The 144,179-nt window shown below is 35.4% G+C and overlaps 2 protein-coding genes across 4 annotated transcripts; both read left to right on the top strand.

The window, feature by feature from the left end:
• Window positions 1-13,156: 13,156 nt before the first annotated feature.
• Window positions 13,157-17,726, top strand: LOC112055723 (uncharacterized). Its single transcript, XM_024095912.2, has one exon. It carries the CDS (start codon window positions 13,436-13,438, stop codon window positions 15,206-15,208), a length of 1,773 nt encoding a protein of 590 aa, XP_023951680.1. The 5' UTR covers window positions 13,157-13,435; the 3' UTR covers window positions 15,209-17,726.
• Window positions 17,727-37,953: 20,227 nt separating this feature from the next.
• On the top strand, window positions 37,954-99,407 carry LOC112052887 (uncharacterized). 3 transcript variants are annotated; one of them, XM_052890667.1, is made up of 6 exons: window positions 37,954-38,202; window positions 87,405-87,525; window positions 88,007-89,618; window positions 89,742-90,517; window positions 91,800-91,926; window positions 97,373-99,407. In XM_052890667.1, exons 2-6 carry the CDS (start codon window positions 87,438-87,440, stop codon window positions 97,419-97,421), a joined length of 2,652 nt encoding a protein of 883 aa, XP_052746627.1. In that variant the 5' UTR covers window positions 37,954-38,202; window positions 87,405-87,437; the 3' UTR covers window positions 97,422-99,407. The 3 variants fall into 3 exon arrangements, with proteins under 3 accessions (XP_052746627.1, XP_052746651.1, XP_052746687.1); XM_052890691.1 differs by lacking the exon at window positions 37,954-38,202 and adding an exon at window positions 55,121-55,300; XM_052890727.1 differs by lacking the exon at window positions 37,954-38,202 and adding an exon at window positions 80,032-80,056.
• The last annotated feature ends 44,772 nt before the right edge of the window (window positions 99,408-144,179 follow it).

The following is a 144,179-nucleotide window of genomic DNA, read 5'->3' as shown; positions in this document are numbered from 1 at the left end:
GGAAAAGTAACCGACAAGCCCTTGGAAATTATAGAAAGTATTTGATTGTTTTCTATGTTTTATCCGTATGATATATAAAATATTTATTATAATAAAATAGGCAACAAAGGTACATGTTGTACCTAGAATTATAGAATTTAAACAATTATTATTGGTTTTCATGACAATTATCTAAATTAATAATAATAATTCTAATATTAACGTCGTCTCAACGCAGTATCTATTAACTAAGTACGTTTAACGAGGCAAGGTAAAGAATGTAAAAAAAATTACAAAATGGTTGCTTACGAAAGATCAGCCGTTTCAGCCAGATTACTTTGGATTCTTTTTCTACAATTACTAAAAAGTTAAAAAATATAGGCAGAGATTGATGTCTCTATAATATAAACATACCAACAATCTCCTAATGTTAGTACAGATTCCATATCCAACAATTCATAGGTACGAAAATATTAGATTGCGGTAAAGGATATACATATAATACTGACACAGTAAGTATTAAGTATCTATATACAAAAATTGTGTGAGATTAACGAGCCCGTTAAGAGGTTTAGAGGATGTGCTTTTGTATTTTCCTCCCTCCGTGACCCTCGTCACGAATTACCGTGTTATGAAATTATTTAATTATTTCGTATTCGTAAACGAAAACAACTCAATGGTTTCACTTAAATTTATTAATAGTAGTAGAACTTTGATACCGAGACGAGATATTTGATAAGAACCGTGATATAAACTCCAGTGTCCAGTGGATATAAATTCTGCCTTGGATTCGGAAGACGTAGGTTCAAAGCCGGGGCAAGCATCTCCAACTTTTGAGTTAATATGTGCATTTTTAGTTACTGTCAGTCTTTTCAGTTAATTACGAGTATATACACAAAACCAACTGCGGTGATTAACTATTTACGACTCGGAACTGTTACAGTAAGTATACAATCTACTTATATTATAAACGCAGAAGTTTGTATGGATGTTTGGATGTATGTTTGGATGTTTGTTACTCTTTAACGCCGCTACTACTGAAGCGATTCGGCTAAAATTTGGAATGGAAATAGATTTTACTCTGGATTAATACATAGGCTACTTTTTATCCGGAAAAAATCCATAGTTCCCCGAGATTTGCGAAAACTGATGATTTTGACGATAACAATGTTTGTTACTCTTTCACGCCTCGACTACTGAACCGAATTAGCTGAAATTTGGTATTGAGATATATTATTGCCTGGATTAATACATAGGCTACTATTTATCTCGCAAAAATCCATGGTTCCAGAGGGATTTGTGAAATACAAAATTACACGCGGGCGAAGTCGCGGACGTCCGCTAGTATACATATAATGGGGATGATGAACTACTAACAATCTTTCATCGTAATTACGAGTAGCTGAAAATTCATACATTTTTAGCTTCCTTACATTAAACGTGACTTTTTTCATTACTTGAACTATAAACATAAACGCACAAATAACAAAGATATTTGTAATTTTGTTTGAACGCCCATACAAATCTAACGATGATTATGATCAACGACATCATTAATTCTCTTCGCCGGCGAAGACGAGGTCCCCGATATCTGACGTCACCCAGACGTGAGCTTTTTAACTCACGATACACTCAGGCCAAAACACCCTTTCCGAACGGCCCTCTAAGCCGAGGTCCGAGTCTCAAAGGAGACGCCCTTAGAGAGTCGTTCCGCCCATCTACTCTTCTTTATGCTTTTGCCTTCGGGCCCCATCAGGCGATGCTTCTGCGCTCGCCCAAACCCCCCGGTGACGCCGCTGAGGTCCCATAAGGAAGCCTACGGCACTTACACAATGAGAAAAAAAAAATCATTAATTCGTGCCATTTTGTACAAGGTGATTTTCAGGGGCCCGTAACAGTGCCCTTTAAATTCCTGTAGCTCCGAAAGTAATGATCGCAGATATCCTGTTATTTTAAGAAAATAGCTTTAATAGCATATTCCTAATAGGTATATATTATACTATTAAAAAAAAATGTCATCATCCCTATTCGCTTGGTAAGATGACTAGCAAAATATTGAACAATAGATTTAATCACTGAAGTGACACAAAAGGTTGTTGTAGTCACATTTATCCTTTGCCCCTAAAACCGTGGAAACTCTGTTAAATCCCTCGAGGCAGTGACATCACACGCTCAAAGGACATTAGTCGAAATCTAGCAAAGCCTTAAATATGATCATTGCCTTATTCTGGCAGTGAGAGGTTTCCGAGTACGTAACATAATCTGATTACGAGCTTAAGCCGAAATAAAGCTTTGCTACACAGTTTAAATTAACTCCATGTTATGTAATGTAGTTCAATCTTTATTCAAAATGTGCTACTAAACAATAAACCTTTTTATCTCCGCCCACTAAACAATATCTTCTCCTTATAAGTAGGATAAGCGAATATTGATAAATATTATCATAATATATTAATAATTATGATAATTAATATTGTTACTTACTATATTCCTACTTTTAAGGGCGTGATTTTTCAGTACTCGGGCTTAAGTTTATGAGCTAGTTTATAAAACAAGGATTGTGGCTAACCTTCATAACGTTCGCTTGCTGATTAATCGATCGACAATCCATTCACGATTAACAAATACTATAAACCTCTACTAATGGTGGATCTTTAAAAATAGGTGGGTACCTCGCAATTTATCTACGTACGTTTCACTCCGAAACCGGAGCATCTTCATTTGGGGTTAAACGTACCTACGTAGAAAGTATTTTGTCGGACCTGGGTGTCGTTGTCGCATGTGTTCGTCGACTTTTTGCTGATGATAGCAAAATAAATATTTTTTTATCTATTCTTGATGAACATCCGCAAAGAAACGCCTGCTTCTATCCAATAATTAACTGAGACATTCATTAAGTACTTGTTTTTCAGTACTATTTTGGAATGTTAATTTTATAAATGTCTAAGCCCTAGATTTACGTCCTGGATCTGAAATATGAATTTTATCTGGTGGGGCTGAAAATTTATAGCTTAGACGATTATAAACATCGTGATTGTTAATTCATAAGTTTCGACCATATAATTAACCAGCTCGTGACTAAGGTTCCGTATGGGTTCGAAACGTTTTATAACGCGAGTTTTAGTTTCGTTATAAATTTATTACGGAAATATTATTATTAGTCAAAACACATACGTACATCTTCATTACAGAAATTTTGAACTAATTAACTAGAGCAAGTTTCCCTATCGGCGCTCTCATTATAAATTAAGAACAACTCGTTTATCTTAAATGAGATTGGGTTACCAAGGCTTAGCATTTATCTCTTTTACCAAAATTGTTTTGAAGTTTGAGAGGCACAACTTTAAATTTGGCTCCCATTTATTTTTTGTTTACCCTTTCAATGTTTACGTTCTATCAATTGACGCAAAACTAATTATTTTGTATTTTAAACTCAACTGCCTGGTCGGTCCAGTGGATTCGAGTCCTGGTTCAAGAAATTCAGCAGTTGCTGTTTTAAAATATAGGCACGATCAATTATAAAATTTACAAATATTTTATAATCTACTTCTAGTACTTTTCATAAAAAATTGATCGTGATGATTCTTATTTCTTATCACTAAGAAATTATATATTTTGTATTAGAATAAAAAAAATCTATGAATTTGATTACATCTCACAAGCGACCTATAATAATATTTTATTTATAAAATAGTAAAACCTTTTCATAGTAATACTCAGTTTTTACGTGTTCATATCACTTTATTATTAAAGGGCGCGAACTGCGAACGTAGCGAAACAAAGCGTGCGAAAGGTGACGCTATTATTTTAGTAAATGATACATTCTAAGCATGCCAGCAGAATGGCTGCACATAAAGGGGATCAGAGAGGGAGATTTGTTGGCTCGTGGGACAAATGGAATATTTTCTTAGCGCTCGTTTGCAGAGTCCTCCGCGGGCCGACGAGACTGTACGCACGGAGAGATTCTTAGGGGTGCTTATCCGAAAGTAGGTCCTTTTTCGCTTTAAGATTCAGAACATAACACCAAATATGAAGTGACAATGTAATTTTCGTAGAGGCGCGGAATTTTTGATGGAGTAAAGTTTTATTTAAAAAATGTAGAGCCGTTTTGAGTATTTAACTGTTTTTTAACAAGCTTATACTTTTAATAGTCTTTGGAATACAATATTTAATCATGACCAAAGTTGGTGTGTCAATTATGTCAAGTCTGTTCTGCTATGTGATATTAAAATGAGAAATTTATTAAAACTCCTTTTGTCATTTTAAAAATAGCCTACTTAGTATTTATTTTTCATCCTAAACATATTCGCTCGACTCACTGTTGAGCACAAGTGTCTTCTCAAAATGAGAGGCATTATGCATAGTCCATCACGCTACCCAATGATTGGCAGACTTCACACGTAGAGAACTAAGAAAATTCTCGGGTTTGCTCGCGTTATTTGTCCTTTACCATTTGAGACACATGATATTTAATTACTTAAAATGCACATAACTGAAATTTGGAAGCATGCGTCGGACCGGATTCGAAACTACGCCCTCCGAACCGTAGGCAGATATCATATTCACTGGGTTATCACGGCTCAACTAATATATCAACAAATTCGTCTTCATGTGTACTGTCGAAAAATTGTCAATGCCAATTTAACCTGTTATTATTATTCGGTAGATTTTAAGGTAGTAAATACAAATAAAATACCTAACCTAACCTATCCTAACCATTTGCCAAATAAAAATCTTTCTTTTTTTTATATTCTTTACAAGTTAGCCCTTGACTATAATCTCACCTGATGGTAAGTGATGATGTAATCTAAGGTGGAAGCAGGCTAACTTGTTAGGAGGAGGATAAAAATCCACGCTCCTTTCGGTTTCTACATGACATTGTACCGGAACGCTAAATCGCTTGGCGGTCTTTGTCGGTAGGGTGGTAACTAGCCACGGCCGAGCTAGACCTGGACCAATTAAGAAAACCTCAATCGGCCCAACCGGGGATCGAACCCAGGACGTCGTCATTAAATCCACCGCGCATACCACTGCGCTATGGAGGCCGTCGTTCATCTTTCTTTCATTGGTTTCTGAACCACTCAAGTTCCGATTCTTTGGAGTATGTTGCGGTTCACAATCTTTCGACAGTTTACAATCTCGCTAGATGTGACTCGCTAGATGTATTTACAATTTTACGGTACCATACCTGTTACTTAGATATACTTGCACGTATTATTATACTCTGTGGAAGTTTTTATATGCCAGAACAAGCAGACTTTACTTTAATTGCGCCCCAGAAAGGGGAGAGATGAATGTAAGGGAACGACAGCCAACCGCCTTGCCTTATTAAAACTTACCTCTTACTGCAGAACAACGTCTTTCGTCGTCTATCGCAACTTCGCGTTACAACAGCGCTCTTAAAAAACATAGTTAAGAAATTTCATGATTTTAAGGACTTGTGTAAGTTAGCTAAAGTTGACAGATAGGTTGGTTTACTGAGTGGTTCTTTTTTTAGCCCATAAAGCTGCAGATTGTACAGATAATTATGTCCTGGGCAAATGGCGTGGATCGGGCTTCGAGCTATTTAGCTTTTCTAAGAAATTATCAAAAGTAAAAAAGTCAGTACGACACGATACGTTAGTAATCTATATATATATATAAATGAATTGTTGTTCGTTAGTCTCGCTAAAACTCGAGAACGGCTTAACGGATTTATCTTATCTTGGTCTTGAAATGTGGAGGTATAAGGAAGGTTTAAAAGGTGAGAAAAAATCAAATAATTTCCGGGAAAACCCTAAAAACTGCCCTTTTCTATTTCCCATACAAACGTTTAAGAGTCAAGCGGTAGGGGTAGGGTAGGGGTAGGGGTAAGGTAGGGTTAGGGTAGGGGTAGGGTAGGGGTAGGGAAGGGGTAGGGTAGGGGTAAGGTAGGGGTAGGGTAGGGGTAGGGTAGGGGTAGACGTATAGAAGGGTAGAGTAGAGATAGAGAATAAGTGCACTTATGTCAAAACGAAGCTTGACCGGGTCCGCTAGTTTTTAATATTATTCAAGAAAAATGATGTCTTATATGTTATTAAATATTTTAAAAACTGTTCACAAAACTAAGGAAATACAATGGAATATTTTTTTTAAATGGTAATTATTGATTATTATATCAATTTACGTAAACAATTACGTTTTGATATAATGTCAGTGTTACATTTTGAAATACAAATTATGAAAAAAGTTTGGGACGCGCGTTTGTTTTATTTTTATGGGTTTCACCGGCTTCACCACACAGCTTGTAAAATCGCATACTGGATCATTCTATATTCTGTGGCACAAGTATACTTGTTACAAGATACAAAAATTTCAATTTCAGTGTGCCTAGTGGGAGTTTTCAATATTTTCATACTGTTACTATCGCGTTAACGTAAACGCGATTTTATATTGAATTGAAACAGTTGTGTAGTAGTGCCATTAGATAGCTTCAATTCCTTATAAATTCGCGTTTATGTTAACGCGTTCGTTACAGTATCAAACTGCCACTACTAGTTTCTCCGTGGCGCAGCGTTAAGCGCTGTGGATTTACAAGACGGAGGTCCTGGGTTCGATCCCCGGCTGGGCCGATTGAGGTTTTCTTAATTGATCCAGGTCTGGTGGGAGGCTTCGGCCGTGGCTAGTTACCACCCTACCGACAAAGACGTACCGACAAGCGATTTAGCGCTCCGGTACGATGTCGTGTAGAAACCGAAAGGGGTGTGGATTTTCATCCTCCTCTTAACAAGTTAGTCCGCTTTAAACTTAGATTGCATCGTCACTTAACATCAGGTGAGATTGCAGTTAAGGGCTAACTTGTAAAGAATAAAAAAAAATAAAAAAAAAAACTAGTTCCTCAGTAGTCGGGTCTACACACGAATAGCAAACGTCTGAATCAGTCGCGTGTAGTTGACGCTTTTCAGGGTGCGCTGATGTTCCGCTACGCGTGATTAATGCTCTCGCGTTCCGCCGACATTGTGTTTTTGTGATGCAAATGACTCGTGCTGCCGGTACAGGACAGAATTTAGCGAGGGTGAGAAGCGCACTTTCAATATTCTACTCGGTAGATACTCTACGGTACCGAAGTTTGTTTAGATAGTAGATAACGTTTATCTTTTATCCAATTACGCCTTTACTAATATATTTTATTTATTTTATTTAAGTATCATCATCATTATCAACCCATATTCGGCACACTGCTGCATTCGAGTCTCCTGTCAGATTGAGAGGGGTTAGTCCACGCTGGCCCAATACGGATTGGCAGACTTGTCACCCGTAGAGAAATAAGAAAATACTCTGTTATGCAGGTTTCCTCAAGATGTTTTTCCTACACCGTTTGAGTCACGTGATATTTAATTTCTTAAAACATAAAAAGTTTTATAATCATAAAATATACCTACTGATATTAACCAAACGCACATTTGTCACGCGCGAATGAGTCATTTGAATTGGCCGAATTTTTCGGAATTATCGTGTCGTCACGACGCGAGATAGTACGAAGTGTTCCGTGAGTTAGGTGGGGAGTAGTGGGAGACAGCTCGGACGGCTTAATCTCATTCTTGTTGTGATGTTAGAATCAATTTTACGATTTCACCTCCAGCTAAAAATTTTCACATGGACATTTTCACTTTTCAGCACCTTTTGTCGTTACGGAGGTAGCTATCAGTACAATGAATAACTAATTATAAATTCATTTTCTTGTAACGCAAAGACGGTGTGCAAACTTTGATGATGTACCTACGTCTGTCTAATTAATTCTTTGTAAAATATCTTACCTATCTGAAATTTCAGTGAGCGTGAGAGTAAGAAAAGTTTGTACAAAATATTTTAATATTGAAAAATTATGTTGGCCAAATTTTTTAACAAAAATTTCTTAAAGGGTGGAAGTGGCCCCTAAGAAAGACCTTTCTGAACTAATTAAGAAGTTCAGAAAACACCCCTCATTGGCATACTTTAGTGTTGTAATAACCAGTTTATCTGAGCACAAAAAGTTTGGGCTTACTGATGTTATAATTCACAGGCCCTCCCAAAACGGATGGGCCTAAATTTATTATAGGTACAGCGTGTATTTGACGCAAATCATAAAATCTCGTCGTCGTCGTTATCAACCCATATACGGCTCACTGCTGAGCTCGAGTCTCCTCTCAGAATGAGAGGGGACTCCTCTGGGAGTACTCCTCCTCCTCGAGTGTAAATTAGGTTTAACAGTTAAAATATTGTAAATAAAAGTTGAATTTTGAAAATTTTGAAAGACCCCCGAAGGTCGTGAAATTAACTAGAATAACGAGTTTTATGACAGAAATTATTTCCAACATTACAGAAAAGTTTAAGTGGTGTGTACTAAGTGAGCTGGATCAAAGAAAATTAATTACTTACTGTCTTTCAAATTAAAAAATCCGCATCAAAATCCATCCTTTGAGTGCTACGATGCTACAGACAGTCATCGTCGTCAAACCACCATATACCCCTTTTTTGCGTCGGGGGTTAAAAACCTAAATATATAGTTAAATAACTCATCATTTTATACGTGTATTCTTTTATCACGAAACATTCCATAAATACCGGCCATTTTAAATGCTTCCAGTTTTATTTTTCATCGCATTACAGCCGCCGCTTTAGATGTTTTATTACAACTTTTTCTGAATGTGAAATATTTTACATACCAGCGGTTGGTTTTGTTTCATGAATTCGTGTATCGTAAACGCCTGCCTACTTCACAAAGAGATTTCTTTTTTAGACATTATTACTTGCAATTGCAATGCATTATTATACAGATTTAATAATAAAAATAAGAATAAATATATTAAGGCCTTCATTTCTTTCCTTTTAACCGACTTCAAAAAAGGAGGAGGTTGTTTGACATCTTGTTTTGTGGTGTACCAACACAGAGTAACCAGAGAGAGTCTTTACAAGCAACGTACTGAAGCCGGAGAAACCCATTAAAAACAACAAACGTCACGCATCTCCTTGACAACCGCATACACGAACTTTTTTCATAATTTGTATTTCAAAATTTAACACTAAGAACAATTACGTATATTAATATCAGTAATTTCCAAAAAAATAATACTCCATCTTATTTCTTTAGTTTTTGTAAAAATATTTAAAAGCATAAGACGCTATTTTTCTTCATAATATTGAAAATTACTGATGCGACGGTTCGTGTCGTACTAACTTGAAAATATATTAGTTTTTGAATTTCGTATTTGGAGCGGCTACGACACCGTCATGATCCGTACGCTCCATCTGTATATTATTGATTAATCTGTGTGTAGGTACCAATAAATAAATAAATAAAATGAGGATACCTATATTTGTGTGACCCTTGTGTAAACTCAAACAGTCCGCATTATTCAACTGGCCTCTTACAAACTGCTTGTCTGTATTCACGTATTGTATAGTATTAAGGTCGAGGAGAAAAATGGCTGATATAATTTTCCGCGAACACATGGCGTTCTGAGAAAACGTAGGGTGCGGGGGGAAAGCTATTTAGTTAATGGAGCACAGTGGGAAAGAAAACTCAATCAAGCGCACGCATCGCTCAGATTTCTGCACCTAACTACGGGAGATATATTGCGAAGGCAGCTGATATTAGAGCCCGGCAAAGAAGATGGTCCAAAATTGTATGGAGCCCAGGATCAGTCATTGTACCCTAGCGGAAATAAAAGAAGATATTTTTTTTAACTATTTTTGATTATACCAATCTACGAATTTACTTTAATTATTTCGAAACAGTATTTATTTTCTCCCAAGAAATGCAACATTAAATAAGGGTAATAATGGCGGATAGATGACGTTTTCAATGCATTAATCGATTTGACGTTTGCTGTCAATTGTCATGTCATAGTTGCTCTATGGGCGCCATCTTGATATAGCTCAAAAACTTGGGTTTTTATTTTATTTGTTTCTTTTTATTTAGTTTGATTTATTCATTATAATAAATTTTAATAAAACACTTGTATTTTTTAAATTTTAATGATACGGGGTACAAAAGTGGACCTGAAATGGACCATCTCCATTAGACATAAACATGGAAAAATTAGATGAAACTGAACGAACATAGCGAAATATGAGGTCTAACTTCTTAAGGACTATAATAAAAAAAATATTAACAGTAGTATTAGGTCTTAGTGTTAGATCGTCCATGGAAGTAAATACTGTTACGAACTGGGGTTCGAGGATTTTGAATTAAACACCTGTTGGTTCCACACCTTGGATTCAGGATTGGAATAAAGTCTTACACGAGTAAGGCTTTATTCCACTCCTTAATCCAAGTACCAATACACACTTCCAAACATAGGCAATTCGTAGTCCAAAATCGTAGCCGAGTTCACTATTGTTCACTTGTATCGCTGGTAACACTTTACTCTACCTTGTTTCGAAGTAAACTGCCCCGATCGTCCGCTCGCGCTCCGACGCGTATTTATACCCGTCACTCCCGACAAAATGTGTGTAGACCATTCTAGAAACGTCGACACGATTGTTGTTAATTCCAAGAAATTCGACGTAAACAAGGCAATGAAACTTATTATCTCAAATGGTAAACAACCTGACATGGACGAATGATTATGAACCCTATGTCTATAATAATAAGGTTCTCCGTAACAATTCTAATACGGTTAGATATATATGCCGCCACGCAGCGTGGCTATACGGTAGGCGTCAGCAGTGGCGTGCACTTCACAGAACCTAGTTGTGTGGAATGTTCCCCCGGGAATAGAACTTAGGAGACTCGAGCTCAGCAGTAAGCCGACTGCTGAGCTCGAGTCTCCTCTCAGAATGAGAGGGCTTAGGCCAATAGTCTACCACGCTGGCCCAATGCGGATTGGCAGACGTCACACACGCAGAGAATTAAGAGAATTTATCTGTTGCATGCAGGTTTCCTCACGATGTTTTCCTTCATCGTTTGAGACACGTGATATACTTAGGTATAATTTATTAAAATGCACACAACTGAAAAGTTGGAGGATCCGGACCGGATTCTAACCAAACGAAACAATTTAAACTATCTTGAGTGTTATTCAAGCCTAACTAATTTCGAACCCATACGGGGCCCTTAGTCATGAGCTGAATCTGCCAAGAGTTTAGATTGGCTTTACGTTGAGCTGAAATCGAACTCTGATTTATGTTTTGCCCCTCGATGTCACACCACTTGGGTCTATATGAAAACGTCGAAATGCGTTAACTTGATGCACGACTTGGGTGTTAGGTTTTTATTTTCGTTACGGAATTTCTTGATTCGTCCCCGCGTTCAAAGCCCGCGATTAGAGGTATTCAATAGCTTAAAAGTCAAAGATCAAAATAATATCATATTTTCAAAGTTTTATTTAACTTGTAAATTTACGTTTGTCGGTAATTTTTTTACCGAATTTGGGGAAACCATCATTCATTCGCAATGACATTCGGAGCAAGAAAATTACGAACCTCGACACGAAGTTTGGCAATTTCCGCACTCCGTAGGTACAACTGCTTGTAGTCTATCACATAGTACCCGGGACAGCGCAATCTGGGGCAAATATAGGGCGGGATATTTCAATATAACAACACAATTTCAAAATAAGATTACCAAAGGTGTATGTTTGTATTTTTGATCGCTTTATTCTTGTAACATCCTAATTCGTATTCGTTACTCTGTCTATCTTATTGTCTCAATGAACGATTTTTCATCGTTCATTCATCTCACACGAAACGTGCCATTTTTTTTTTGGCCGGCCAACAAACAAAAATGGCACGAATTCGGAGCAATTAGATAATCTATATTTCTATCTTCTTTCAATAAGGCCCAAAATTAATAATCTCCATTCAGGTAAATCTATTCAGTAGTGATTGTTTGTAATGGAAACGTGCATTCATACGATAAAAAATTGACAATATGACTGAGATTAGTTTCGTGAGTTCAACTAAATAAACAAACAAATTGGTTAGTTGAGTATATGCATCAATATCGATATTACACGGTTATAGTGTAAAACATGTTTCTTCAAATAACGCCTGCGAATAACAAAATAAATTAAATAAATTTGAGCAATTCGGTTTTTTCAAAATAACTTTTATTCTGTATGTAACAAAGCCTCTATGTTGCCCTGGACTGTGCTTAATCTATCAGTGAAAACAGTATCAAAATCCGTTTTGTAAAACCAGAGAATAGCGCGAACATACAGATAAAAGGACAAAAAGACAGACAGACAGACAAGAAAATTAAAAAATATATATATATTTGTATTCTGTTGCTTATTTCTAATCGCCCTAACTTGATTTTTTCTAAATTTGGTCAAAGTACACACACTCGATTTTCTACTCTTTTTCACTACTCTTGCTCAAAAACATCATATTAACACTTCACAGCGGGGTTAAACAAGCATTTCAGCCTCTAGGGCCTAAAGTAATTTTGTTTTTTTAATTTTTGTCAGTTACGAGTACAAGCCAAGTAGCTACTAGACTACTTTATAACGAAGGAGGTTTTCGCATATACTTACTCTACTCTTTGGAGGTTTTATTTCCAATAATACACTGTAATCTTTGGTTTTATTCGTAAATAGAATCATCGTAGATAAGACCCTTCTTCTTCTTCTTTTGGTTATATGGCTCTGCGCGTCGAGCGATTGAGCCAAAGGTAAGGTCCTGATTGTTTGATAAAAAAAAACTTGAAATTGGAATAAAATGCAGCGTTCTTGTCTGTGGAATGCGGTTATTTTTTTTATTTGATTTTTTTGAGTTGCGAATTTAAAGAGCGAGTTTTGAAGACAAGGTTGTACGGTGTAACCTTTGCCTTTTCTTCATGGAAAAAACTACATTAGTAAAGAAAAATAAAATTAAAGAGCGAGAATTTAAAAACATTTTGCTGACAAATGATTTTTTTAAGAAATTCATTGTGTCGGATCACACGGAGTCGGATCCGACCGATCCGCGCACTTGGCCTGTTTTTTATATACGTGATAAATCGTAGACCTTTTAATTCGTCAGAGGTCAGACTTCAGAGGGGTAACGTCTATTTAACGAGATAGGTCCCTACACTTATTAGATACTATGGGTCCCTATATAATTCATTCGTCTGAGCATTAGACAGCTGATACAAAAACTTCATTTGACATCTCTGATGTACGTAGCACCTCAGACCTATTACAAACAGTTCGTTTAATTCTGATAATCTGTGCTAAATCATCTTCATTTGTTGTCTGTGTAATCATCTGTGAGTGCATCTGATCAAATGTCAAATCAAATCAAAATAACCAAAAAATTTAATTGTTACTTGAGTTGAGGTTGTGAATTTGTGATTTGAGGTTTGCTTTGTGTAATAATTAATATTTTTAAACTCTTCAATTAAATCAACAAAGATAGATATAACAATATCAAAAATGGTGCCGGGCCTTGCGATATTATAATCTGGTGATTACAAAAACGTTGAAACACATCGAATGCTAACTTATTAAAAAGGCAATATCTAATACCATTCGAGATGAGTCTCTTACTGAATTTGCCCGATGAAATTATCATCTTAATTATCAAGATGCTGGATATAAAATCATTAAACAACCTATACATTGCTTGTGAACGTGTGCAGAACATTATTTCAACGTTTGGTGTTATAAAAAAGTGCAACTTATCACTTCATGTTGTGGCAAAACCGGAGACCTTTAAATTGCCGTTTTTCAAAGAGATCTCAAGACATCTGCAGGAACTAAATGTTTGTGGAATGTTCAACTTATATAAGACAGTGTTCATGCCAGTAGTCAAGAAACTGCATTGTCTGAAAACATTGGATGTCACTTATACTAATATTTCAATCACTGACTTAGTTCACATTCATGATGTGTGTCCAACTATAAAAGATGTTAGCATTAATTTTTCATTTGGTAAGCCATACACAAAGTTACAGGAAGTAGTATTGAATCAGTCTAACATTAAACAGTATCAAAAAATGTTCAAGAACTTTGAAAATGTTCACTTTGTGGGTAATCTCCATATTATGTTGTATTCTCAGCTACCTAGTCTCATATTAGGTAAGGCTATGTTAAAAAACATAAAATTCACAATTATAGATTGCGATCCAACACACAGTGCATTATCTTCGCCTGATGTTCTATGTTTTGAGAACTTCACTGTATGTATTTCCAGTACCAAAATCCAAATGTCGGCGGCCTGTATGATGCATCATTTTGCAAACCAGCACGGAGATTTCCAAAGTCACGGTTGTATGAATCAAATGTCTCCGTTTGATGTATTTAGTTTTGATCATTATGAATCTATAATTATCATTAGAAAACATTGTTTGACGAAACCAATATGTTATGTGACTCCTATATTTGAAAAATTCTTCAGCAAACACATTTTACACTTGATTTTGAACATAGAGTTTAATATTACACGTAATTTTGATATTGATTTGTCTGGAAATGTCTGTATCATGCTTTGGAATAAAAGTTTGACAAAGTTTGATGATATATTTTTTTCAAATTTGTGGTGTAAGTTAAGACCCATTTTTCCATGCTATTTTGATGCATTAACAGACATTGCGGTACCCAATGATTTTAATCTATATGTTACAATTCCCCAAGACACACAACTGTGCCCTCACTGCCCAACAATGAATGGCAAAAAGAGAAGAACTGGTCCACCAATTTGTGTACTAGACTTTGACACAGCTTTTAAAGAAAAAAGTAAATGCCAGTTAGCTCTCATGTTTGAAAATAACATCAAATGTACTGTAAACTTATCCTCACAAACTGACTATTTGAGAAAATTGACATACTTAAGTTTGAGTGGACACATACGCTACCATCTTGATTTTTTTAAAATATTATTTACATGCTGTCAAAATCTTGTTACTTTATCTGTGAAAGCTAATTCTTGCTGTTCATGTCATGCAGCAATATCTAGATCTCTACCATTGAATAAGTCAATTAGAAATATTCAACTAATTGATAGAAGTATTGATTTTGAGGCGCTATTTTCATCTATGAGCCAATGTAAACTGTTAGAAAATATCCATATATTGGATATATCTGATAATGCAAACTTTTCAAGCCCATCTGATGTGCTTAAGCAATGTGTAAACTTATATTGTATGTATCTGTATCTTTATGCCTCGTGGAGTGACAGAAGGAAGTATACAAACATCATAAAACAGGCAACCTCTTCTAAACAAAAGGATACAGTAATAAAATTATTCACGAATACTTATTTACTATGTGATCCTTATTCTGATGTTTTTAGTTTAAATTTATTGTAAACATATTATACACATAATAATGTGTTATTGTGTTTCAGCCATCATTTAATTTTATATACAGGAACTGTATTAATAAATTTATTTAACTATATTTAAAACTTATTCTTTAAGTTGTACATATTGCAAATATTCAGATAATTGATTTAAGAGTCAATGTAAACTATTGGAAAATATCCACTTATTCTAATATGTGAATATTTTCTAATATAGATAGTGCTACCATGCAACCAATGAGATAATCTCATGAAGGAAAAAAGGATATACTGCTGTCTCTTTTGTCAAATTATTGGATGATATTTTGTCTACACTTGGTAGCACTACTGCTAATGCAAATTCATCTTACAGCACCAAGAAGTGCACTAGCATGTACAGGCAACCACATCTAAACAACAAAAAAATTATTAACAGTTTACTATTTATAATGTGATTCTTGTTCTAATGTAATTATTCTGATTATTTAAAATAAATTTATTGTGAAACATGTACATTGTACACACAATATACAATAAGATTTAGTTTTTAGCCATATTTTATTTTTATGTAGGTGTATAGTTATCCTATAGGAACTGTTAATTAAGTATTACTTATGTACCTACATTAAATTATAAAGCATGCTCTCTCTTAAGGTAAATATGTAGTTAAATCAAAATAAAAATCTATTTATAATGAACTCAAAAACTACTGGACCGATTTGAAAAATTCTTGCACAGGCTACATTATTACGGAGTAGCATAGGCTATGTTTTATCCCATGTATTCCCATGGGAATGGGAACTATATGGTTCTATGTAATATGTACAGCAATATGTATATTGTATAATATGTTACTGGCAAACTAAATTTGTGAACCAACAGATAACATTTATGTTGGTTCACAACAGTAACTTAAATTAAATTAATAGCAAGCCACAGATTAACATAGTAGACATTTACAACTCGTTCCGTCGCCCTTTCATTCATACATAAAAAAGATACCTACATGTAAAAGAAAATCATATTCATAATATTTCATACATTCCCAGAAAGCCCTTTGCATTCTATACATTGCCTAGGCATTGTATATAAAACCGGATTATACATAGCCAGTATTATACTGATTATATATATAATTATATAGTATTAGTACAGATTATATTTAGCCAGTAACATAAGCAATAAAAACTTCCCCATTGATCCAGGTGTTAGCCTATATGGTTTCACTAGGTCCTAGGTTCCAATTCTGGGTTGGGGTAACACTAAGTTTTTCTTTTAAGATTTGTTTTGTTCAAATCCTCAGCTGTTGTTGTTGCTCAGAAGTTGAGATGTTGGTGGTCTTACGCCTCGGAGAGCACGAATTGTCGGTTACGGTCATTACCATTGACTTCTGTTAGTGGTTGTTAACGAATTTAACATAATGGCCCTAAGCCCGCCAACCCGCATTGGTGAAGTGTGTTGGGCCTAAGCTCTATAACCCTTCTTCTATAAGGAAGGAGGCGTGGCATAGTTTTCCGATATGTCATAATAGGTAGACTATAAGACTATCATAATAATTATGATCGTAAATAGTGTTAAGTAAAGTCCTAATTAATGATACATATAATTTATTGGATACTTTTACCTATCTGTATATATTTTTGAACCCATAATAATAGTTATACTGAATCTGAGTGATATTTTGCATCATAGGTAATCATTATTAGGTAGGGGCTTTGTCAGACTGTTCAGCATAAGCATTTTAAGTTTATCCTACAAAACGATAGAATTCCTATTTCTTGTAGAATATGAAAAGTATGATCTGCCACTTTCTTATTCGCCTCTAAAGGTAGACTTCTGTTCTTGGTTTGGTTGGTTGGTTTGGTTGCAGCAGCAGTGCACTGCTTAGTATCAATTTATAAGGAGCACAAAGCAAAAGTGGTCGCTCCCATCTATCTATATCGTTATGTGGGCCCCATATTAAAGAACGCACAATGTGTCATTACTCAAAGACGTGCACGCACATCATGACTTAGTATGCAACAAGCGCATGCTGTGACTTAAAACATATTTTACTGTGTTTTTCTTGTTTAATCAAGGGATTAAACAAGAAAATCCCTTGTTTAATCCCAACAAACAATTAAACAATTGTTTAATTGTTTGTTGTTTAATTCTGTGTCTTAATTATGTCACAGAGACACACATAATTAAGGAATTATGTGTGTCTCTGTGATCATTTTGGAAGCATTTGCGAAACCAGTGACAATTCGGCGACGCTTCGGAGCCCATCTAACGATCTACGATCGATGGTCGCGCGACGCGGTCTCGGGCTTTGTTTAGTGCTCCATATAAACTCATACTAAGCAGTTGGTCGCGCGGTCGCCAAGAATGGAAGACTACCTTCGGAGATCTAATACTGCAGTGGTTGAAGAGTCACATTGTGATATTGATTTATTATTTAATTATTTTGTTTTTAACAAGCTTATTTCAAAAATAGTTTAAGTTAGTAATATGTATGTACGCTACATTTTAAAATGTACAAATATATTTGAAATCTTAAATGTGAAGAGCTTTTTTTTTGTCAAACCATATAGCTAGGTACATTTACAGTCTAGTTATTATCATGATGTCAAGTGCTTCGCCATAGTGCAGGCGCTACAGGAAGGCGAGTGTCATCATCATCATTATCAACCCATATTCGGCTCACTGATGAGCTCGAGTCTCCTCTCAGAATGAGAGGGATTAGGCAAATAGTCATAGCTGGGCATTAACTCGTTAATCCGTTAATCGTTAATTAACGAAGTTAACATTTTGATTAACGGATTAACTTTTAAGTTAACTTTTAAAAATGTTAACGGACCCGTTAACTTCCGTTAATGTGCAGAAGTCCGTTAATCGTTAATCCAATGCTTACTATTTACCGCGCGACGTGATTAACAGGTTTAGACAAGTAAGAAATTATGAAAGATTTTTTTTCAAAGAAATCAACAAATTACTATATTTATGTTAAAATTATAGAAAAAATCAACTAAAAACAAATTATGTCACTTTTCCCCAGTGCTCACCTTTATTTTTGCAATGGGGATCTCACACAATGATATAAAAATGCAATATTAACCAGTCATATTAACGGATTAACGATTAACGTTAACTTGCGTTAATTCTTCCGACATGTAACGCTTTAACGTTTAACGAAGCTAACCGTTTTTGTAGCGGACTAACGATTAACGAAGTTAACTATTTGATTAACGGTGCCCAGCTATGCAAATAGTCCACGCTGGTCCAATGGGATAAGCAGACTTCACACACGCAGAGAATTAAAAAAAATCTCTGGTTTCCTCACGATGCTTTTTCTTCACCGTTTGAGACACGTGATATTTAATTTGACACACAATTGAAAACTTGGAGGTGCCCCGGACAGGATTCGAACCCTTACCCTCCGTATTCGGCGGCAGAGGTCTTGTCCACTGGGCTATCGTGGCTCAAAGATGATAAGTGTGCAATGTGCTATGAGGACCACATATAAAGGCTATGCAGCCTAAACCCTGTAAATTGGTTGATTTGTAAAAATAAATTTAAAGAAAATAACTATTTAATATTAAGCTTTATTTATCTTACCTTGTAATATTATGTTTTCCTGTGATGTAGATTGTTTGTAGAGTAGATGTTAACCATCAGCTGAGAATAGGGTACAGAGCCATCTATTGTGATTACCGTGAACTAGGTTGCCTGATTCGTGTGTACTGCGCTGACTGTGGAGTCGTTTTATGGTATCTGCTGAAACTTGTCACTGATTTTATTGTACAAAAAGGTTTTTTATTGAGATGGTAGATGTCACTAGTTGTAACCATTTTGACCAAATTAGAAAATTTCTTTTCATATTCATATCATTTTTGACCACTTATACTAATGCCAGGTTTTTTACACACGTAGATTAATATCTACTTTCTATAGGTATGTACCTAATAAAGCCAAATACGATGTGGAATGTTTATCAACAAACCTCAACACAACAAACACAAACAAACAAATTAAAATTTAAAATTTATGGTAGGTAGGTACCTATAAATTGCTACCTAGTGTTTTTACACCTAATAATAATTTTAATTAACTTGTTCCTAAATTAATGATCGAACAATTAGATTTAACTACAAATTTTAGCACACTCAGGAGTGATTACAAAAATAAGAAAACTAATGTCGAGCAAAGAGATCCTAGAATGGCAGAGAATGACCTTGAGTGAAGTCACGCACTTGTTAACGTTGTGTGTAGGGTTAAAGGCGCCTTTGACTGTTAACAAACACTGCCCTTTTCTACTCAATTTGGTTGTCTCCCACAACAAAGAATGACACAACAAGAGATGTGGACGGCTCGAACGCCACGAGCACACTGAAGCCGTCCGTACCGCAAGTCGTTGCAACGCGGCGATAACACAAACTATTCATACTAAGTTTAATATTTTTTTTATTAATTAAGTATGTAAGTACGAAATGGCAGGCGTTTTCAACCCTCAGTTTAATTTAAACATCGATTTAGGCTTTAGTAGGTAAGGAAGTATAGACTGGCAATAAATACTAGATAGTAGGTATAGGCATATTGGATCGATCGACTCAAATCCTCAAAGGTTTTGTATTGTTCTAGTTGATGAATAATTCTGATTGACCTAACAGAGACAATAAATTAAATTGACTTCGAGATTACTAGTTACTTACCTGCCTAGACCTACATACTAGCTACTTACCTCGCTAGACAAACTTTGTGCTTTGTATGGGTAAAGATTACCACGCAATTTTTACGTTTAGGTGCGTTTAGTTCCGAATGTCTGAGTACAATATCACTCGTGTGTCCATCTGTCACAGTCTATTTTCTGGGAATCTATAGGTAAGGAACTAACCAACCAACCAAACTACATACCTACCTACTTATGTTTTCTGTGTCCAAACGCAAACGCAAAGGTATGACGTGAATAGACGAACTCACACGACAATGCGTACGGCAATTATTTTTTTATTGTCCATCTTGCCCCCTCGGGTAGGTAAGCTAGATTTTTAGAGACTTCAAAAATTATAAAAGGAGTCGATTTTACCTTATCTAAAGGTACCTAATCCAGATTTTAACCAATTCCATTCTAGGCAGGTATTTATATAAATTATTGTACCTACATTGGTGCGGGTTTATAATATTGCCTACCTAGGTAGGTGTAGGTAATTAAGATAATCCTGAAGGATTTAGTGACCACATTTCATTCTTTGTGTCATCCATCACACTCCAGGTATTCACTCATTACTTGCGACGACCTTGGGCACATGGCATTACAACCAACCCTGCCTATAGTTATATCTCTGCACGTACCTAAGTACCTACTTAAGTATTAAAAATATAATCTAGTTACATTATAAATGTCCATAGCCTAGTTTTATAATTTCAGTTCACTTGTAAAACTTAAAAATGTAGGAACAATGCACCGCATGACCTAGCTCAGGAAACTGCGAACTTAACACAGAAAATAAATTTAGTCAAGCCTATATTACGTAAGTAGCAGAATAAGTTGAATAAAAAACCATCTAGAATCTACATTATTAGGTAGGTATCTATTTTAAACCTTCAACAAAAATAAAAAAAAATGACAAAATTTTATTGAACAAAAATAATCTAACATAAATAGTTCCCGGTCAGTCGATCAGGCTCATCACTGAGAGATTATAAGTTCGATTCTTGCCCGTTGTGACTATTGTCGTACCCACTACTAAATCCTAACACAGTTTTCGACTAATTGGAGGGGAAAAAAAGGAACCGACGTTCTACGCATGATCCGCGTTTTGCCCGAATACTCAACCCAATTAAAAATATTGTAGGCAACATTACTATCAGATACGGGTAGGTACATAATATACCAACATAACCATATCGAGCCAACCTTGTCGGATCGAAAGAAACGAAGAGGTAATCGAGCTTTTTTCAATTTGTGACGGTTCAGTTCGTGCCTGCGATACATTTGGAGCTGAATGGTGGCCTCCCCAATGTCTTTAGCCTTGGCAGCGGGTAATCGAAACTACTATACTATATATTATTAGTGTTAATGTATCTATATAAATAAAATTGAAGCGTAAGGAAGTTATGGAGAACCAAATAGGCCAAAATAATAGAACCAAAATGACCAATTGAAAATCAGGCGCGACTAGAAATTCGACCGTAGACCGTGGATTTTAGAAGTAATAGAATAACGATAACTTCTACTATCATACTCCCGGACACCGGATGGCGAAGCGATGGGTCCCATGCACTATATTCGTGCGCATCTCGTTCAACTCTTCGCCTTAAATATAGACAATTAAAAAAAAAAAAATTTTTATTTATCATTTAGGCGCTCGCTAAGATTTGGCGCCTGGAGCGAATGCTCCGTTCACCGTATGGACGGGCCGGCCTATACATTATCTAATTATAAAGAATAATCATTATTTATTATTCAATATCACCGTCTTAATTATCCAACGGACGTCGAAACTAGGCATAGACCTCTTGCATGGACTTCCAAACACAACGGTCTCGAGCCGCCAGCATCCAGCGGCTCCCTGCAACCCGATTGATGCCCACCTAGTGAAGGGGCGACCATCACTGCGTTTTTCGGTGCGGGGTCGCCATCACCTCAATTCTGATTCGATCACGCAGAAAAACTCCAAGCATAACTCGCTTCATCTAATAAGGCCCTTAGTTGCTGACTATGGACCATTAATTATTATTTTATCGCGTCAAGCCGCATTGGAGCAGCTTGATGGGTTTAAGCTCCATATCCCTGTCCTATAATTAGGGAGGCTCGTCCTTGTGTAGGCTGATAATGATGATGTAATGTGATGAAACTTTCTAGCATTGATTTCTTCTTTCCAGGTAATTAAATCTTGCATTTTCCCTGTCCATGCTTTCATGACTGGTTACCGAGCGAATCGTTGAAGTACAGAATCTGATACCTTCGTACACTTACCTTAACCGCAACGGCACGTGTCGAACTGCGTACAGACCCAGTAAAATGTTATTGTCTATGAATTTTAAATACTGGTATACAATGTTTTTTTATGTCCTTCAACCGGCAATGAAGCAGCGTGGGTCTAAGCTCCATATCCCTTCTCCTAAAAGAAGAAGAGGTCTGGGCCTTTAAAATAGGCTGATAGTCATGCTAATACAATCTTTTTCTAGTCCCATTGTTTCGTAATCTACTCAATATAAAACCTTAAACCATATCACAAAGCTATTCATTCCTATACAGGTCGTTTGGTAATGTTCATTACCACACGGGTAAACCGTGCTACAATGTTTATTTTTTATTTTTAGTTCTATGTCATTGGCTACAAAAACTCAGGCTTCCTTATAAGAGATAAATCTAGGAGGGAGGAGTATTATAGTAATCGTATATTATTTAGAAGATTTTGTCGTAGAAAAAGTATTGTATGCCACTACACGTAATTAGCGATTGTAGCACTCGTGCTACAATGGGGGGCCATTACATGACAGTGGCATAAATAATTATATACCGAACAATCTTTCAAGCATTAATTTTACTCAGATATTTTAGTACGAGATATGTAGACCAAATATTGGAATGTTAAATTAGAACCACTTTGTGCCTTTCGTTCGAGCTCAAATTGAGTATAGGAACTCCTCAACTAAACAAGTTAAAACGTTGACTAAGTCGCAGGCTTTCACTATGTTTTTGTATCTCTAGATGTAACAACTCACTGGTATAACCTAAATATCCACGGCTCGTCTTTCTCGATACAATAAGAGGCCGGATGCAGTCACGTCCTCATTGGCCAATGTGTCAGGTTGCAAGTTCAGTTAGTTTACTCATGGCGACAGTTTTTCTGTAATGAATTTCAAAATATAAATACAGGTAAATTACGCTATAAACATACCTACTTGGACGGTTGAGGTTTGGGACAGTAGTGTAGCTATAAGGCGGCAGGACTGGTAAAATGCCAAGGGGCCACTGGACGAAGGGGTCCACAGCCCAAGAGGCCTATAGCTCAGAAGTAATCTAATACAAAACAAATACAGACCAAATTTTATTGGGCCCCATAAAATGAATTAGGTAGGTATGGTTACGCCACTAGCCTTTGAAACCTGCTACCTCCCATTTAAAGGTAACGTTTTTTGTTTCTACGATTATCTAACATGACTTTTTCAACGAAATTACGTAAATATCAGTTTTTCATTAAAATAACGTTACTACATGCTACTACCCTTACATTACTTTACGTAAAATAACAACTTAGTTGAAAGCACAATATTAGATAGATGCAAAAACGAAAATACGATGAAAAACGATGTAGTGACTGATTACTTTAATGGTACACCGAGTTACATAATAACCCTGCTGGTCTTTGAAAATTAACTGCTATCTACGAGTCTATTTTTCTTTATGTACTTACATGCGAAGACCTTTATACATATATGCATCCCTGAAATGGTCGTAAAGGGTCTTGAGCTCATGACAGACTGACATACAGACAATACGACTTTTTTCGCATTTTTTTAAATTTGTTTTTTTTTATAATATTTTCAATTAAAGGAATCTAGGAATCTACCACCACGCTTTCACTCAGGGGTTATGATAAAAGATAACGTTGAAGCTGACTTAGTTAATTAAAAAGTTATGGTCAGTCATTGCCCACCTCCCAAAACGCATAGGAAGCCGTTTTACGATGTGGCGGTAACTTATCGCCTGCAAGCTGCCGCGGTGTACAGTTTCATATTAACACAAAACATAACTACTTTACTAGAAACCGAAAGTAGTGTGGATTTTTATCCTCCTCCTAACGCGTTAGTCAGCTTCTATCTCAAATTGCATCATCTTACTTACCATAAGGTGAGATTGTACTACCTAACTTGTAAAGAATAAGAAAAAACAACTACTCAGCGCATATATCGTTATCAATCCATATTCGGTTCACTGCTGAGCTCGAGTCTCCTTTCAGAATGAGAGGGGTTAGGCCAAATAGTCCACCACGCCGGCCAAATGCAGATTGGCAGAATTCACACACGCAGAAAACTAAGAAAATTCTCTGGTATGCAGGTTTTTTCACGATGTTTTTCTTCACCGTTAGAGACACGATATTTAATTTCTTAAAATGCACACAACTGAAAAGTTGGAGGTGCATGCCCCGGACCGAAATCGAACCCACCACCCTCCGGAATTGGAGGCAGAGGTCATATTCACTGGGCTATCACGTATCTAGCGCATATAAGCGCATATATACTTATACATATTATTATAATTAATTTTAATTAAAGAAAGAATTTTTTGTTCGGTCGGAAACTTAAAACTAACCTAAGGTGAAAATAGAAATTTCACATAATAAAAAAGTTTACTGACCAAATAAAGGTATCTCACTCAGCATAAAGCTGCTGCAGTGGCGTGCAGTTGTTGATCTGGGTTAGTGCATACCTTTTTAAGACAATTTAACCAAACTGGGAAAATGTGCATTGGATAAGCATTGACAAAACATTTGTTAAGATATATGCAGTGATTTAAGGCTTGTATGAAGTGCACGCTACTGAGCTGCCGCGATGGTTTTCAGTGGAAGCCTTCAAAAAGGTGGTAACACGGACATCATAATCAATGAGAAGCTAACTCTTTTTTTATTCTCTACAAGTTAGCCCTAGACTACAATCTCACCTTATAGTAAGTGATGATGCAATCTGAGATAAACGCGGACTTGTTAGGAGTAGGATGAAATTCACACTCCTTTCGGTTTCTACACGTCATCGTACCGGGACACTAAATCGCTTGGCGGTATGTCTTTGTAAGTATGGTGGTAACTAGCCACGGCCGAAGCCAATTAAGAAAACCTCAATCGGCCCAGCCGGGGATCGAACCTACGTCTTGTAAATCCACCGCGCATACCACTGCGCCACGGAGATCGTTATCGGATGTTAATGATTAAGACTGGAACTGATAGCTTAACGTGCTTCTGGACACGGGAGTGACTTCTGTCACTTCTGTCACTCCCTTGCCTTCTGGCCTGGCTCATTTTTTGCGCAAAGGATCAGCCTGGCTGTCCAGCGCGGAAATGCAGCCAGTATTCTTGCCACCATTCCGCGTGAGCATGGTTTGTATAGTAATTAGGATAAGTTAGATTAAGTTTCTTAGTCTAAGCTAATTGTATTCTTTTTTAAAAGGCTTATACTATACACATAATAGGTGTATAAGTTATAATATGGGTAGGTACTACACATATATTACTTGTTTATTTTACAAGAAATTTGGGAATTCCGTCACCACAACACAATTTAATAGTGGTATTTAAACTTTTAATTAAGATTAAATTGTAATAAACATTTTTATTTCAAAGATTTCTTAAAGTTTAATTTGGCCCCAAAACATAACTTATTGTACATAATTAGAAAGAAGAAAGAAAGAAAGAAAGAAAATAAGTTTATTCACTTTTTAGTGTCACAAACAGTACATCCTATCTTAGATATTACATGACTGTCTGTGACACCAAACAGAAAGGGTTTACAGCTCAGCATTAGCCGTTCATCGCAGGAAAGCAATGCGCAGCGCTGATTTTCAGCTGAGACCCGGGTGACGTCACAGTCAGTTATAATTATAAACTAAACATCTAATCAAAATACTTTAAATACATCCAAAATAAAAATTCATACAATAAGACACAAAATTAAAAAAAAAAAAACCAAAAACAAAAAACCTTGATAAGAGCGTATAAATAAAATGATAATAACATAAAGATAAATGCCAACATACAATAATTAATATTACATATATATATACATATAATATATATAAATAGAAATATGAATACTTATACCAATTAATAGACTGTACCTAAATGTGTTATTTGCATCTAAAGTTCCCATTAAATAATTGATGCCTCCACTGCATAATCTTCTAACTCTTTTTGTCTATATAACATGAACTTCTTCAATTTCTGAGAGAAGCTAAATTTGGATTGAGAGTCGCGAATAGGTGGCGGAATGTTGTTCCAGCATCGAGTGGCGGCATATTTAAAACTGCCCCTAAAAGCCGCAGAACAATGTCGCGGGAACATAAGAGGCTTTTTTGCGCACCTATACTGTTCTTTACAATCGCATACCCTCACTAGCTTCTCAAAAAGATATGATGGCCTACAATCCTTGAAAAGACCAAATAATAAGGAAGCAAGATGTAGCTTTCTCCTGGAACACATCTTTAGCGAACCATGTTGGTTTAAAAATGGAGAAACATGTGTTCTAGGGGGAATTGAAAAACAGTAACGTGCACACGCATTTTGTACCCGCTGAATGAGCTTGCTCGTTCGGACTAATAACCGAGGCCCATAAACCACGTCAGCGTAATTTAACTTTGACAGTACGAGGCAATTCCTACATACCCAACCTACCTACTCGAAATATTCCGATGTTCCTATAATTTGTTTCCCCGCAAAAGCTCAAAATTACGTGACGTAACCAACGAACCGCGTAATAGATGCTCTAATACGGTAATATCCAATGATGTTATATACTGTTAGATGTGTTACTAGCGCATGAAAAATGAGGCGCTAAAAAAGAGGAAATCTCCACATCTCAATGTTAGTTGTGGTCAATAACGAACGTGTAAAAACTATATAAATAATGGAATTAAAGACAGAATTATGCATGCACGTGTTCGCTCAGTTTCGTAGCCTATTATTCGGATAACTTTTTTGCAGGGACGTAACCGATCTATAGTATAAAATTATCATTGGTAATACCTATCTAAGAAGGTACATCTTCTTTTAAATCGGCTATCTAACACTGAAAAAATTTTTCAAATTGGACCAGTAGTTTCTGAGATTAACGCGTTCAAACCAACAAACTCTTCAGCTTTATAATATTAGTATAGATGTATCTATTTATTTTAATAATAAAACTCACGGCAGTTAAATTTTTACCTACCTACCTACGATAAAGGTTAAAACTTTTTGTAAATCGGATGAGAAAAAGCTTATCCGATGCAACAAACATAGGTATCACTTGCTTGTAACTGATTCTTTGGACTGTGACGAAGCAAGGAGTTTTAGTTTCGCTCTTGAAGCCATAGCGAGCCGGTATTTGAGCCCCTGCAGTATTGACTCAAGTGCAAGGCTTCTGTCTGCTATTTGTACAAGTCGGAGCGTCCTCGCATATACCTAGCTTTGATGTTTCCACGCGCGTCATCTTGTATTGACATACCTAGTATATAGGTACAGCTGGTTTGAAAAAGATTTTCAATATCATTCGAGTTGTCGTATATGCGTTTGTTTTATCGTAATTGATATCGCCGCGATAGTCGCTTTTAAATTTACATGTTGTTAATAAATAGTGTAGGAAATAGTAGTCTGTGACAGATATGACGTCGCCCGATCTCGTGTTGGCTTCAGTGTGTTCGTGGCGTTCGAGCCGTCCACATCTCTTGTTGTGTAATTCTTAATGGGCTACTTAGGATAGGCGGGGAGAGTGACTTGAGTGGAAAAGGGGAGTGTTTGTTAACAGTCAAAGGTACCTTTAACCCTACACACATCGTTCACAAGTACGTGACCCCACTCAAGGCCATTCTCTGCCATTCTAGGGTCATATTTTGGTTACAGTTTGAATTGTTAATTAAGTTGTCCTGACAAGTGTTGTGAATCATAACCTTTGTTCGACATTACTTTTCTTATATTTGTATCCACTTTTGAATCCTATAAGTAATATAATTACTATTTACTAGCTGGGATCCGCGGTTTCGCGCGAAGATACTTTTTATTTCTATAGGAATATCTGCACAGTAGCCTAAATTGCATTTTTTTTCTTTTTTTAATTTTGTTCTTTACAAGTTTAGCCCTTGACTACAATCCTTACCTGATGGTAAGTGATAATGCAATCTAAGATGGAAGTGGGCTAACTTGTTAAGGAGGATGAAAATCCACACCTCTTTCGGTTTCTACACGATATCATACCGGAACGCTAAATCGCTTGACGGTACGTCTTTGTCGGTAGAGTGGTAACTAGCCACGGCCGAAGCCTGACGGCGGAAGTTTCGTCAAATTCGATCCAACATATTCACGAGTATCTATTAGTTAGGCCATGTCTATTGCCGTATTAATAGTTTGTTTTTTTTTTGTACTATAAAGTAGATATTAGCAAAAAGTACAAAAATACCACTATGTTTTAAAATACAGAACTATGCTAATAGTTTTACTTTACTGATTATTATTATCAAATATTACTAGAACTTTTTTCGAAAGCTTGGATTCCGAACTCATTAACAAGTAGATACATTTCTCACATTTAGACACAGGGTTATCAGTTTTAACAAAATGCAACACAACTGGTTCTATATAGCAGGTTAGGCTCAAGGATCAATGATCAATGACCAATGACCAATTGAATGCCCACAACTTAATTTTTTATTGCTAACCCTATGTTCTGCTAAGTTAATATAAGAACTGACAATAAAAACCCGTGAAAAATTCGAAGTATAAACTTTAGAAATCGGGATTGGATAGACGATAAATTAAAAATTGTCTATTTCTTATTCAGCAATATTTATTTAATCTAAAAACAAACGCTCTGTTTGTATTTGTTCTCATTACTTATTAGATTCAGTTATCATAATTATTCTTAGTCAGTTCTTTTTTACATTCTAATTTTTATAGGTACATTCAAATACACACATATATAAAATTATACTCAATAATTTCTCAAATCGTGACAACCCTACTTACTAAAACAAAAAATCGGAACCATCCATTTAAAAAGTTAAGTCAACTAACCGGTAAAAACCAAAGCAAGTTAACGAGTCATCGCGAACAAGTCTATTGCCCAAAAAAAGGTTCTAAAAGAATGGAAAGAAATTAGACCAGTTACATAACTGAAGCAGCTTCGGCCATTGCTACGGTAAATAACATCCTTACGAGCGAGAGCTTGCGATAGTCACACTTACCTCATTTTATGACGACTGACAATTTGTCAGCCCAGCTCCTTCTATACGCTTAGAGTGCAGCCTTATTAATAACTTGACGTCAATAAAGTGCTTGTAAACTATGCCTAATTGAAATAAATGATTTTTTTTTACTTAGACTAATAATGTCACTATGTATAAGGCTATGTATAGGCGAATGGCTAACAAGCGCTTGCGATCCCACCAAGCATCCAAAGCAAGTTCTCATTTGTGGTTACAGTTCTACTCTCGGTACTATCGCTCTATATCTATATATTAATACTCTAAGACGATAAATAGGTATGGTATATTATACAAACATAATGTTTTGATATTTTCTGCTTGATATCATGAGAAATCATCTCCCCGGTAACCAGACCTTAGCTTCGTAGCAACGCTTTGCTATAGAGATCCTCAAAGTTATCATTAATTTAAACAAAATTAACGGTGTTCTTCGAAGGATTGCCGCAACGTGACTGGCGTCTGGGGTCATAGTTTCTCATATTCATCATCATTATTATCAGCCTATTTTAGCCTACTACAAAATGAGGCCTCCCTTCTTATAGGAGAGGGGATATGGAGCTTAGACCCACCACGCTGCTCCACGTTGTAGGTCTAGGGTGATAATGTTAAATTTATCAATGACCACTACCAGATGTTATTGACAATGACTTGGACCGACGGCTCAACGCGCTTTCCGAGGCACAGGGGTGTGACACCACCTTCCCAAAGCACTGGGCATTTCTCATATTATACCGAGAAAATTATTAAAAAAATATGCTTTAAACTTGGTCGGTTGAACCCTTCAAACCTTAAATGGACAGTTAAAGGTTGACCCCTGAAACCAACCAAAGCCACAGTCCAAACGCGCTTTGGGCTGAGAAGAGCCCACAACAAACTCAGCCAGGGTTTATTATTTTGTTTATCACCATTTCACAGATTTATTAAGACCTCGAATATGCACACAACCGCGTAGTGCAATTCAACGGCAAGCATTTTATCATCTAAATTATCCATAACACTATATAATAAGATTTTTAATAAAAAAAAAAGTTTTTGAGAGACATGCCAGTGTTTTCATGTGGCAGTTTATTATAAGAACGTATGCAATTACCTAAATGACTCCCGTACCTATGGATGGAGCATAGCCTGACGATTTTTCAGCCATCATAAAATGAGGTAGATCTGGCATTCACATGCCCACAATCCATTAGGCCCACATGATTGCATAATGGTTACCTCGGCGATACATCACTTTCTCTTAGATACCTATTGGCCACCTTTAAATTTGGGTCGTCATTCACGTGGTATTGTTTATGTATTCTCGAAGTAGAGGAGTTAGCAACGGCTGCACCATAAAGGTCACTCATAAATAAATTATTTCTCAATAATATTGATTTAGAAGCTATGACTTATACGTGTATGTAACGACTTCTTACTTCACACATTGTATGTAACGTGTAGTTATTATTAGTAGCAATGACAGTATACTTACAGTGGAATTCAGACGTTGTAGGGGCACCCCCAGGGGATTATTCACCCTCTGAGTGTCAAATTCTCAAACAAATAGTGGTTAAATTTAACACTCAGCGGCGGAATAATCCCCTGGGTGTGCCTCTAGAACGTCTATGAATTCCACTGTTATTACTAGCCGATGCCCCGCGGTTTCACCCGCTTAGTTTCTGTTTCCGTGAAAATATGGGGATATAATATAGCCTATGACACTCAAAAATAACGTGGTTTTCTAGTGGTAAAACATTTTACTTTTTCACATTTTTCGGTTCAGTAGATCTAGATTACCTCCTACAACAGCACAAACTTTACTCTCTGTTTATTATTGTTTCTTCCTTGTTTATTGTGTTTGTATAGTTCATCATCATCATTATCAGCCGATGAACGTCCACTGCTGGACATAGGCCTCTTGCATGGACTTCCAAACAAAACGGTCTCGAGCCGCCAGCCTCCAGCGGCTCCCTGCAACCCGCTTGATGTCTTCGGTCCACCTAGTGGGAGGTCGACCAACACTGCGCTTTCCGGTGCGGGGTCGCCATTCCAGCACCTTGGGACCAACGTCCATCGGCTCTTCGAAATATGTGGCCTGCCCATTGCCACTTCAGCTTCGCGACTCGCTGAATTTGTATAGTTAATATTATTTTATTTTCATTTCAGTTTCATGAGTTTACTTGAAAATGTTTTCTTTCAATCTTACGCAAACTTTGAATTCACGTGAACAATTCACAAAGGATCATTGGCAATTATTGCGGAGTTTTTCACGTTTTTTGAAAACACGATATTTTTGGCTTCCTCTCGAACCTTTTTGCAATTGTGTTGTAACTTTGTTGAGTGTTGTTTGTTTTGAATATTCTGAAAATAATTGGTAGGTTTCAGGTGTTATGTTCGGATCTTGTGAAATACTAAGAGGTGGAATTTTTCTTTTTATGATAGACTAGCGGACGCCCGCGACTTCGTCCGCGTAAAAATCGATGTCAACTTTCAACCCCTATTTAAAAATATTATATTCAATAGCGGACCGGGTCAAGGTTCGCTTTCACTTATGTGCATTTCTGCAATAACCCCTAACTTACTACCAACCTAAACCTACCCAATCTTACCCTACTCTACCCTGCCCCTAATCCTACCCTACCCCTGCTTTACCTCTACCCTACTTCTACCCTACCCTCGTCGTCATCAATCCATATTCGGCTCAGCTCGAGTCTCCTCTCAGAATGAGAAGGGTTAGGCCAATAGTCCACCACGCTGGCCCAATGCGGATTGGCAGACTTCGCACACGCAGAGAATTAAGATAATTCTCTGGTAAGCAGGTTTCCTCACGATGTTTTCCTTCACCGATTGAGACAATATGTGATATTTAATTACTTAAAATGCACACAACTACCGAGGGAAATAGAGACTTCTATGCTAGTATTATAAAGATGCAAAGTTTGTGTGGTTGTAGGGGGTAATCTCTGGATCTACTGAACCGATTTGTAAATTCAATGTAATTTATTTTTACCAAAAGAAAGCTACGTTATTTGCGTGTGTCATGTTTGATCTTTGGCTATGTTTGATCTATGGGAACTATGGGAACGGGAATCTCGTAACTGAAATCTCGGGGCGTCATATAGCGGCATTTCTGCGTCTTTTAGAAATTTTGTAACTAATTAATATACTGTAAAGGGCAAATCTTATTTTTATAATATACTTGTGATGATTAAATAATTTATTTTGATAAGGATTTAAGTTTAGTTGTATAAATAATGACGCAAACCTACGTATATAAAATTTATAATTTTTAAAACAGAAAAGGTACTATATCTGCTAATATATAGATGATAGATATATGATTTTTTGAAGAACTTATAAAGGTACATAAAGTCCCTATACATTGATTTCTATTTTACACAATGATTAAGGCAGCGCATGCGAATAAGTTTGTTTAGGAGGAGTTTCGGTCCGACCTGTATGACAAAAACTGTGATAACTCTGCAAATATATATGATGCCAATATAAAATATAGCCTATAGCACTCCCCGATAACGTAACATTCTATTGGTGAAAGAATTTTTAAAATCGGACCAGTAGTTCCGAAGATTACCCCTTTCAACAACTTTACAAACTTACAAACTTTACCTCTTTATTTATTAGTATAGATGAATACACTAAAGGACCTGACCTCCCTCCTTATAGGAGAGAGGATATGGAGCTCACACCCACCATCCTACTTCAACCGGTCTTAGGCTGATAATGATTGAATTGATGAAAACATTATAATATTCTAACATCAATAGTTTTTACAGCGCATGCGATGTAAACAATATTTTAGGTAAAATTTTTACACCTTGGGTTACATTATTTCAGTTCTAGGAAAGATCCCTAATTTTTTGAAAATATAATACAGCCTAAATCACTCGGGGACAGTGTAGCTTCCCAACAGTTTATTCAAATCGGTTCTGTAGTTTTGGAGCCTATAAATTACATACAAACACATAAACAAACAATCAAATGTTTCCTCTTTATATTAGTATAGATACCTAATGACCAACTTCCCAACTCCGACAGTCCACAGAAGAGTATGAACTCCATTACTTATAACACTGTCTTGGTATTTTGTGAAATTAATTTAATTGAAAATTTATATTTGTATCCAGATTTCTTGTTTTAAAAAAATTAATTACTTATGTATTTGTACCGCTCCGTATCAGAGGTCGATTATTGTGCCATTGACCTAAAAAATATGTTTTCTTATGCATTGGAATTGATTTATGTAGAATGTAGGTCTGTTTTGTAATCTGTTTATCGTCAACGAGGCATAATTTTAAATTTAAATAAATCAGTGACCTTATTCGATGTGTTATTGAGTGTGAAATAAATTTTAATAGGTATGAGATATATTTATACCTCCTACGTCATTATTTTTACACCCAACGGAAACTCATATTTTAGATTTGATTATTACGAATCAGAAACTACTGGACTGATTTAAAAAAAAAACTTTCACCAATGGAAAGCTGTATTATTAGCGAGTAACATAGACTACTTTCTTCAGTATTTCTACAAGAATGGGAATTACGTATGGCCAACTAGTGAATAATATTAATCATGACATTGGACAATTTTCAGGGGGCGTACCTATGAAACTGGGGCATGCACGTCCAACTTTTCAGTTATGTGTATTTTAAGAAATGAAATATCACGTATCTCAAACGGTACAGGAAAAACAAAGTGAAGAAACCTGCATACCTAAGAATTTTCTTAATTATCTAAGCATTGGGCCCCTCTCATTCTGAGAGGAGACTCGTGTTTAACAGTGCGTCGTATATAGATTGTTAATGGTGTATAATGGTATCAGTAAGTGGTTCATATTTAATGGCATAAATGATTAGAATATAATAAACTAGCGTGGAATTCAGTTTTTCACAAATCCCGCGGGAACCATGAATTTTTCCGGGATGAAAAGTAGCCTATGTGTTAATCCAGAGTAAAATCTATTTCCATTCCAAATTTCAGCCAAATCGCTTCAGTAGCCGCAACGTAAAAGAGGAACAAACACACTTACACACAAATTTTCGCCTTTATGTGTGATGTGATAGTGTTATTAGTAATTAAGTATCTACTTAGGTAACTGTTATTGAATACCTACCTCCTTAGCGGATCGTCCTCGCAACATCCGTGTTTTTGTAGTCGTCTATTTAGTATGGCAGTTATAGCCCATTGTCCGTAGTGTCGCTAAGGTTAAAAACATCATAGACTTTAAATAAACTCTTCCCTATAAGCACTTGCATATTGTACCACTAAGTAATGTAGGTGTACAAGTTTTTATAGCAAAATAATCCTGCTACCCGTTTTATGGGCCACAGGTGGAGAGAACTACTTAACTACAAACCAACTGGTTTACTGAGAAAACTTTGCAAATTATAATAATTTATACCCCACCTATTAAAGGACATATGCGGCCCTCATAAAAAGGCTCAAAGACACTCAGCGGGCGATGGAGCGAGCTATGTTTCGGGTTTCTCTGCGTGATCGAAACAGAAATGAGAAGATCAGTAGAAGAACCAAAGTTATTGATATAGCTCAGCGAGTCGCGAAGCTGAATTGACAATGGGTAGGCCACATAGTTCGAAGAGCCGGTGGACGTTGGGGTCCCAAGGCGCTGGAATAGCCACCCCGCACGATAAAGCGCAAGGTTGGTCGACCCCCTACTAGGAGAACCGAGGACATCAAGCGGGTTCCTGGGAGCCGCTGGATGCTCGCGGTCCGAGACCGTTTTGTTTGGAAGTCCATGCAAGAGGTCTATGTCCAGCAGTGGACATCCATCGTGGATGATTTAAGGACAAAAGCCTGCCAATCCGCATTGGAGGACCATAAACTTTTGCTGGTTGGAGTGCCACCTCATGCAACTGAAACTCACATCGCTTGCCTAATGTAAATAAAAATACTTCCACCAATGATAACTTACACAGTATCACACCACATAGCAAGAAACCTTTTCCTGAGAACGTCCTCAGTACTCTTCACGGGTTGCGGTGTCACAGAGGTCATGGCGTTGGCCCCTTTCTGTAATTCTTAACGTCGCCGCAAAATACAGACGGGGCACTGGGTGGGACCACTTGGGTCCGTCGCGACGCGATGAAGCCTGCACGCGATTGCAGTGATCAGCGACACGAGAGTTCCAGCTCGAGCTTTTCCGAGTGGCCGAACCTGCATATGCAGGCACTTTCGACGACGCCAATAGCGATGGATGGACGACGCATACACAGGTTTTAAAACCCAACGTAGGACAGCGGAGGCATCGCAGCCATCGCGGGGTAATTCATCGAAATGTACAAATCATCCAAAAGGACCCAGGGCCTCAGCCCCGAAAGGAAAAAACATGACCGAGGGACGAGGGAGTCGCAGATCTTGCTCCCTAGTTCCTCGGTCATATTTCAAAGAGCAGCAAGGAAGCCAAGCCTCGAGGACCGTAGGTAATAGGCATCCCCTCTGCTGGACTCATCATCTAGGATTCCAGGAGCAGAAAAGTCCACAAAAGTCAGGGGCACACTAATCAGATGTTTTTATAAAACATTTTAAAATCAAATTTGTAAACTGAGCTTAACACGGATTCAGCAGGCAAACAAAAATAAATACAGTCAATGCAAAAAAGCAACGCTTTGTGACTTAAATAAAACAAGCATGCAAATCGCTAAATGCATCGTTTGACATTGATGGATGTATTTCTACAATTATCATCGGTATAGACAGATCGTAATGCACATGTTGCATGCTAGTGACGTCAAAACAAAGGGTTTGCGTGGACGTGCGCACATGGTGCTACTTCAGGACGAAAAGGGCATAAGTCGAAACGCAACAAGGGTCAATTTTATTTGAAAAATGTAGCTATAATGACCCTTATTAACTTTGACTTATGATGGTTACTTTTAGGAGCGACGTGCAGTATCCGGCGTGTACACAACAAAGTGCAACCACACGCACCGTTTGTAAATAGCACGTACAAAATAGATATAGGTTAAAACACAAAGCTTCGCAGTTCAAGTGAGTCAAATTGCGAAATGGATGATCGATTGATGTGCTGTTTGTAACTGACTTGCACACAGAACATAGAAAACACTAAAGCTGACCTCTTTTTTCCAGATCGTGAGTACCGTGTTTGGATATTTTTTGCTCGAATATCCATGTAGGATTAGGATCAATAAAAATTGAATTTTCACCACTCTAGCTCAAAAATGGCGTGTTTGCTGCTTAAAAACAGTAAGCCAAAGTGTTGTTTATTTACTCCTCTAGACAAAAATATTTACATTCTTTTGTTTTTAGGTTTTTTTAAAGCCACACTATTTTTTTTATTCTTTACAAGTTAGCCCTTGATTACAATCTCATCTGATGATAAGTGACGATGCAATCTAAGATGGAAACAGGCTAACTTGATAGGTGCAGGATGAAAGTCCACACCCCTTTCGGTTTCTACACGACATCGTACGGAACGCTAAATCGCTTGGCGGTACGTCTTTGTCGGTAGGGTGGTAACTAGCCACGGCCAAAGCCTCCCACCATCCAAAACTTTCCGGGTCCAACCTCATTATCCGTATACCAGCTAACCACGGTAACAATGAAGCCTTACCCTTTCACCCTTATATTATTAAAATGGATATAGTAGGTACAATGTGCCAATAGCACTTGCGAATCAACGGGCACTTAAACACGTGTACTTGTGCCTGTTAGGCCGTTAATGAATAGCTAGTTAAAAACGCACGGAGGGCGACTGGATCACTATGGGGGTGTTCAAGTTGCTACGTAGCAGCAGGGTTACCAATACGAAAAAAATATTTTCTTACCCAAATTACCCTCATAATTCAGTCTAGAGCCTTCCTCCCTTTGAGAAGATACAGACTTACACCCACCACGCTGCTCCAGTGGGGGTTTGCGGGCTTATGGTGATAATGATAATTTAACGAATCAGAATCAGTGTTAATGGTGCGTGCTCTCCGAAGCACAGGGGTGTTACCCAGGTTGAAAATTTTAACTGAGAATTCTAAGAAAATAACGTAGGTACAATAATTTATTGGTATTTTAAAAATACAATATTTAAAGTTATTAGTTAATATTGTTTTAATGAGCTTAATTTTATAGATTAGGCAATTTAAATAAATGTTGTATTTTAATTACTCTATTAGTTTTGAGCATACTTAATATTAATAGGTAACTACGTAGTTACCTACATAATGATAGTAATATTAAATATAAAAAAAATATTAGATATACCTAGCTAGTTACATATTTTTCATTTCAATAACTATTAGGTACATCCAGTGCATAATTATCGTAACTAGCATAACCCGTACCTACGACGAAACTAAAATCGAGCTAATTCTAAACATACGTAACCGAGTGAGCCGGACTGTCTTTACGATTAATAAGAGTGAAAAAGAGCCGTGATAGCCCAGTGGATATAACCTCTGCCTCCGATTGAGGGTGGAGTGGAGGGTGTGGGTTCGAATCCGGTGCGGGGCATGCACCAACGTTCTCCAATTCTCTGCGTGTGTGAAGTCTGCCAATCCGCATTGGGCCAGCGTGGTGGACTATTGGCCTAACCCCTCTCATTCTGAGAGGAGACTCGAGCTCAGCAGTGAGCCGAATATGGGTTGAAATGGTGGTGGTGAGACTGAAAAAGGAATATCAGCCATTTTAACAAAACATAGCTTTTCTTGACATTAGAAATTTAATTACCAAGTTGTGAACCCTGTTAAGTAGCTAAAAAGTTATAAAGTTCACCCCTAAGCTTTGCGGAGCTTCCGAATCGAGGCTTCGTAGGATACGCCGTGACAACTGCCGAGTCTCGCCGAACCGAACGAAGTAGTCGAAGTACTACGAACAGCCAGTCAGAAGCGAACGACCGTTCCAAGCTTACGTTTCACTGCGCTGCCAAAGTTTTATTATCTTCGTCGAAAATTGTGACAGCAAGTGTTGTGATTATTGTGTAAACTGACCATTATCCGTCTAGACAATTGTGTATACTTAATACAATAGTGTTGTTAATTCATAAAAGCCGAACGGCGTTCTTATTCTGGTTTCGGCGGCCCCGTTTGTGTCGGCACTAATTGCTGTTTGCGGAGGTAAGCAAAGTTTATTTTTGTGCATATATACGAACGATCGTTGCTTGAATCCTGAAAAATTCTGATTAGGTACCTGTATAAAATTTACTTTGACGTCCTTATGAATATTTTAATATATGCTTAGTAAGTAAGTAGGTAAGGTTAGTAAGTAACTTGTAGCAACGGTGGGTGTCCTACCGAATGATTGCAAGCTATTTTTTTAGTTCAAGTAGGAAGGTATGCCATTAAAGCTTTATCCATGTTGAACACGCAATAAAAAGGAAGCTATGTTATGTTTAAAGCAGCTTCATCCGCCGACAAACCTGTTCTTGGACAGATAGTTTGTTATTATTTTTTGCTTACATTCGATAGACGATACCGAGAAGCAAAGATTTCAAACAATACAAGAAATATGAGAAGCAGCAGCTACTTTTTATAACTACCTACTTGTACCTATGTGAGTTGGTTAGATAGAAGTATTAATAATGTATAGCCGATTCATATTCCTAATGGAAGTCAATATAAATACAATAGATAATAATATGTATAATAAATTAACAGGTCCCTACCTATTCTATTCAATGTTTTGCGACTGGTGTGTTTGTAGTAGGTAATTTGTTGAAAAGATCCGCATTGTAAGTAACCCCCTATTGTTTGCTTACCAGTGCGGTACAGCTTTTTTGCATACTGCAGCGCTTTCGACGATTCAACGAAAAGTGTTTGAGCAATTACATCGGCCTGGTTAAGCGCTTCCGAAGCGCTTTGTGCGTTGTAACCTCAACACACCATCACAATATCGACGTAACAAGTGGGGCAAAAAGGAACACCTTGCATGGTTCGTCTATTGCGTATCGGACATTACCTATATTGAAAAATACCATCACGGTAAAATTTGGGGTAACTTATATTTGGTACTAGCGGACGCCCGCGACTTTGTCCGCCCTTAGATCTCCTTATAGCCCGGGATCCGTGGAACAAAACAAGTGATTACCTACTATCAAGTTAATTTTCCGTGAGTAGCTTCATCTTGATGAGACGCTCAACTTTTTTATTTACGAAAACTCTTGATTCTGGTAGCTAACTGGGTTACCAGGTAATAAAAAATCTGAGCGTCGGAACGATGTACCACGTAATTTGTAGGACATTGTGGCTGTGTGATATAACTATTAATTAAGCAACAGTAAAAAAATCTGGTTAGTAACAAAATTTGGTAAACTACCCTTTTCCCAACTTGTATCAATAACGAGGTTAATATCAGTGTTGTTATTGTTAGGCAGCGTAGCCACCGTCACGCTATCAGTCTCGTTAGTGATTTTGTGCAATGTTTTGTGTTTTTAATTATTCATAATATTTGTGTTGTAAATATTGTTTAACCTAAACTAGCTAACGCGGCGCGGTTTCATCCGCGTAGTTCCCGTTCCCGTAGGAATACGGGGATAATATATATTCCTTTCTCGATAAATGGGCTATCTAACACTGAAAGGATCTTTCAAATTGGATCAGAAGTTCCTGAGATAAGCGCGTTCAATCAAACAAACAAACTCTACAGCTTTATAATATTAGTATAGATTGTTTAGAGTGGGCACGGAAAACATTTCGGGCAGGGAAGATGAGTGTTGTCTCCCAAGGTCACAAGTCCTGGGACCTGCTCGAGGTGTTTCCTCTACAAGAAAATAATGGTACAATCACTGTAGCTGCTACCCGTCACGTCACAATAGGAATGGTGATTGAGAAAATTTTGCGTTAACTTTTATCTTATAGTACCACGAACAATAAATCTCGCAAAAAGATACTGCAACTATAATATTTTCTACTGAGTAGTTAATATGTGAAAACCATTAATATCGAGTGAGAAGAAACAACAATCTCATCGACCGGAAAAAGTTTTTCAAACAATGAGATATAAAAAGACTTTACAAACTCAGCCAACTGTTAATGTCTTATCGAGAAATTTATCATCACGTCGAGAACGTCTTTAGGGATTTATCCGTAGATTAAACATCTAGGAAAATTGATTTCGTGTCTCCACGGATCGCTCGAACTAATTACCCGAGCAGCGCTGGGACGATTGACTCTCATATTAATTAGAATTATGACTTCGCTTCGATTGGTTTCGTTAAAGATAAATCATCTGACATCGTTGTAGCAAGATTAAGCCTCTATCAAAGCTGCTTTATACAGGTAAATTATAGGTGATATCATTATTGTGATCTGTACGTAATTGCAAGCAAAGTTTTTGTTAGAATTTCCAGTTAGTCAAAAAATAAAGGACATGTCCCAAAATGGACCTTTATTATTTATAATTTTTAAGAAGCTCCACAGTGTTTTTTTACGGATAGGAGATACAAATTACTGTTAGGAAAATAATTTTCAGAATTTTTGAAACCCGCATTAATTAGATATTTTTTTTTTGTTTTGTCTAAAAATTAAACGTACAATACAGTAAAAGTGTTCAAAACAACCAATAAAAACACCTGGAATTGAAGTCATATCTAGTGTAAGCTGTGAATGTCATGTAATATTTTCAAATGTCAATAAGACATAAGTTAAAAAAAAACATTAAATCGTAGACAGAGAAGTATTAAACAAAAAAAAATCCTTAAATTGCTTTAAAAACGCCATAAACGAACGCTACTTCTCAAAGATCATTGACAATCTGTCAGGGTGTGATTTACAAGCATGTTGCCATGATAAAAATTCTTAATGAATGTTGCCAGCTAATGAAAAAAAATACATTTTATTTAATTAATTAAAAAAAATGCGGGTTTCATTTTTTTTTTATTTTGGTTATAAGCCCTATGTTTTATGTTCTCTTAAGATAAAAATATTTTTTTCTGCTTAGTTGACACTCGGAATAAATTCCCAGCCTCCATACAAAATTGGGACATGTCCTTTACTACTAAAACTTATACACATAAATGCAAATAATTATGTGCTTGTGTGTAATGTTTTCAAGCCTTTACTACCTATTCAACCAATCATCATACATTTTTAATAGGTACCTGCACTTTGTCAGTGATACAAAAAACATAGCGTCAGCAGGGGCGTAGCTACCGCCGTCTTGTCTTACGTGTAAAACCAACATTGGTCTTTGATATTGTCTTGATTAAAATACGAAATTCAAAAATTCACAACATAACATTTAATATTAATATAGATTGTACTTCTTACTGAAATAATTAAGTACGTATCTAATGTATAAAGTTGTAAAAGAAGACCCTTCATAACCTACTACTATAAGTCGTAGACAAAATATCCTTCGCAGTAGGTAAAACCTACCTAATCATTAATACAATGTAAGAAGAACTCCAATTATTGTACCACAGCTAATTATAGTAAAATATATTTAAAGTAGGTAAATGAATAATTTCATAAAATACAATCTATTATTAGTAATTTCAAATAGCAGCGGGCACATCTATCAACCCCCAATTTCCTCTACAGACCTTACATTTCCTTATTTAATGTCAATAACTCTGCAAACATAGCTGCCGGAATTATAAATCAAGCAGTACATATCTAATACAAACTTTACTATCTATTCTATTGACAACTTTACTATCTCCGTGATGAGGTTTACTCGCGAGATACGTCACCTCGTCGGCCGTTTACTGCAAAGGAAATAATAAATATAACAAATTATGTGGCAGCGAGATTGCAGGGGAAAGGCTTGATAAAGAGGGTAATGTCCTGGACCTAAGAATGTACCTACTCAACGTTTGCTTAGATGACGTATGTGTATTTGATAGCGTTGATTGATAAACTGTAACTAAAGCCATACTCGGTGTGCACTGTTTACCAAAAAACAAATTAGTAATGAAGGTAGAAAACGCATGTCATTTCATAACTTATTTAATTTAAATCCTAAAAGGTAAACCTGCATCAGGAATTTATCATCATCGATTTCGCGTTAAATATGTCAATTAAATAGTTACAATATCAGTTTTGTTAAGTTTTTTAATCCTTCTGATGTCTGATGAATTCGACGGTGATTTCAACAAAAGCATCGTAAGAGTCGCTGTTTTAATAGCTGCTCGTTATATGTAAATATTATACTTACTCACACTTGACAATCTTTCATTACTGCCTAAAAATTGGTAGGCAAGTATAAGCAAGGCTTAGGCACATTATTTAAATAGAAGATAAAAATCATAAATACGCATCAAATCAAAAATAATCATCATTGTAACTGAGATATAAAATGTTATAGAAACTCAATTCTTTAAAAAAACACATAGAGATAGACATATTACAAACTTTCACATTTCTAATATAAGAAGGAAAACAAATTAACCGATTAAATTTAAAATACTCTCATCTTTCTTAATTGTGTAAAAACCAAGTAAAAACAGATCGATTTACTATGGTTTACCCACGGTTAGTCAATGTCACTCTCACTAAACAAAGTTGCAAACATTCAATCTTTTGTAAAAGCGTCCATAAAGATGACAGATAATAATGCAATCAATTGGAAGATTTTTTACCTGGTACCTCAACACATTCAAACTCTACGAAGTGAAAACGTGTCGGCTGAAAATCAAACAACATTAAACGTTTATTCATGACAATACACGAGCTTAAAATGTAAAGAGGTTGAGCTGCTACTGCTAAGTATAAAATGATTCACATATTAACAATAGCAATAATCACTTTTTTTTTAATCTTTATTATAAGAGCTTGGTCAACTTCTTAATATAAATTCATAAGTTGCAATGTGAAAAATAAGTGTTTTAGTATAATATAAACTTGATGAATTCAACTTAAAGACTTTTTTGTAGAAACCTCAAATTTTGTTGGATATTGGAACTACAAATGTACGAGTATTATGCACCAGTTTCTTGGAGTTAGGAACTTTTATTATTAGATATAAATTTTTGAACATATTCTATAAAATATCTCAAAATATATTATTACCTTCTGTTGTATTTTAATAGGCAAATTCTACGTACCTATCTACCAAAAGTCGTTGGCAGTTAGAACACCTGCGCAGATAATTAGAAAGGGGCTGTAACTGTATCCAACGAATATTGCTTATTGTGCCGTTTCCAAGTTTCCCCTTCAATATTTGACAGCAAAATACAAACTGCTTAGTCAGTTAATTTTGTCGATCTTCGAAACTTCCTTAGTAAAAAAGCTTGTAAAAGCTCATTGTTGTATATATTGTCGATAACTCCATCGTGTCATCCTTTTTTACATTCGTGGTTTACTTTTACTTTTCAATGGGTAGTTTGTAGTACCCATTGAAAATAATATAAAAAATACTATTCTAAAGGTAGTTTGTATTTTTATCTCTCCACAAAATAAATGGCTAAGTTCTAGTCCTGATTCCTTTAACAACAAACAATAACCATGCTAAGTCCATTATTTTTCGTCGATTTTCGAAGCTTCACTTTTAGATTACGTTGAACTGATGTACCTACAGGTTTTTTGGATATAGGTAATATCTGGATCTGCATCTAAGTCTGAAGTACTGAAGTTGAGGTTATGCCATTATCAGTTTCTAGGCTTTAATACCAGTTAAGGCTTCGTTTCATTGCATGCATGCCTTTGCAAAGGCATGCCTACAGACATTAACGCAAGTGTAAACTGACTATAAATTAGTTCTGACTAACATACTGACTATACCACATATGTTTTCTGTGACCATAACTCAAAACATGAATACAGTGAGTATCTACTAACCAGTTTTATATACGTCCTTATAATGCTTTATTATTTATGCATCTCAGATTATCCTCAAAGCAAAATATAATGCTCAAAGATTTAACTTTTAGCTTTGTTGGGAAAATACCTTCGTACCCAAAATTCGCATTTTGCCCGCTGCCACCGTCAACCTTAATCCTTTATCTGACCCTTTGCCTATTAAATTCGCTAAGTCATGGCACGGGCAGGTATGCTTTTGTTGTTATTTCTTTAGTTGTTTGCTTTAAATTTTTGGGTTCGTTAAATATTTAAACAAGGTTGCTTGGAAATAAAAACAAACAACGAGATTTAAGCAGAATTGTTTTGGATAAAATACATTTACATTTATAGAAATGTAAATGTAATGTGAATATGTATTATCTCATGTATAGAGTATTGATAAGAGATGTCCACTATGTACCTACCTACAAGTAAGAGTAGTGTGATTGGGCTAAAGAAATATTAAGGACTTAAAAAGTGGTGATAAATTAAATACCAGATTCCTATTGTCAACAGGTTATTTAAATTGCAGATTTATTTAGTCATCTATTTTAATAGAATATCTTTTATAATAAAACAGTAAAACTACACAAAGAGGAGAACAGATTTCTTAAAACCATGGAGATTGGTAAAAATTTTGCAAGAATTTTTAGATGTAAATTCTGATATAAATGGTACGTCATACCTTCTATTGAGAAAAACCGGTAAATACGGTGACATCATGAACAAACAGTGATATTAGTCGTGTTGCGGCAATTCCAGAATAGTGATTTTATGACGCCTCGCCTTGGAATGGATTTGATTTTTAGATTCTTGAACATGACGTCATCAATGCCCAAGTCCAAAAGTAAAATAAAGTAAAGATCTCTGCATCGAAAATTTATCTAGATTGGACTTTGCAGAAATCTTAGTAGCTTTTAGAAAATGAGAGTTGAAGGGGTGAAACCCCTAAAAAGGAAAGAAAATTATTATGTTGAAATGAAATGAAAAATTGAAAAGTGACTTAGAAGAATATTTTAACGACTTGAATAGACCAGTTACGCACCAAAACTGAATATAGTAAAAGGCACTCTTAATTATACTTATTCGTCTTATCAGATCTCAAATCCTTTTGTTAGATACCTATGTTGTTTCGACGCTGTGTGAGGCTGTGCGCCGTTTTTTTAATTTCCAAATCTAATGTTAGCCGTCATTCGCACGAGAGTATTTTTTAACGGACATTAAAAAGCCTGTGTATGACACCCACTTATTTAATAAAACGCTTATCAAATATGCTAAGATCAAAAACTCACCGGTTGTGGTAATTTACCTACGTATTGGCTCATCCTTTAACAGCAAGATCCTAATTCCTTTTAATTACGTCCTCTATTAGCCAAGCATGTCGCTTGATCCGTAGTACCAACTCGGCGATGTGCTTAATTACGTACTTAATAACTAATCGTTGACGGTGGTCTCATTCCATCAGATTTAAAAGACTTTTGTCTGAATAAAAAAAACTCTTGTTTATATAAAAGCAACCTTATGGTTGTGTTATACAGTAGAATTTTCTTTGTCGTGTCATTTAAGAGTGTCTGGAGGAGCAGTGAACTTTGCCGACTGTCGAGGTTTCTTCCCCACACCTGAAGTTCACTCACACAGCTATTAGTTCCGAACGTTTATAGTTTCGAGATAGAAATCATACGCATAAATGACACTGGACACATACTTACAAGGAGTTATAAAACTTATGAAACTGGGGTAAAATATGAGAACCTGCTTAATTGTTGGCTGTGGCAGTAATAGGCTATTATAAAAATTCTAACGTAACCAAGGTTCTAGGAAGTTCACACAACTTACATATTCATGGGTAACTATTATGTTTTTATTCAAATGAATATTCAAGATGAAAACAAATGCATGGAGCAGGCAATATTAAAAACTATGAAAAAATATTTTAGTACATTGTAAATCTCAATACAATACCTATACCTACTTTGAAAACTTGATTATTATTAATTATTAGTACGGATAGTCATCTAACGACTAATCAGTACAATAGGCTAGTTGACACTTTTTTTAAATGGTCTTAAATTTTCCTTTACTTATCGATATATTTCGGACCCTTATTCCATGGACCACCTATACGAAATTAATTTTGTTAACTACCCTATTACTAGAGAAATACCAAGATTTTTTTAGTGAAAATAACAATCTAAGTAATAATATGTCTATTACTTTCCCAAAGCATTTTATAATAACGGAATTAAACATAGAAAATATAATCGGTAGTAAGTCTTGATCTTTTTATGTCCAACTCTTATTTGTACAGAGTATGTGTGGCATTCAAGGTTCATTAGATTATAAATTGTAATAAACACGAAATTTTATAGTTCTCATGCTGTTATAAAGTAGCTGGAATAAACTAAATGGGTAGTTTACGAGTATTTTCTTTGAATGCGGTAACATTTTGCGAAGCATTTGCAGAGCGTGAGATAATTTTACCCCTCGTCCTTTGTATTGAAGACCGTGACGATCGTTAGGCCAAATTAAATTTTCAAGTTTTTACAGCAAGTCACTGCAGTAATAACGTTGAAGATGAGCTCGGTAATGGTGTTTCTATGGGAAAAGTTAGTGCAGACACCTTAATTGTGAAAACTTATTTCAAAACGATTAACACAGACCCCCAAAAGTGAAAATTTAAATTAAACTGTTTCGCTTCTTTATTCTAATTAAACTACGCGACGGATTTTAATGCGGTTCTAAAATAGAATGATTAAAAAAAAATAGTTTAGGGTTACCGTGTGGTTGAAGCTTCGACCGCTTGTTTTAGTTAAACTTAAAAAAAAATAGAAGTATATTTAATAACGTCTAACAGCTATTGCTTACTATTACACTTAATTACCTAATTAATTAAATCAAATGCCAACAGTTGGCGGCATTCCGATAAATACAATTGGATGATGAAAATGATTTCTGTAATTAAAAAATAATTATGTCACCGGATTTGTGGATAGGTACGGAGGTCGTAAATTATCAACTTTAACTTTCACTTTAGGACCTTAATAATTTTAGTTTGGGACATTTACGATAAACCACACCTTTTATTTTTAGCTATCGCACCAACCAAGCAACTTCGTGACGAAACGCGGGCGGTTCTATCTTGGCTGTTAACAAATTAGTTCCACTATTTATTTAATTGCGTGAGATTTTTTTAAATTCAATTGATATTAGTATTTAGTTTCAAGTTCGAGAAAGTTTAAAGCATTAATTAACATTAGATATGCTCACCATGTAGAGATTTCGTGTTAATTATACTTACGCAGGTTCGTAATTGTAAATAAACAAAAGTATCGTCCCGTCCAAAAGTAAAATATATGATATTGTCGGAGACAGATTGACGTCAGAAGCGGATTTAAAGGGCAAAACATAACTATTAGATGAAAGAATATCGGGTCTAACAATCCAAGAATGTTACCAATAATCCCTCGTGTGGCAGAGAATAGCCTTGTGCGAAGTCTCGGACTTGTGACCGATGGATGTAGGGTTAAGGGCGTCCTTTAAAATTAGTTAACACTTCCCTTCTTCGCTCAAATCATTCTCCCCGTCTAGTTTTTTTTCATTATTAGGGTGATACAAAGAGGGTGGCGTATTATTATATCTGTTTACCAAACCGTTGCTTAGTAACCACTCAAAGGCAAAAGATAAATAAGGTAATATGACGGAGTATGGCTGATACTCCTTCATATTTACCCACCAAACGCGTTGGTACGCATACTATTACAAGTAGAATAAATTCTTGTGTACTGAATATCTACTTACAACAAAAAAAACTTGTACATAAAAGAATTATTCTACTCAAAGTATGAACTATGAGAAAATCTTGCCAACAAAACTGCCACTGCAAAATGGTTAATTTAGCACATAAAAATTAATCTTGTCCACCACAAAGGTCGAGCACTCTCGTATGATCGCGGTTTTGAAAAATAAATAGCCATCATTAGAGGCGGGCGAAGCACCATCGCGCAGTACTGGAGTCTCTTAGCATGTAACCCGTGGAGGGTGCTTGTAAACCCACTGAGCCTCTTGTAGGGGGATTTTCACACTAATTACTACTTTCTGGGTCTGGCGCCCTGGTATACATTCATGTAAGTACTTGTGAACTAGATAGAGTACCAGGATAGGCTTTTCATACAGTTAATGTCGTATATTTTTCTAAAAACAACATGGCTACTAGCCAAGAATCCGTGGAACATTTTTAAAATTGATTACTATCAAATTTTCCGTGAGTAACTTCATCTTGATGAGACGCTCAACTTTTTTATTTACGAAAATTTTTGATTCTGGTTGCTTACTGGGTTACTAGGTAATGAAAATTTCTGAGCGTCAGAACGAGATAATGTACCACGCAATTTGTAGGACATTGTAGCTGTTAAGTTGTACAACTATTAATTATTATTAAGCAACAGTAAAAAATCAGCTGGTTAGTAACAACTTTTAGTAACTTGACTCTCTTGAATCTTGACATCATGTATCCATTTCCTACGCTGCTTTCCTTGTGCATGTTTTCCAAGTATCTTACCTTCTAGGAAAATGCAATTTTGCTTATGATGGACGATGTCTAAAATGGAAGCGGGCTTACTCAGAAGAGGTTCATTCTACCCACACCTCTTCGTTTTCTACGCGGCATCGTACCGGAACGCTAAATCACTTAGCAGTATGTCTTTGGCGGTAGGGTGTTAGCTGGCCAAGGCCGATGTCTAACACCAAACCAATGATCCAATTTAGGGAATATTCTTATATTCTCTAAATTGGATCCTAAACTAACCCGAGCTTGGAATCGAAGACCCTCTCTGTTGAGAACCACAGCTTTTTTTTATTATTTACAAGTTAGCCCTTGACTACAATCTCACCTGATGGTAAGTGATGATGCAGTCTAAGATGGAAGTGGGCTAACTTGTTAGGAGGAGGATGAAAATCCACACCCCTTTTCGGTTTCTACACGACATCGTACCGGAACGCTAAATCGCTTGGTGGTAAGTCTTTGTCGGTAGTGTGGTAACTAGCCACGGCCTCCCACCAGTCAGACCTGGGCAAATTAAGAAAATCTCAATCGGCCCAGCCGGGGATCGAACCCAGGACCTCCAGTTCTAAAAACTGTGCCAGAGAGATTGTCAGTTTGTTCTTGAAGATGACTAGATTGTCAGCTTGAGCATGACTGGTTCATCAATTATATTCGTACTATATTCAAAGTTAATTAGGTATGTACCCTACCTATGAGTGCAATAAAGCCATCGGCACAATAACACGCACAATAAACATTCCTCTTCCAAATGTGAAATCAATTGATTGTAATCGTGCTCGTATATATTGCGTCTGGATGCTATAGTTGATAGTGCCACAACCTTGAAGGGTCAAGGACCGCCAGCTTATTCGTCATGGGTGTGCGGTTTCGTCACAATAGGGTATCCACCTTATTCTTTATACTGAGCCAGAAAAAAATATCTTTTTGACAACCACAAACTTATTAGTTGTTAAACAACTATTAACTAAACTAAGCCATTGCTTTCTAAAGCTGTGATTTTTCTGGTAAATAAAGCCTTAAATATTGCATTTTTATTATGAATCTTAAAGCCTTAGCGTCCCAAAAGGACAATAGATAAGTTTTAAGAACCTTTTTTGTACGTAACTGGCTAGTTGTATAATATTTTCTCTTCAAATAAAAACAATCTATCTATTTGATAAATATTATGTCTAACAAATTTACTCACTTCCAAAAATTGTATACATATAACTATGGGTCTCATAAGAAGGCTCAGAGTATCACAGCGGGCGATGGAACGAGCTATGTTAGGAGTATCCCTACAAAAGGCCTATGTCCTGCAGTGGACGTCCATCGGCTGATATGATGATGATGATGATGATGATGATGAACTCTTATTAGATTCAATTACCGTAATATTAACTTATTATCGTACATGATAAAATGATGATGATATAATTGAATATCAATCAGCGAAACCCTCACGTAACAAAACGTAAATGTTACAAAAATAAAGTACCTCTAAACAAACGATTTCCGAACTTTTTTTTTTTTTTTTATTCTTTACAAGTTAGCCCTTGACTGCAATCTCACCTGATGAACTAATTGGAATTGCATATCATGTTTGAAATGCGAAATGGTTGTAGCCGGATTTATATTTGTCTGACGTGTCGTATCGTGAAGCAATAGAACAAAATCAGTATCATACATTTTTTAAGGCAACGTTTACACTTATGTGTTGTGACACGTCGTGATGGCTTCTGATGTGCCGCATACAAAATGTATGATACCGATTCTGTTCTGATGCGTCACAACACAACACGTCAGATAAATATAAATCCGGCCTGATCACTTAAGAACGGCTCAATAGATAAAAATTTTTGGCACTAAAAAGCATAGAAGAAAAAAAAGAACTCGAAATAAATACCACATACAATACTTTTACTTCATCCTGATAATCTCAAAGGCGACCTGTGAGTGTGAAGTCGTGAGACAATTCTGTAATTGTATTCGAAATAGTACGAGTATGTGTAACAAAATTTATCCTTATATGTTTGGAAATGTGGTAATCCTACATTGCAGTCATCTGTTACGTTTATTCATGCTATAAACCTAAAAGTTTCTGACTTATATGGTTGTGAAACTGACTGTTGTAACTTACGATGTTACTTATTGCCCTCTGCTTCGGGCGGCAGCGTTGTAAAGAAATTGAACTCATTTCAGAAGTTGAAAAACTTTGGTTTCGTTTTAAACAACTTACGACACAGCCCCCTTAGCCAAGTGGCACGTCGATTCTCTTTCTACGATTGCTAACGCTTCGAAAACTTGAAAAATGTATGAGAATGACAGATCTTGATCACGTGACCTGTCGATAGCAAATGTTATTCCCATACATTTTTCTAGTTTTCGAAGCGTTAGCGATCGTAGAAAGAGAATCGACGTGTCATTTGGCTAGGGGGGCTGATCTACTAGTAATGCATACAGCAATACTAACATTGTAAGCTTAAAAGTAAGTAGGTACCTAATCGTAGTATTTTGTCACGATTGACTTTGCTCAAGAGTGTTGCAGTTTATCTCTTCTTTGGTAAATGGTAATACAGCAAAAAATTAGACAACCCCTTTTCTACAGCAGGTTCCGTATAAAAACCTATATATATACTATACTTATTGGTATTTTGTGAGCTTAATTTCACATTTTGTAAAATGACAGAAACGGAGCTTTTACCTTTTTAATGTTACGTTTGTAAGTTGGGAATTGAATAGAATATTGGTAATATTAAATATAAATTATTTGTATAAGGAGTCATACCTATCATAGTTACCTATATATCCAAGAATTCAATAAATAATCTAGATATTTCAAGGTTATTTGGGGTTTAATCGTTAGGTTGTAAATTATGAAATATCTTGTTTAAAATTCAAAGAGTTGAGGAAATAGTTCAACATTCAGTTTCGTCCAACAGAAAATACGCAATCAACTAAGTCTGTCCTTATTTTAGAAAGAAAACCTGATTAGTCAGTCCCTATATACAAAGCCATATAAGATAGAAACATAAATTTTAATTTAAGTCAGGAAGCACATTCGAAGTCTCTCCACTCCACTACTTTATCTACTAAGTGCTATAGAATCGTTACGGAGAATTTTAACAAGCATAAAGTGAAACAGGTGTCAAAACATCTACTTTCCAAATATAGATTGCTTTCTCGTAACGCTTCAAAGGATAAGATGAAGATGTATTTATAAATACTTCATCTCATAATTATAGAGAACAGAAGGAATAGATTGATCAGCATTTACAATGTTAGCTACAGAGGGATATCTTCCTCATTTAAAAAATCAGATAAATTACTAAGCAAATGGAATATTACTAGTAAGATGTTTCTGATTTTAGATTTTTTTTTATTCGAGTCCATGTCTATTCTTTGAAATAGATCTAACTATTTAGTTAGAGCTATTTTGCTAATAGCTTTTAAGGTCTATGTATAATTGTTTAGGTATGTATCAACTTGAGGCTTAAGTGCTCTATGTTCTGTTTATTTTATTCTTATTTTAAATTTCAATGATTAACAATAAAATAAGTTTAGTAATCTTTTTGTCTATTATTTATCATTCTATTAATGTCTTTAGCCTAATATTTCTTTTTTCCTTTACGCATAATTTCAAACTCGCGCAAACGATAGGTATTTTTATTATTCTCTTACATTATTAGAAATGATCTTACCCATATTTCGTGTAAAGGTCGGCACTTAGCTTCTATAGCTTCAAACTTTCAAACTATACAGGTTAAACTTTAAGTGGAGCTGTTAGCTAACTTCATGCATATTGAATACGGACGATATTGATTGTGGTATGAAGACTATTACATTGTTTAACGGTTGGCCGTACTTAGATACCTTTGCCTTAATAATAAACTAAAAATTGATTATGAAGACCTGAAAAACCTTAGCTTTCTATATGTGCCCGCATAGGACAAGATCATTCAATCAGGACCCTTAAAATAAAGTGGTTATGCAAGAATAATAAGCATTTCGTGTGTAAAAATATTTAAACGCTATAATTTAATGTTGTTAGTACTAGATGCAGCTTGGTATTTTCTTTTTCTTCTTTGACTAACTCTCTAATTTATTGGAATTCACTTCTTGAGAATTTACCTCTATTTTATTCTGTGAAGTCAACTCTTATCTTGACTAACAATTATAGATTGAAACTCACAAAATTAGTTCAGGCTTAGTTTAATAGTAAGCTTCGTTCCCGAGTAGTTTACACTTTGTATGTAAATCGAATCGCTAAGTGATTTAGCGTTTCTATACAATGTAGACTAAAATCAATCTGGTGGAGCAAACTGTACAACTATTGAGTTGCTGTTTAATGACTGTTTCGTATTGCATCGTAGATTATATCTTCTGTTAAAATCGGGCAACATCTCAATAAAGTGTTAACCAGATAATTCAATATAGAAAGTGAATTTTCAAGCGACCATCTTTATTTTAATATGCAGTCAATATTTATAGGAAAAAGGACCATAATAGACAAACAACGAAGCGATGAAGTACGGGACTATAAACTCGCACTAGGTTAAATGGTTTAGGCTCTATTTATTCAGGGAAGTGCAGGCTTGGACGGAAGAGTAGGCACAGCGTCAGTAATCGCATTCCTGACGCTGTGCCATTCCCCCGACATCCCCGGAAGTGACCCCACTTAATCGAAAAGCGAACGCAACGAACCTTATTTTTGCCCCCATTCGTTCCGTATTTCCTATCTGAAATCACTTCGCCGTATATGGAAACGAGATCGCACTGGAGCATCACTTCAGAGAGTATTTTCACAACGAGAAACAAATAATAACATATTAATGTTTATTATATTAAGTTCCGATCTGTAGATCTATAGGTAAGGTCTTTTCGTATTAAAGGATCTAAATTAGAAGCAGCAGTATGGTTTCCAATACAGCTACTTTCTAATATATCATTGTTTTTATTAAATAACGGAAATGTCACCAAATTAAGTCAATAGTTTTTGTGAACTAAATAGACATTTTATTCTTGTATATACGAGTATATGTGTTGACTACAAAAGCATCAATTTTTAAAATCGGTTAAAATACAGAACAATATAAAATGAATTCGCATTGTGTCATATAAAGCACCAATGTGGGAGAAACGCCGACTTGAAAATCAACTCAATGGTCTAGTCTCAATTTTGAAATTGTGTCAAGTTACAATTAAGTTTATTCAGTGAAGTAAATCCATTAGGATACCTGATGTTATTTCGTAAAATATCGTTGCTCATCAATCAGGAGAAGTGGAATCAACTATTTCAATACTGTTGATAGATCCTTGGAATAGTTAGTTACTCCTAAAATGAAACACCTAATATAAATTTCTCCGTAGTACACCACGCCATATTTTAACTCGATAAACAACTTGATATGTTAAGTAAGACAAGAACCTTGGTAACAATTTGTTCTCATAGCATGATTTCTGAGAATGGTTGAAATTATTAAGAAAAACAATTGGCGAGTGTTGTTTATAATTTGTGGTACTAATATGATACGAGTATGTTTATTTGGCATCATCTTTTATTATGCATATACCTATCTACGTGTTTTTACAGTGAAGCATACGAACGAGCTAAGGATAAAGAGTTTTAATTCTGGCTGGTATCATCTGTACCAGATGTTGTTGATTATGATAATGATTCCTTAAATGTACCAACTCTTCCAATGATGAGTCATGAAATAAATAGAAGCTTTTATTTGGACTGATCCAATAGTCTCCAGGAATTTACGAGTCAAACACGCTAATCACTCTGCCCTTTTATAAGAAGTAAAGTTTTTAAAGTGATAACTTCTAATGAGAAGGTAGAATTCTTAGAAATGTAACGCGTTACGGCGCCACTCTGTCTGGTGTCCCTTTCTCACATGCATTCGCCAGCAGATTTAAGATATAACTCTTTAAGTTAACTTAAAACACACGTTTTTTCTTCTTCTTCTTTTACAGCATATTAGGTAAAGTGTACTTACATGTATTTCCCTGTCTACTTTAATATCCGTGTCAATATAATGTCTCTATAAAAGAAACGAGTACGTTAACCAAAAAAAAGGTCAGACAAGTCATGTAGGATGTGTAACAAAAGATAAGACTTCTGATCAATCTTACTTCAATTCAGCTGCTACAAAAACCTAATCTTATTAGGTTATAACCTCCTCCCACTTACTGCGTATTGGCTATTGACCTGCACTAGAATAAAAAGGCAAGTAGAAGATATTCTTGACATCAATTTTAAAGATGAGTGACTTAAATCTCATTTGTCCGAGAATTTTAAATAGAAAATCAAAACATCTAGGTATTACATACGAGTGTCGAGTATCTTAATTCAATATTAAATAAATCTATCTCAGCGAGACATCGCACGGTTCCAGAGGAAGATGAGAATTTAAAAGCAATTTTTCAAAAGATTCCCACAATTTACACGGGATATAACCACAGGAATATACGCGCCACGACAAATTCACCTGGGTATTATAATCTCATTCTTGAATCGAATTTGTTTACGTGAGAAATCCCGAGTCTGGTACTATGGATTGACATTTTCTTGCAGGTAATATTCATTGCTGTGAAAGTAGGAAAAGTTACGAGAGTTTGTATTGCACAGATAACGTGTGTGGGAAATGGATGATAAACGTATAGACAGGTACGTCGGGAAGTTGTTCGTGCGTTGCTCACAATGTCGTGAGTCGTCGAATAGCCTCAGTTCAGTTCATCGTTCTTGTCGAGTGAACGCGGCAAAGTTTTTGTAACTGCGGCGGTGTTTTACAAATAGATTCCTATGAGAGGATTATTTTCCGAAACATTGTTACCAGTGCTGTGATTTTTTATCTGTTGGATTATAGGAAGACCTGCGTGATTATTTTGAAGGTCAGTTTTTTTATTTCAATCTTGTATTACTTGTGGGTTATACTAAGTTTTTTGTATTAAAGTTAAGTACTTTGCATTTATTTAACAAAGCAAATAATTTTCCGTATTGTTAACATAATATTACAAACAACGATAAACTTCATCACTACCTATCTGAATTCCCAACGGGCAGAATCTACCTTCAAACCACAATGTTTTAATTTTATGTCTTTTTAGGAGTATTGAACTAATTTGGTACAATCTAAACTGTTAAGGACATTTATCTAATTTTAAGTAGTATCTTGTACAAAACAGAAGTTTAATGTTAAATTAAAATTAAATCATGATTTGAAATCGTATTCACAATTAACAAAAATACTTAGAAACCAGGCTACTTGTTAACAAGTTGCGTGGCTTCTACCAACTTAAACATCAAAGACTTTTCATTTAGAAATAATATAATAAGGAACTTAAGCTAACTTATCCTAATAACTATACAATGCATGCCCACGTGAATTCAAATTGAAAACCCTTCTCGAGATTTTGCGAGAATACCATAGCAATTGATTTTAATTATACCTCGTTGATCATGTAATTAGCTAAGCTTCAAATACCCATCGCACCTATAAAGAGGACGGCCAGGTCCTGTTTAAACTAATACTACACGTTGTAAAACTCCGAAGCCAAAACGTTAATTGGGACGCAATGTAATAAAGGAGGACGCGACAAATCAATGCATTCCGATAGATGATTCACATCATTAATTTATTGTTTTCACAATAAAACAATGCGGCTTTCCGGATTTAATGACACAATCATTAATTCCGATAAATGATGATAGTAGCTATAAGATAGCGGTAAAATATAATACAAAGGTCGTAGTGTTGTAACTACTTATAAATCTCTATTTAAAATTCAAAAACATAGATTTTAAATAAGCTGGAAATCTAAATTACGAGTACTTCTAAAAACTAGATTACTGCAACTAATTATAATTTTCACTCGTTTATTCAATGAAATATTCCATGATATTATTCTGATTGATGAAAATTGAAATTTCAAAGCTAGCAATTTATGTAGGTATTCGTATAAACTTCAAATTGTGCTACTATTTATCATAGAAACCTTAATAGCTTTGTGGTTAAGACTGTCTTAAACCGGTCGTTAGATACGATGATCTATGGCCGTACCCTCACCAAGTGTCAAGACATCGGTTAATATTTCTTTTTCATCTGATCCATCTGTATTACATTTTATCTCAGACCAATTATAGAAGGACCTGTATCGCACTCACAGTCACGAACAAAATTGTCTGTCATTTTCTGAGGAAAACGAGCTTAGATTTTGTATATATCTTTTACTAAACTAGAAGTTTTTGCCCGTTTTTTACACAATCCAATTACACAAAAAGGTATTTTTACGGAGCTCTTTAACCGACGAACACGATTACAACTATTTAACATTGATTCTATAGAGACAGTTTTTATAATCGCATTAGATCGTTGATCATATACTTTGACAGAAAAGTAAGGTCTAGCGAGGCAGGTCCTATACAATAATTGGTCTGAGCATTTTATACATACGAGTATACACGTGATACATTCATTTGTATACTCGTACTGTATACATACTTGTATCACTCGAATACAGCTTGTCATCGACCTAATTGGAACGAGCCTATGAATCGCATACAGGTACCCCATTTTACATATTACACTGTATCCGAGAATTTCACATGAATGTGAAGTTATAGCACGCGAATGAATGAAATTGCACGCAACAAAATTAATTTCATAAGCCCTTTATTAAAATTAGTTCAATTTTATAATTACAATATTTAAAATTAACCTAAAAGGTTAGTGAATTGTTTATCGGAATGTTTAAATCATAAAGATATTTGATGTAAATTTTCAATCCAAACATTATTTCATTGAGAAAGAATACAAATTACATTAAGTAACTTAAGCTAACTTATCTTTACTTAATATAAGTTAAATATAAATGGTGTTAACATCAAAAGGGTCTGGAGAAGAGCAAAATAAGCAGACTAAATAAAAATAAATAACATTTACTTTGTAACAACGGCCTTAAGCGTTCAAGATCTTCGTTTTTCTTTGTTCAACGCATCGATATCGTCTCTCAATTTTAAAGTTCCACGGAAGATAAGATAATAGTTGGTTTTACATTGGTTAACCACTTCCATCAATGTTTGATAATTTACTTACGTATATCGACTCTGTGATGCTACGTCATCCAATGTAATCATCATCAAAAATATCGTTGTAATGTTAGCCTGTGGTTTAGTTTTTTTAGAGTTTTTTGGGCAAAAACAGGCATTACAAACATATACCAGTAATAAACTAATTAAAACAAAATACAATCACAATAGACAATACATTGCCTAAAAAGTACAAATAGATGTATTTGCTATTAATTAAATATGTCGTAAATATTGTTTTAATTATGTTGTATAATGGCTTCTTTTGCCCATTTGTTAAATACCTTGCATTACATTAAAGAATTCCTAGGTTTATTTTCTAGCTGGAGTCAATGTTGAATTTTGTATTTTCTAAATTAGATTAGATATATTTTGATAGCTTTGGCCGTGGCTAGTCACCACCCTACAATAAAATTAATAACTAAATAGCTTAGCGATATCGCATTCCAATAGAACAATAATATTGTGTTTTTGTTATGAGGAGATGACATTAAATAAGAACCATATAGGCTTCTTGTTGTAAGTACTCCCCATCATATTATTTAAAACATTAACATTGAAGAAACGGGAGACAGCGAACCTTACGTTGAAGATTTTATTATCATGTCTAAGATACGACGGATTCCTGAATGTTATTCCACATCATTGCGTATTAGAAACGAGGAAGCGAATCGCTTCATAGGTACGCATAACAATTATGCAGAATACCAATGAACTACTTATAGGGTGCAAACCTTTACAGTAGGAACTTCTGAAATTCGATGCTACTATTTAGAGACAGGCAGTAGACAGTAGGTAATTACTTTTTTCTTTCTATTACCAAATAAACTCTCTTAATTAATAAATAAGCCAATAATAACAATCGTCCGTTTCGGTTATACAACGGGGTGATTTATCACAAAACACTTGTAAATCGGGAAATTGCGGTATTCCAAAAGGCATACCTACTCAGTTCCAGCAAGTACTCTCCGGCTTTTGATGTATTCGTTACCATCTACCTATCTAGTCTAGTTTAATAGTCTTCAGACTGCACTGTCAATTACCATAGAGAGATTGCAGTCAAGCGCAAATGTATCTACCGGTGTATCCGAAAACTAAATATTTATGCTCTTTAATTGCTAAATTTTCTATTTACATTTCAAAGAAATCGCTATTTCGATTGACAGTAATAATTATTATTGCTTTTTCATTTAAACCATTTTAAGGTTTACAAAACAGTGCGGATCATCTAGTTTCAAACACTTTGATATTTTTTTATTTGTTGACAAATTAACCCCTGTCTGCAATATTGTACCTGGTGGTAAATGGTAGCGGGCTTACTAAAAAAAGATGCTATACAAGTATGTTCGATTCTGACTTCTTGACAGTTTCATTGTGGCATCATACCATAATGTTATCATACGATTGACGGTACGTTTTTGACAGTAGGGTGGTGACTAACAACGATCGATGCTACCATGAGATCAGACCTAGTGCCCATTTACCTACTGAAACTATAGATAAATAGAATAATTAATAAGGTAGATGCAAAAGTTTCCATTATTCATGTAAATTTCTATAGTTTCCAAAAACGTTCTTATGTTAGACCCTAAGAGCCTAGTATTCCAGCTCATGGTCGAATTACACAATCTATATTGGTTACAATACGTAATAGATAATTCCACGTGGCTAAAATATCGGTGTTGTCATATGTTTGCTAATAAAACCGGCCTTGCATGACCACTGACGTGACAACTAATGTTTCTGTGTCTAATTTTATATTCATAAATTCATCTTGAGGAAACGGGTATCTTTATGTATAAAAAGTTGTGGTTTTCCTACTACAAACTATTGATCATAATCTATAGTATTGATGTTTCTAACAGGTAAATTGGTAAATTATTTTGTTATAAGAATCATCTGGTAAGGTGTTTGCATACGTGATATCCTGTATGTTCTTTTTTGCATTATTATTTCATTTGTAAATAATATAGGTACATTGTTCATATTTGCAAGTATCATTGTTTGAATTTTTCTTCTACCTAGTCATCATCTATTTAGATAACAAAAATATCTATAAAATACCAATATCGTGACTCGTAAGTACATTTTTAAGCAGTAGCTAGATAGTTATGTATATCTAATCTATCAAATATCTTGTCAGATGCAAAAACACGCTGATCGAATAACTAGCATATTGATATATTTCCCGTCCAATATACATCCGATCCAATTCCAATAAGCTGTCAGTGGATACGTAACACCCACATCATATTTCACCGATAGACATATTATATCGCCATTAATATTATCCGACAGTTACGTCCATGCTGTAACTTTCTCCGAACAACATCGTTGCAGGAATACTGCCCGTATCTAATTGGTGCAGATAAGTCGTGCGATCTGTAAGAAAGTAAACTGCAAGAAATCGCCTTATTATAACCAATCCATAAAGGTGCGAACGAGTAAATGAAAACAAACATGACTGTTTACTTTCTCTGTCATTTCTACTGGGTATTAGCTAACACGTTAGTTTAAAGCATTGGACATAATATAAGTAACGGTAAAGTGTTCCGGTTCATCATCGCCCTATTGCATTCTATCATAACTTGTAGTTACCTGCTGTCCTGTTCACTAATTTGTTATTTATTAACAACTTATTAAAATAAACATCAAATCAACTAAGAAATGTCATGTACCTACCTACTGTATGATAAGCATCACCAAGGTTTAAGGGATTGTTAGTAGGCACCAGATGATTTTTGTTACATACAATCTCAATTTCGTATATGTCAACTAACATTCGTCAAAGATGGTGAATTAGTCTACTGGTCCGATGGACTAAAATGCTTTTCGAGGCACTGAATATAATTCGACGGATTCAACTGTGTGTAAATCTGTAATGATAATTGGTGAAACACTGAATACAGATAATTTTACAATTCGAGAGTGACGTTGAACTGCAAACTTCAGTGGGGTGCTCATATAGAGAAACTAATGCGTAAACTTAGTTGAACTGTATTGGTAATGAGAAATATTAAACAGTTCACTGATTTAGATGGAAGAATAATTTCAGTCCTTAGAGCATGATTGCTTGTAAAATTAGACAACACGTTGGCTTGTCAAGCAACGCATTGTATGACAATTGACATGGAATTTGTAAAGAGCAAAGATTTTCACAGTTCCGTTGAATGCCTAATATTCCAGTATAGTTCTTTTCGTTAAATAGTAAAAAGAAAAGTAAGTTAACTTAAGTTTTTTAATGCATATCTTAAAGCCTACTAAAACACTACAAAAATTGGGTATTTTGGTAAAAATTTAAAAAGATATACGGTGTAGTTTAGTTGAGATTTACGTTAGAACTGAAATAGCAGCACTATATCTACACGTCGTAGTGACGTGATGTTCGGTATTTGCGGCGTGCGCCCAGGTGTGCGGTCAGGTGTCGAAATATTTGCTCTAAAACAAGTTACAAAACTCAATACCTATCAGGAATCTGGTTCTTAATCAAATAATCGATCATGGCATTAACTGTTATACTCGTACTACACATATTCGAATTAATAAACGTGCAATATTGCGTACAAAATAGCGTAACACCAAACAGCATCTTAATAATATAATCCTTACAGTACATCCATAAAACAACCTCCTATTAATTAATTGTTATCTATACTAATATTATAAAGCTGAAGAGTTTGTTTGTTTGCTTGAACGTGCTAATCTCAGGAACTTACTGGTTCGATTTGAAAAGTTCTTTCAGTGTTAGATAGGTTAAATAGCTCATTTATCAAGAAAGGTTGTAGGCCCAATATTTCTACGGGAACAGGAACCACGCTGGTGAAACTGCGCGTCGTTAGCTATACTTAAATACTTATAATTTAAAGTAAGCAGGGAAGTTGGTGGCGTTTTATAACTTCGTGCTTCGGAGAGCACGTTAAGCCGTCGGTCCCAGTAAATTTTTTGCCAATTTGACGACCGCATGACACAGTAGGTAGTGCATTCTGCCCTGCATTCTGCGTCCATGGCCGTGGGTTCGATTCCCACAACTGAAAATATTTGTGTGATGTGTGTTATTTTTTTTTTGTTAAACTAGAGATGGACACTAGAGCATCAAAACTGAAACGGACAAATATTTAAAATTTACTTTTCGTTTATTCGCTCGGTTTTTAAACAACGGTGTTCAGGAAGTGTAATATATATACATAAATATATTTAATGGAATTAAAGACAAAATTGTGCATGTGTGCACTCAGTGGTGTAGCTAAAATCGGATCACTTTTTGAGTTGATTTTGTAGGGACGTATCCTATCTATAGTATAAAATTATTACTGGCTTATACCTTATCTACATATCTATTACAGTGATGACCTATTTACAAGTCCATTAAGGCTGTGTTAGTACAGTAACATAATAAAACAACAAACGTTACCTGTCGGACGGGGCGGGATAGAGATCAGTGAACCTCGCCGCCCATTCATTTTGCATTAGTTCCGACTCGCTGCTACGGGATTAACGGAATGCGGTGATACTCCATTGAGCGGTCTATCCCAATGTTATCTTTTATCCGTATATTGGGGCAATGTAGAATATAGTATGATGCTAATTGCTAATTGCAGAATACAGTCGAAATGCTACGGAATGCTACGGAATTCCAATTATTGGTGATGACGTAACCTATTTCGAATAACGGTGGGTACAGACCGATGGTTCGCGGCCTAGGGTATTGTTATGACATAAATATGTAATTGAATATGCAATTTCGAAAAGGGCACATGTTGGATATTCTGTATATACATCTGATATATATAAAATATCTAATAACATATTTAAAGATTGATTTTAAAATAAATACTATTGGTAATTTTCGAACACAACAGACACTTTTAGAAATTGAACACTGGCTCGGAAATGAACCAGTTTTTTTTTAATTCTTGGACATTTTAAATTTTCAGACATGTGCCCTTTTTGAAATTGCATATTTAATTAAATTCACGCTAATCTTCGATACTGTTATTCAGATTTTGAAGCGGTTTCCATATTAAATGATTATGAAACACGGCTAAAACTCACGTGATATTAGGTCGGAGTATTTCATAGTTCATAGGCGGTTTTCATAGTTCGAAATAAATTCTTGGAATCCATAATGTTTTGACATTTAGTACCCTGAGGGTCTAATAAGTTTATCGCAGGTGTATATCGATTTTAGACATCATCGATCATTTTATTCTCTTAATTCATACCATTTACTGAAGTAACATTACTTACGCCCTTAAATAAGAATGATTCATGATGGTTTTGCAAACGGTTGTGGTAAGTCCAGGATTCGATGTAGGAATATACATAAATACTGCTTGGTAAACGAAATAAAGTCTCACATCTTAAATGAACGCATATTTTTTTTATTTCTGCAAGAAAGTTAATATACTAGTCGATAGTACGAGTTTCTTTTAAAGAATAAGATAAAACACGTTCAAGTATCTCTCCGCAAAATATTAGTATTATGTATGATACAGATACATTTACGTTAGATGGAGGTCAATGAACTCTACTACAATATGCCCATTTATTTCGCCCAAGCTCCAATCCATTGTTACGGGAATACATAGTACGTACCCAGTTGCAGCGATATTTCGTCGATTTCTGCACTATCACGACGTTATCTATTGCTGCTATCCTTAGTCCGGATTTTGAACACTCTATTGTACATTTGAATTAAACACATACATCCCTTTCCCGACTACGGTTAGTTAAACACAATTTAAATTGGATGGATTCAAAGCTAAGGCACATTCCGAATTCACATGAGTTGAGTTTTTATTTATATCATTGAACTACTGACGATTGTTTAATTAAAATGCAAATTAATTTATTTTATTTTAACATTTTTAAACATGCCCAATATTTTTCTTTTTTCCATCAACTTACTCTTATCAAAAATCCTATCCAGTCAATTTTTTTCTAGATTAATAGGCAATGGTAACTAATATACTTTATCATTATCATCATTATCAACCCATATTCGGCTCACTGCTGAACTCGAGTCTCCTCTCAGAATAAAAGGGGTTAGGCCAATAGTCCATCACGCTGGCCCAATGCGGATTGGCAGACTTCACATAAGCAGAGAATTAAGAAAATTCTCTGGTATGCAGGTTTCCTCATGATGTTTTTCCTTCACCGTTTGAGACAAGTGATATTTAATTTCAAAATAAACAATTTATTAAGTATTTAATAAAAAAATTTAATATTTAATATATTCTCCATTGTACTAAATTACATAGAGATAAATGAGAGCTTTTGTAATTTTTACATAAACATTCAAAAGTAACGAAAATTTCGAAAAATTTGTGTAACCATTTCGTTTGCGACTCGGAATTCTTGATCTATTGTTGACGCTGTTTTTTGTTGCACCATCACTTCATCTTGTCAAGGCAAATGCAAGTCCAATGCCTTGTAACTGTTTTTTATTTACGTAAACAAATCTAGACTGAGACGTGAAGCGATTTACAAATTACTGTCATACGTTTTGTTAAACGCGTCCATTCGACATACACTAAGAGTCAGTGCTAAGTTAACGCTCTATCTTTTTTTAACGAATATTTGCCATATATTTTAAATATGACCAATATTCCTATTATCGGTGATGAGTGCATCCGCTCTTACCGTTGAGCTATTGAGGCTCTTATATCCATGGTTAGTGAAACATTTGTCATTTGATTTAAAAAAGTCGCTCTCCTTCAAGTATTCATTTTTATGTAGGTATATCTGCAATTGTCTACAAAATTACTGATGCTATTAGTGTTGCATTTAGTAGATAGAGTTTTCGTTAGGTAAATGCATATTTTTATGGAAGCTTGTTGTAAGTAGATAATTTGAATACGGTTCATTAAAAAAAAACTAATTTATCATTACTGCTTTTGCATTTTATTAAATAATGATAATCGGTACATTATATTGCTTTCTTTAATTAAACTAGCGAACATTTTTTACGTCTCTATTCGAGCGAAATTCTGTTTTCCGCACATCCCGTAGGAATCATGAATTTTCTGAGATAAAAAGTAGCTTATGTTCTGCTCCAAATTTCTATTTATTACTACCACCTAAATTCATCGTTTAAAAGAAAAAAGACAGGCAGACATTTATAATATTTTTGTAAACATGTTACTTACATTTCCGCACATTTACATTACATTACATTATTTCTTTTATGAATATTGTTAATTGATATTTGAACTTTCATCGCTGGTGACTTTGACTTACAACACAAAAGGAATTGCTCACCAGCTCTTAGACTATTGGCGCCTGTTACTACAATTTCCACTGCAACTCATTACAGATACAAACACCTTTTATCTTGTAAATGCCCATATTTACGGCGGAGTTTCACAATCGCAAGCGACGCAACTTGTGAATATTTCATGGTTCTGTCTTTGTTGAAAATATATCTGTAACTTAAAAGTTATTTACCAAACAGAGGCGTTACGAAACAATGAATATTCATTTCACACGTGTCAGTACTTCAGAGTAACACTTTGTCAACGCGTACCTAGCGTACGGTTCTAAAGAGTTGCGGTGCTACAATGTCTTGAATGGGATATTAAAAAATATGAAAGTCCGGTGAAATTTTGTTCGTACAACAACAATTTCAAAAACCTACTTTTATTTTTAAATCTTAATATTTTGGTGTATTTCGTATTTATTTACAAAATTACGTTATAAGGAATTATATTTATGTTTAATTATTTGCGTTACGTGTTAAAGTCACGTTAAAATTTATGAATAAGTCAAAAATCTTTATTGAATATGAAGGGCGGACAAAAAATACTTATACGAGTACATACATCTTACAAGGATAAAATAAGGATTAAGTATAATAATGTGATAAAGTCTGAAAGTCGTGCCAGCCAAGTTGAGGGTTGAGTACGTAGGTTAAAATGGTATGTACGTGGGATGCAGAGGGATGAAAATCACAATTAAAGAAGAATAAATATTTATAGAAGAACCAAGTGGTACGACACATTTTTGTAGAAGTACTAATCATATTATAATAAAGACACAATAACTAAAAGACTATCAGAAATTAAGTAAAGCAGTCTTGAAAATCGGTCTCTGACAATGATTAATTTCTGACAATAAATAATTGTCTTAATTTCATTTAATCGCTTATTTTTTTTAAGTAATAAAACACAAAAAATAAATTTGTGCATGTGCTCAGTGAAATCGCTAAATTAGGATCACTTTTTGCGGTGATTTTGTAGGCACGAACATATCTATAGTATAAAATAATCATTGACTACTGATAAGAGAACTCTAAAAGTAAGTACATATAGTAAGGATTCTTTCGTGAGATTTGGTATAACTAACATTTTATCACCATGAAACTCACTTCCCAGCCAAAACATCCTAAACTTTAATAAGATCCCGACGCCATAAAGTAACAAGTCGTAAAACAAAATTTGTTACGAGATTGTACTAAAGATATAATATATTATTTATACAAAGATTTTACGTTTATTACCCCTGTAAATTTTAATTAACGTTTATTTTTATGACTTCGGAATAGGTTTTTATTTTTATACATCGACTCCACGAAAAACAATAATACGAGTAGCAATCACAAAGATATTTCGATACGAACGTTTTGAATGATTTTTCATAATGTAACTTTTACTAAGTCGTAATTTAAATTATTACTAAGACGTTTATGTAACTTGGAAAATTTAAAAACATAAAATATAAAAATTTGTTTGTTAGAATCTATGTGGCTGTGCATAGCAATTTATGCGATAGCGTACCCCTCGCGGTTTAACCTGCTTGTTCCCAATGCCGTGGAAATCAATACTTACTAATATTATAAATGCGAAAGTAAGTCTGTCTGTCTGTCGTGGCTTAAATGCTGAACTGATGAAGGTGAATTTTGATACCATGATAAATGGGACCATGGAGCAATACAAAGGCTACTTTGAAATGAAATGGTAGAAAAAGAAGTTGAACATTTGTTTGAAAAGTCCTATATTATGGGAGTTATAGTTATAAAAATTTGTGCATAAATCATGAAAGAAATATGAAATGTTATCTGATTCGAGATTTTTTAAAATTCAACCCCTGAACGGTCGTAAGGGGCTGATGAAAGCTTACATTAATTATTCGCAGACGAAGTCACGAGCGTCCGCTAGTACGGGGATAAAATGAACCTTGTCTATGTTACTCGCTCGCTGTCCGTCATCACTCACAACAATAGGCCGTAACTTTATTTATTCGTACCTTTGATCTCTAATATTTTCATTTAATATTCATCTCTATCTATCTTTTCATTAAAAATAAAATAAAACTGAAAACAGAATTAGTGTACAAAGAATCGACTTCGACAGAATTATAACAAAACGTTTTTAGGTCAAACATTTCTGAATGACAATGATGACAACAATGCATTCAAGTGGTTCTCATCTACATCGAAGATTGATGAGGTTGTGACATTGTAAAATGTTGATTTTGAAATAAGAGAAGATGCTGAGTTATTCTCGGCTTCTTGAAATATCTGCATTTTAAAATGTAGAATCTTGACTTTTTATAAGAGCTTGTTTAGTACCTAAGTTTAAATTATATAAAGTTTGCGTGCTTTGATTAAGCTTCCAAACATGTAAGTAGGTATATTGTAAACTAGCTGACGCCACACGGTTTCACCCGCGTGCTTCCTTTTCCCGTAGGAGTACAGGGATAATATATAGCTTCTAGCCTTCCTCGATAAATGGGCTATCTAACACTAAAAGCATTTTTCAAATCGGATTAGTAGTTCCTGCGCGTTCAATCAAACAAACAAACTCTTCAGCTTTATATATTATTATAGAAGTATAGATTAGCAATGTCGCCACATGGAAACCCTAAATCACGACATTCTCTATTTCACTAATAACTAATAAGACCTTCTTATTGAATCAGTCTATCCCTTGTAAGAAATCGCATTAAAATCTGCTGTAGTTCACAAGATAAGCGTACATTACTTTAGAACTTTATTAGTACTTTATACCTTTTTGTACTTATATTATTTATAAAACAAAAAAATAACTTTAATTCGATAAAACAAATCGAAACGGAATAAAAATAAAATCCGTTGAGAACACTTACACAGAATGAACTCGGGTATTTCTTTCACAATCCGTTTTATTAACCGTCAGCTTGCAGTTCATTGAATCCGAGGCACAATGTGGCCTACACTCAATGGCTCCCGCTTTAACCGGGAGGTAAAAAGCCCAGTTTCGACGTGAAAGCCTAACCCGGTTCAGCAATAAAGACACGCCAACCGCCTCGGTAGGCACAAAATAGCGCCTTTATCGAAAGCCCATTGAAAACCTTTTTATTTTTGTTTATTAACATTTCCAACAAACGAATGGATATCAAATTATTGCAGAGTTAACCTAGTTAGTATAAATAGATGCCAGGGTTTCAGGTCGCATCGTCAAGTTAGAGTTAAGTTTATTTAGAATACGGTGTCGATTGTATAAAACCGCGAATAGATTCAACTTAAGACTGTGCTAGAAATTAGATTATGTAACCAAAAGATTTTCATTTTATTTGTGTGCATATTTAGATATTTTTTGTAGTTTATTGTGTATATGTTACAGGTTTTGCTAGAAGGTCAAGTAAACTTTAGTTTCTTGGTATTATCCAAGTATTATTATCCAAGCTTTTTCGATAAATACAGAAAAATAAATGAACTTTTAATTAGAATTGCGTATACATATCTACTCAAAACTCTTGTTTCTTCTCTTAATCTTAATTATTATTGTTAATGAATAGACCGATGAAAGTAAAATAAACAAAGGATGCAAGGATAGTACTTAATAAGTGGAATGACCTGCTTACCCTTATAGGAATGTCGTAAGTAATATTATAAATCTCTCTCTATACACTACAAGTAAAGAAGAAGTTATTGATTAACTATTATCTTCAGTTTTTTGAAAGAGAAGAATTTTGAAATTTTTTCTTGCTTGACATTTTGTAAACGTCAAATCTGCAAGTTAAAGTTTAAACTTGCAGATTTATCGTCAGTTTCCTCAGTCAGATTCGTGTATAACGAAATATTTAGCCAATATAGGAATTGGGACGCAATTTTTTAATCCGCGAATAGTGTAAACGTGAATTAAGGAAGCGTGAATAAGGAGCTTTTACTGTATAGTAAGTAAAAACGTACCTATTGTTTGCGAGTTAACCTGAGGACACACGCATTATTTGCGATGCGTCATCTCCAATCTTAGCTGACCGTAACTGGCCTGTGACGAGTTATGACCTCAGAGTGGTCACGATTCTTGTCCGGACAAAACAGTGTTCCTTAATTACAGATTCCACATTAATATATGTTATATTGGAAATATACATATAAATGAAATTATAGATGGAACTTGATTTATTTCGATTCAACGATTCAACATCGATCAATTAGATTTTTTCAACCGCATATTAATATCACACATGCTAATTGTAATAACGTGTTTGCATTTTAATAAGGTGTTAATACACACTATACCTACCTACTTTTTCTGTAACTGCGAAGTGCGAGGCTATTAATAATTATTATAACTTGGTAGGTTATAGGTATATGTTTGTAAACTTGTTGCTAAATAAATTATTAGCAATAATTAACTAAATGGATTTGTTTCATTAACAAGACATATTTATTATACAATATATTTTATCTGTATATTCTTTTGTCAACCATTGACGATCAAGTACCTAATCTCACATCGTGTGTTAGTCGCGATCAACATGATGTCACGCACATCGCGACCGACACTCGTCAGTTCTATCGGCTGTCAAGCCGTTAGCGCTGCAGGCATGTGAGCTTACTTGATGACATTAGAATGGATAAATGCAACAAACTGATAGAAAGTATCATCAAATTTTCTTTACGATCGAAAACAACTACGTCTTTACCTTATCGGACCAAAAGTCAAGGCTTCGATAATAATGGCTGTATAGGCCATCTGCAACGCATAGACTTAGCAAAAACTTGTATGACAGTAACCAGACCAAGAAGGCCAGGTGGTTATTGTGATGGACATAGTCTTCAGTTTTTAGACAAGCAAGCTGGTTTGTCTTATTTTGTTGCTTCTTCGCAGGAAACTGTTTTTACTTCAACATTGTTGTAAGTACAATCAAACAATAGGAATTCGCAAATATTTAGATACAATAATAAGCTTACAACTTCATACTTAATTGTTTTGTCCAACTGTAACAACAAGCTGAAAGCTTTGCGAGGAATAAATTTGAATATGGAGTCACTCAAAATCAAGTTGAAATACACACTAAATTTTTTAAATATTTTAAGATTAGACGCATAGTTTTATGATTAAAAAGTAAAATTGATTATTGAAGCCTCTATAGCTCAGTGGTGAAGGGGCCGGACCCATCACTCAGAGGTGGTAGTTCGATCCCCGGCCGCTGGACTGTTGTCGTACCCACTCCTAACACTATTAAAAAGATATTTATTTATTTATTTATTCGGAAGCCAACGTTGTATACAAAAAACTTATGACTAATTAAACATAACATGCATTAAAAAGTAATATGCTACATTGTACACCCCACTTACAGGCTAACTCAACATGCGTTTATTTTAATACAATTCTTAATTTACCATTAAAAAAAAAGAAACAAAAACTAAATCTACCTACCACTAAAAAAAAACTAAAAGAATGAAAAAAAAAGTACTAAGATATGCCAAGTACTCTTTTTTTTAAACAAAAAAAAATCAAAATTGAAAGTTTGAACATACATCGGACTACGAGACTCGTATAATCCGATCCGAATCCGAATCCGAATTTGAGGCAGTTAAGGTCACGGTCACGGCCAGCATACAAATGTCTGTCAAAATAAAAGTATTTGAATGATATAGAGCTTTTAAAGAGCTAACATGCAAGCGTGATTTATAGAGTGCACAATGTACATTGGTAATACTTTGTTGTATTTGCTTTTGATACCTGAAATTACTAAACTAAGAATATTTTACTGTATAAAACTGTTGCAACGAAACCAAAAGCCAGCCACGGCGAAAGGTAAACCACGACCACCGGACATACCTCTGTTATTCTGCGGTCAGATCACAGCCGAGCGTCGGGGACCGTGCCTCTTAGGAATTCTGTCGGCGTACGTTGAACATTGATTCCTTACAACTCAATAGCTCTGAGGTGAAAAGACCAAGTTAACGGATTAACTGACCTGAATACATCTTTCAATTAAGTACACGACGAACGGTTTGACCGTAGTGTATGTGATTTTGTTGGAAAATGTTTCAAAAACGTCAATATGGTCATTTTTGTTAACTTGAATCTATTTTAGACATGTTTCTTTCAAGAAGATTAATAAAATTATTGAAATCTTATTTTACCAACTTGCAAATTATATATCACTAGTAGATGCCGCGCGGTTTTACCCGCGTGGTTCCCGTTCCCGTAGGAATGCAGGGATAAAATATAGCATATAGCCTTCCTCGATAAATGAGCTATCTAACACTTAAAGAATTTTTCAAATCGGACTAGTAGTTTCTGAGATTAGCCCGTTAAATCAAACACAGAGACAAACTCTTGAGCTTTATAATGCTAGTATAGAAATAATAATAACGTAGTTACAAATGGCTTACGTTTTGGCTTAAACTTCTAAGTAAGTCTGCGTAAGCGCAAAATACCTAATCGTATCAGAATTAAAAATATTATATTGACAATTTGTACAAAGATCTGCAGAGATAAAATCAAAAATCCAAATTCAAAATTCATTTATTTCAATTAGGCTTAGTTTACTTAGTTACAAGCACTTTTGAAAGGTCAAGATTATATTGTCATAATTTCATTTAATCTAATGATGGTAATAATAGTCGAAAACTTAAAATGAAAGTTACAAGGGTTCCAAACGCGCCTTGGTCCGAGAAGAGCCCACAACAAACTCAGCCAAGGTTTTTTCTTTTTTTTTATGTAGCTTGAAAAATCAAAAAGCAAAAAGCAATCCATTGCTTTATGCTTACTAAATCATAGAGATATTGTATTGTTATAAATAAAGATATTTAAACCGATACGTACCAGCGAATTCATGAAGTAGGTCAAGCGAATTGATAAATCGGCTTATCAGCGAATATTGTAAACGATCAATGTTATTTGTTATTTTATGTCATAAAAATTGCAGAATCGGTAATTTTGTTTATTTACGCAGTTAGGTAGGTTAGTAGAATCGCAGACAGGAATTTAGTAGAAGTTACACGATCGGTGTAATTGTTATACCAGTATTGCCGTTTAAGGTTTTTTTAATTGGTCCAGGTCTGGCTTCGACCGTGGCTAATTACCTACCACCCTACCGACAAAGACGTACTGCCAAGCGATTTAGAGTTCGGGTACGATGTCATGTAGAAACCTAAAGGGGTGTGGATTTTCATTCTCCTCCTATTAAGTTAGTCCGCTTCCATCTATTGTGTCATCACTTATCATCAGGTGATTGTAGTCAAGGGCTAACTTGTAAAGAATAAAAAAAAGTATTACTTTTTAAACTTGCTTAATTGTTTGATTCTTAATGATTAGATTCTGTAGTTAGTAGATTTATAGTTTAAAATTATGATCAGTGAAATTTAATAAAATTAAATACCTAAATATAAAAAAATAAACAATTTACAAGTAAGATAGGGCAAGGATCATATTAAAAAAAATTAAAATATGGGTTTCTTAAGTCCATTATTTCATGGTTATCGGAGTAGCGCTGGTAGCTGGTTGTGTTACATATTCGGATTCGTAAACTACACTTCCTGTTCCATTTCGGCAAATAAGTGACAAGGCTTGTTTCCTAAAAATATAACATTATTACGGATATCATTACTGACATATCTCACGTCTTGTACATCATCGGTATTTCCGCCACGTTGCTTTTCGAAATCGTACCTCATCGCGACACCAATACCTGATCGCCGTCATACGTGATCTGTACCAAATAAGGGAATTTCTCTATCATTTTCTTTCCCAAAAAGTACTGGTAGTATGAAACTGAAAGTCACAACGTAATCGTATATTGCAATAATAATACCCTGGCAGTTATAATAATAAACTGGCAATGGCTAAGCTAGTAAAACATATGAATTTTGTTGAATGGCTTAGAAAGTTCAAATTACTATTAATTAACTTAGACTGACGTTGCATTTAATTTAATATGTAATATCAAACATACGTATAACGTACATTTCTATATTTGGCAATTATCACATAACCATGAGATTATTGCCACTAACCATTAAGAAAGTGCAGTGTAACTCCGTTTGCATAAAATTCTATGAACCATGGATTTTTCCGAAATATATGAGTTATGTAACCCGCCCCTGTAGCCAAGTGGCAAGTCGATTCTCTTTCTATGATCGCAAACGCTACTAAAACTTGAAAAATGTATGGGAATGACAGATCTTGATCACGTGACGTGTCGTTAGCAAATATGTCATTCCTATACACGTTTCTAGTTGTTGAAGCGTTTGCGATAGAATTAGATAGTTTGCGTAGAAAGATAATCAACGTGCCACTAGGCTACAGGAGCTGTTAATCCTGGGTACAACATATCGCTTTACAAATCAAGAAAATCAGTTAAAATCGGTTTAATGGTTGTGGTGTGAAGGAGTAAGAAGCTCATACAAACACAAACTTTCGCCTTTACAGTAACTTTAGGTGTGACAAAAATTTCAAGACAAATCGGTTTTTTCTACTAATAGTTATGTATAATTGTTGTATGAGCCGTGATAACCAAGTGGATATGACTTCTGCCTGCGAGGATGTGGATCTAATTCCTATAGCTATCAACCCATATTCGGCTCACTGCTGAGCCGAATATGGGTTGATAGCGAATAGTTATTATGTTGATGAATTTGTTATTAGTGCTTCAACAACTGAAAACTGAAAACAAAAAAAAAAAAAAATAACGTATAGACAACCTCAGGGTACAACTATTACTATTAAAATAGTATAGTAAAAATATTACTAACTATTATCGTCTTCACAAAGGGTCATAAAGAGCATCAACATTTTCAGATGTTTTCGCGTTCAGCTGAAAAGCATTTTCTATATTTTGGTGAATCCAAAAATATTCTTGAAAATGTCGTTCACGGAAATAAGATCACGTGATCTTATTTCCGTATTCTTGAACACAGCGTTTGCTTCCGTCAGCGTCCTAATGGTGGGGAACAGGAATAGGGAAGTGTTCTTACAGTCTTTTACTTGGATTTGAGCCAAATAAGGGATACAAATGTAAATGTAGTCCATAACATTCGTTTGCAAGAAAAACTGTATGATAAATAGTCTTGTTGTACATTTTCTTGGGAAATGTTATTACTTTATTATTATTTTCTTGTTGTAATGGTTGTAGCTTATTGTGTACATTTCGTTGAGTTGTTTATCCTCTAGATATTATTACAACTACATGAAGTAAGAGCCGTGATAGCCCAGTGGATATGACCTCTGCCTCCGATTCCGGAGGGTGTGGGTTCGAATCCGATTCGGGGCATGCACCTCCAACTTTTCAGTTGTGTGCATTTTAAGAAATTAAATATCATGTGTCTTAATCGGTGAAGGAAAACTTCGTGAGGAAACCTGCGTACCAGAGAATTATCTTAATTCTCTGCGTCTGTGAAGTCTGCCAATCCGCATTGGGCCAGCGTGGTGGACTATTGGCCTAACCCCTCTCATTCTGAGAGGAGACTTGAGCTCAGCAGAGAGCCGAATATAGGTTGATGACGACGAGGTCAAGAGTTCAAAGCCTAGACGGCCTAGTTTAAACGGCCGGCGTGGCGCAGTGGTATGCGCGGTGGATTTATAAGACTGAGGTCCCGGGTTCGATCCTTGGCTGGGCCGATTGAGGTTTTCTTAATGAAGACGTCGGCCGTGGCTTGTTACCTCCTTACCGGCAAAGACGTACCGCCAAGCGATTTAGCGTTCCGGTACGATTTTCGTCTTCCTCCTAACAAGATAGACTGCTGCCATCTTAGATTGCATCATCAGTTACCCATCAGGTGAGATTGTAGTCAAGGGCAAACTGGTAAAGAAAACAAAAAAAGACATCCGTATTAGGTTTTTATTACATCAAATAACTTTGAATAACAGTCCTAGTTTTAAAAAGTGCTTACCTCCATGCCACCGTTTTTATCATTGATGATTGATATTTTATTATTGATCGTTTACTTATCGAGTAATTTGCTGAAGCTTTCAACGTGTTTTGTGGTAAGATATAATATCTAAGAGTCAGTATGTCTACGTAATTTTACTCTATAAAGATATATTTGTCTGATATTTAAAAAGCAATAAAGGTCTTTTTCTGTTGTCTTTTCTTTCTCTGACCGATGAAAACTGCTTGCTTAATTTCAACTTACTAAAACTTAAAGGAGATTGTAGAACTTTGGGGCAGTGTGAGCGGTAGTAGTTTTAAGTTTTAAATCCTCCTTCCTATAGGAGAAGGGAAGGCTTGTGCCCTTGCAGTTGACCATTAAAAAAAACATACAGCTGATTTGAGAACCCTTTTTTTGAAGTCGGTTTAAAACGGGTGATGACGATACGCGTTACTTGTAACAATTTATTAGTAACCAAAGTATTTAATGGTTTAGTATCGCGTTCCAGGCCTATGCCGTTACAGCCACAGAACAGAGATCGCTAAAAGCTAACGCTGTTACTTCTTATATCTGTGGTTACAGCGGACAACAGTTGCCGAGTAATTTTAGAAAAATTGTAAACTCAACCCGGTTTTCATTATCGCCATTAACGGGAATGTACAGTACAAATAACTGTTAGTAAAAATATGATATACTTTAGTGCGTAGTAACAAATGACGCTTTAGTAAGTCTGGTGGCTGGTTACTATTATCACCTTAGCGGCAAAGACGTACCGCCAAGCGATTTAGCGTTCCAGTACGACAGTTTCGACGGCCTCCGTGGCGCAGTGGTATGCGCGGTGACGACATGACGGAGGTCCTGGGTTCGATCCCTGGCTGGGCCGATTGAGGTTTTCTTAATTGGTTCAGGTCTGGCTGGTGGGAGGCTTTGGCCGTGGCTAGTACCACCCTACCGACAAAGACGTACCACCAAGCGATTAAGCGTTCCGGTACGATGTCGTGTAGAAACCGAAAGGAGTGTGGATTTTCATCCTCCTCCTAACAAGTTAGCCCGCTTCCATCTTAGATTGCATCATCACTTACCGTCAGGTGAGATTGTAGTCAAGGGCTAACTTGTAAAGAATAAAAAAAAAGTACGATGCCGCGTAGTAACCATCAGAGGTACGAGTAGTATATACTTGTACATCTACCAAGTAAGTCCGCTTCCATCTCGGACTGCATCGTCACAATCAGGTGAAATAGCAGTCAAGGGCTTACTTATTGTAGAATCTTCTAAATATATAAAAGTCAAAGGTGACTGACTGACATAGTGATCTATCTACTTACAGCCCAAACCACTGGACAGATCGAGCTGAAATTTGACATGCAGGTAAATGTTATGACGTAAGCATTATGTGGAGCTTTATCCTATAGCTTGATAAGAAAGGAATGGGGATGATGACTAGGTTTGAATATATTGATTTTTATGATATATTCGGGGAAATATGGTCAATGTTAATTAATTCATACATAAAAAACAAAGATTGTCTCGCATTTGCAAAATAAATGAGATTATAAAAATTTCAAAATCTATTAAAAATCTTTTATCGTAATTAGTTGAAAATTCATACAGTTTTAGCTTCCTTACATTAAATGTGACAATTTTTAATATATGAACTATAAACATAAACGCACAAATTACGAAGATATTAGTAATTTTGTTCGAACGCACATACTAATCTAACGATCGTTACATTACCTACGACGTCACTAGTTCGTGCCATTTTGTATGGGGCGTTTTTCAAGGGTCCGCGGCAGTGCCTTTTACAAAATTGCTTTACTATTGGCATACTCTTAATTTATATACAATTTACAAAACTGTCATCATCCCTATTGTCAACAAAATTGTCGGCATAAAGTCCAAAGAGTGATATAGTACAAACCAATATGTAAATCAGGTTAATACTAAAGAAAAAGCTTACAAAGCAATAAATATAAATCAACGGTTAGATAGCGCTCGGTGCATATAAAAAATAGAGCAAATATCTGTTGTTAATGTCGATCATGACTCATATTTACCTATACAAAAAGTTCTAAAACATACGTGAGTAATGTATGACTCATGCATCGTAAGGGGTTTCGTAACTCGGTTTAGGATTACGAAGATTCAGTGTTACCTCTTGTCTTTTATTATTGTTATCATACACGTACTAATTACTTGGCAATACATTACCTAGAATTCGATTGAAGTTTCTAAAATGGCTAAACGTTTTAAGAAGTGGACTGAAATCTGAAACCCTTTACAAGTTCGCTAGGATTGTACCATTTGTGAATAGTCCAGATTTCAAATTAATCTCTCTCATACTTTTAATATCTCATACTGGATCTGTGATCCACTATTAATATTTTATGTTTAAAAAAAAATGTTAAAGATATGGATTTTTTATCGGATTGAATTTTTTAAAGATCCTACGGCAACACTTTGATTTCTAAGTTTAAATTCAATGTGTGCCTGTCAATATTGATCGATCGATTCGATCATTATCTTTTTTTTTTTTTTTTCATTTTAAAATATTTAACGGATTTCAAAACAAGGAGAAGGTTCTCAATTCGACGCGTATGTTTTTTATGTTTGTTACCTCATAACTTCGTAATTTCATAACCGATTTTGAAAATTATTTTATTGTTTGAAAATTAATAGACCGAGATTTTTAAGAAGATTTAGTTTATTATTGTATTATATTTTGTTGAACAGTGGAACTCACACTAAAGGATAATCTCTAAATTTTAGAAAAAACCAAAATACCTGTGATACGAGTATTAAGAAACTAATCTTCTTAAATATTCATAGATTCCAGTATCTTTGGCGTGAATCTGCGAACATAATACAATGCTAAAACAGCTCATTATCAAAAGATGCCTGCATAATTTCACACAACCGTTGGTGATTATGCAAGTATAATATTACACGACCAACTGGTTCCTCTAATACCAAGCAAGGGTTATCTGAAACTTGTGTTGGCACAAAATATCTGCCCACATGTCATTGTACCTTACCGAGCTTACTTGAACCTCGTTATCTCTTGGCGGCGGCTGATTATGCATACTGTAAGGGCAAACGCAAACTAGCTGCTCAGTATCTAATTTTATGATGTTAACAATCCTACTTCCTACTAATATTATAAACGCGAAAGTTTGTATGGATGTTTGGATGTTTGTTACTCTTTAACACCGCTACTACTAAAGCGATTTGACTGAAATTTAAAATAGAAATAAGATTTTACACTGGATTAACACATAGGCTACTTTTTATCCCGAAAAAAATTATGGTTTCTCGAGATTTGCGAAAACTGATGATTTTTATGATATAAATGTTTGTTACTCCTTCACGCCTCGACTACTGAACCGAATTAGCTGAAATTTGGCATTGAGATACATTATAGCCTGGATTAACACATAGACTTTTTATCCCGGGAAAATCTATGGTTCCCGAAAGATTTGTGAAAAACTAAACTCCACGCGGACAAAGTAGTCATCATCATCATCATCATCATCATATCAGCCGATGGACGTCCACTGCAGGACATAGGCCTTTTGTAGGGACTTCCAAACATCACGATACTGAGCCGCCTGCATCCAGCGAATCCCTGCGACTCGCTTGATGTCGTCAGTCCACCTGGTGGGGGGTCAGCCAACACTGCGCTTACTAGTGCGGGGTCGCCATTCCAGCACTTTGGGACCCCAACGTCCATCGGCTCTTCGAACTATGTGCCCCGCCCATTGCCACTTCAGCTTCGCAACTCGTTGACAAAGTAGTAGTATATCATAATGTTGAGTTATATAATGTTGTTTCGATAGTCGTTTCAATCAACGACCTTATAGCGAAAATCTATAAGACATAAAGCGACCCTTAAGTAGCTTTCGCTTAACTATTGGATCAAAAGTCGGATACAGAAGGCGGTGATTCTTGAAACTGACTGGAATCCTGACCAGCATTTGCTCGGACACTCTAATGCCTCGCAACGAGAGGGCTGGATGATTTTATAAATTGTTATACATTGTTAAATATTTAAAAAATATATAAATACATAAATGAGAGACTACGTGCATTAAATGAATGATAAAAAAATCTATGATTATAGTAATTTTTGGAATTGAAAAAAAAACAAAAAAAGAAAGTTTTCCTGTGTATCATTGTGCGCCTAGCATTATGAACACAAGTAATATAGTGGCGTAGAACATTATCAGCTTGTGTCTTCCGTACAAATTGCGACACCTGGGAGTACTATGATGTATTTTAATTTTTTTTCGGGACGTTCTTTTTATTGGTTTTGACAGACAACGGTTAGGTATTTATTATATCATGTATGTTATGTCATACCAATATACATTAAAAATTCAAAATTCTAAAGTCTAATTTGCCTTTTTTAAAATCTTGTTTGCATCCATTTGGCATCATTGAATTTATTAAGTTGGAAATAACTTTTTAATTAACCAGTTAACTGTGTTGGTCCAGTGGTTAGCCTATAGGGCTTAGAATCACGAGGTCTTCGATTCGAATTCATTCGGACTTTGTTATACTAAACAATTTCAATTAGGCTTAGTTTACAAGCACTTTCGGTCAGGTATTAATATTATAAGATAATGGTGATAATAACTATTCGAAAACTTAAAATTAAATTTACGAGGGTTCCAAACGCACCTTGGTCCGAGAATAGCATTGGATCAACCTCCTAAAGGAGGGAGGATCGGTCCTCTCCTGCCGTTAAATTAGGCTAATGATGATGACTAACCAGTTGTAAAACATGGCAACACTATGGTTTTCTATGTAAAAGCCGCATAGAAGCATATGATTCATATATAAATAACGAACGCGGAAGTTTCCAACTGTCCTCTACGTCCGCAGTCGTGAAATTGTCAACGTTAACTTGTAAAATTAACATTCCTTTCCTGACGAGTTTATGGGAAATGTAAACACGTAGACAGCGGAATTCCCTTCACTTTATGGGAAATTAATTAACATAATTTGACAACTCATATGGGCTTATTGCACCATTATTTGCTGTGTCCTTCAGTTTCATGAGTCGTATATCGAGTTATAAAGAACCTGAAGACCTTTCTGGCACAGTTGATAATATTGTTTTAAACAGAGGTCATGGGGTTGATTTCCAGCTGTAGTAAATTTAGTTTTATATTTTCTAAATTGGCTCAGATCTGGTCATAATCATAAGTGATAGTCGTAAGTGACAACAAAACGAAAATTTTGACTCATTACTTTTTTGTTGCTTTTAACCTAAAATTAATTCATATATTCATTAATTAGCATAAGTATATCACTATATGCTCTTTAATTTCAACAACAAAAAAGTTTTGAGTCAAAAATTTCGTAGTCTCAATGGAGAACCGACTTATTGTAAATTAACCGAACTCCACCCTTTTTTCAAGATGGCGAAAAATGCACATAGGAAATCTTGGTCGCGAATTTGAAGGTAAGCTTTTCTAGTTTTCCACGTCTTATCCAAAAGTTCAAATCAGTTTTCTCGGTTAATTTGCATTTGTAACCCGATTTTTCCTCGTGAACGATAAGGTCAGAGTTAAACGTGCCTAATTCAGTTTTAGTCATAGATTTCTTCATGATTTAAAAACTACCGTCAATGGAGAATAATTAAATAATCATTATAAACGACAAGTATAGGCCACGTACTCGACACACGTAAATCTAGAGTAGGGCAAAAGTTTGTTCACCTATTCTATTCTTAACATCTTTTCCGGAACCATACCTACTAAAGCTTTTGTCTTATACATGTTTCACACACAGAAGTGTACTCGCATTAATTTAGCTATGACCGTCGTTATTGCAAAATTGACTTCATTCTCAAAAGAATCAACACGTTACGCAAAATTCATTGTAAGTCTTCGCATTGCCTTCTTCCTTTTGTAACTTCCGTACTTGCGTTGGGTAGAGTATACATAAAACACGTAAGGACATCATTACCTGCATACAGAATGTAGTTAGTGAGAGTGTTTACGCCATACCACTCAAGCCCTTATATATTTTAAACAGGGGCGTAGCTACCGCCGTATCATTGATACGGGGCACCTGGACTACAGGGGCCCGTGAAAGCAAAAATTTGTAAAATGTAATCTAAAATCTCACTTAATCTAGTGATTAAGTGAGATTTTAGATTACATACAGATTGTGGATTGTGGAAAGGCTGTTTATGTTAAGCTTAACGGAAAAAAACATAAAAGTGTTTCACTTAAAAATTACATAAATAAAAAAAAGAATCTTTATTAAGGTTAAGCGTGCGCCCACAACATCCTACGTCAGTTAAGTTCATTGCATACATCATATTTATTTGGAGCAAGCATTTTTGTTTCTTGTGTGAGAAATCTTTTTGGGCCCCTTAACTAATTTTGATACAGGGCCCTCCAAAGCACGCTACGCCACTGTTTTCATGTAAGCTCTATTAGTACTGACGCTGACGAACTAAAGGCTTCAGGCAACAAAGTATGTGAAGCATGCCCTTGATACGTAAGTTTTTAGCCGTGAAATGTGTTACTTCCATTTGTGAAAATACTGTAGGTAAGCGGCTATTCCCACGTAAAAGCAGCGGTGTAATTTTATCTTTATGAAAACAGGGCCTACAGCCAAATGGCACATTTCTCTTTCTACAAACGCTAATGCTTCGAAAACTAAAAAGAAAAACTATGGGAATGAGAGATCCGATCGATAACTTGATCACGAGACCTGTCAAATGTCATTCCCACGCATTTTTCAATTTTCGAAGCGTTTTGTATTGTAGAAAAAGAATCAAAGTGCAATATTTTTGAAGGTGTTAGCGTCTTCTAGGTAACGCTCCAACTTAAACCGCATTAATGCTTTCCATCAGGCTTAATTGTAGTCAAGCAAAAGCCTATATTGCGTAAAACATGGCTACAGACCCAGGCTTCTACATGGTGCCTATAATATGTAACATAATATACCTACCTACTACCTAACTACGTAATGATAATGATTTTTTTTGTTATATCCATCAAATAATACTAAAGGTGAAATTGAGTTTCTTAGTCCTTAAACCCAAGTACATGAAATTTTGCACAGAGACAAATTTTAATATATTTTAATTTTGAATATATAATAATATATTAATTTTGCTATTATCCGCGAACAGTCGACGAACCCATGCGACAACGTCACCCAGGTCCGACGAAATACTCTCTAATACGTTTTACCCCGAAAGCGGAGCATCCTCAGGAGATGTTGACTCTACATAGATGAATTGATGAACTACCGCAAAGTAACGCCTGCTTCTATCCAATATTTTCATTTTGTTAATATTACTAATTTTGTTCGAAGTTCTCCTTCTCCTGTATCGAACTTTACCTGACATTATTGAATATGGTAAAACAAGTGTGTATTTAATAAATAAACATACAAACTTGTTCTAAGTATGTCTCTTACTAGGAAGTATTCATTTCCTTTACATTATGTGTGTCGTAACCAACACGTTAAAGGAAAAACAACATTTAAAATTCCCTAATAGCATTACGTAAAAATCGTGGCTTGTGTGTAATTGTCTAATTAGATTGACTTATTGGACTACTATAAAGTATTGTTCTTCCTAAACCATATTTTATCATAGAACAAGTTACTTTGTTTATTTTATATTCGGTTTGAAGATATGATGTATAAAAATGGGTAACTTTCGCAAACTGTTTTCACAAAACAATGATTTTACTGCATTAGGCTGGCCAATTATTAAACCATAAGGTTACGGATTACGGATTCGGAATACCTAATGAATGAAATCAGTATAAAATACATTAAATAACGCACATGTACGTTTATTTCCGAACGTAAATAAATCCGCGTGTACGTAAAAAAAATCCAGCTCTTGCGGCAATATAAATTCCGAATTAAGAAAAACGTAAAGTGCAGGGTAGTCCTGAATTCCAAAACGAAATTACGCATTAAGAAAACGAATACGGAAAACGAGTGTATGCGGCCGGCCTTATAGTTTAATCTGGTAGGCGGTGCGATTGGTGGGTAAAGTATCTACGCTTATTGGGGGAGAGTTGTGGGTCTATATTCCAAAATCCCCTTTATCTATAGGAAAGAGAAAAGCCGTGCATTTAAACTATCACGACGAAGTGTTACAATGTGTGTTACAATTATGTTTGGGTCGTTGCAAGAACCAGCTCATGACTAAGGGCCCCGTGTGGGTTAAAAACTAGTCGGGCATATTCCTACGTTGTATCACGTGAGTTTTAGCCGTCTTAATAAATTAATATGAATAACGCACACGATAATTTAAATACTAAAAATGACGAAGTGTGTGTGTGCGAATCCATTTTTGCGCGATTGATTAATAAAATCCAATCATACTTACATCATGTTAGTATGATAGTAACAAACTCATCATTATCAACCCATATTCGGTACACTGCTGAGCTCGAGTCTCCTCTCGGAATGAGAGGGGTTAGATCAATAGTCCACCACGCTGATTGGATTGGCTCAATGTGGATTGGCAGATTTCACACACACAGAGAATTGAAAAAAATCTCTAGTATGCAGGTTTCCTCACGATGTTTTTCCTTCGCCGTTTGAGACACGTGATATTTAATTTCTGAAAATGCACCCAACTGAAAAGTTAGAGGTGCATGCCAATATACTGTATCTACTATTTAAGAATTTACAACTGCTTACGTTATTAGCACATTTAATATATTCAATATTCATGTCCTCAATAGGAAAATATTAGGAAACTTCGGAGAGTCTAAAATCGCATCTACATCCCACCACATGACACTCGATATTTGATAACCCGGTCTATAACTATGCGGTCGCATATGCAAGATGCATAAATTACCGCAGTATGACGCTAAGGACCTATGCAGTTAAAGTTGGTTCAAAAGGTTAACGAACGAACGACGCCTTGATAACAGCGCTGCACGCTATAAGATACATTTCTGCATTATTACATTTCTGTGTATAATTTATAAAGAGCCGTGATAGCCCAGTGGATATGACCTCCGTTGTCAGCTCAGACCAATTATAGAAGGACCTGTATCGCACTCATAGTCACTTACATAATTGTCTGTCATTTTCTGAGGAAAACGAGCTTGGATTTGGTATATATTTTATACTAAACTAGAAGTTTTTTCCAGTTCTTTAAACAATTCAATTACACAAAAATATATTTTTACGAAGCTCTAACCGACGAACACGATTACAACTATTTAACATCAATTCTATAGAGACAGTTTTCTATAATCGCATTAGATCGTTGATCATACATATACTTTGACAGAAAAGTAACGTCTAGCGAGGCAGGTCCTATACAATAATTGGTCTGAGTTTGTCAGGCACGTGGTGAGTGGCTAGCACTAAGCTGCGTTGGAACAGCATGCTAAAAGTGTGAACAGGGTCTTAGCTCCAAATCTCCTCTTTTTTTAGGGGAGAGGAGGCCTGTTATCCTGTAGTAGGAAAATAAAAACAAGTATAATTAAGTAGAGTTTGTTTTGTCAACTATATAAAGCAAACATTCTATTTTGGTAGACAAATAAACCAACGGATATGCCGCCAATCAAGGATATTTTGCATACATATTGAACTAAATCCAAAAGGTAGCAAAGGTAGCAATGCTGAATTCATGTAAAAATAAATAAAACAGATAAGCAACATTTCTACGGAAACAATAAAGATTATACTTACAAATCCAATACGAAATATTTTTAAGCACACAAGATACATAACTTAGCTATACAGAATACAGAGATATAATTAACAAATATCATGTTATGTGATCACTTTAACATTTCGACGTTCATCTGCAAGATAAGAACAATATCGTAATCGATTCTTTTCTATCCGACAGAATCGATTGCCTTTAAAAATAAAATCGATTACATAACAACGTTTTGTCACGAGCAGAGCCAAGTGTTACGTAACTTAATACCTACTTACTTAAAATAATTCTACCCTGACATGGCAGACAATGTATGTCTGGACAAACTAATCGTATTAATAACATCGATTAGTCTTTAATTAATAATATTTAATTAAGACTAAATACGACTAAAATTGGTAAAATTTTATTGTGGTTGTGTAACCGTCTTGTGAGTTTTTACGTACTATATACCAACTTAAACTAATTTCACCCCGGCATCGATCGCCATAGCAGACAATGGGTGTCTGGGCAAACAAATCGTATTAATAACATCGATTACTTAGTATTTAATAATACTATTTTTATTAAGACTAAGTACGACTAAAATTGGTAAAACTAATTAGTTTTGTGATTGTGTATCTGTCTTGTGAGTTTTTACGTATTATATACCAACCTAAACTAATTTCAAGGTGCTGGAATGGCGACCCCGCACTAGTAAGCGCAGTGTTGGCCGACCCCCTACCAGGTGGACTGACGACATCAAGCGAGTCGCAGGGATCAGGGACAGGGACTCAGTATCGTGATGTTTGGAAGTCCCTACAAGAGGCCTATGTCCTGCAGTGGACGTCCATCGGCTGATATGATGATGATGATGAAACTAATTTCACCCCGGCATCGATCGCCATAGCAGTTGTGTCTGTAATACTAATCATATTTATAACGGCGCGCGGCTCAGTCTTTAATTAAAAATATTTAATTAAGACTAAGTAATTGATCAATATTATAATTATGTACCTGTCTTACTGTAGACTTTAAATCAATTTTAATACGTGTTATAATTAAATTGATGAACGATGAAGCCTACTCAGTTGTTTATACGATGTAATTTAATCTTACTGTTACCGAGAAATATTAGTTTTGTTTTCGTTTTAGCAATTAGCAAGCTATTTGATAATGACGACCAATTAGCATTATTATTGCTTTTATTTTATAGTTTAGCCGCATAATTATTACCCGTTTATATACGTCTCCTTTCCACCACCAACTTCTTGGCTGCTTACCCTTACGAGAATTTTGTATTAGGTAAAAGAAAATGCCAACATTCCTAATCCCGGCCTAAGACCCCATTTACTCCATGGTTCGCAGAATTCAACTAAACCCTAGGTTGATCTCAAATTCATGTGACATACATATCATTAGATCTGCCAATCAAATTTTACGTAGAAATATATTACCTATACGATGACCTGCTCAGTAAGGTAGAATAACCAAATAGTATTTTTAAACCCAACCAGTTTTAAAACCCCTGATCTGACGTTACGAATGAATAAGAATCTAATGTTAACCTCATTGGCATTATTGTAGTAGGAATAGGCTTATCAAATATTTAGCCCGTTAAATATGGAAATACATTTTATAATTGCTATAAGCAAACGACTTATACCTATTATTTTGCAAGGCAAATTGCACGTGCTTCATAAAAACACTAGTTATTTTTGAAATATTCTTCTCATCATTATTTTGACATATTTTTATGTATTTGTTATTAATTCAATTAAAAATAGAGAAACAGTTGTCATCTTTATTCCAACAGTCATCTGGTAATTCCACTCTAAATATACTTGTACTCCCATCACCTGGTAGCAAGTTTGCAATTTTGTGTGTATTTTTAGTCAATAAATGCAACCTGTCAATCATATATGGAGATGTACGACATACTATTACGAGTAAACGATGCCGAACTAGTTCGTAGTACTGCAGTACTTTATAATTTTATACCTCAGACCAATTAGATACCTTTTATTCGACTTGTATCGCACTCAAATTCACCAACAATATATAGTCTGTGGTGTTTTTAAGAAGGCGCGGTAAGCTCACACTTCGATAATATTTAACACCAATAAATATATCCTGTGTCCTTACGCTACACACAACTATAAATTTGAAATCGTAATACACACTTAATTTTAACACAATGAAACATTGATTCTTTAAACGCAGTTTCTATGAACACGTAAGATCATGATCATATAGTTTTCTAGCAAGGCAGGTCTTATAGAAGATAATTGGTCTGAGTTTCATACACACCATCGCCTACGTTGCGTTATTCAATGACAACAACTTTTTAGCAGTTCTCTGAATGGTGGTGTCTTGGAATTATTAAAAGCTACGGTTTCTTCACCGCTCGCCAATTTAAACGCGACCGGTTTCACCAAGTGTCTAATCAAAATGTTTATTTCGCAATTATTGCTTTGGCTTCTACGTATCGAATGCTGTAAATATGGATGTATGCTTCTTAATACTTTTACCTGCTTATCTGACCGATTGATACAATACTACGGATTGATATATAACAAAAAAATGTGTCTGTTCATTCAATGATATTGTCCTATCGTAATTTTTGATATTTTCATACCAAAAATTACGATCATCATCATCATCATTATCAACCCATATTCGGCTTACTGCTGAGCTCGATTTTCCTCTCAGTATGAGAGGAGTTAGGCCAATAGTCCACCACGCTGGCCAAATGCGGATTGGCTGACTTCACACACGCAGATAATTAAGAAAATTCTCTCGTATGCAGGTTTCCTCACGATGATTTTCTTTCACCGTTTGAGACACGTGATATTTAATTTCTTAAAATGCTCACAATTGAAAAGTTGGAGGTGCATGCCTCGGAACGAATTCGAACCCACACTCTCCGGAATTGAATTATTGGTCTATGTTTCTGTTCACGCTTATAACTGAAACTACCAGGTTGACATGAGGTTTACGCACAGAGATACGGCGAAGTTCCAAATAACATACATTTATGATGTTGGGTTGGGAGAATTTGTCGCGAATAGCTAGTCGGCTAGTTTTTAATAATAAGTTTAACTTGTCACTATCTATTAATTTTAATAAAAACAGTTAAATGAATGATTTAATTATTTTGTTTCAGTAACAAAATCAATATGGTATAAGACGCGGCGCGATGCGGTGGTTCAGGAAGGGCGAGCCGCCGCGGCTGCTTGCTGTCTCACCTGAAGCAGAACCTCGGTCTTCGCGGAGATCTAGAATTGGTAAAAATATAATTATTTTACATGTACACTCGTACACACTTCACACAATCATCACCAAAACAGTCGATAAACTTGAACATCCACTACACGACACGTTCCTGTGCCGCCTACATCTCTTTTACGGATATCCTAATTTCTGATTCTATAGCTTAAAGATATTATACTGAGTACCTCTTTCCATCACAGTTAGCAACCACTGTTCTACGTTACTAATTAGAAGATTTACCATGTATTTATTTCTTTTTAAATTGCGCAAAATGTGTTTACAATCAGTATTTCTTGATCATAATCAGTAAAGAATATTCGTACATACCTATTTTAATTTAAGTTAAGTTTTTCACTAGTACATACCTTAAGTTTTTCACTCGTACATACCTAAGAATAGGTATGTACGAGTGAAAAACTTAAATTAATTTAATAAAATTATTTCATTTGTTCACTTTAAATTAAATTTATGTATCCTGTAATTTTTCTTTTTCAGATATGTCCCCAGTCCGCTACCCAAATCGAAAAAGTAGCAGTAGTTCAGTAGAGACGAGTTTCTACAATTTGAGCGATCAAATAATAATTGTTGAAAAATCTCCTCATTCTTGTCAGAGAACTTGTGAAACTCCAGTTACTCGACGAATATCGCTGCAAAATGGGCCGACTTCACCGCCATCTGAAAATCTTAATGCTAGTCGAAAGCACCGCGGTGGCTCTTTAGAGAAAGAGTACGTGGTGTACCGCGAAAGACGTAATCCTTTACTCGATAAAGTTAAAAGCACAAAACTGTCATGTTTCAAATCGAATGGTCCGATCCGCCACGGGGATGATGCTGCTTCAACTTCGGGAAGTGAGTGCAGCGGATTCGGACATGTTGAAGAAGCACATTGCCGTTATGTGGAAAGTTATCCCGAGCACACTGAGTTCGAAAATCAAAATCCTTGGGTTAAAATGTCAAATTACGATGACGATGTATTTTTTGCCAAAAGTCCTGTAGAGTGTACTTGGCGAGAGGGAAAATCATTTGTTAATAGAGGAACACGGTGTTATAGTTCGGGTTCTGAGTGTGATAGATATCATGTGATACCAAAAGCTGGAACAAATCTTTCAAAATCAAGTGACCAAATATTTAATGATGATTATGAACCTTATCATAATCCTCCAATTTCTGCGAGACCGCCCAAAAAGACTGATAAGCTAAAAGACGACAAAGACACTATCGGACCTAGTTCCTGTTTGTCAGCCAAGCTTCGTGCTATGTCGGATCGATATCTTAAATCTTCCACTAATAAATTCTTTGCTAAGCTATACAGACAAAGTGGTGAAGACGAAGATGGAACAAATGTTGGAAATGACAACATGGTAAAATCAACCAGTGCAATAAGTAAAAGTCGAAAAAAAAGAGGAGGAGTAAAGGCCAAACTTCGGAGTTTTTCTTACGGTGCTTTACCTGGACTTGATGAATTTCAAAAAGATCATAACTCTGTATTTCACGATGACGTTTACCAAGTATCTTGTGATGATGAAAATGTTTTAATACCAGACTGTGAAGATGCAGATTCAGGTATTCTAGTCAATGAGTCAGCTGCTTCATCAATATTTGATAGTGATAGGATATCATCACGTTGTGAAAGTTCTGCTTCTCATTCAAACCCGCAAGGCCCTTGTCATAGTAGAAGTGTGTCTGGTGATCAAACCTACTCAAAAACACGTCTTTCTTGCAGAAGAAGTAGAGAAAAGAACGATCTACCTAAACCTAAACCTCGACAGAACCAAAGGGCATTATCTTTAGATCGTAAAGAAATACTCAGACGAATGCCGAAGAATGCTGAACATACAGAACCTCAATATCTTCAGTTAACTGAGAAACAAAAAATGCGTCAAAGAAATGCTAGTCAAGGCAATTGTGGAATACCTCCTATACCACCTTGTCGTAAACCGACTAAAAGTAATTCTAATAAAGCTCCCTCAGAATTTAAAGTGGTTAGAATAATGAGAAAAAACCCTTGTGATGAATTAGGAATATTCATAGCTAAGACTAAACTTGTGGATGAGGGTCACATTGGATATTTAGTAGCACACGTCGTACCTGGGGGCTTAGCTGATAAGTAAGTTTTAAGTTATTCTTATGCACGAGTATCTGGTATCTATTTATGTGTTTACAATACATGCTATTGAATTTAATTGCATCATTATTAAAAGTAAAACTATATTTTTTTTTTGTTTTCCAGGGAAGGTACTTTACGCATAGGAGATGAGCTTCTCAATGTAAATGGTAGAAGATTGCGTGATCTAACAATGGCGGAAGCAAAAGAAGCATTAAGATCGGGGTCATCCGAAATCGATATCGTAATTTGTAGGCAACGTGAGAAAACCGCTCCAGAAGCGAGACAAAGGGAGCCACCACAAAAGAACGTACTTTTGATGCGCGAAAGTTCTGTAGATTACGAAAACGCTATAATATTAGGCAAGGAAAAACGTAGTGATAAGTATGACATCAGAATTGATACGCGTCATGCTCAGGACGAACCCATATGTAATCGCGTCGCCTTATCAGCGTCCAGCGAGGCGGACGCCGCTACGGACACGCAGTCACACTTCCTGAAAGGCCACAACGCGAGTTACAGCAGTATGAACAACAAGTTATTACGGCGGCAGGTCGTCAGTTACGGCGGATCGAACAAAGATGGACTTACTCTGAGTTGTGCCGGTGATATTGTGGATGTGGATGTGCCCGACGGCGTTTCTCGGACTACAGACAAAAATGATAGTGAAAGTGATAATAATGTGCAAACCCAAAACGCTGCAAACTTCTGCACACTCCCTCGAAGACCTCGAGCACCTACACACACATACCACACTATTACGTTTGAAAAGGGTCACGGGAAGAAACCGCTAGGTTTCACTATTGTGGGAGGACGAGATTCACCTCGAGGTCCCTTGGGAATTTTTATAAAGAGTATCCTTCCACAAGGCCAAGCCGTTGATGACGGAAGATTAAAAGCTGGTAAGTGTCGAGTATAGTTTATTCAATACAGTTCAGTGTCTGATACTTCTGCATACTACTGAATGCAATTTGATAAGGTAGGAGCTCATATTGTTGTCGTTCGACGAACTCTAGAGCATGTCAATTGAAAGAACCAATGTATTGAATGTTTACTACCAGTACGAGCAACAAATGAGAATAAACATCACTTTTAGCTACTGTTTTATTTCTGTTAAACAGAACCGACGAAGACGTATCAAATTCATTTTTATGCTAGTCATCTTGGTGTTTGGCTTCTCATGTTAAAGCCATTATTTATAATATCAAAAAATACAGAAATAGTGTAATGTAGGTATCTCTCTCAAAATCTCAGCCTTTACGACCATTTTTTTTTTAAGTTGCGGATTAATAAAGTTTATTTTTTTTAGTTAAGTACATACTAATATGTAAATGCAACATATTGACATGATAAAGATCTTAAATATTAAAAACATATTAGACTGATAGGTACTATCAGCTATCATGCGCTTATTCGTATTATTATAGCAATATAGATAAAATAAAATGATACTGTGATCATTTTACTAAAAGAGCCGTTGGGGTGCTTTAATGGTAAGCGTAGTGCTGTTCGACCCCCACTATATGGACCTATGACACAAAGCGAGTTGCATGGAGCTGCTGAATGCTGGTGGCTCGAGTCCGTTGTGATATCCAGCAGCTGTGGACTTCCATCGGCTATTAATGATAGTGATTACTGTGACCATAATCATTAGCCTATTTTTAAAGCTCACTGCAAAGCGTAAGCGTCCTCTTACCTAGAAGAGAGCATGATTTGTAGCTCAAACAACAGGCATTCCCTTGTATGTGTTAATATGAATCTCAATCACGACTACAATCTCACATGATGGTGTGTAGACGTAGTCAGAGGTGAACGCGCTTGCCTAGAAGATGCCTAGAAAATTATCTAATATTAATAATTGCATGGTGCAATGTCAAGGTGGATTACTCGCACAAAATGTAATAAATTTCTAATTCGTACAGCAAAAGTGGAATTCCCAATTCCCATCCAGCGTCTGAATTTCCCGCCACTTATAACTTTAAAATCTTCAAGGCAGGAATAAATGCATCTTCCACGCAAGCGTCCTTCAACTTGGATCTCAAACCTGCTTACCATCAAGCAACACATAGACAAGAGCAAGTAGGCTGATGAGAATTTATTGGAACGAAGAAAATCCATATTTTCTGTGTCCTTGAACTCGAATTCTTGTACTCCTACTAATAATAGTCTGTCTGTATATTTCAGGTGACGAAGTGTTAGCTGTGAACGGGCAGGCTTGTCATGAACTGGCTCACGTGGAAGCTTTAGCTCTATTCAAAGCCGTTCGGAGCGGGTGTATTGAGCTTCGAGTTTGCCGCAGAGTAAAAAATCAGTAAGTTTCTTCATTATTTTCTTCTACGGTACCTGATACAGTATATATACCTAGTATAGACATATCAGACGTACTACTGACGTATCATGAAGTCAGCCAATATACTATATGATACGGATCTGATGGAATACAAATACAAAAATACAAATACAATCCTTTATTTGCTGATACAGTTTACAAGGTCTTAACAAATAAATATAATCTGTTCTGTATCACGCCCGATTGGCATGCAAAATATTAGTTACATTTACAGAAAATATTATGTCATTCCAGAAATTACTTTTAATAATGAATAGAAGAACAATATTAATTAATTTGAAAAAAAGAAAATACAAATAAAAAATAAATGAATCAAAAATCAATTTACATCATATTGTCAAAAGAATAAATTTATATTAAAATGTCAAAGTTAAAAATTCATTTATGTCATAAAACGCATTGTCCAGGAGAAACCTACGCAGATTATTTTTAAAACTAATTAAATTGTTCTCCTGTCTTATACGCTTTGGTAATTTATTATATATTCTAATAATCATCATGCAGATGCTCTTATTTAGGAAAGCAGTGTGGTGGGGAGGAAACCGAAATCTATCTCTGCAACGCTCACGATTATGCCTTTGAAATAATCTGTCGTTCGTTCTCAGAAATAATGCGATTTCAAATATATATAGGGATGTCACAGTAAATATCTTTAATTTTTTAAAATAGGGTCTACAACTTTCCCTTTTCTGCAATCCACATATTGCTCTTATGCATCTTTTTTGTGCAACAAAGACATTTGTAATGTAGCTAGCGTTACCCCAGAAAACTATCCCATACCTCAGAATCGAAGCAACTTGGGCATGATATGCCACAAGTAAGGTTTTATTATCAACTTTCTTGGAAAGCATAAATAACATGTAAGAAAGCTGATTTAACCTAGAACACACATATTCAGTATGCGTTTTCCATGAAAAATGTTTGTCAATATTTAATCCTAAAAATTTTGTTTCATAAGTTTCGTCAATTACTTTGTCGAAATATTTAATGTTTAAATCATATGTGATATGGCTCCTTATATTCTGAAAATTCATTAGTTTTGTTTTATTAAAGTTTAACGTAAGCGTATTATCGTCCAACCAATTCATTATATCTAACAGACTGTCATTTATAGAATTCTCGTGTTCAGTAATGTTCCTATTTATATAGATCACAGTGCAATCATCCGCAAATAGCACCATGGGATGATTTGTTGAATTCGGTAGATCATTTATATATATCAGGAAGAGTAGTGGACCTAATACACTTCCTTGAGGTACGCCGCGAGTAACAGTTTTCTCTTTAGATAAATATTTAGTCTCAGTTCGCGTATTCATGTCGATTCTATCTATTAGTGTTATTTGTGTCCTATTTATGAGGTATGTTTTCAATAAATTTAGTGCATTGCCTCTAACTCCATATTTACTTAACTTCGTCAATAGTATCTTGTGATCAACATTATCAAAAGCTTTACTTAGGTCCATAAACAATGCTGATACAATTAGTTTGTTATCTATGTTTGTCATTACGTTATTAATAAACTGATAAATCGCCGTGTTAATCGTTTTTGTTTTTCGGAACCCCATTTGATTATCATTGAATATATTGTTTTTCTCAAAAAATGAGTATAATTTATTATATACAATTTTTTCAATGATTTTCGAAAATATAGGAATTAAGGCTACAGGTCGATAGCATGACATATCATCTTTATCTAGTTTTTTAAATAATGGTTTAATAATAGATATTTTAAGTTTATCAGGGAATATACCTTGTTCCAGGCAGAGATTTATTATATAGCACAAAACCGGCGAGATTGTTAGACAAACATATTTTATAACTTTTGTGCAAATGTTGTCATAACCAGTACTATTTGTATTTTTCAAATTTTTTATTGTTAATATTACATCCTGAGTAGTTATTGGAAACATAAATAATGAATGTGGCATATTTGCATCTAAGTGTTTGATATAATTTTGATTATTAAGTTTCCTTGTATTTTGGTTAACATAAAATTCGTTAAATGCTTCAGCAATATCAATAGGATTCCTGAAAATGTTATCACCAACTTTAATTTGCTCTACACTTTCTTTAGGATAATTATTTTGTTGATTTCGTATTATGTTCCACATTGCCTTCGATTTGTTTTGTGAATTGGAAATCGCGTAGGTATTCTGAGACTTTTGGGTTAGGCGAATTATTGTTTTTAATCGTTTGGAATAGTTTTTATAGATGTTTTTATTTTTATTATTTGTATTTGTTCTGTAATTCCAAAGAAGTTGCCTTTTACGCTTACATCCTTGCCTAATGCCTTTCGATATCCAACGGGGTCTTTTATGGCTAATGATTTTCACTTTTACTTCTGGGAAACAAAGATCATAGAATAATTTAAATGTCTCGTAAAATTCATTGAATGCCTCATTAGCAGAATTGGCACTTATTACCTCAGAAAAAGTTATACTTTCAAGACAACTTCTAAATTTCACAATGTTTTCTTTGCAGTAGTCCCTTATTTCTATGAACCAATATTGTATTCGGCAACATTTTTTGATAGGGCATTTAAAAATTTGAGCTGAGTGGTCAGATAATGCCAGTTCAGATACTTTAGCACTAGCTCTCAGTACGTTATGTAAAAAATTGTCAAGACAGGTTCCACTGCTGACTCTAGTTGGCTCGTTTACTGCAAATTTCAGATTATAAGAAGTCATTAATTGTTTAAACTTATCAACTGTATTACTTGGTGTAAGTATGTCAATATTGAAGTCACCGCAAATAACAATTTTTTTATTTTTTATACAGATAAATTTCAAAATATCAGATACGGTGTTAAAGAAAACTTCAAGAGCATTTAATCTATTATTAGGTACCCTGTGGATACATATTATAATCATGTTGTGTTCAATTAATTCTATTGCAGATATTTCCATAACATTTGAAATACTTCTGCAGTTTATAGTGTCCAATGGTTTAAACTTATGACAATTTCTTACTAATATGCATGAACCACCATTTCTATTTTTCCTACAGTAATAATCGCTTAAGATAAAATTAGGAATAGCCAATAATTTAACATCAGCTGTAGTCATATTATGTTCTGTAAAACATAAAACGTCGATTGGTTCGCAATTGTTGCACAATTCATCCATATGTATTACCATGAGATCAGATTTACTAAGTAGACCATTTATATTTTGGTGAAGAACATTTAAGTATTTAGTGACGAAAAAAACTTCTATTCTCACTATCTATTTTAGTGGTTATAATATCCGATTTGTCCAGATTATTAATGTCAAGATTATCTACTTCTTCAGCAACACTATTAATTATCATAGGAATGTTATTAATTATATTAAATTTATTGTCTGTTTGAGTACTTTTATTGGAACATATTAATTTATTTTTAACAAGCTGTTGATTGAAACTATATTTGATGTATTTCGTGCTGTAGTCTATACGGAGTATTTCCTTTAACAATTTTTGACATTTATGGAAGATAAACGAATTGGATGGCACATATCTAGAATAGTCAAAGTCTATATAATTTACATAGTTATATTTATCACATAAGAATTTAAGCTCATAATTTAATTTACACTCGTTTAAATATTTATTGTAAGGAATTTCCGATACAAGTACATTGGTATTTTTAAGCGATCTTAACCAAAAATTAAAGCTACTTTGAAACTCAAATGGATTTTTGTCATTTACTCCTGTTACTGCAATTACATAATCATTCTTTGTAAAGGTTGTTAGATAGTCATTATCAGCTTTAAGAACATCGCATGTGCGTGCACCCGGTTTCCAGTAACCACTAACACTGTAATTAATTCCTAGTAATGTCTGTAAAACTCTCTGGAGTCGCTTTCCTTGCTGATCGGCAAGAATCACAACTCTGTGTTTCTTATTTGGGATTGAATCGTCAGAGAAAGGGGAGTCTAGCATTTTTTCATTCTCCGATTGCAGCAGGTTATCTTCTTGAGAGTTGTTGCATAACCGATCAGATGTATATGCATTATCAGATGTTACGTTTGTTTCTAAGACTGTCGTTGTTATTGATCTTGTTTTTTGAGTTACAGCATCGTTATGTATCTCTGTTGAAAAATTGTATACACCTAGCGACTTGGTAGGTGTGGAAGCATGCCCTGTACGTTTTATCTGTTTATTTCGTTTTAACGATGTTGGAGTGCAACTTTTTCTTGCCTCGACCGTTACTTTTTTATAATTGTTTATTATTTTTAAACATTTCTCTAATTCTATCTTCAATTTAGAATTTTCATAATTAAGATTTTCAATTTCTTGGTTTGCGGTTTGCAAATCAGCTGTGAGTTTAGTAACTTTATTATCATGGTCATAAGATATTATGCTTGATTGTAGCGAATTGTCGGGAAGGCTGGTCGTTTCAAAGAGTTCTGAATCGTTTGTAACAGACAGATCACTAACTGACCTAGACTTACGTGGTTTTCGTATTGTTACACCATAATCCATTTTTAGACGTATTATATAAATGTATATTAAGATCAAATACAATAATATGCTATAAGTTCAGTTCTATTTAAATGAAATTACAGGTAAATAAACTATCATATCATAACTATTTATACAATAATATAATAATAACTTTTTGAAAGTAAATGTCTAAGGAAAATAAAAGTACAACTCTTAACAATAAACACAAAAAACAAATACAATGCCAAAGCGAAAAAATTTAAATATCTACATACACTTATAAACAAATTGGTAGGAGTAGTCAAAGTCATCTATATTAACTAGTACTAATTTATTATACATGTAGGATTAGTGTCAAGTTAGATAATAATAATAATTATAAAGAGTTATATATACAAAAAGGTAGGATTCGATTCATTAATTGTTCGTGTATAGTTCAGCATTCACACCATTACACCAGCTCGTCTCATAGTATTGTTTACAAAACTTGTAGTCATAATGTTATAATTATTTTACACGTAGCACAGGTTCATTCGTAGGTACAATCGCACTGTTTAGATAGTATATTTACTTGCCGCGGCCGGTGGCTCGATCACTGCGGTGATGCAGTCGATCATACGTTACACAAAATTTTTAATTTTACACCGCCAGTTTGAATTGGAGATCAATTATCAGTGAGACTTCATCATCATCATCATCATATCAGCCAATGGACGTCCACTGCAGGACATTTTGTAGGGATGAGTTGGTATTAGATTATAGTGCGATTGATTGTAATTGAAAGGGGTTAAACAATAACTATAGTCCGGCAAGTTCGTTGATGACACTCCCATGATATGAGGGCGACGGGGGGAAAGACTGCGCTGGAGTAAAACCGCGCTACACGCCCCTCGGCCCGCGTTAGACAACTGCGATATGTGGATTGACATAATTATTAAGTCATATTCACCAAATTAATACATATTTTTATTTTATTTTTCAGGTCCTTCAAAGCAAAATCTTGCACAGATTTACTCAACGACGATGATTGAAAAACTAAACGGCCTCTTGCTCGAGTGTCTACTTAATTCTTTAATACGTTTATATCACGTTATAAAGTGAAAAAATTACGAGATATAAACAACTATGTAATTATGTATCTACCTACAGTATGCGCCAAACTTAAAGACCGCTCTGACATTGCACACGCCTGACTACGCGGTTATTTTTAACCCGCCTGGGATACGTTTGCGCTTACTGCGTAACCATACACAGTGTTCAGACCGGACTCGAAGCTTGGCGCATACATCATTTTTAATATAAATCCATATGATTTTGAACCTTGGCCAAGTCTAAACCGTTCCGTCGCACATTAATACTACCTATAGATAATATAAAACTTTATTTAATATACTTACCATGTTTCTCTATAAAATTATATATTCAAAATAAAAATATAGTTCAAAATTATTAGACTGTAGGACATGCAGATTTATAAATAGGTAATTGAAATGTTTTAATAGCTTTGCCTCATTGTCCAATCACATAATATTATTATGCTTACGTTCATATAATAAAAAACTTTTCTAACTCCTTTTGAAATAAGAAGAATAGCATATTTATAAATTGTCAGCATAAATCTTATCATAATTATTAATGATTGTAAAGTGTGACTAAAAAAATAAATTAATATTTATGATTGGATTATCCGTTGAACGCTTGAAGTGAATCATTAAGAAAATTAATAGTGCCATTTATTAATAAAGTAATGTATAAATTGCACGCTGTAACTGATATCCTTATTTTTCAATTCAAGGTTAAATCTGTACCTGACTTAAATTCGTTTTTTTTTTTGTAAGCAAAGCACACTTTTTAGAGTAGATAATCCCAAAGATAAACTTAATTGACTACTCAGTAATCTCTTATATTATTTGTTTTAGAGTTCTTATAAGACTGTGCTGCGTTTTATAGGTGTATAATTAAAAATGAGTAATCTGATAAGTAGCAGTAGTACTTACTCGTATCATAGAGAGCACAATTTTAGACCATAGATTTTATGATAACGACAGATAGTTCAGAAACTACCTATAGGAGTAGATTTATAAGTGGCCTGATGTACTGTGTAACTTTTCTACGTAGACGGAGAAGTAAATAGACAGATAGAAAACATCTATCGCATTCCATTAAAACGAAGAGTTTTACGTGGACTCTGACTAAACGAGATTTGTTTCGTTTTTCGCGATTCGACATTTGTGTCATGCCGTTTTTTCACTCGTGCCGTTTTTTCAAAGTCGTATAAGGTAACAGGTTTTTACATTTATAAAAAAAAGAAATATACGTGTTCCAGACTCAACTAGTTGAAAATGTGATTTAGCATTATGTGTTGGAAATCTTTTGATATCTGCAGATCACTTTTTTGTCAATCACAATCAGTACTTCTCTGTCTATTTTTTCTAACGGGTTGATAGCCGTTTTATTATATACAAAACACAATTTCATAGCGCCAGTAAATTGGTCGCAAATTTTGTATGAAGACAAAACCCAGTTATAATATTAGCTGATTAGTTAGTTAACTGCTAACAGAACCTATTAATGTAAACGGTCGAATCTACAGTAATCTATTGTCGAAATACATTTTTAGAAAAACATTTAAAATGTATTATTATGTGTATGTATTATTTTATTTAAAATTATAATTACTCATTTACATATTTGTCGACTATTTACTTACGCACTTTTGAAAAATATGTCAATTTTGATATATTAAAAGTAGGCACGGTGCGACATCTATTATTTTTAATCTATGCCAATTTCTAAATAGTGTAGGTATAGGCTTGAAGTGATAAAATGCTAGAGCTTAGAGCTTATCGCAATATTGGTATAGGGTAGTATCATATTATATGGCAATATTATATCAACATAATAAACGGAACATTAAATATGTTGTGCTTAATTATTATTATTATCGGCAATATTATTGGCAATAAAACTCGTATAACGATAAATAGGTACTTATTCGAAAGTGCATGATAAGATAACATGGACAAACGTTTTGTTGAACCTGACCAAAAATATAAGAAACCTTGAAACTAGTATAAAAAATTAGGGCGCCACCAATCATTTATAGCAATCTGTGCTACATGTTAGTAGAATAAATTAGTTTCTTTTTCCATGGCATGGTTTTTATTTTTGGTCAGGCTGTTGTATCTATTGTACCTACTATCTACGATCTGATGAATGTGATAATAAAATAGCAAGTTAATAAAGAGTATACTTAAACCCATACAACATTTTTGCGGTAAAAAAATATGGTTGAGGCATAGGATCCTTTATGATAAATTAAAACATATTGATGTCAAACAAGATCGGTTGACTTTAACCTCCGAAGGACTCACGTTGGCGAATAACCCAGCAGGTTTACACTAGCGTAGGCATTTGTAGAACGAATTCATGCTTTGGGATCACACAGCGTTTTATTAATGACAGTGGTGCGTTTGCTATGCTCTAACCACTTAATCTTAAAAAGATTTTTAAGATTAAGTTACACATATATTAACGTCATGGGACCGTGGCATACTTTTTTTAATGACTTGTTCTCCTGATGCCTACGCTGAATAAACTAGAATTCAGAAAAATATCTTTGTCAAACCCACATAAAGCTAGTTAAAACAGATTTGTTTCGTAGTAGGTAGGGAAGGTAAGTCATAGGTTTATAGACACTGTTGTAAGTAAAACATGAAAATAGTTTTTAACGTACTTAGCTTATACCTTTAATTATTGTACATATCATTTATTATATATTTTAATGATGAAATTGTTTAAAAATCTTGAAAATTAAGTTTTGGTTTTATTTTTTCCTCCAAATGCATCCTTAGAACACATCGCCATCTTGTAAAGAATATTCAAAACCGCAATGAAATCGTTCTGGATACAAACTTTGGATCCAGAACTAGGATAGGTTTGGTAAACATCAATCGCTTTCTCAGCGCTATAATCCGAAAACAGTTAATTTTACAGAAAATCTGTAAGAGACAATATTTGTAGACAATTTTATGAGGAATAAATTTTATAATGACCTCTATTGACCTCTAATCGCGAAATATTTGCGAAAACTTAATTTTCGTGACCTCTTGACGTTTGTAACTTTTTTAGCCGACACGATTTTGATGTCGTGTCGTTTTCATATCTTTATAATAACACCGTAATAAAGGTATACCTATACAAAAATTCAGCTCAGTAGGAATTGTTTCCCAGATAGGAGTTAACAATGCCTAAAATTGCTGGATTAGGAGCACAATTTTCAGGAAAAGCCGCTCCGGATAAAATGACATCAGCTGAATTAATAAATTATTATCAGAAAAAAATATTTTTAGATTACGTACCTACCAATACAAATACCATGCAAAGCTCTATCACCCAGGTAGGTAGCTCTGTCACCTACCTACTTACTTTTACTAAACTACTAGGTACTAACTAAATTCGAAGTTGAGTTGTCTTTTGTGACCTTGTGGTTTATGAAGGCAAACAAATTGAAACTAATTTTATGTCTCGTCAAAATAATTCAAGGAATGTTTATAGGCATTTGTTAAGAAAATCTTAATATTATTTATTTGGAATTTAGTAGTAGTAATAACAATACAATGCACTCCTTTCTTAGAATAAGATTTATATAATAAACTAACTACACTCCTAGCGGCATCTATGGAGAGCTCGAGGAACGACTATGGCATGCATACTTTTACGGAACAAGCAGGAGTTTATGAACCTAGTACAGTCAAAGTATGCTAGATGTCACTACTGGTACTTTTTAGTGCTGGTTACTTAAAAAAAAAACACGATTTTTTCTCTCATCTAAATCTCAACATTGCTTTGTTCTCAGCTATACGTGTATAGCTAATCAATAAAGAATAACTTAATATTAAGTGATTGATCCTTCGTTGATCCAGTGGTGTTACTCTTTAACGTTACGATTTGGCTGAAATTTGAAATGGAAATGGATTTTACTCTGGATTAACACATAGGCTACTTTTCATCCCGGAAAATCCATGGTTCTCGAGGGAATTGTAAAAAAATAAATATCACGCGGACGAAGTCGCGGGCGCCCGCTAGTAATAAATAAATTTAAATTTAATATTTTTTGTTGCTATTTAGCATTTCAGGCTGCATAATATTTTGATATAAATAATCCACGACGTAAATAAATAAGGATTTAATGTTTCCCCTTTCATACCCAAAATAACAAGGAAATGCTTTTACGAGTCCCCAACACTGGCAGCTCTAACAATGAATTGTCATCTTGGGACTTATAACTTCAAGGGTAGGGAAATTTAATATTTACCCTACCTTCAAAACCTTCAAGTTTATTTTACACTGTAATAAACGGAAAACTTTTGTTATTCACAAACAACGTTATTAAAAATCTGTTCAAGTTATTTAAACGTCCTTTCTTACTTTCTTCGAAGAAATTTTCAGTTAAAATTCTCGGAGTTGGGAAGTTGGTGTTACACTCTCGTGCCTCGGAGAGCACGTTACCGTCGGTCCAGGTGATAGATTTTTACTATTAGATATGTCACTAGCTCGTTGAAACTGACATCTATGGAGATATATGTATATATGGAGATGAGACGAACAAATGTTGCTAATTGTCTTAATCACAAACAACGCGTTAAGATACGGAACCCTAGAAATACATCAGACGCGTTAAGATAAAAGATTATTTTATAAATTACAAAATTTTTCAAACTACAAAATCGTGTTACATGCTTATTTTCTATCTAGGCGTAATGACGCATGACGGGAAACTACGTCGATCCTGCGTGCCTCCAGGATATCAATCAAGGAGTGCCACGCTTGTGCGACGTACAAAAACCGTGCGTAATTGCTGCTATTATTAGAGCGTTAAATATAAATCTCTGTGTACGTGTATGGGTAAATGATTGGTTCGTTTTACTTGACCATAAACAACGATAAATCGAGAGCAATTTTTTTTTTGTACAAAAATTAAGCGTGTTATTGAATTTTTTTTCTTGTTAAATCTATTTTTATACATTCAAAATTTATAAAATACCATCATGATCATTGTCAACTGGACGCATTGCTGGACATAAGCATTTTTCTTCTAAGGACTTCCAAACACAGTCTTTAGCCATATGCACGCAGCCGCTCCCCGCTTGTAAAATTAAAATAATAATGTCAGTAAAAAAATAAGTCAATGGAGTTTGTAACGAATTACAGATGCACTAAAATAAGTAAAGTATAGTTTATTTTTAAACATAGTCAGGTATCCCTAGAACATTTTGTACACCTGATTACTAACAAGCTAAATTTTTCGTGAGTAGCTTCATCTCGATGAAACGATCAACTTTTTTATTTACGAAAAATCTTGATTCTGGTAGCTATCCCTGACTATATCTACGGCGAAGCTTTTTCTGACAGCTCGTCTGAATAAGTTATAACGTCATGTTTATTTGTGCCGCCACATAAGCAGAATTGCTGTCTTCCTGCCTGAAAGGCATGGTTGTCGGAGTATTAGTAATTACAGGTACATGCTTAAAAGACCTTACAGGTACAGGGCAAACATGAAGTGCGATAAAATTGGCTTCCCCAGCAGACTTATTTTATTTCTTTCAACTAGTTTTGTATTTTACCAAACTAGGCTCCAATAACTATACTAATCTACCTAAATATAATATTCAAAAAAAAGTATTTTTGGTGTATGCAAAGGGCGGTAAAAATGGCAGGATCGGCTTCTGAGACCTCGCATCTCCTGTGAAGTATTATTATGTTTATAGGCAATGGTTTTCCACCTACATACCTTAGGACGACCTGCTAGATCCGTTTTAATTTAATTATTAAGTACTTTAACATGGATACATTTTGAAGTTTATAATTAAATCTGCGCATCATTCTACGATTGCCATCCGTATGATACATCCGATGTGACATCCATAAAAGTAATAAGAGGAAACGCTCTTCCGCAGGACACAATGGGTGGCAAACAATAAAATTGGAGACGAATTCTAAAATGTTATAGCACAGACACTTACAAGCGAAAATTTGTAATACATATTTAAAAATGATGTCTTAAAATTCAAAATGAAAAATTAAAATAAAACATTCTTGTGAACTACGGAACCCTAAAAAGGAACCTAGATGGCATGACCATTAAAATTTAATCCTATTTTAATAATAGGTAGGCTTTTTAGATATCATGACCAATAGCACAGAAAAGATATTACAACTTGTAATATCTTTACTGTGCCAATAGTCTCTTCCTTTTATTAAACTTTTTAACGAGAATCGGGCGGTATTGAACCCATGAACATGGTGTTGTGTCCGGCCCTTTAAACGTGGAGCTAGTGAGGCTTAAAATGCCCTGTTTTCATCAAGCAAAAAATACTTTCTGTTGAATACAGTGATAAAATTAGAAATGGGTAGAACTTTCACGAGCGATTAGTAAACAGTTCCGCTACTAATAAACTTAAAATAGTAATTTTTCGTGTATAGATAAACTTTATCATTTCTATTAGAAATTTGCACCGAAAGTAGATATAACAGCTTAGAATAGTCGCCTACGTCATTCCGGTAGCAAGGAAAGTGTCAACAAAGGGCCGAATCATCTCATTGTCTCGCACAATAGCAAGTGGGTCGAGCGGCGCGCTGCGGTAATGGCCTGCAGAAATACCTTTACCCAACACCGTAATGACACAGAACTGCGGTCTCCTGAATTTTATAGTTTCACCTCTATAAAGGTCGTCTTTTATTAAGAATATCCACTGGGGGATTTATTACGTAAGTTTATCCAGTGATTTATGAGCCTTTATTGCAATTTCTATAGTCACATTTTTATGAGGAGGACGTGATAAAAATCATCAATATGATTGACACATCTTGACTATTTGCATTTTAGCGTTTGACATTTTATTTTGTTATAGCGTTTTCTACTGAAGACCCACGATATTTTCAGTCTAGCATGACGTTAAGTCTCAGCTGTGCATTTATTTCATTCTTTACAAGTCAGCTCTTGACTACAATCTCTCCTGATGGTTAATGATGATGTAATCTAAGATGGAAGCGGGCTAACTTGTTAGGAGGAGGATGAAAATCCACACCCCTTTCGGTTTCTACACTACATCGTACCGCAACGCTAAATCGCTTGGTGGTACGTTTTTGCCAGCGGTGGGATGCTACTAGCCACGGTCGAAGCCTACTACCAGATAATGGTTTTGTATTATGTAACATTTAATGTTTTTCCGATAGATAGAGCTTACGTTTGAATATAATAACAAAACTCAAAAAGACCGGTAACCTACTTATAAAAATGTTTGTATGAAACATATTTATAATAAAAATTAAAATTTTGATTTTGTCTGAACTATTAATGAACCAATTTTGCTTATTAATAACTAAATTTAAATTTTGTCATTTTCAAAACAAATAGCGCTCAATCTGTTAGAAAAACCCCAAATTATTTATTTTACAATATTCTGGAAACTCAGCATGAATGCCATCGCAAAACCAGGTTATGGCCGTTGTTGTCTTCGTTCTTTCATCCCTTTTGAGTCTATCATGACCAAAATAAATATTGCTAAAGCGTCAGCTTTAGTGTTTTCCATGTAGGTACTGTCATCAATCATAACAATTCCGCGACCTTCCAACTTAATAGACATAGGTAAATAGGTAGGTAGATATTTGAGCGATATTTTTGCACACACGCGAATATCGGAGGAAGTCGTCAAGGCTGCGGCAACGGAAATTGTCATCCATTAAGAGGGACATTAACTGTTCATATAAAAGGGACACTTCTGACTTCGCCTTCGCCCCTCTACCAGAAACAGTTATGACGTTTACGCAATGCGGTTTTAGGATTGCACAGATATAATTTTAGCTGAGGAATCAAGATAATTGGCGTACAGTTAATATGTCCGCGTTTACTGTTGCGTTTGTTGTTTTTTGCCTACTTTGCAATGTAATGAAACGGCTAATTGGAGCCCCTGCTTGTGATGTAGGACTGACGCTGAGACACTAATGGGTAAGTATTTAGATCGTTCCCATATACAACGTCGAAAATATTACGAATCCTTTCACCAGGGGCGTAGCTACCGCCGTATCATCCGTATCAAGCCCATGGCCCATGGACTATAGGAGCCCCTTATGTATCAAAGCAAAAATTTGTAAAATTTAACCCACAGTCTCACTTAGGTGCTTCCCTGAGAAAATAAAAACATAACAAAACGCTTACTAAAGAGTTTTTTGGGATTTACCACTCACATAATAGGCCCCCCAACTAACTTTGATACAGAGCCCCTCCAAGGCAAGTCAGTCTGTCTTTCACCTACCCACAAAAGTTAATTAAGTTGTAACTTTATTATGAATGTAAATATATGTGTTTTTGACTAAAATTTAATCAAGACGATAAAAGAAGTTACATATCATCTTAATTTCGTATAAGTTAACATACGTTAGAGCTAGTGAATTAGCCTACTGTTCAATAGTGACCTTGTATAAAATGTGAATCACGCTGCCGGTCAAAATGACTTCGCTTATTTTTTTGGTTAACCAAAAACAAAGAATACCTACAGTAAAAAATCTCGAGAACTAATTTTATAATAGAACGTAATTCGAGCAGTTATTAATTGTTACATTGACTCTAGTTTTTGTATATGTTTTTTTCCATTCAGTTGTGCCTAACTAATGAATTAGGGTATAATACAACTGAATGGAATAATCACAGAGTAACCAGAGTGAGTCTTTACAAGCAACGATCTGAAGCCGGCCGGCCATTAAAAAAAAAAAAACAAACGTCACGCGTCTCCTTGACAATCGCATATACAAACTTTTTTCATAATTCGTATTTCAAAATTTAACACTAACAACAATTTACGTAAATTAATATAATAATCAATAATTAGTAATTACCAATAAAAAAAATACTCCACCTTAGTTCTTAGTTTTTGTGAATAGTTTTTAAAATATTTAATTCTTTAAATATACGCTTTTTATATGTATAGACGCCATTTTTCTTGAATAATATTGAAAACTAGCTGACGCCGCGCGGTTTCACCCGCGTGGTTCCCGTTCCCGTATGAATACAGGGATAATATATAACCTATAGCCTTCCTCTATACATGGGCTATATAACACTGAAATAATTTTTCAAATCGGACCAGTAGTTCCTGAGATTAGCGCGTTCAATCAAACAAACCAACTCTTCTGCTTTATATTTTTAGTATAGATTACTGAGGCGACGCTTCGTGTCGTACTGACTCGAGAATGTATTCGTTTTTGAATTTTGTACTTGTGACGGGTACGACACCGTCGTGTTCTGTGCGCTCCATCTGTACATTATTGATTAATCTGTGGGAATAATATATAATACCTACTTTTTTATTACTTTTAAACGTACTTGCTACTTCGTTTTACTGACTTATTTTATTATTTATTTTATTTTAACGGGCTTTACTTCGCAGACATTTAAATTTGTAAAAACAAATGAAGAAATTTTATAAATCTGTAGCATCTTTTGGATTTGCTGATCGAATCTTCATAGTACTATATGAACCATATCGACTTTAAAAAATAACTCAGCATCAAAATCAAAATCGGTAAAAGCTAGGATGCCACAGACAAACAGATAAGTAGTACACAGACATATCATCAAACTTACTCTCTTTCTTCTTTCTAACAGCCCTCTCTTTTACGTCGTCGAGATTTAAAATTACTTAATCCTATTAATTGTAGTAAAACTCAGGCCTAATAAGACCAAAAAGTATGCCTATTTCATTATAATACTTTAGTTAATTTGGAACGCGCGGCACGGAAATCCATTAATAAAGATCCGCAGTGAATCAACCTCCTAATTTAGATCTTCTGTATCCAAAAGTAGATTGGATGTAGCGAATTAATATCGATTTTACATTGACCCTCAGTATAGTAGGTCAGATATTATACTCTGCTACAGATAATCAAGAGTAATAAGCATCTCATTTATACGCTACCCTTGAGCCTAATTGACTTTATTGTACGATCCTTGGATCCGCCTTTAATCATTATTTACACTTATTACCTTAGTGGATTTGCAAGTCACTTTTGTTGTTTTAATATTCTGTTTGTTTTGTGTACTTATCACGGGTTTTCAGTTTGTGTACTTATCACGGAGTTCTACATTAAAATATGAATTAAAATGTATTGTTTTGTTTTGATTAAAACTATTAAGGTCACAAATAAAATATTTTTAACAAAAAAATTTAACCGACAAAAATCACAAAAATAAACTAAAACTTACTACGACCTAACTATAGACCTCATAAGAAAGCTCAGAGTCACACAGCGGGCGATGGAACGAGCTATGTTAGGAGTATCTCTGCGAGATCGAATCAGAAATAAGGAGATCCGCAAAAGAACCAAAGTCATTGACTTAACTCAACGAGTTGCGAAGATGAAGTGGCAAAGGGCACATAGTTTGAAAAGCCGATGGACGTTGGGGTCCCAAAGTGCTGGAATCGCAACCCCGCACTAGAAAGCGCAGTGTTAGTCGACCAGGTGGACTGACGACATCAAGCGAGTCGCAGGGATTCGCTTACGATCGATATACGTACCTTCTGTAATATTCATTACAGCTTCATTCAGCATTGAACCAGTTGGTCGACCGTCAGCACAGCAGAAAAGCGTTTTCAATATTTTTATACAGAAGGAGGCACATGGCATAGAGACCCGTTCACCATCACACTAGCTAAACGATCACTCACAGACAGTTCGTAGTATATAGGTAAAAATTCTGCTTGGCTAACGCTCCTATAGTTTTACACATAAACGCGCCTTTCGAACGCCTGACTAGCGAAAAATCCACTTGAAAATATACTTACCTGCCTAATCTATACTAATATTATAAAGCTGAAGAGTTTGTTTGTTTGAACGCGCTAATCTCAGGAACTACTGGTAAGATTTGAAAAAACCTTTTAGTGTTAGATAGCCCATTTATCGAGGAAGCCTATAGGCTTTATATTATCCCCGTTTTCTAACGGGAACGGGGTACCACGCGGGTAAAACCGCGCGGCGTCAGCTAGTAGGTAATATAGATATAAAATTGTAGACACTAATTACACTCTATTGTGTTATACACAATTTATATTGTAAATCTATTGCTCTACTTTGTTTATCGAAATAGAAATATCGGCTTCAAGAAATCTAGGTGCAATTGCTTAACGCATTCCAAAATAACAGAGCATGTCGTTTGGTGTCATCACACACATGGCCGTTAATTTACACACATGCTTCAGTGCGCATACGCATTGGACGATTTATAGACGGTGAATGATTGGTTCATGTACTTATATATATTTTTGAGTAGGTTTTTTTTTATTCTTTACTAAAATTAAGTTTGCAATCTAAATCTCGAAGCGTCCCATCAGCCAGTCCTGGCCCAATAAAGAAAACCTCAATCGGCCCAGCCGGGGATCAAACCCAGGACCTCCGTCTTGTAAATCCACCGCGCAGTGAAGGCTGATACATGTCTAGATATTAGGTGATGGTATCTGACTGAAATTATGAAATGAAATTATTTTGTACCTTTGGACTAATAGTTCAGTAAGTACCTTGTTCTGGGGTCTAGTCCACAAATTTGGAAACTATGTATTTGGTACTATAGCTTAAAGATGCTTTCAGAAGAACGGAACAAATGCACATTTATACCAACTTCTAACTTCTGAAGTTTCTCTAGTTTTCATATCTGTATGAGACACAGCTAGCCTTGAATGTGAAAATAATATCCGTGGTTCCGTATCTTTTCAATATATCCTTCACGGTTGACCGATACGTGTCTCAATATTAATAATGAATTTAGGTAATCGGAAGATATTAAGTTTCCAGACACGATACAACTGAGTAGGCAAGTAATAAAGAAATATCATATCATATTGTTGTCTATGATGGAAAAATTATTTTATAAATTATTATCATTCACGCCGAATGAAGGTTTAGGTCTTCAGAGTACGACTTAGATAATATTTTTTTGACTGAGCAGTTATTGAGTATTAAAATAATTAGACACATGCTTTGTTTCTATAAAAAATAATACTTCCTCCTCCTTGCGCCGTATTCCTTATTTTGGAAGTTCGTGACCCCTAACACAAGCTTGCTTCTTGGCGATGATGTGGCTCGGGTTTTCGCGATTTGCAGAGCCTTGTGTACCATGGTATCGAGAGTGATGCGAATTTGGTCTGACCAACATCGGGGTAAGTCCTTGAGGTCTCTTTCCTTCCACTTTGCCAAAAATAATACTTAATACTATACTAAAGACATACTCCAGTAGTACTGTTTACTAACAAACAAATTAGAAATGAGTGTAGAAAACGCATGCATGTCATTTCATAACTTTTTATTCTTAATTAAGTATTGTTGTTTTATAAAATATTATTCAAAATATATTAACTGTATCAAATTGTTTTAAGCTTATTAATCAAATTTATTTTCATTAATATAAGAACAAGTTAATTGTAATTATTATTAGGTGTGAAATGACTAACGATTTATACCCTCATTTTTAATTTTATGATAGTAAACATTACTCCTCGAGTAGGTATGGCTTTAGTTTATTATAAGTTATTTAACTTACTTCTTATTTAATTATTTTTTATGACGTCATAACACACAGTTATGAAAAGTTTTGTAAAGCAATTTCATGAGGAATCGTTCATAAATCTACGTGATTCTACTTTAATTCTAACGATTTATTATAGAGATTTGGCTCAGACTGTATACTGTACTGTTTGTATCTTTGTAGATGCACATCTGCCAAAGATATTGAACTTTTGTCATTAATAAGAACATTATGTTTGTATGCCCAAAATTGACGTCTTTAAGAATTTTATTGCTTTAACTTGAAATGTGTCATGCAGTTAAAATAAAATATATGGCGATGTCCATAAACTGTTTATAGGAACTATTAAAATTTTTACTTTCCAAAACATTTAATTTTAACTGTATATTAATTACCAGGGTTTTGTACAACTGTGTTAACTTCTAGGAAAAGAATATCCTTAGCAAATTAATGTTTTTCAACATAACATATTCATAAATTCCTCCTTTTCTATATTTGTATACTTATTTCTTTATTTACCATCATTATAATACCTATCTATATTATTATTGTTAACCGACTTCAATTTGACTGGTATGTTTTTCAATTTGATTGGTTCTCAATTTGACTTGACTATGTTTTTTATGTATCATCATTACCAACCCATATTCGGCTCACTACTGAGCTCGAGTCTCCTCTCAGAATGAGAGGGGTTAGGCCGATAGTCCACTACGCTGGCCCAATGCGGATTGGCAGACTTCAGACACGCAGAGAATTAAGAAAATTCTCTGGTATGCAGATTTCCTCGCGATGTTTTTCCTTCACCAATTGAGACACGTGATATTTAATTTCTTAAAATGCACACAACTGAAAAGTTGGAGGTGCATGCTCCGGACCGGATTCGAACTCATACCCTCCGAAATCTAAGGCAGAGGTCATATCCACTGGGTTATTACGGCTACTTTTTTATGTATGTACACCGATTATTATTATTCTACATAGTTATGCTTCTATCTTCCAGATGTAGATATAAATTTTAAAATATGATACTTTTACTACTTTTTAGGTCACAGGCAGCCACCTACGTAACAATTACAACTAGGTTCTATTTTGTCAGAAGTAAAAAGGAACATCAGATAACACTTGACCATATCGAACAAAATCAGTTATCTTTTATCGCCGTAACTGGAAATATGCAATATTGCCCGCGTATGCATGCAATAGCTTCCGTTTACTGACGAAATCAAATAATAGGTAGGCAGGCCGTTTATAGACGATTGTTCTAGCCCCTAACACCTTGGACATAGAGGTTAAATTAAATGCGTTATGTTCTAAGAACGGTCGAAGGTACCAATTCTGGAATGCAGACATCGGTATGAACAGTGGGTACGATACACTGTCGTAATTTTTAATGAAATCGTTGATACTTCAGTTACGCTGTGCAGTGTTAGATTACGCATTCGTAATAGATACCTACATCGAAAACGTGATAATGGACGTGATAATAGCGCGAATTAGGTAAGTAAGTTTGATTATGACTTAGGTACTAGGTGTCCGATCCAAACTGTAATAGCACTGGATCCGTAGAGCATTTTACGGAGTTAAATTTTCGGGAGTAGCTTCATCTTGATGAGACGCTCAACTTTTAGATTTACGAAAATTCTTGATTCTGCTAACTAACTGGGCTACCAGGTAATAAAAAATTCTGAGCGTCGGAACGAGATAATGTACCACGCAATTTGTAGAACATTGTGGCTGTTAAGTTGTATAGCTACTAATTAAGTAACAGTAAAAAGAACCCATATTCGTCTCACTGCTGAGCTCGAGTCTCCTCTCAGAATGAGAGGGGTTAGGCCAATAGTCCACTGGGCCTTCATGGGATCACGCCTATTATATTGTCAGTAATGAATGATTTTTTTTCTTTTCTTGTCTACATTGATTTTTAATACAGTGTACACAAATGTGACAAATAATTTTTTTTACTAAAAAAATTAAAACAAAACCCCCGGTGATGCAGCTGAGGTCCCATTAAGGAACCAATGGCACCTATACAATCAGGAAAAAAAACGTGTTACAAGTTAGGTACATCATCATCATTCATCATTAGCAACCTTCGGCTCAATGCAGATTGCCAGACTTCACACACGCAGAGAATTAAGAAAATTCTCTGGTTTCCTCACAATATTTTTCTTCACTGTTTGAAACACGTGATATTTAATTTCTTAAAATGCACACAACTGAAAAGTTGGAGGTGCATGCCCCGGATCGGATTCGAACCTACAGATGTCATATCCACTGGGTTATCACGAGTCAAGTTAGGTACATCAATGCTAATAAATATTAATTGCATTACTAAAATTATTATTACTACTTTAAAATTAAATACAATCTCAAGCTATTTAAAACTGTACGCAATGAAAACGATATTTAAAAATATCCATTCATTAAAACCACCGGATGAATTCAATCGTTAATCTATAAACTGTTTTACATAATTAAAATAAATCGCTTATAATCAAGGAACACGCTAAGCGGCGGGGAGATTATTAAATTAACTTTATGCGTTATCTATTCTTATCAGTTCTTATTAAAACGACTAATAGCCACGGTGTCTGGCTTGTCAGACAAGGATGCTGTAACTTGTAATTAAAATTACAGTTTATGGTTGCAAAGTAAAAAAGGCCATTTCCATTTATCAATATTCAATTGGTAAAAGCTTTAGGAATTAATTTTACGTTGTTTTCTTTTTTATTAATTGATTTAATTAAAGTTATAGTAAAAAAGCAGTTTTTGCTGGTGGGCTACCTCCGTATCAGCCGTATCAATGACTAGCAGACGCGGCGCGGTTTCACCCGCGTGGTTTCCGTTCCCGTAAGAATATGAGAATAATATATAGCCTAGAGCCTTTCTCGATACATGGGCTATCTAGCACTGAAAGAATTTCAAATCGGACCAGTAGTTCCGGAGATTAGCGCATTCAATCAAACAAACAAACTCTTCAGCTTCATAATATTAGTATAGATACGGGGCCCCCGGACAACAGGGGCCCCTTACGTGTGAAAGCAAAAGTTGGTAAAATGTAATCTACAATCTCACTTGATATGGTTCTTCCCGGAAAAAAAACATAAAAAACTGCCTATAGAGTTTTACTCACACAAAATTAGAAACTGTTTAATGCAATTGTTTATTGCAAATTTCCTTCACCAAAAAAAACAAATTATATCTTGTGTAATATTTTGTATACAACAAATATTTTGTTACCAAATTTACTTTGTGGTGAAAGAGTTAGGTGTAAATCAGAAACTAAAGAGATTTTTCGGGATATGCCACTCGTTTGTTGTGACCCTCAATTGATTTTCATACAAGGCTCCAAAGCACGCTACGCCACTGATTTTATAGGCTGCATCAGGGGAAATAGCAGTCAAGGGCTAAATTGTCATATAATAAAACCAGTAATCTTTAAGTAACAAGCCAATTTTTGTATTTTTTTCGAATTTTTAGATACAGTAGTTTCGGAGAAAAAGGGTCAATTGTCGTCTATTTGTTTAAATAACTAGAAAACAATTTTTTTTTAATTCTAAAAAAAACATAATTTTAATCCTCTTATTTCATTTGATGTATCACAAGATGAAATTTGTAAAAGTTTGTTCTTCAACTTTCCATCTTACATAAGTACCCCCTGTATTAAAATTTTACCTATTCACGATACATCCCTGTATTTGGGTCACTAACATTTAAATGTGTACCAAATTTCAACTGGATTGGTCCAGTATATTCGGAGAAAACAGACAGACATTAAACTGTGCGCGAGTGATAATATAATGATTCCGTTTTTGTACTACGTACGTTCGGAACCCTAAAAATAACAATCCAAATCATCAACTGACAACTCACTTGAATCATACTCGGGAATTTCCACTTAGTATGTAAAATCTCTGCAACATAGTCATAGCGATATCAACGTAAGCTAATCTCCCTACAGGTTGAGTTGAACACGATACGATACAAGGGAACATAACTTGATCAGTGCACAATTAAACGATGCCCTTTACTAACCAACGGCACTCCCTCCTAAAGTTCCGTCGCGTTTCCACCGTATCGCCTTACTATCAAACACGATTCTCAAGGCGAACGGTCACGATGGAAAAACAAATGACTTTACACCCATACAATATTGTTGATAAACAAAACATATTTTGGATAAGCGGGTAACGGAGGGTGAATAACGAATCAAAAATACAATGAAAACAAAACATGTTTTCGATTAACTTTGTCCCTTAATCCTACAATGATAGAGATAAGATAAACTTGCTCCAAACTTATCCTTAACCACGGAAACCAAGTGATACAATAGTTTTTGAGTGATTCGTGTGAATAAACACACAGACAAACATTACAAAAACAGCTGTTCTTTGATTGGCTTTTTTTTTCACCAGCCAAAATGAGGCATGTCTTTTAGTCCATGTGCCGGACATGGAGATATGAATGGTCTTGATTTATTCTAACTCATTAAGGTACTAGCCCTGATATGCCCGGAAATGACGCTCATTCTAAGACTCGGAATATAAGTGTTTTATATTAGACAATATTTATCATTCATTCATAAATGCTGCTATAAATTGAGATTCAGATAACTAATACTAAATTATTAATTGATAACGTTAAGAATTAAATAGCTAAATGCGTTAAATTATGTCGCTGTTATTATACTCTAATTAAGCTAGTGTACTGTGTAACATTTTTTGTTTGTCAATAATATGTAGATGTTGTTCATCATCATCATCATCATATCAGCCGCTGGACGTCCTTTGCTGCCTTTTGTAGGGACTTCCAAACATCACGATACTGAGCCACCTGCATCCAGCGAATCTCTGCGTCTCGCTTGATGTCCTCAGTCAGTTTTTACCAGATTTAAAACTTGATAAATATACCAACAGACTTAGGCATGCATTTGTGTTACACTAAGGAGCGAGAAAAGCTTTGTATAACACCATTTGGCAAGGCTTGTAAGTAGGCCGCTATGAGCAGCTATCACTTACGATAATAGTCTTCTGACGCAACCAACACGACGTGTAAAATATTACTATATAAAACCTCAAATGTGAGAATGTTAAAACCATAAATATTCCAGATTAAAGGCAATATTAGCTTAAACATTTTTATAATAATTATCATCATCAGTATCAACCCATATTGCTCGAATCTCCTCTCAGAATAAGAGGGGTTAGGCCAATAGTCCACCACGCTGGCCCAATACGGGTTGGTAGACTTCACACACGCAGAGAATTAAGAAAATTCTCAGATATACAGGTTTCGTCACGATGTTTTTCCTTCACCGTTTGAGACACGTGATATTTAATTTCGTAAAATACACACAACTGAAAAGTTGGAGGTGCAAAATGATCCAAGCTTTAAGGACAATACTTAAATCTTGTTTATAATACGTGTAATTTTAAATGTGGAATGCGTGCACGATGCAGAGCATTTTGCCGGCAACCGCAAGTCAGAACAACGCTCACCTATACATCGCAGCCTTTCACTGGTTAAATGTCATCCTGAGTGGGATACTGGTGAACTGGGCGTGGCGAGGATATCATAGCATCAGGATAAAGGTTAGGACAATGGCCTGCATACCAGAGTGTATTTATTCTCTAGATACAACGAAATAGTTAAGAAGCCAAACAACCGCTTTGTAAGTTCGAACTTTATGATAACCTAACCTAACCAAGCATTCGTCTGCGAGTCCATCTGTATAGTTTAAAGTATAACACGCACTTGTATTTTTAAGTGACTCAACACCAAGAAGATGTGAACATTTTGCAACAGCTTGGAGTGGAAGAGAAATATGGTCGTATTTAAAAAATATGGCCAAGTACTCTTTACAAAAAAAAATCCATGTTGTCACGTTAGAGTAGTTAATCGATTAAAACAAATGAAATAAAGGCACATGGTAAATTGTTGGTTCAGATAATAACTTTTTAACTGTAACAAATAAATAAATTATTTAATATAAATAGATTATTTTGGAATTCACGGGCTTTCATGCCAAAGGAGTGGCGGTAGGCTATTTCGGCATGGCTATCTTAATGATATAATAAAAAGGGCTCTTACCACCATAAATACTCCTGCGCAAATCGAGCCGTCAGGAATAAGTCGGGATGATGCCAAGAGAACTTATAAATTGACGCTGGTTCCCTGGGAAATGGGGCGCCCTAATGTGGGACGCTACATGCTTCAGGGAGACAGAATCAAGACCGGGAGCCGCAGTAGAAAAAGCTGAAACCGGTAAGCGGCTCAAGTATGCCTCTCTAGTCTCTATAGTTAGAGTTACATATTTGTACCTTTTGCCGTGGAGACCCTTCTGCCATGGAGACCCTTGGGCCATGGAGTCGCAGTGCCAAAAATTTTTACCGAATCATTTCATCGTGGCTATAGTATGCGCATTATCATCTGAGTCGTCCGGTCATAAAAGTCAAAAAAGATAGGAATGTGCAGCGCGCCTACCTGCGCACCCTAATTATCGATAAACGGCTACCTGCGCACGTGCTAATGATGAGTCAATAATGATTTGGACGATTCTGATTGGTCGGTTTCTAATGTAATTGCATTGCGTATTTTTTTTGCTATAAATGTGTTTACTGCAATTAAATAAATACATTCATGTGTTACTCGTTGCGCACTATGGATACTAATATATAATAAATTTGGCAGAAGACGAAGATTCTGATGATGAAGACTCAGATGAAGATTAATTTTATTTAGTTAATAATTATATAATATGAAATATGTATTATATTAAATCAAATATTGTTAATTTTTTTAATTTTGTGAACAAGATACGATAATAAACTTTACTTATCGATAATATGTCTTTCATTGTTACACCCTTCACTAGACGGCTCCATAAGACCCATAAGTGCAAGCGAGATAGATATAGAGAAATGATTTATGGCCCTAAGACTCAGTTGTTAATGCTATTAGTATAGTTGCCTCGACTGGTAACAGAAGGGCTGGCTCATTTTTTGCGCAAAAGATCAGCCTGGCTGTCCAGCGTGGAGCTAGACAGCCAGGCTGATCCTTGCAGCCAATATTCTTGCCACCGTTCCACGTGGGCATGATATGTATATTATTATTATAAGTTAGCTTAAGTTCCTTATTTGCAGTGTACCCGGGGACGTTTGCCATATCTAGGTGGAATGTGTCCGAAGCGAAGTACAGTTTAAAGAGTTTGTTGTGATAAATGTTGTTTAAGAAGCCTACCAGGAAAAACGCAAGATTTTTGTACAAAATAGTAAAAGATAATTTAGATAAACGTAGGTAATATTAATTAGTCTTAAGATAGTTTTAGTTAATGAATGTTTTTACCTTAAGTAGCATTACGAGAGCAACATAGTCACTTTAGTGACTAAGCTCTTTAAAAGAGAATAAAAAAAAGTCCCTTATTGTATTCTTTCTCAATAAAAAAAAGGATAAGTATTTTTTATATATTTGTTTATTTTTATCAATTACAAATAGTAGGTAAGTTAGTTATAAATGGTATCAAACTACAAGGTTATGGCTAAAGGTTACAAAAGGTGTGCATTGTGCAACCATTGACGCGTATCGCCCGTTTGATTTCCTTATATTGTCGATTGTTTTCTCGGGGATTGCAATTTGATATTACGTACCAGTTACTGCTACCTGTACTAATGTTTGTACTTATAACTTTCATAACATTCATTCGTATTGCACCATCACAACATTAAGTTACTCAAACTTTTCACTATATTTCTTAGACACCTGTTTAAATACGAATAGACAGAAATGTGAACCTACATAACCAACGTTCTATAACTGGACGCATTACTATCTCTCATTGGACGAATATAGAGCTTAAACTACATAGATCTATATATACACGTACATTGTCCATAAAGCCAATTATGGAGGTAATACGCGAGTCCGGCTATTATGTCAACATCAAATGACTGAATTTCCAAATCTCTATAAATATTTTATTGGAGAAACATACCTCTTGCATATTTTTTGATGGTGTACAGCAGCGGCGTAGCTACCACCGTATCAGCCGTATCAATAACACTGGGCCCTCGGGCTACAGGGGCCCCTTAAGTGTGAAAGCAAAAATTAGTACCACAATCTCATTTAACTTGCTTCCTTAAGAAAATAAACAAGTGATTTTCGGGATTTGCTGCTCGTCTATTGGGCTCTCCAAATAACTTTGATACAGGGCCTCTCCAAGCAAGCTGGTGCCACTGGTGCACAGCAAAGCGTAACTACCTCGTCGACTTCGTGAAATATACGTAACTAAAGCCGATGCACCGCGGTTTTACCCGCGTAGTTCCCGTTCCCGAAGGTATACAGGGATAATATATAGTCTATAGCCTTCCTCGATAAATGGGCTATCTAACACGGAGATAATTTTTAAAATCGGAGCAGTAATTCCCGAGATTAGCGCGTTCAAGCGAACAAACGAACTCTTCAGCTTAATAATTTTACTCTATTTATATGTATAAATTAAAAAAAAAATAATTTCACGCAGACAAAGTAGCGAGCGTCCGCTAGTTGTTTCTATGGGGAAGGGAACGTAATACGTGTCATTAGCCACCATGGCCGCGATGGCCGCCTCTGATACCGAAAACAGATGTTTTATTTTTGTGTGTCCCTCGTCTATTCGTGTTTTACGATCAAAACTGCTCACAGGAAGATATAATTAATGAACCAACATTAACAGATCGTTTATAATAAACTTTCTAAACGGAAACCTGGTAGGGAATTTATTATTATTTATTTACAATTAGGCAATAACATTGGGCGTATAACTTTATTGCACCAAATAGTAAAAGTACTTGTCGATGTAGTAAAAGTAAATAACCATGTAATATTTCGTATGTATTTCATTCATTATTAACGTCCAACTTTAATTAGAATATCATTTACATAATACCTAACAGGTAAATAATGTTCGTAAATTATTTTTGGTTATGCGTTATATGCTATGACTGTCCCGAATTTATTTTATTCCGGGACAGATTTCAATAAGCAACTTTTAACAATGAATAAGACCTCATTCGCACGAGAATTTTTTTTAACGAACGTTAAAAAAACTGTTGTGCGAATGAGGGCTAAGCATATCGGCTTTTCCTCAAAAATATAATAATAATTTTTCATGACTTCCCTAAGTTCCAATAAAATTTTAGATTCACCAGCATTACTAATCACAATTTGCCCATAACAAATTCAAAAAATTGTTATGCATAACGCATAACGAAATCAAAAATTCGCGAAGGCATTGCTGGCACACAGATTAATCATAAAGCTCGTAAGTTACACAAAGTGATAGATACCTAATGCATTTTCCATGGTTGAATAAATTGTTTCAACACCCGTAAACTGTCTGCATACGAAACTAACGTGCTTACTAAACTGCATATCTAAGGAAGCGCTAGGATTTGTACCAAAGGTAGCCTAGGATTTGTAACAGATGAGTCAAACTGAAATTTTGTGTAGGTATAGTTGAAGCTTTTAAAAGTGTGTCCTCTAAGTGAAATTATTGCAGATCCCAGGTATTCTAAGTAGTCTATACTATTATTACAAAAAGGTAAAGTTGTAATTGTAGTTCCCTATAATATTACAACTTTACCTCTTTGTAATCTAATCTCTGTAATCTTTGGACCTACTGACCCGATTTTTGAAAATTCTTTTACCACTAGAAGGCCAAGTTATTTGTGAATATCATAGGCCAATGGCTTATAATATATCCCTGTATTCTCACGGGAACGGGAACTACGCGGATGAAACCGCAGGGTCTCGGCTAGTTTGTAATACATAAAAGTATTATTCTATATGAAAGCAATAAACCTTGCAAAAAAAATTAGATTAGTTTAATGATGACTGATGATGATGATGACTGAAAATTTAAATTAATAAAGGTAGGTATGTCTATCTTTTATTTAAAAATATGAGGTATGTCTAATAATTATGTAATTTTATATATCGATAGTAATTATCATAGTTTAATAACATTATCTTTTTATCTTAGCCGTTTCTTTCCCACGGGACTCGTAACCAATCTTACATGATCAAGGTCATATTGTGGACACAAGATAGCTTTCATAAAACTAATGGATAACAAGTAATATTATTATAAAAGTGGTTCATGAATGTTTAGTGACTAGTGGCTACAACCATGGTAATTTAATATAATTCTAGCAGCCAAGAATAGTCATAAATAAAAAAGTTTGTATGGCACGTAGTATGTGATGCTAACTGTTTCACAAAATGGCAGTTTCAACTTTACAATACAACCTAAATAAGTAGAACTAGTGAAAGCTTTTCAGTTATTTTATCTCAAGTAGACGCCTACGAATTTGTCAAAAAAGTCAACCTTAAAATATAGAGATACTAGCGAAGATATTACAAATAAATAAATGAATTGATCGATTGATTGATTGATTGATTGACCCGTCCAGGCTTCGCAAGGGTGTGCGAAATTGCTTCGCAAATTTAGCCATTATTTGTCGTAAAAAATAAATGACAAAAATATTCTATTGTGAGATATCCTTAAGAGATAAACCATAGCGGAGTTTTCAGTAGACCTTTTCAAAGTGTACAATGCTGACAAAGTGTACGATGCTGGCTTTACAGTATAAATATCATTGTTTTTATACATTTACATGCTACAGTATCGTTGTTTTCGTACATGATTTTGCGTGAATTTAACCGTTTATTCAGTTCACGCACCGGAACCTCTCAGAAGGAACAATTTGTTTCCCTATTTTGCTACATTTTTAATTTCTCTGCTGCTATTGGTCGTACCGTGATATTATAAACCTAATAGTCTTCCTCCATAAATGGACTATCTTGCAGAAATCACACTAACACTAAAGCCACTACAGTTGTGACAAGGATTAGTGCTATCAACCAAAAAGTAAAGATGACTGACTTATCTTTGTCTAGTTTTTACTCCATCTGCATAACTATTAAAGACTATTTTAAATGTTTAATGGAAAAAGTAACAAACTCGAAAACATTAATTGTATTAATGTTTTCGAGAAGTTAGTTACTTTTTCCATTTGAAAAATACCAGTATTTTCCGTATGCAATTTATCTTATGTGACATTTCTTTCCCCCTTGATACTAAAAAACACAAAGAACAAGTGTAAATAAGTAGGTAATGTAATTTTCCTCAGTCCTCTCTCCGACACGTCGATGGCATTATGTATGCAGATTGGTATTTTTACAACCAACCCTGTTAAAGACTTCGCTCCTCGAAATATACTCTCTGCGGTTGGAAATCGTGTTATATTCCAAAGAACATCACGATCATTTATATTTTTATTTTTAAAATAGATTGTGATTTCGTCCGCTCAGAATTCAGTTTTTCACAAATCCCGCGGGAACCATGGACTATTCTGGGATGAAAAATAGCCTATGTGATAGTCCAGAAAAAAATCTATTTCCATTACAAATTTCAGCCAAATCACTTTAGTAGCCACAGCGCAAGGGAGGGACAAACATACACACACACACACACACACACACACACACACACACACACACACACACACACAAACAAACTTTCGTCTTTATAATAGTATTAGTGTGATTATTCGTGTGACCTTTTTGCTCACAACTTACTACTTTTATTAGACGAGTGTTGTAGTTGGAGTAGCAGAGTAGTTTTTAAATGAAGAATTACCCGCACATAAGACTGAAAACCTTGAATGGCGAACATTTTATATGTATGTAAAACGCGTCATTGAAACGGAACATTGTAAAGTCGCTTGGAGATAGTAGAGAAAAAAAGGAGATAGAGATAGAGAAGAGGAAGGACAGACAGGAAGGACGTCCTTGCCTGTATAGTGTGGTTACTAACCAAGATCGTCTAGTGGCAGGCCCTACTAAATTTAGGAAATTAATAATTACCTCGTTATGTGCATTGTGCATCAAACCCAGCCTTTCTGAATGATATCAAAAAAGTTATTCAAACTTAAAACAGTGTAATGTTTACGTAAGGGCATGTTGGTCAATACACAAGATCGAAACAACCTTGATACGGCCAAGTGTGAAATTACACACAAAAAACCGCCTAAGTGTGTCGGGCCATGCGCAGAGTAGGGTTCCGTAGATTAAGTTAGCACTTTAATCCCCTATGTAATTTACAATAATACCGGTAACCATGCCCCACACCATGGGATAGACGATGAAAAATTCATCCTCTCTTTGCAATTTGCATGAAAAAAAGAAAAAAAAAATTTACTATTTTTTTTTATATTTTTTAGACATAATTACCATTTAGCCGATAGAGAGTGAAGGAAATTAGCTCTTAAAAGCTTATTATTTTAGAAACAGATCCCTAAATCAAAAAGTATTGAATAATATGCCCCTCATATCTTTTAAAAACCTATCCAACGATACCCAACATTTTGAGATAAACGAGTAAAAAAAAAGTATTCCCACTTTACATGTTGGGGAGGTACCCTAAAAAAATAATTTTCAAGATTTTATTTTATGACTTTGTTTATATTTTTAATCTTCGTATTCATGTCAATTTACAGCTTTCTAGTAGTAATAGTCTCTGCGCTAAACCGCGTACGGACAAACGGACATGACGAAACAATAAGGGTTCCTTAAGGACTACGGAACCCTAAAAATATACTATGTAATATTTTTTTGTCTCAATTGCGCATAACGCTTTAAAAATTATTAAACAGTAGGTAAGTTACAACTTACACGTTAACTTTGAAGTAAAAAATAACTGGTAGGACGACTTTGAGAAAAATGTAGCTACAGCCTTAACAGGTACTAACTTCTTGACAATTACTTACTAGGAATACGTTGGCTATAACAATAATACTAACACGTTTTGCAACAAAAACCATTTGGCATATTACGTTAAAAAGTTGTACTTGTTAGTGCTCATTTATTATACATTCGCGGTTTATTTTTATTAGGATGCCGCAGCAGACAAGGACCTCTTGTAATTACGAAAAGTTGAAGAGTCAGGGACCTGAGTGGAGTGGCATATACGCGCCTATGAGGTGGACTATAGCGTTAAGTTTTTGTATGAGTTTCACGGTATTTTTATAGGATTTCTAAAGCCTGTTACGCAGGATGCTAATAAATACTTAAAGCGAGTATTACTCAAGTAGAGTAAGGGTAAGAGTGACGATCGTTTTATAATTGCTGATATTTAGTGAAAAAAAATAATTAATCGTTTAGTGAAAGCCGTGGCGTTCCGGTACGATGTCGTGAAACTCCTCCTAACAAGTTAGCCTGCTTTCGTCTAAGATTGCATCATCACTTACCATCAGTTGAGATTATAGTCAAGGGCTAACTTGTAAAGAATAAAAAGAAAAAAAACATATTAATAAATTACACAAATTGTTTTATTCTTAAGTAGTAAACTGTCAAGAATAAAAAGAAAAAACATATTAAAAAAATACACAAATTGTTTTGTTCTTAAGTAAAAAACTGTCAATTCAACAATTAAGTACTAATATAATAGATAATAAGTTTGTGAGATTGAAGGAAGTAATTTATGATCTACTGAGCCGATTTTAAAAATTCTTTAACTAATAGAATCCACGGTATTTGTAAATGTCATAGGCTATCTTTTAGCCCCGTAATCCCACAAGAACGGTACCACGGGATATCTAAATAGTATATAAAGATGTAGTACGTTTAGGTACATTATATAAGGCATAGAACTTACAGCGAGTTATTAGGTGGACATATTTGTCCACATTATTCATGCATACGTCAAGATCAGTGGACGCGGTTATTTTAGTTGCTCTATTTATATTTCCCTCACGACCTGTTACCGTATCCCGTCCCCTAGCCACGATACCGAACACCTTGAATACACTCACGAGTATATCACGACATGTTCTTTGCACAAGATCTAAAGCTTTCCGGAGTTTAAACCTTTATTTCGAAAGCTACAAATACGAAGGCAAAAAGTTGTCGGTTGTCTGTAAAGTCGGTTTACTGACGATAGTTGAAGGTGACAAAGTCTGAAAATACTGATGGAATGGTTGCATTTTTCAAAAGATGTTAGGTTTTCGAAAATACTGTTTTAAAATCTTCATAGACCAGAATATACTTTATTTCTTGTAAAAAAGTTGGCAACCCTAGGGCGAGGGAACGACGCATGACGTCATCTTTTTTCGAATGTGCCGCCGGCTCCATCGAATTATAAGGCGTTGTCACGTCAAAAAAGTAAAAAAAAAGTCAAAATTTAAACACCAGGCATAGGTAAAATGTAAATATCATTGATCTATAAGTATTGCGCAGAAAAAAATTAAAGATTAGCAGGTCCACAGTCCATTCTATCGTACTATCGACAAAGAAATTTTTGCAGATTACTGTAGAACCCTACCCGTTCCACAGTAACCCTACTCAAATTTACTTGGGATAGGAATTGAATCTTTATTCTATACTTTAGTTAGCCCCAAGGCTAACATCGGATGTTAGCCTTAGGTAACTGATAAATAATTATGACGGTAGTATATCTAGTATATGGATGAGCTATCAAACACAATCCTACTATTACAAAAGTAATACCTAATTAATATTTCATCCTGTCGCTCTAGATTTACTAACTTTATGTACCGCAAATCGTGTCGAACCGTTATTATATAGGCAAAACCACTTTGCGACGACTTAGGACTTAATACTCCGTGAAAACAAATACGTAGCACTGAACTAAGTAGGTAAAAGTATTATGGCTACTCGTAGATGCGAGAGTGTAGTGACAACGTAAGAAGCCGCCAAAGCATGAATGTAGGTGCATCTACAGAAGCTCCATACAATTAGAAACTAAATTCGCAATTTGTCGCGTCTAAAATCATAAACTGCACTCTTCTGTAATTACCACCCGACACCGCTGTATGATTTACAGGCATCTAATTGGCACGTAACTATAATTTCTTTTCTGAAGAGTCCCGTTGCCTACCGTTATTATATAACCCATAAGCCTCTGCAAACATTTCAAAAGATAGTAAAGTCGCACTTAATGGGTATTAGCGGCATACCATTTCTGACAATGTTAAATCGACGCTAAGGGTCTGAAATTATAGATAATTGGTTGTTTTTTAATGGAAACCATGTCGGTATCGGCGAATGTTTCTTAGATCGTGAAATGTCACTAGCTCTACCTCCGACAAGCACTTATTTCTAACTGTGCAATAACTTAGCTGAACCGCTTTATACTTGTAAATAGAGCATTTAGATGATTTAATTTTGAATTGATTTGCATTGATCGTCATTCATTATTATCAGCCGATGGACGTCCACTCCTGGACATGCCTCCAAGCACAACCGTCTCGAGGCGCCAGCATCTAGCGGGTTGATATCCTCGGTCCACCAAGTGGGGGTTCGGCTAACACTGCGCTTTCCGGTACGGGGTCGCAATTCCAGCACCTTGGGACCCCAACGTTCATCGGCTCTTCGAACTATGTGGCCTGCCCATTGCCACTTCAGTCATTTGATTTGCATGCTATAAAATAATGCATATGAAGCGTAATTATTTGCCGAATTTATTATGGTATATTTTCTGTGAATTTTACAACTTACTGGCAATCTGTCTGGATTTTTTTATCTACGAGCTTTTAGATTCTATTCCCGCAAAATTAGCAAGGGTTTGTCAGGGATATAAAGTTCCGGTACGCATAACAATCAGGGATACTGGACATTTGGTTGTATAAACCATATATAACTATACCCTCCTCCCCCAAGTTAGCGTGTTAACTTCTTTGCATCTCAAACAAAACATGACGAAACATTAATAAATAAAAACATAAAGCCTTACAATTAGATGCACTCGTTACAGAGACATCGACCTTCTAAACAATGTTTAGTTTAATGTTTGTTGGCAATGTGATTAAAGCGCAACGTAGCGTAGGGAAAATTACGAAAATATCAATTTAAAATTCAAATTACGACCGCCTGCGGTTACAAACTCTGCATGCAAATTTGTAAACTTTTAACCCTTCTGAGAAATTAATGTATTGAACAAGTGAGGCGTATGAACGTCAACATAAACTTCTATATTTCTGCTTACAAGTAACAAACTTGTAAAGTATATGGCGTTTTGTTTATGTATATCACAGAATAGAGAATAATCCGTAATGAGTCTTTAGAAGCCACGCGGTGAAACCCATAAAAAAACAAACGTCAACGTCTCCTTGACATCTACAAATTACAAACTATATTTTTCTTAATTTGTATTTCAAAATTTAACACTAACAACAATTCATCATCACCATAATCATCATTATCAGCCGATGGACGTCCACTGCTGGACATAGGCCTCTTGCATGGACTTCCAAACAAAACTGTCTCGAGCCGCCTACTGCCAACCCTTCGTGGATATCACGCAGTAATGACATTTTCAGTTGATTTGATGTTCATTTTAATAGGTTGCTATTAAAGACCAAATTAGTGAATAAGCCAGTTGAATAAAGGATATGATTAAGATAAAGTCCGGAATCCAGGACTGATTTTTCGCTAACAACCCTACACAAACTTCGTAAGACATAAAGCATCATAGTAATAATATAAATAATACGTAATATGCTCAAATCAGATTAATTTTTTATTCGGCCACGGCGTCCAATCTTATATTGAGATTAACCATGTACCTCGGAGTGCACAAGTGTGTGCGCAAGCACAGGTGCACTCTCTTTTTCCTCTAAATGCTCTCGATGCACGGGGTTGTACCTTCCTGCTAACACTGCCAACTTCCCACCTCATGTAAGAAAAATAACGTTTTTTGGTTGGTCTGACCCAGGATTCAAACTCTGGACATCATTGTCCGTTGCTGAACCAGCTAACCACGGGTCCAATGAGGCAGTCAGCATCGTAGTAATTGAATGAGAAATGTATAATGTATTTAATGTATCAAAAGCACTCCAACACATGACAAGGTCACAGTAAAGATATTACAACCAGTAGTTGGACTTCATACTAGAGGTCGAAACGCGAGCTATACCTACGCACCTCAAACATGGGGTGATCGTAGGGTGAAGACAGTCGCGACTGTGCCGCGGTGATGAACGAACGCACGGTGTATTAACAGAGTAAAGTGTATTAATAGTATTAGATTTTTTTAATTATGACCAGTAGAAAATACCTACTGTGCCGTTTTTGGATGCATGAATTCAAAATTATCCCATCCAGAGATAACTTTTTTTAAGTTACCTGGAAACTCTGAAAGGTAAGACTTTAAAATAAATTTACTTATTAGTAGGTAGGTACATAATCTTGTATTTTTTAATGGATAAGGTATTTCCTTTTATCTCCAGAATAAAGGTAGGTATCTGGATTAGTAAATAAAGTGAATAGAGTAAAGGAAAGTGATTGACACGATTGAAATAGGTAGTTATACGTTCATGAATCACGATACAGTGGGTACGATAAGCTTGTGTTAAAACCTCGACTGCTTGTACAATGTTTTGTGTGTCTGTGCTCGGAGCATTTGTGTTTTGTTACCCGACTGTGGCGAAGCCCAAAGGAGGAGTATGTGTTTGAATGTTATGACTTGTTGTTGTATGCGGGCGACGGGAGGAAAGGACTGCGCGGGTGTGAAGTCGTACGCGCTGGGCATCGTTACCCCCCTCCCGGAACGCGCCGACCTTCGGGAGTGTTACGAACAAATTTGCCAAGCACACATACTGATAAATGATATGTCATTAGACTCGTCCAGATAGGCCGAGTGTCACTGGGTAACTTAGTTCTTAAAAAATCAAAATGGCGGATTTTATGCGCTTTAATGTGCAAGCTCATAAAACTTTTGCTCAGCTTGGCATTGGTGACAAGAATTTTAACCGACTTCCAAAAAGGATCGTATCGTATTTACAGCGATATTTCCGTCATTTGTAAACCGTTTCTTTTTTGTTTGGATGAGTATTCTTTCAGGTTAGTCCCATTTTTTTCATGTCAGGATCTGATAATGGCATCCTAGAGAAATCTAGGGGAAATTGTTTGTTGGTAAACAGTACTCATCAAGAAAGGCTGTAGTATAGATGGGTGGTGACTGAATTAGGTCTAGTATCAGCCTTAATTAAATCAACCAATCAAAAAACACGCATTTTTATTTATCACTTCCCATTTTACTACAATTTACAAAGTATTTTATTTGTTTATATAAAAAAAGTTTATTTACAATCATAAAACTAAGTGGAAACACAAAGTTAGCAAATGTAATTAAAATGCTGCAGGCGGGCAGCCCTATCACATGTTTACGTACCGCGCGGCTGTAGGTATTTATTTCAAAAATACGGCCGAGTTACTATACTGCTTGTAATATCTTTACTGTGACAAGGTGTTCCTCTATGCATATTTAGAATTGCATCGCGGATGATGAACTTGCGGCGCAGGCGCACGAAGCACCGAGCGGTTTGTATTCGCGTTAATGATTATGCATAATGTAGAGCGGCTATTGAGATCATATTATTTTTGCATGCAATGGCTGATTGGTGCAATTGACACTGTCTTCTGCATCTTTAACCGCACGTTCTGCAAATCAAAACAAATACTTTGCAAATGATTGCATTAGTAAGTAGAGGCATAGCAGGATCTTTAAAAAATGTAGAGAAATTAGAATGTGCACACTTTTCAAGTTAAATTCTTGTTTTCAAAATTTAGCACACATTTTTGTCTACGCACAGTATCTTAGTATCAACAAGGAGGAACACGACTTGTATACTAATCACAAACCTCAATTAGTGCACCTACAAGTTTTTAAGATTAAGGTGTCACAAGGTGTGTACACGGTGTCATGATTTCATACAGGACATTTTTTTTCATGATGATTTCGGATCGGATCATTCAGACATCGGTTCATCTTATTAAAAAGAAAATAATAATAACTACCCAATGATTCTTTATCAGAACAAAAAATATTTAAGCCACATCACATCTTGAATTAAATAAAAACTGAGAAACTGAAAATTTTCATTTTCTTATTTACCTATATTGCCCATTGTCCTTTCTGTTTGCGCTCGCCAAAATAAATATCTTAGCGGTCGCGTCTATTTCTGTGTCGTCAGATGCACGCAGTTACGCGCACTGTGTTTATAGCACGAACGTCACTCATGCGCCCAATCCGACAGCGAAACGATAGTGTTAGATCACTAACGTTTTACTATGCGGAATATTAACTAAACTTACGTGCATGTTTAGACACTCGAATGGAGAACCTCCTCCTTTTTTTAAAGTCGGTTAAAAGTGTTTATGCTCCTTTTTTACGTAGCCAAGAGACTGAAATGGAAATAGGAATTATGCGCCTATAACATCAATAACAAGTTTCTATCCCGGTTTCCGTAAATCAGAGATTCGCTACAGCTATTTAAAAAAAACATTATTTTTTGTGGTAAATCGTTATAATGTATTCAAGTACTTAGTGCGTGCTACAAACTAAATATAATTAATTGTACAATTTTATCACTTTTTCAATTTCGATTTTATTTTACTTTGTCAGTCTATGCAGTTTCAGATTTGTTTGCATACGGACTTTTTAACGATTTAGTTAAAACTCAAGGTCGAAGGTCTGTAGCCCGCATGAAACACTGAAAATTCTAAAAAAAATTACAATCAAACATCTGACCTGTTTTTAAGATAAATCACTAAATATTTACATATTATGAAATGATGTTCGTTTACAGGCAAATATATTGAAGGTGTCTATTCAATAATCTTTAACTAAACTAACAGTGTATAAGCATGATGGCAGCAGATAACACTGCACCTGTCCACTTTATGCATCCTGCGTTAGCTGCGATGTCGAGGATGCGATTGTAAGTAAATGTTGACAATAGCAATGCAATGATTTAAATCGATAGCCATCCCTTAACATTATGTATAAAATATCTCGATACTTATTTATTTACTAGCGGACGCCCGCGACTTCGTGCGCGTGATTCAGTTTTACACACATCACGAATCATGCATGGAAAAAGTATCTTTACACTAACCCTATGATAATTGCATTTATTCAAATAAAAATTATAATACAATATTTCAAAACGTACTTAATATTTAAAACTTATTCCTTCATATTATATAAGTATATATAGTAGCTTATTCTAGTCGGTATTTGTGATCATTATCATCTCAGCCGATGGACGTCCACTGCAGGACATAGGCCTTTTGTAGGGATTCCAAAACATCACTATGAGCCACATGCATCTAGCGAATCCCTGCGATTCGCTCGTTGTCGTCAGTCCACCTAGTGGAGGGTCGACCAACAAATTGTTTCAATTTGTAATAAATAAATTGAAATTAATTTTAAATAAATTGTTCATTTCTTTAAATACATAGGTATACGAGTAGGTATATAGAGACTTCTAATTCTCTAAAATCACCCTTCCTACTATTTTAAGTGGCAAAATTAAAGTTTTTTAAAAAGTGAAATAACTTGCAGGACATTGAAACACTACTTGACAATGATATTCAACTTTCTTAAATAATTCCAGTAAGAGGAACTACTTATTGAATAAGCCAAGAGTGAACCGATATAAAATTTCAGTTTGTAATGAAGGTATAACTACATTAAATGTTTAAACTGCATCGCTTTTATCTTTATTAAGAGCAATTGAAATTCCTCGCAACAAAAAATTTAAAGAAATTTTCTAGAGCGCGCACTGGGCGGACGGAAAGCGATAACGGTCTTCATAATTTCCTTCGCAAAGTAAAATAATGGCTGCCATAAAATAAGAGAGCAAAATTTAAATATCATTAAAGAAATATTAGCCTTAAAATTATAATAGCTTTAAAAGGGTCATAAATTATTTGACAAAAATGCGAGTAAATTAAAAATTCCTTTCTGATGCCGCAATTTAATACATATAATTTTAATTACTGATAAGTGCACCTTGTTTTAATTACTATAACGAATGTAACTTGTGTAAATGACCTTTTCAACAATGTGTTATTTCAATAATATGTTTTTCAAAAAACAGAATAACAGAATCATCATAGAGTTTGACAGTTAAATTATTTTTCATATCACATCACAGCGGCATATTCGTATTGATGACAAATTTAGTTGAATGTTAGTTATGTTAGTCAGTTTTTAGATTCCAAATATGCTAACTATTTTCAAATACGGTTAAAAAATGGCACAATTTTGTCACTGAGAGTGAAATTTTCGTGTAGTGACATGTGAAAATGACGTAAAAAACTGATAAACGCATGAATTTTAGCATTAGGAACTGCCTTGTTGACCTTCCTCGTTGAATCTTTTATGCTTTTATCATTATACTAATAAAGTTAGCTAGCCCATATCGAGGAAGCCTTCCTTGATAAATGGGCTAACACTGAAAGAATTTTTCAAAACGGACCAGTAGTTCCTGAGATTAGCGCGTTCAATCAAACAAACAAACAAACGAACTTTTCAGCTTTATAATATTAGTATAGATTAGTATAAATGTGTGTGTACCAAAGATCAAGCTGAATTGGAAAAAAAAGGATTGTGTTGGACGACCAGACACACCAATGAATGTTTATCGGTTCTGTTTTTTATTCACATTCGTATAAAACGAAAAAAATGGCGTTATTGAAAAAATACCGCCTACATTAAATTGTCTTTCAAGATATAGGACACAATAATGTGATCACATAAGTAGGGTTGTAGTTAATCAGATCGTTACGCCGACCAGTCGAACGAGTCGCTCGGGTAGTTGGTGGTTTCGTGCGAGGTGTAATTACATCCGCTACCAAACAAATAAACAAACTTACGCCACCCGATGACAGTCAGGCATGCAGCATGATCATGGGAATAATTACAGGACGTCATGTCCTACGCATAGGTATATCAGTACCTATATAACTGTATGTGAATGCCTTGTCGATCTATCAGTAAGTCTTCGTAAACATCCCTATTCCATTATTTATTCGCGATATTTTCTAATCTGGTTAGGTAGATTTTGAGGGTAGTTATGAAAAATTTACCTTAGATACCACTCGGTTTTGCCGCCGGCCGGGTTTTGAGTTAGTACTACGCGGGTGAGTTTTGTACGCAGTATTTCGATTGCATTTCAACAAAAAAAACCGGTAACTGTCATCATCATCATCATATCAGCCGCTGGACGTCCAGTGCAGGACATAGCCTGCCATATTGAGCCACCATCATTCACATCCAGCGAATCCCTACGACTCGCTTGCGGTAACCGTACTACGAGCAATTCAGCACTTTTCAGACTTTTCGTATGAATTTTATCTAACTTTGGTTCGCAAAAGACAATAATTTGCTATTATCAAGGCAGCATAGCAGATTTGTGAAGACATTGTCAACGTGTCTGGCGAGGAAGCTGTACTCCTGGCGGCTTGCTCATGATTGCCTTCATTTCGGTTATAAAATCCTACCCTTGATAAGAAAAGGAAAATTACTTCTCCGAAACGAATGTTTTCAAATAGCAAAATGATTGAAAAAAGAGTTCGATGAGTCGATGAACGTTCACGTTAATGAGGATGACGATGACGATCACGATGACGATGATGATGATGATAATGATCATGATGATGATGATGATGATGATGATGATGATGATGATAGTGATATAAAGTTTCAATTATAGTTTGAGAGCCTGTTATAACCAGACCTTTGTGATAATTTTATAAAAGCTGAAAGTTTGCCAGCTCATTCTATTTAAGGTATAGGGATTGACCCTCGTCTCAGAAAGCCACGATGGTTTAAACTGCATAGTTTTTCTCCTCCTCGGAACTTCAAGCATGTAGACAGCGCTTCAATTAATCAATCAAATCAGCCGATGTAGGTACGTCCACTGCAGGGCATAGGCCTTTTGTAGGGACTTCCAAACATCAAGATTCTAAGCCGCCGAAACATACGGCTCAGAAACAGTGCTTACCCTCATGAAAATTATTTCTGTAATCAAAAAAGTATGTTTTTAAATTTCGTATAATTTCGCTACTTTAGTGCTTAATCAAAAAACTTGTATACGCCTCTGTCTGTTAATGCTACTTGTGATGTTAACCTAATACTCTCTGAGGCAGCGTTACCTCCCAAGAACTTATAAAACTCTTAATAATATGCACAAGATATTAGTCAAGTGCATTTGAGTGAATCACAAATTCCGCAGCTGAGCCACGTCTGGTGTTGCGCGAACGTTGAGAACATTATAATCAATTCATACATATAAATAAAATAAAAGTGTTCGTCTGTGACTTCAACTGTTTCGTCAAGTGTCTAAACCTAGCTGTTTATTCAGTATCAAAACGCAGACAAGCATTTTTAAAATTTTTATTTGCTAATCTTTGACATCTGAACTAATTTTGACAGGACTTTTACTGGAATATACTGGAAGTTATTGAGCAACATATCGGCTACTTTTTATCTCGGAAATATTAATGTTTCCTGCGGAATTTGTGAAAAACTGATTTAATGCAGGCGAAGTTCTGGGCGTCCCCTAGTATTATTATAATAATCAATACACACAGACAGTAGCTTAATATATCTCACTGCATTTATCCACAGCTAGAATATAGCGTTTACGTCAACCCATAATACTACCCGTGTTACGATAATAAATACTTATTAAGGAAACTGTGACGGCGGCAGTTAAGTTATCCGCCTAGTTTAGAAAACAAAACCACCTCCGTGCGCCCCGGGCGCCATTATATGATACGCCGCTTATTTATGTAGATAAAGAGACAAAAGTTCAATACCTTTTTCTCCTTTGTCTATGCTATCCGATTTCAGTTAATCTTTATTTATGGAGCTTGATCCATTTTCGAATATTTCGTTCTGTCTTTCTTTCTTTTTTCTTTTATTCTTTACAAGTTAGCCCTTGACTACAATCTCACCTGATGGTAAGTGATGATGCAATCTAAGATGGAAGCAGGCTAATTTGTTAGAAAGAGGATGAAAATCCACACCCCTTTCGGTTTCTACACGGCATCGTACCGGAACGCTAGATCGCTTGGCGGTACGTCTTTGCCGGTAGGGTGGTAACTAGCCACGGCCGAAGCCTCCCACCAGCCAGACCTGGACAAATTAAGAAAATCTAAATCTGCCGAGCCGGGGATCGAACCCAGGACCTCCGTCTTGTAAATCCACCGCGCATACCACTGCGCCACGGAGGTCGTCGAAATACACAGACAGATTTACAACGAAATTGTCTGTAAGACAATTTTGTTGTATACTTTTATTAGCCTCTATTATATTTATTCCTTAGCGACGTTTGTATAGCTGTACCAGAACTCTGGCTTCCTCTGATTGTTTTTATTTGTTTAAGCTGACTGGTTACATTTTTGTATCAATAATATTTTGATTGAGAGATCAACACTAGTACATAATAAAAGTAAAATGATCCTACAGTGAGTGATCCGTCATTAAAATCGGTTGATGGTCATATTTGATAAAAAGTTCTTATTGTGAAGACCAACCTTCAGCCTCTTGCTCCTCGATAACAATTTTACTCTATAAACATAATAAAAAAAATAAGTTGCATATGAAGCGTGGATGCGAACTACGAGTTACCATCGGTTACACAGAGAGCGAGCGGCGACGGGACGGGTCGATAGCGGCTAATTAAAGCTACCCACTGTCTGCTCCAGAAATATGAGGCAACGATTTATGGAGACAACGGCGTTTTATACAAAAGGGGAAATTGCACAGTACCCGGATGTGTTGATTATTTAAAAAAATACAGCGAGAGTTATGCATTTTTTTAAATGAACTCTTCGAAAGTTTTGCAACACTGTACGTCCGGACGAGTTTATGATGGCTTAAAGCTACTGTTACACATGCTCATTTCAAAAAGGATGCTACTATTGAGCAATTGCTACTTATTAGCATGGGTACTGCAACATTGCTAATAATGAGCATGCTTATTTCGAGCATGCTCAAGAATCAACAGTCGTGCGATTTATGAGCATGCTACTTGCTGCGCGGGTGGAAGGGGGCGTGCTTTTAGCGCGTCTGAACAGTATGCTTGTTGAGTATGCTATATTCTATATTCTCTTCACCTTCATCTCTCCCTGTCTAACACGATACGATAGACAGAGAGCGATAGATACAAATTAGCATGTGTAATTGGAATGTTTGTTTTGAGCATGCTTATTCAGAAGCATACTTAAAAATAGCATGTTAGCATGCTTATTGCTAGCAAATGTAAACTGATTATAAGCATGCTCGTATGGAGCAAACTTAATAGCACGTTTTTAGTATGCATTCAAGAATGACATTGCAGACAAGACAGGAGCATTGGCTGATAAACTTTATAATTTTTTTATGCAATATAAGCTTGAGCTTGGCTACAATTAGGCCTGATGGAAAGCATTATTGTGGTATAAGTTCTTGCGCGCTTTCCTAGAAGATGCCTACTAACTCTTGAAGGTGAAATGCTTTGAAGGTGTTTAAAGTGTCAGGAACACACAAACACCGGTAGGGCATTCCAAATTTTTGCTGTGCGAATTAGAAATGTGCATCGTTTCGTACGAGTCGTAAATGAGATACGAGTATGTCTCCCTATCGCAGGCTCCCTTTAGGTAGACGGCGCAAACGCGATTGACGTGAATAGATCGTCGCGACGGGACGATATAACCTTCCCGCCGCGACGTTACCCGCCGGTCGATGCCAGCTCCCGCGCCTCCCGTCTGGCCCACAGATACCCACATCGGGCGGGAACGATCCTTGAATACTAAGTTTTTTGACGGGGAATAACGTAGGTACTTGTAGTTTTAGGCAAAATTCATCTAAATGTCTTATCATCGTTATCAGCCTATTTTAATAGCATCTTTCATTATAGAACAGGGGTTATGTGTCTTTTGTGTTGACGATTTTACTTGCTCTCCGAGATACGAGGTTGTCATAATCATCATTATCAGCTAATGGACGTCCACTGTTGAAGATAGGCCTCCTGAAACGATACTTGTATAATAATGTGTTAAATTAAATACTGTATAATAGTGTAATCACAAAACTGAAACTTCACATACCTACCAACCTACAAGACAAAAAAAGATTTTGTTAAGTTTTCATTCTATAAAATTATTATTATTAGCATCTAAGGTATCAAACTCTATAGATAACACTATGGTTAGCATAAAAATAAAAAGTTTATAAAACATCTGGATCCTGATATTTAATATCAAAGTTTTTATGTTGTGGTCGGAACAATATGTATGGGTGCATATTATAGTTTCCGAATTCCTCGCCAGCAATCTTTGGTATAATATATACAGGATGCTTGAGAGTATTTTCCATAACTGCAAGGTGTTGACAAGTCCAGTTATAGGAGCCGAACTGCATACGAATAACTAACCTGTGTAATATTTTAAAATCAATATAATACCTACACTATATGTAAACCAATGCGGAGGAGCCATCATGAGGAGTCAATCTTAATTCTTGACTACAGCACCGCCGTCATTTTATCCCAAATTTTGTCAGTTTTAAAAAAGTTGGAAATACCTTTATAAGAAGACAGTCCAGCACCACTTGCTAAGTGGCACGTCGATTCTCTTTCTACGATCGCTAACGCTTCGAAAACTAGAAAAATGTAAGGGAATGATCTTGATCACGTGACCTGTCGATAGCAAATGTCATTCCCTTACATCTTTCTAGTTTTATATATGCTATAACATAAAGTTTTTTCCATATTTTTTTAGCAGATCTGAACAGTCATACGATAAATGAAATTCCCAAGTTTAAAGAAAGTGGTTACATGTATTTCAGCTTCCAAGATATCACCAATATAGAGAGACCAAGATAATAAACGGTCGTAAAAGAGAAAATCTTGCAAGGACTGAGAGGGGGGACTTAATATTAAGAAGGCGTTCCCTCCACGTGTTAGACGCCATTATCTATAAAAGAAGGATCAGGTGGCGAAGGTATAAGGCGGTCATTGATCTTTATTTGTTTACCCGGAGTGGTCCTAACTGCCGGCTGCTAGACACAAACTCGTGTGTATATGCCCTTTATCTCCCCCTAAGACAAGTTAACTGTTTCAAAGGTTGTTTACACTCCGCTAGGGAGGTTCTCTAATCCATTTATTAGATCTTATTACATATTAACATTATCTTCATAGCGCCTTTTCATATAAGTTACTTATGAACGGATACAGTGCGTTGTACGTTTCCTCTTTTACGACAAAATTATGATTACGATTTGTTGATATAGAAATAATGTCTAGTCTAACAAATTTATGGAGTTTTATCGAAGTATCACATTTTATTTATTTATTTTCATGTTTTCGACAAACTATATGAAATAAATAATACATTTAGTTATTCATAACGAATATTTAGCAATAACTATAATATAACAAAAAATGAGTTATATTATTACACTAATATGACTAAAACACCAAATAACTTTACTTATATTATGAAGAGGTAAAGTTTTAAGAAATTATATATCACGTGTCTGTTTTCTGTGTGAAGTCTGCTTTTCCGCATTGGGCCAGCGTGGTGGACTAAGGCCTAACCTTTCTCATCCTGAGAGAAGCCTCGTGCTCAACAGTGAGCCGAATATGGGTTGTTAATGATGATGAAGATGAAAATTTGTGGTGGTTGTAGAACGTAATCGAAGCGATTTTGTCAATTTTTTTACGACTAGAAAGCCACGATATTTGTGAGTGGCTAGGCTATATTTTATCTTCGTATTCTCACGGGAACGGGAACTACTCGAGAGGAACCGCTAGTTATAAATTAAGATACAAGACAACACGGCTTCAAATATAAGCTATATAAAATAAGAAACAGTTACTGTAACAGCCTCTTTAAAGAAGAAATATAAATAGAAATTTTACGATTATAGATACCTACGAGGAATAAGACAAACCTTAAACTTTTTATAATATTCCATCAATTACAAAGTGTGTGGGTACTGAGGTGTTTGCGGAGGTGTTTTCCTATATTCCACGTTCACCTACGGGAATGTTAAGTTTATAGTTATTGCGTCATGATTTATTTCGTGTCAGTTGGTTTTATATGTCAGCTAATCAAGTGATTAACCTCTTTGGCTCATCAGATCATGTAAAAGTTCGAAGTCAAAGCCGGTAAACCTAATAAAAAATTAAATAGAAAAGAAAATACGAATAGCAATATACTAGATCTACAATATTTGTTAAGTAATTTAAGCAATGTAGAGAGTATTCGAAAATGAAAAATCAAACTAAATATGTCCAGCTACGCTATACTACACTGTAGCTAGTTTGGGAGCCAGGGATCTACTCTATTATTGTATTAGAAATTTGTTACTGTGTAATTAATAAATTATTTTTATTTTTATTTATTTTACTGTATGGTCACCAACCATTGTGAAATAGTCGCACTAAAGAGAAAAAATAATAGTACATTATGATCTATGTGCGGTAAGTTGAAAATTACAGCCGAGGCGATATTGCAAGCTCGAGCCGAAGGCGAGAGCTATACAGTAAGGAAGCATAGGCTCACGTATGTCATACGACGTTTTATAATACATTTGTGAGGAAACACACTTTCTGAAAATAAATTTGCACCTTTGCCTGTTTTACATATAATTAAATGTTTATTTATGATATTTTATCTCACAAAGTTAATTTTATTCATATCCATTCAGCCCTTCTGTAGTTATGAACGGTGTGACTAATTCGACGATGTGCTATACTAATATTTAGATACAACGAAGCTGAATATTAAAGGTAGGTATAAAAACGGCAAAGGAACAAAAGGAAGTCACAAAAACGTGATATCCGCCACGCCGCGACATGTGCGCTGCGAGCTGCGAGCTGTGAGCTTTAGCGAAACCAATCGGAAGTGAGACGGCTTCGGAACAATCTACCTTCGTATTCCATGTGAGTTGTTCGCAGATACCATATAAATTAGTTATTTAGTTAGTTTATGATCTAGGCTATTGACGGTCTCCGTGGCGCAGTGGTATGCGCGGTGGATTTACAAAACGCAGGTCCTGGGTTCGGTTGGGCAGATTGAGATTTTCTTAATTAGTCCAGGTCTGGCTGGTGGGAGGCTTCGGCCGTGGCTAGCTAGCCACCCTACCGGCAAAGACGTACCGCCAAGCGATTTAGCGTTCCGGTACGATGCCGTATAGAAACCAAAAGGGGTGTGGATTTTCATCCTCCTCCTAACAAGTTAGCCCGCTTCCATATTAGACTGCATCATCACTTATCAGGTGAGATTGTAGTCAAGAGCTAACTTGAAAGAATAAAAAAAATAGCTCAAATTGACCCGACGACCAGTAACGATGTTTCTAGAACTCGACAATGTGAGTTTTGAATTCGTCTCTATCTATAGTATCATGATAGACAGAGGGAGATAGAAACGAATTCGAGACTCATACTGTCGAGTTATAGAAACATGGTTGGAAAATTCTACTGAGAAAAAAAAAACTTTATTGGTCATTGCTTTATTGCTTATTAATTAATTGTATTGTTATAATTTACTATCTTAAGCTAGCAGAGCAGAGAAAAGTAAAAATACCTACCACTTCCTTGCAACTGTTTTTTTATTAAAATGATTTTTCCGCGGAAACTGCAACAAAAAATATTCAAACACGTTAAACGGTTTTGTCGAAACCCCTAGAAGTACTATCTCTAAGGATATTTTTATAAGAAACTCTGCGAGAAAGAAATTATTCTGAGAGTCATAATAAGAAATACAAAATACGAGTTGACAAGAAATCCATACCAAGCAAGGAGAATTCTGAGTCAAATTGTTTTAAAGCAAAGCTTAACAATACAAAGACAATAACTAAGTAAAAGCCTTATTATCTACCTACTCTAACAATAGGTAAATTATCACTTCGTAAATCATAAAGGCAGATTTATGGAAAACCATTAACACTTATGGTAATTTATTATGTTTCATGTTATGAAGAACCATGCGAAACTTTTCTTTTACTCGTATGTATAAAAGTTGCTAAGAAAACGTTCCTTTGGAGTGAGGTTGCACAAGGCCCTATTTTTGAGAAGAATCCATCTTTCAACTGGTATTTACTTGTAACTTTGTTAAGCACCTAACATATTTTATACGTATTATGTCGTATACCTAGTAAGTTTTTAGTTTCGAGGGAACCTAAATTGATTTAAACAGTTCATTTACAACAGTCACCTCATTTGTTCAAGAAATATGATGTTGGCAACACCTCAGTGACGTCGCAGTTGCTGGCGACCTCCAGCGGTTTATGTGGTGATAGCTTCTGATGCTTTCTTAAGACTCACTTGGTCCCTACGATCCTTGACCTTGACCTTGACGACACTGCACATTTTGGCATAGGTACAAGTTTCAGAGAGCCGTGATAGCCCAGTGGAAATGACTTCTGCCTCCGATTCCGGAGAGTGTGGGTTCGAATCCGGTCCGGGGCATGCACTTCCAGCTTTTCAGTTGTGTGCATTTTAAGAAATTAAATATCACGTGTCTCGAACGGTGAAGGAAAAACATCTTGGTTAAACCTGCATACCTGAGAATTTTTTTTATTATCTGCGTGTGTGAAGTCTGCTAATCCGCATTGGGAGACTCGAGCTCAGCAGTGAGCTGGATATGGGTTGATAATGTTGATGATGACAAGTTTCAGAGCAGTGTTAGATTCTGTGTAGATTGTAATACTGCATCAAAAAGTATTAATTCTATTTATTGGAAGTTTATGTTTACAATACACTGTTACAATGCATCACTAAGTATCTAAGAAAACGTGTCAACGATGCCTTTTCGAGCTTACGAACTACTTTGTTAGGTCAACTTTTCTCGCACACTTATGTTAATTCTATCATCTACCATGTCAACAAGACTTCTTGCTTTTTATAGTTTATGATCCAGAATTAGGTCGACTTATTTAGGTACTCGTATATTATAATAATTAAGAATATAATGTAATAAATATTATCACACTAATATTATAAAGACGATTCGTCCGATATCCTCAGCGCCTGAAGACAAAAGTCTTCGAACAGTGCGTGTTGCCAGTGATGACCTATGGTTCCGAGACTTGATCGCTAACTATGGGCCTTTTAAGAAGGCTCAGAGTCACACAGCGGGCGATAGAACGAGCAATGTAAGGAGTATCTCTGCGTGATCGAATGAGAAATGAGGAGCTCCGCAGAAGAACCAAAGTCACTGACATAGCTGAACGAGTTGCGAAGCTGAAGTAGCAATGGGCGGGGCACATAGTTCGAAGAGCCGATGGACGTTGGGGATCCAAAGTGCTGAATGGCCCCGCACTAGTAAACGCAGTGTTGGTCGACCCCCCATCAGGTGGACTGACGATATGAGAATTATAAATGCGAAGGTTTGGGTGTGTAAGTCAGTAAGTGTATAGATATGTTTGTTCCTCCTTGACGCTGCGTCTACTGAAGCGATTTGGCTGAAATCTCCTATATAAAAATAAGTCGGGTTTTCCTTCCTGACGCTATAACTCCAGAACGCACGAGCCGATTTCCATGGTTTTGCATTCGTTGCAAAGCTCTCGGGCTCCGTGAGTTTTATAGCAAAGAAAATTCAGGTAAAATTTCAACGTAGGGTAGGGTAGGGAAAGATTACATCGAGTTTCACGCGGACGAAGTCACGGGCGTCCGCTAGTTTGGAATAATAAATCCATGGTTCTCGCGGGATTTGTAAAGAACTGTTTTCCACGCGGACGAAGTCGCGGGCGTCTGCTATATAAATATTATAATTACAATATTTGTTTCTTTGCAAAACTACATCAAGGCAGGTAAATGTAATGCATGATCTCGTATACTATGAGATAAATTAACCAAGTTAAAGGAGGTTCTATTATACGTTTTTTTCCTACAATGGAACTGGCTATGAAGCGATCTAAATACCTATAAGGTATATCCACGTATCTCTTATGGACTACATGATATAACCTACCAGACTGGAAATTCACTTGGTGTAGCCAAAGTTACTTAAGCAGAAGTAATATAAGCGTTCTATGTGACAAAGCCCGTCTGAGGATCAGGAATTTTGATCAATTTAGGAATCCGATTTTTAATTTGGATTTAGATTCTGTTTAGTTAATCTAAATCCAAATTAAAAATGATGTAGTTACATCATTCCGTTTCAGTATGGTATAGTACGTTATTTATCTACACCGCGTAAAAGCAGTTAGAAAGCTTACTATTTGATAAGCTTTTCTTAAGGTAGGTTTTTCTTGTTAATTTGAAAAGCATTGATTTCCTGGCATGCTGTCAGAAATCTGAGTGCATTTGAATTGGTTTAAAAATTCAACTAAAACAGTTGTTTTAGTTAAACAACTGGTTTAAGCATAACATTAATAAATAAACAAGCTCATCGCAGATTAAAGAAGAACTTTACATTTTTATAATACAGAAATAGACTTTCGCTTATGACACAAAAAAATATCTTGTGATATTCTATACTTTTTATCTCCGCGGCCGCCCAGATAAGTCAAACTAAATAGGCCATACATCAAAACAGCGCGAGCTGACTGCTCCATCGTGGATCAAAATAGATCGCTCGTCGAAAGTAAGAAATGGTGTGTATCAGATAAACATTTATCATGCCAACCTTATCACTGTACCGCATCTCAGATATGGCGAGAAAAACGTAAGTTGACTTACAGAAGATGTATTAAGTTCGTTCATTTTCTTTCTTTACAACGTAACTTGCAATTGAAATCTATACCGCGTTTTTATTATATGCTAGCTGAACTCGCAACTTCGTACGTGGAATTAGGATACAAGGATGTGTGTGGAGAAATATGGGACTTGTGTTCAAGATGCTTAACATTATATTTATATGTATAGAGCACATCGTATTCGGATGTGTCTAATTATATAAATAATCGCGAAATATCGAAAAGAGCTTGACGTATAATGATGAAAAGCAGGGAGTTAGTTTACAGTAGTAAATGCCCGTTAAGAACGGATTTTGCGACAGGGCCAGATTAAGGAGTTCTAAGATCGGACAAAGTCGTGGACTTCCGCTAGACATTATATTTGTATGTTACACTTCATTGGTTCCACTTTTGGACATTATTGGATGCTCTTACCATTCTTGTAGGGATATTCAACGTCCACCGTCTTATGCCATCTGCATCCAATTTGCCTCCCTTTGCCTGCAACCCGCTTGTCAATGTTGTCGATCCACCAGGTAGGCGACGGTCTTCCAATACTTGCGCGGTGGATTCACACGACGGAGATCCTGAGTTCGATCTCCGGCTGGGACGATTGATATGGCTGGTGGGAGACTCAGTTCGTGGTTCGTTATCCTACCGGCAAAAACGTACCACCACGCGATTTAGTTTCCCGGTACGATGTCGTGTAGAAACCGAAAGGGGTGTGGAAAGCCTTTTCATTGTGCTCGCTCCTATCTAAGATTGCATCATCAGGTGGGATTGTATTCCAGGGCTATTTTATAAAATAATTAAAAACTGCTCATTCCGACGCAGGTTCTTAGCCACGAGAACCTACTGTCCATCGGCTCTTCGAACTATGTGCTCTTCATTGTTGAAACGTCAACTTGAGATACTCCGAGCATTGCTTGCTCCATCACCAATGTCTCTGTGCCATTATATGAGACATAATATACTGTACTGTCTCTGTGCCATTTTATGAGACATAATATACTGTACTGTCTCTGTGCCATTTTATGAGACATAATATACTGTACTGTCTCTGTGCCATTTTATGAGACATAGTATACTGTACTGACGCTGATATTGGTGTTGATGTATTTTAAATTAATAGACACGTCCATCTTCCAGTTACAAAACAAGCCAGCGCGAAAATGTGTTAGAATTATGCAAGCGCTCGTAAAACGCCTGTATAACAGTTGATTGCTGTGGATACTAAACGCAATAACTGCAGTTTAATATTGAACTCAATTACATAAATTGACATTCACTTGACATTATTGACCTTGTAACAGAAGCGATAGCTACTTATTGCCTACATTGTTATTTATATAGATTGTGAAGTGAAGACATGGTTAAGGAGTCTTATTATTTAAGAAATTTTTGATGAATGACATTTTCTATAAAGTTTTGGTAGCGTAAAGAATTTTAATTATTGTCATTTTTAAACATAATAGCCATAATTAATCAATAGCTAAAATAGTCATAATAAAAAAGCTTGAATTCACAAACAAATAAAAATTGTTGTTTTTGTTTTTTTCAATTGACCAACTGCCCTTTAGGTCATTGTCATGCCCTTATTACTGTAAGACCTCTAGCGGCCGTGATAGCCCAGTGGATATGACCTCTGCCTCCGCTTCCGAAGGGTGTGGGTTCGAATCCGGTCGGGGCATGCAC

Source organism: Bicyclus anynana, chromosome 1 (assembly GCF_947172395.1).
Source record: "Bicyclus anynana chromosome 1, ilBicAnyn1.1, whole genome shotgun sequence".
Taxonomy (NCBI): Eukaryota; Metazoa; Arthropoda; class Insecta; order Lepidoptera; family Nymphalidae; genus Bicyclus; species Bicyclus anynana.
The sequence above is the reverse complement of the archived record's forward strand: the minus strand, read 5'-3'. Positions and strand labels throughout refer to the sequence as shown.

Excerpts from the sequence above, each read along its gene's own strand:
- LOC112052887 (XM_052890667.1), top strand. The coding sequence starts at position 87,438 with ATGCGGTGGTTCAGGAAGGGCGAGCCGCCGCGGCTGCTTGCTGTCTCA. Across the intron at positions 87,526-88,006 it reads TTCGCGGAGATCTAGAATTG|ATATGTCCCCAGTCCGCTAC; the intron begins GTAAAAATATAA and ends TTTCTTTTTCAG. Across the intron at positions 90,518-91,799 it reads TGACGGAAGATTAAAAGCTG|GTGACGAAGTGTTAGCTGTG; the intron begins GTAAGTGTCGAG and ends TGTATATTTCAG.
- LOC112055723 (XM_024095912.2), top strand. The coding sequence starts at position 13,436 with ATGAGTCTCTTACTGAATTTGCCCGATGAAATTATCATCTTAATTATC.